The 121896-nt window shown below is 32.7% G+C and overlaps 2 protein-coding genes across 3 annotated transcripts; both read right to left on the reverse strand.

Moving 5' to 3' along the window:
• Nucleotides 1-53296: 53296 nt before the first annotated feature.
• On the reverse strand, nt 53297-88229 carry LOC128559386 (tyrosine-protein kinase TXK-like). Of its 2 annotated transcripts, XM_053550750.1 has the most exons (10): nt 88084-88229; nt 83904-84096; nt 80673-80714; nt 71492-71707; nt 59965-60066; nt 58692-58873; nt 58162-58271; nt 57152-57308; nt 55942-56084; nt 53297-55683 (listed from the first exon to the last, which is right to left on the reverse strand). In XM_053550750.1, the coding sequence occupies exons 1-10, from the start codon at nt 88222-88224 to the stop codon at nt 55467-55469; spliced, it is 1503 nt and encodes a 500-aa protein (XP_053406725.1). In that variant the 5' UTR covers nt 88225-88229; the 3' UTR covers nt 53297-55466. The 2 variants fall into 2 exon arrangements, with proteins under 2 accessions (XP_053406725.1, XP_053406726.1); XM_053550751.1 differs by lacking the exon at nt 80673-80714.
• Nucleotides 88230-88606: 377 nt separating this feature from the next.
• On the reverse strand, nt 88607-114008 carry LOC123546407 (usherin-like). Its single transcript, XM_053551975.1, has 16 exons — nt 113726-114008; nt 109819-110269; nt 108203-108323; nt 101618-101717; nt 100493-100559; nt 100104-100163; nt 99578-99785; nt 98765-98916; nt 98214-98360; nt 97717-97915; nt 95252-95582; nt 93860-94038; nt 91823-91962; nt 90569-90754; nt 89677-89773; nt 88607-88882 (listed from the first exon to the last, which is right to left on the reverse strand). The coding sequence occupies exons 2-16, from the start codon at nt 110226-110228 to the stop codon at nt 88607-88609; spliced, it is 2673 nt and encodes an 890-aa protein (XP_053407950.1). The 5' UTR covers nt 110229-110269; nt 113726-114008.
• Nucleotides 114009-121896: the final 7888 nt, after the last annotated feature.

Raw genomic sequence — 121896 nt, forward strand, 5'->3', positions numbered from 1 at the left:
TGGTCAGAATGTTAGTCTTGATAATCTCTAGGTCAGTTTCGAAACTGGGTCATGTGGGGTCAAAAACTAGGTCAGTAGGTCAGATCAAAGGAAAAGCTTGTGAACACTCTTAAAGACCACATTTGTGACAATCTTTATGAAACTTGGTCAGAATGTTAGTCTTGACGATCTTTAGGTCAAGTTTGAAACTGGGTCATGTGGGGTCAAAAACTAGGTCAGTAGGTTAGAGCAAAGGAAAACCTTGTGAACACTCTAGAGATCACATTTTTGACCCAATCTTAATGAAAGTTGGTCAGAATGTAAGTCTTGATGATCTCTAGGTCATGTAGGTTCAAAAACTAGAACAGTAAATCAGATCAAAGGAATAGCTTGTGAACACTGTACAGACCACATTTGTGACCCAATCTTTATGAAACTTGGTCAGAATATTAGTCTTGATGATTTCTAGGTCAGTTTTGAAACTTGTTGATGTGGGGTCAAAAACTAGGTCACTAGGCCAGATAAAAGGAAAAGCTTGTGAACACTCTAGAGACCACATTTGTGTCAGACCCAATCTTTATGAAACTTGGACAGAATGTTAGTCTTGATGATCTCTAGGTCAAGTACGAAACTAGGTCATGTGGGGTCAAAAACTAGGTCAGTAGGCCAGATCAAAGGAAAAGCTTGTGAACTCTCTAGAGGCCACATTGGTGACCCAATCTTTATGAAACTTGGTCAGAATGTTTGTCTTGATTATTTCTAGGTCAGTTTCGAATCTGGGTCATGTGGGGTGAAAAACTATCATTCATATCGCTTGTTGTTTTTCAGATCACGTGTTGTTTTCTGTTAAAACTAATGCTGTTGTTTTATCTTGTTGTTTTTCACGTATTTTCATTAGGTAAGTATCATCTTTTTCTGTTTTCTGTTGTTTTTCAGATCGCATGTTGTTTTCTGTTGTTTTATTAGATCGCGCTTTTCAGTATTTTTCATTTGATACATCTGTATCCGTATGTTCATCATATTTATGACAAGTTTCCAAGGCTAAAGCAGTTTCTTCTATTTGGCAGTCTGACACAATGATTGTGTTGAGTTTGAATATCAAAGTACTTAATATATCAATATTATATATTGCAAGTTTTATTTCTCAAAAAAGGAGAAAAAAAATCCAGAAGAAACTGAAAGGGATTTGCGCCCCTTGCCTCTTGAGCTTTTTTATTATCGGGCAAGAAACAATTTTTTCAGCCTGTCAATTTTTAAACCCAATGCTGTTGTTTTCTGTTGTTTTTAAGATCTCGGTCCTCAATATTTTTCATTCGGTAAGTATCATCTTTAAAACTAATGAAGTTTTCTGTTGTTTTTTCAGATCGCGTGTTGTTTCTGTTGTTTTTTCGATCTCGTATTTCTGTATTTTTCATTAAGTAACTATCATCTTTAAAACTAATGCTGTTGTTTGATCTTGTTGTTTTTCCGATTTTTTCATTATGTATGTATCATCTTTAAAACTTATGCAGTTTTCTGTTGTTTTTCAGATCGCGTCTTCTTTTCTGTTGTTTTTTGCTCGCGTATTTCTGTATTTTTTCATTAAGTAACTATCATATTTAAAACTAATGCTGTTGCTTTATCTAGTTGTTTTTCCAATATTTTCATTATGTATGTTTCATCTTTAAAACTTATACAGTTTTCTGTTGTTTCAGATCGCGCTTTTCAGTATTTTTCATTTGATACATATGTATCCATATGTTCATCATACTTACGAATTGTTTCTTAGGCTAAAGCAGTTTCTTCAAATTTGGCAATTTGAAACAATGATTGTGTTGAGTTTGAATTTCAAAGTACTTAATATGTCAACATTATATATTGCAAGTTTTATTTCTCATCAAAGGAGAAAAAAATCCAGAAGAAACTGAAAGGGATTTGCGCCCCTTGCCTCTTGAGCTTTTTTATTATCGGGCAAGAAACATTTTTTTAGCTTGTTCAATTTAAAAATCAATGCTGTTGTTTTCTGTTGTTTTTTAAATCGCGGTCTTCAATATTTTTCATTTGGTAAGTATCATCTTTATAACTAATGTTTTTTTTTCTGTTGTTTTTCAGATCATGTATTTTCTGTTGTTTTTTTAGATCGCGGTTTCCTGTATTTTTCATTAGATAAGTATCGTCTTTAAAACTTATGATGTTCTTTTATCTTGTTGTTTTTCCAGTGTTTTCATTATGTATCATCTTTAAAACTAATGCAGTTTTCTGTTGTTTGTCAGATCGCATGCTGTTTTCTGTTGTTTTTTCGATCTCGTATTTCTGTATTTTACATTAAGTAACTATCATCTTTAAAACTAATGTTGTTGTTTTATCTTGTTGTTTTTCTGATATTTTCATTACGTATCTATCATCTTTAAAACTAATACAGTTTTCTGTTGTTTTTCAGATCGCGTTTTGTTTTATGTTGGTTTTTCGATAGCAGATTTTTGTATTTTTAATTAAGTTACTATCATCTTTAAAACTAATGCTTTTCTTTTATCTTGTTGTTTTTCAGATATTTTCGTTAGGTAAGTATCATCTTTAAAAAACTAAAGTTGTTATTTTATATTGTTGTTTTTCTGATATTTTCATTATGAATGTATCATCTTTTAAACTAATGCAGGTTTCTGTTGTTTTTCAGATCGTGTGTTGTTTTCTGTTGTTTTTCAGATCGCGTGTTGTTTCTGTTGTTTTTTCAATCGCATATTTCTGTATTTTTCATTTAGTAACTATCATCTTTAAAACTAATGCTGTTGTTTTATCTTGTTGTTTTGGCGATATTTTTATTATGTATGTATCATCTTTAAAACTAATGCAGTTTTCTGTTGTTCTTCAGATCGTGTGTTGTTTTCTGTTGTTTTTTGATCGCGTGTTTCTGTATTTTTCATTAAGTAACTGTCATGTTTAAAACTAATGCTGTTGTTTTATCTTGTTGTTTTGCCGATATTTTTATTATGTATGTATCATCTTTAATTTTTAACTATTGCATTTTTCTGTTGTTTTTCAGATCGCTTGTTTTCTGTTGTTTTTTGTTCGCATATTTCTGTATTTTTCATTAAGTAACTAATTAGTCATATTTAAAACTAATGCTGTTGTTTTATCCTGTTGTTTTTCCGATATTTTCATTATGTGTGCATCATCTTCAAAACTAATGCAGTTTTCTGTTGTTTTCCAAATCGCGTGTTGTTTTCTGTTGTTTTATTAGATCGCACTTTTCAGTATTTTTCATTTGATACATATGTATCCGTATGTTCATCGTATTTACGACATGTTTCCAAGGCTAAAGCAGTTTCTTCAAATTTGGCAATTTGAAACAATGATTGTGTTGAGTTTGAATTTCAAAGTAATTAATATATCAACATGTTATAGTGCAAGTTTTATTTCTCAAAAAAGGAGAAAAGAATTCAGAAGAAACTGAAAGGGATTTGCGCCCCTTGCCTCTTGAGCTTTTTTATTATCGGGTAAGAAACAATTTTTTCAGCTTGTTCATTTTTAAAATCAATGCTGTTGTTTTCTGTTGTTTTTAAGATTGCGTGTTGTTTTCTGTTGTTTATTAAGATCGCGTTTTTTTGTATTTTTCTTTAGATAAGTATCATCTTTAAAACTAATGTTGTAGTTTTATCTTGTTGTTTTTCTGATATTTTCATTATGTATGTATCATCGTTTAAATTATGCAGTTTTCTGTTGTTTTTCATATCGCGTTTTGTTTTCTGTTGTTTTTTCAATCGCATATTTCTGTATTTTTCATTAAGTATCTATCATCTTTAAAACTAATGCTGTTGTTTTATCTTGTTGTTTTGCCGATATTTTTATTATATGTATGTATCATCTTTAAAACTAATGCAGTTTTCTGTTGTTTTTCAGATCGCGTGTTGTTTTTTGATTGCATATTTCTGTATTTTTCATTTAGTAAATATAATATTTAAAACTAACGTTGTTATTTTATCTTGTTTTTTTTCAGATATTTTCATAACGTATTGATCGTCTTTAAAACTAATGCAGTTTTCTGTTGTTTTTTAGATCGCGTGTTGTTTTCTGTTGTTTTTTCGTTCGCGTATTTCTGTATTTTTCTTTAAGTAACTATCATCTTTAAAACTAATGCTGTTGCTTTATCTTGTTGTTTTTCCAATATTTTCATTATGTATGTATCACCTTTAAAACTTATACAGTTTATGTTGTTTTTCAGATCGCGTGTTGTTTTCTGTTGTTTTTTGATCGCGTATTTCTGTATTTTTTATTAAGTAACTGTGATGTTTAAAACTAATGTTGTTGTTCTATCTTGTTGTTTTGCCGATATTTTTATATTTTTATTATGTATGTATCATCTTTAATTTTTAACTAATGTAGTTTTCTGTTGTTTTTCAGATTACTTTTTGTTTTCTGTTGTTTTCTGTTCGCATATTTCTGTATTTTTCATTAAGTAACTGTCATATTTAAAACTAATGCTGTTGTTTTATCTTGTTGTTTTTCCAATATTTTCATTATGTATGCATCATGTTTAAAACTAATGCAGTTTTCTGTTGTTTTTCCAAATCGGGTGTTGTTTCCTGTTGTTTTATTAGATCGCGCTTTTCAGTATTTTTCATTTGATACATTTGTATCCATATGTTCATCGTACGTATGACTTGTTTCCAAGGCTAAAGCAGTTTCTTCTAATTTGGCAATGTGAAACAATGATTGTGTTGAGTTTGAATTTCAAAGTACTTAATATATCACTATTATATATTGCTAGTTTTATTTCAAAAAAGTTTTATTTCAAAAAAGGAGAAAAAAATTCAGAAGAAACTGAAAGGGATTAGCGCCCCTTGCCTCTTGAGCTTTTTTATTATCGGGCAAGAAACAATTTTTTCAGCTTGTTCATTTTTAAAACCAGTGCTGTTGTTTTCTGTTGTTTTTAAGATCGCGGTCTTCAATATTTTTCATTCGGTAAGTGTCATCTTTAAAACTAAAGCTGTTGTTTTCTGTTGTTTTTCAGATTGCGTGTTGTTTTCTGTTGTTTGTTTAGATCGCGGTTTTCTGTATTTTTCATTAGATAAGTATCATCTTTAGAACTAATGTTGTTGTTTTTATCTTGTTTTTTTCCCAATATTTTCATTATGTATGTATCATCTTTAAAATTAATGCAGTTTTTTGTTGTTTTTCAGATCACGTGTTTTTTTCTGTTGGTTTTTTGATCGCATATTTCTGTATTTTTAATTAAGTAACTATCATCTGTAAAACTAATGCTGTTGTTTTATCTCTTTGTTTTTAATATATTTTCATTAGGTAAGTATCATCCTTAAAAAACTAATGTTGTTGTATTATCTTGTTATTTTTCTGATATTTTCATAATGTATGTATCATCTTTTAAACTAATGCAGTTTTCTGTTGTTTTTCTAATTGAGTGTTATTTTCTGTTGTTTATTTAGATCACGGTTTTCTGTATTTTTCATTAGATAAGTATCATCTTTAAAACTAATGTTCTTGTTTTATCTTGTTGTTTTTCTTATATTATGTATGTATCGCCTTTAAAACTAATGCTGTTTTCTGTAGTTTTTTAGATCGTGGTCTTCAGTATTTTTCATTTAGTAACTATCATATTTAAAACCAATGCTGTTGTTTTATCTTGTTATTTTTCCATTATGTATGCATCATCTTTAAAACTTGTGCAGTTTTCTGTTGTTTTTCAGATCGCGTGTTGTTTTTTGTTGTTTTTTCGATCTTGTATTTCTGTATTTTTCATTAAGTAACTATCATCTTTAAAACTAATGCTGTTGTTTTATCTAGCTGTTTTTCAAATATTTTCATTATGTATGTATCTTCTTTAAAATTTATGCAGTTTTCTGTTGTTTTTCAGATCGCATGTTCTTTTCTGTTGTTTTTTGGTCGCGTATTTTTGTGTTTTTCATTAAGTAACTATCATATTTAAAACTAATGCTGTTGCTTTATCTAGTTGTTTTTCCAATATTTTCATTATGCATGTTTCATGTTTAAAACTTATACAGTTGTCTGTTGTTTTTCAGATCGCGTGTTATTTTCTGTTGTTTTATTAGATTGCGCTTTTCAGTATTTTTCATTTGATATATATGTATCCATATGTTCATCATACTTACGACTTGTTTCCAAGGCTAAAGCAGTTTCTTCGAATTTGGGAATTTGAAACAATGATTGAGTTGAGTTTTGAATTTCAAAGTACTTAATATATCAACATTATATATTGCAAGTTTTATTTCTCAAAAAAGGAGAAAAAAATTCAGAAGAAACTGAAAGGGATTTGCGCCCCTTGCCTCTTGAGATTTTTTATTATCAGGCAAGAAACAATATTTTCAGCTTGTTCATTTTTAAAATCAATGCTGTTGTTTTCTGTTGTTTTTAAGATTGCGGTCTTCAATATTTTTCATTCGGTAAGTATGATCTTTAAAACTAATGCTATTGTTTTCTGTTGTTTTTCAGATTTCATGTTGTTTTCTATTGTTTATTTAGATCGCGGTTTTCTGTATTTTTCATTAGATAAGTATCTTTAAAACTAATGTTGTTGTTTTATCTTGTTGTTTTGCTGATATTTTTATTATGTATGTATCATCTTTAATTTTTCACTAATGCAGTTTTCTGTTGTTTTTCAGATCGCTATTGTTTTCTGTTGTTTTTTGATCGCATATTTCTGTAATTGTCATTTAGTAACTATCATATTTAAAACTAATGTTGTTGATTTTCTGATATTTTCATTACGTATCTATCATCTTTAAAACTAATGCAGTTTTCTGTTGTTTTTCAGATTGCGTGTTGTTTTCTGTTGTTTTTTGTTCACGTATTTCTGTATCTTTCATTTAGTAACTATAATATTTAAAACTAATGCTGTTGCTTTATCTTGTTGTTTTTCCGATATTTTCATTATGTATGCATCATCTTTAAAACTAATACAGATTTCTGTTTTTTTCCAGATCGCGTGTTGTTTTCTGTTGTTTTATCAGATCGCGCTTTTCAGTATTTTTCATTTGATACATAATTATGTATCCATATGTTCATCGTACTTATGACTTGTTTCCAAGGCTAAAGCAGTTTCTTCAAATTTGGCAATGTGAAACAATGATTGTGTTGAGTTTGAATTTCAAAGTACTTAATATATCAATATTATATATTGCAAGTTTTATTTCTCAAAAAAGGAGAAAAAAGTCCGGAAGAAACTGAAAGGGATTTGCACCCCTTGCCTCTTGAGCTTTTTTATTATCAGGTCAGAAACAATTTTTTCAGCTTGTTCATTTTTAGCTCATCTGATTTTTTGAAAAAAAATGATGAGTTATTGTCATCACTTGAGCGGTTGTCGGCGTCGGCGTCGGCGTCGGCGTCGGCGTTGCCTGGTTAAGTTTTATGTTTAGGTCAGCTTTTCTCCTAAACTATCAAAGCTATTGCTTTGAAACTTGGAATACTTGTTCACCATCATAAGCTGACCCTGTATAGCAAGAAACATAACTCCATCTTGCTTTTTGCAAGATTTATGGCCCCTTTTGTACTTAGAAAATATCAGATTTCTTGGTTAAGTTTTATGTTTAGGTCAACTTTTCTCCTAAACTATCAAAGCTTTTGCTTTGAAACTTGGAATACTTGTTCACCATCATAAGCAGACCCTGTACATCAAGAAACATAACTCCATCTTGCTTTTTGCAAGAATTATTGCCCCTTTTGGACTTAGAAAATCAGTTTTCTTGGTTAAGTTTTATGTTTAGGTCAGCTTTTATCCTAAACTATCGAAGCTATTCCTTTAAAACTTGCAACACTTGTTCACCATCATAAGCTGACCCTGTACAGCAAGAAACATAACTCCATCCTGCTTTTTGCAAGATTTATGGCCCCTTTTGGACTTAGAAAATATCAGATTTCTTGGTTAAGTTTTATGTTTAGGTCTACTTTTTCTCTTAAACTATCAAAGCTATTGCTTTAAAACTTGCAACTCTTGTTCACCATCATAAGCTGACCCTGTACAGCAAGCAACATAACTCCATCCTGCTTTTTGCAATAATTATTGCCCCTTTTGGACTTAGAAAAATCATTTTCTTGGTTGAATATTATGTTTAAAACAACTTTTCTCATAAACTATCAAAGCTATTGCTTTAAAACTTGCAACAGTTTTTCACCATCATAAGTGGACACTGTACATCAAGAAACATAACTCTATCCTGCTTTTTGTAAGAGTGATGGCCCTTTTTAGACTTAGAAAATCATGGGTAGGACAATATTTCTATTATACAAAAAAAATCAGATGAGCGTCAGCACCCGCAAGGCGGTGCTCTTGTTAAAACTAGTGCTATTGTTTTTTGTTGTTTTTAAGATCCCGGTCTTCAATATTTTTCATTCGGTAAGTATGATCTTTAAAACTAATGCTATTGTTTTCTGTTGTTTTTCAGATCGCGTGTTGTTTTCTGTTGTTTATTTAGATCGCGGTTTTCTGTATTTTTCATTAGATAAGTATCATCTTTAAATTTTAAAAACTAATGTTGTTGTTTTATCTTGTTGTTTTTCTGATTATTTTCATTATGTATGTATCATCTTTAAAACTAATGCTGTTTTCTGTTGTTCTTTAGATCGCGGTCTTCGATATTTTTTTGTCGAGGCGCTTGCGGAAGCGAAGACATAGTTGTCTAAATGGCTGTTCGGTGTTTGTGCGTGCGTCAGTGCGTCCGTCCCGATTTGTTTGTCCAGATCATAACTTTGAATGTTAACCTCAGTGAGACGGAGGATCATGCGCAAACCCCAGGTTCCTTACTCAAAGGTCAAGGTCACACTTAGAGGTCAAAGGTCAAATTCAATAACGACTTTGTCCGGAGCATTGCTTCTTCATGCATGGAGGGATTTTAATTAACTTGGCACAATTGTTCACCATCATGAGACGGAGTGTCATGCGCAAGAATCAGGTCCCTAGGTCTAAGGTCAAGGTCACACTTAGAGGTCAAAGGATACAAGAATGACAACTTTGTCCGGAGCATTTCTTCTTCATGCATGAAGGGATTTTAATGTAACTTGGCACAAATTTTCATCACCGTAAGACGGAGTGTCATGCGCAAGAACTAGGTCCTTAGGTCTAAGGTAAAGGTCATACTTAGAGGTCAAAGATCAGATACAAGAATGACTTTGTCTGGAACATTTCTTTTTCATGCATAGAGGGATTTTGATGTAACTTGGCACAATTGTTCAGCATCATGAGATGAAGTGTCATGCGCAAGAACCTAGAATTACTTCCCTTTGTTGTTACTATAAATAGCTTATATTGTAACTTTTTTATTACTGCTTGTAGGGAAAAATCAGGACCATTTTTCTGTAGTACAACATGCATGCATTTACATCCAATTTTGAGGAGTGCTTTGACCTATCTCTACCAGTAAGGATTTTTGTGTGGACTTAGAATTTTTTTTATTTTAAGATTTACTTCCCTTTGTTGTTACTAAAAAAAAATTTATATTGAAACTTTTTTTATTTTTTTTTCATTTGGCATAAAGGGTTTGGGTTAAATTGGGACAGGTGTAGGGGGTGCAACTCCCCCTTTCCCTTTTGACAGCGGGACGGGCCGCATGTTGCCTGTGGGCATTAGTTCATTTAGTAACAATCATATTTTAAAAGTAATGTTTGTAGTTTATTTGTTGTTTTTCCGTTTTTTACATTTTGTTGTATCTTTTTAAAAAACAATGCATTTTTCTTTTTGATTTTCAGATCCCCGTGTTTTTTTCTGTTTTTTTTCAACCCGCTTTTTCTGTATTTTTTCTTTTGGGTAATATATTTTTAAAACCCAAATTGCTGTTTTTTTTAATTTGTTTTTTTTTGTTATTTTCATTATGGGGGTCTATCTTTTTTAAAAACTTATGCAGTTTTTGTTGTTTTCAGGATCGCGTTTTCTTTTCTGTTGTTTTTTGATTGCGTATTTCTGTTTTTTTCTTTAAAGTAACTATCATTTTTAAAATTTTTGTTTGTTTTATTTGTTTTTTTTCCCAAATATTTTCCCTTTTGTATTTTTTCCCCTTTAAAAACTTATACGTCTTTTTTTGTTTTTCAGATCGTGTTTTGTTTTTTCGTTGTTTAAAAATTGCGCTTTTTCAGTATTTTTCGTTTGATACAAAATTTATATCGTATGTTCATCTTTACTTATGTTTTTTTCCCAAAGGGCTTAAGCAGTTTTTTAAAATTTGGAAATTTGAATCAATGTTTTGTTTTGAGTTTGAATTTCAAAGTATTTAATTTTATCAACTTTAATATATTGAATTTTTTATTTCTCAAAAAGGGATATAAAAAATTCAGAAGAAACTGAAAAGGGTTTGGCCCCCCTTGCCTCTTGAGCTTTTTTTTTTATGGGGGCAAGAAAACTTTATTTTCGCTTGTTTTTTTTAAAATTTCAATGCTGTTGTTTTCGGGTTTTTTTTAAGTCGGGGGTTTCGTTTTCATGTTGTTTTCTTTTTTTTTATTTAGATCCCGGTTTTCTTTTATTTTCTTTTGTTTAAGTATCATTTTTAAAAAGTAATGTTGTTGTTTTATCTTGTTGTTTTTGCGAATTTTTCTTTTATGTATGTATATTTTTAAAAATAATGCCATTCTCTGTTTTTTTATTCGATCGCTTTACTTCTGAAAATTTTTCAAAATTGTAACTATCAATTTTTTAAAACTAATGCTGTTGTTTCTTTGGGTTGGGTTTTTCAAATTTATTTTCTTATTTAGTTCTTTTTAAAAAAACTAAGGGCCAGTTTTTTGTTTTTTCAGTTTGAAGGTTTTTTTTCTGTTTTTTTGGGATCGCGTATTTCTGTATTTTTCTTTTGGAAACTTCTTTTTAAAAAATTTAATTTGCTTTTGTTTCACTGTGGTTGGTTTTCCGATTTTTTAAATTATGTATGTATATTTTTAAAAACTAATGCGGTTTTCTGTTGATTTTCAGATCGCGTGTTGTTTTCGTTTTTATTTTCGTTTCGGTTTTTTTCTGTATTTTTCATTAAGTAACTATCTCTTTAAAAAAATTTGCTGTTGTTTTATCTTTTTTTTTTTTCCCGTTATTTTTTTTTAAAGTTTTGTATCATCTTTAAAACTAATGCCACCCTCTGTTTTTTTTTCAATCGCGTATTTGGGGTATTTTTCATTAAAAAATTTTCCATTTTTTAAAAAACTAATGCTGTTGTTCCATTGGTCGGTTTTGCAATTTTTCCCTTATTTTTTCGTTTGGGTTTTTTTTTAAACCAATGTTTTTTTTTCTTTTGTTTTTTTAGATTCCCTGTTGTTTTCTGTTGTTTTTTTTAGATCGGGGTTTTCAGTATTTTTTCCCTTGTTTACGAAATTATCTTTAAAACAAATGTTGTTGTGTTATCTTGTTGTTTTTCCGATTTTTCATTAGTAAGTATCATCAAAAAAAATAATGTGTTTTCTGTTTTTTTTTTTTCAAATCGCGATTTTTTTGTATTTTTCTTTGGTTTTATCTTGTTGTTTTTCTGGAAATTTTCATTATGTTGTTTCATTTTTAAAAATTTTTATGCGTTGTTTTTACCCTTTTTTGTTTTTCCGTATTTTAAATTTATGTAAATTATCTTTTTTAAAAATTAATGCTGCGTTTTATCTTGTTTTTTTTCCCCTTTTTATTTTATTATTTTTGTATCATCTTTAAAAAAAATTGCGTTTTCTTTTGGGTTTTTTCAGATCGTGGGGTTTGTTTTTTGTTGTATTTTCGATCGCGTATTTCTGTTTTTTTCTTAAGTAACTATCATTTTTAAAAACTAATGCTGTTGTTTTTTCTTGTTGTTTTTTCCGATTTTTTCCCTTATGTATGTAACATCTTTAAAACAAATTGCCATTCTTGTTTTTTTTTCGTTTCGCGAAATTTGGGGTTATTTTTCTTTATAGAAAATATCATTTTTATAAAAAATGCTGTTTTTCCCAATCTGGTTGGTTTTGAAATTTTTTTTCATTATTTTTTCAGTGGTTTATTTTTAAAACAAATGTTTTTTTGTTGTTTTTTAGTTTTGTTTGTTGTTTTCTGTTTTTTTTTTAGATCGGGTTTTCTGTATCTTTAAATTGAGAAGTTTTAAAATTTTTAAAAAACAAATGTGGGTTGTGTTATCTTGTTTTTTTTCCGATTTTTTCTTTTATGTAAGTACCCTTTTTAAAAAACTAATGTGTTTTCGTTTTTTTTTTTTCAATCACGTATTTTTTGATTTTTCATTAAGTAACTATCTTCTTTAAACAAAGCTGTTTTTTTTATTTTGGGTTGTTTTTCTGATATTTCATTTTTGTTTGATCTTTTAAAAACCCTAATGCAGTTTTTTGTTGTTTTTCGGGATTGCGTTTTTGTTTTTGTTTTTGTTGATCGCTTTTATTTCTGTATTTTCTTTTAGGAAAGATAAATTTTTAAAAACAAATTGCTGTTTTTTCCCTTGGTTGTTTTTCCGTATTTTCATTATGTTGTTTTCATTTTTAAAAACTAATGCCATTCTCTGTTTTTTTTTTCGATCGGGGTACTTGGGTATTTTTCTTATTTTTATAAACTATCATTTTTAAAACTAATGCTGTTTTTCCCTTTGGGTTTGGGTTTTTGCGATATTTTCATTATGTATGTATCATTTTTAAAATAATGCGGGTTTTTTGTTTTTTTTCAGATTGCATGTTTTTTTCTGTTTTTTGGGATCGGTATTTCTGTTTTTTTCTTATAGTAATTTTCATATTTAAAAAAAATTTGCTTTTTGTTTATCTGAGGGTTTGGGTTTTCCCCGATTTTTTTAAATTTAAATGATATGTATCATCTTTTAAAACAATGGGGTTTTTTCGGGTTTGTTTTCAGATCGCGTGTTGTTTTTTTTTGTTTTTTTCGATCGCGTTTTTTCTGTATTTTTTCTTTAAAGAAAACTATCATTTTTAAAAAAACTAATGCTGTTGTTTTATTTTGTTTTTTTTCCGATATTTTCATTAGGGTTTTTTTTGCCCATTTTTTTTTAAAACTTTTGCACCCTCTGTTGTTTTTTCAACCCGGCTTTTTGGGTATTTTTCTTTATATTTAACTATCATTTTTAAAAAAACAATTGCTGTTTTTCCCCATTTTGGTCGGTTTTGCAATATTTTCATTATTTTTTCAGCTTTTTTTTTTTTAAAAACCCCAATTTTGGGTTTCTTTTGGGTTTTTTGGGTTTCCCTTTTGGGTTTTCTGTTTTTTTTTTTTGTTTGGGGTTTTCTGTATTTTTCATTAGATACGTTTTATTTTTAAAAAATTTAATGTTGTTGTGTTATTTGTTGTTTTTCCGATATTTTCATTATGAAAGTATCATTTTAAAAAAACTAATGCGTTTTCGGGTTTTTTTTTTTCGACGCGTATTTTTATTTTTCTTTGTTTTTTTTTGTTGTTTTTCTGGTTTTTCATTATGTATGTATCTTCTTTAAATCTAAGGTTTTTGGGGTTTTATCTTGTTTTTTTTCCGATTTTTTTCATTATGTAATTTTCATTTTTAAAAAAACTAATGCTGTCTTTTTTTCCCTTGTTTTTTTTTCCGATTTTTTCATTTTTTTTGTTTATCTTTAAAAAACCTAATGCAGTTTTTCTGTTGATTTTCAGATCGTGTGTTGTTTTTGTTGAAATTTTCGATCGCGTTTTTCTGTTTTTTTCATTAAGTAACTTTAAATTTAAAAACTAATGCTTTTGTTTTATCTTGTTGTTTTTCCGTTTATTTTCTTTTATTATGAAACACCCTTTAAAAACAAATGTTCATTCTCTGTTTTTTTTTTCAAATTGGGTTTATTTTGGGTTTTTTTTCATGTAGAAAACTATAATTTTTAAAACTAATGTGTTGTTCCTTTTGGTTGGTTTTGTATATTTTCATTTTTTTTTAAAGCTTGTTTTTTTTTAAAACAAATTTTGGGTTTTCTTTTGGGTTTTCTAGTTGTTTGTTGTTTTCTGTTTTTTTTTTTAGATCGCGGTTTTCTGTTTTCTTTCTTTTTAGAGAAGTATTATTTTTAAAACTTTTTTGTTGTGTTATCTTGTTGTTTTTCCGATATTTTCTTTTTGGGTAAGTATCTTTTTTTAAAACTAATGCTTTTTTCTGTTTTTTTTTTCAAAAAGGTATTTCTGTATTTTTATTAAGAAAAATATCATTTTTTTAAAAAAAAAAGTGTTGTTTTATTTGTTGTTTTTTCTGATATTTTCTTATGTATGTATTCTTTAAAGTTTAATGCAGTTTTTTGTTTTTTTTCAGATTGAGTGTTTTTTCTGTTTTTGGGTTTGATCGCGTATTTCTGTTTTTTTTCCATTATGTATGTTCATTTTTAAAAAAACCAAAAGGGCTGTTTTTTCATTGGTTTTTTTTCCGATATTTTATTATGTATGTATCATTTTTTAAAACTAATGCCATTCTCTGTTTTTTTTTCGATCGCGTACTTGGGTTTTTTCATTTATTTTTTAATTATCTTTTTTAAAAAAAACCCCTAATGTTTGTTTTTCCCATCGGGTTTTGGTTTTGCGATATTTTCTTTTTATGTATGTATCTTTTTTTTAAAAAAAATGCAGTTTTCTGTTGTTTTTCAGTTTTGGCGTGGTTTTTCTGTTTTTTATTAGACCCGCGCTTTTCAGTTTTTTTTCATTTTTGTTTACATATGTACCCTTTTGTTCATGTATTATGATTTTTTCCCAAAGGTTTAAAGCGTTTCTTAAAAATTTGGAAATTGTGAAAAATGGTTGTGTTGAGTTTGAATTTCAAATTTCTTAATATATCAACTCATATATTGCATGTTTTTTTTTCTCGAAAAAGGAAAAAGGGAAATCGAAAAAGAAACGGGAAAGGGTTTTGCGCCCTTCCTCTTGAGTTTTTTTTTTTTTGGGGAAAGGGGAAAAAATTTTTTCGCTTGTTCTTTTTTAAAAACCAAATTGTTGTTGTTTTCGGTTTTTTTTTTTAGATTGCGTGTTGTTTTCTGTTGTTTTTTTAGATCGCTTTTTTTCGTTTCTTTAATTGTTTAAAGTATCCCCTTTAAAAAAAATTTGGGGTTTTTTGTTTTATCGGGTTTGTTTTTCCGTTTTTTTCATTATGTATGTATATTTTTTAAAAACAAATTCATTTTTTTTTGTTGTTTCTCATTTCGGTGTTTTTTTTCTGTTGTTTTTTGATCGCGTATTTCTGTTTTTTTCTTTAAAGGGAAAAGAAACTATCATATTTAAAAATAATGTATTTTTTTATCTTGTTGTTTTTGCGATATTTTCATTTTTTTGTTACTTTTAAAAAAAACTAATGCCTTTCTCTGTTGTTTTTCGATGGTATTTCTGTTTTTTTTCATATTGTAATATATATTTAAAATTAATACTTGTTTTTGGTTTGGGTTTTTCCGATATTTTTTAAGGTTTGTATTATTTTTTAAAAAATGGGGGTTTTTTTTGGTTTTTTCAGATCGCGTTTTGGGTTTTCTGTTGTTTTTCGATCTCGATTTCTGTATTTTTAATTTAAAGGAAAACTTCTTTCCTTTAAAAAACTAATGCTGTTGTTTTTCTTGTTTTTTTTCCGATTTTTTTCATTATGTTGTCTTTTTTAAAAATTTTAATGTTTTCTCTTTTGGTTTTTTCGATCGCGTAATTTGGGGGTTTTTTTTCTTTTTAGAAAAATGTATATTTAAAATTTTGTGTTTTTCCCAATCTGGGGTTTTGTTTTTTTTCCCTTATGTTGTATTTCTTTTAAAACAAATTTGCGTTTTCTGTTTTTTAGTGATTGCGTTTTTGTTTTTGTTGTTTATTAGATCACGGTTTTCTTTTATTTTTTGTGTTTACATTTTTTTCCCATATGTTTTTCGTACTTATTATGTCTCATCTTTAAAATTTAATGAGTTTTCTTTTTGTTTTTCAGTTTGGCTTGTTGTTTTCTGTTGTTTTTTTATATCGGGGTTTTCAGTATTTTTCATTTGATAATATGTATAAAATGGTTAATCGCCCTTTGCTTGTTTCCTGGCCCTTAAAGCAGTTTCTTCAAATTTTGGGGAAATTTTTAAAACCCAAAGGGTTGTTGGGGGTTTTGAATTTAAAAGTATTTTTTAAAATTCAAAAAAATTTTGGAGTTTTGGTTTCTGAAAAGGGGGAAAGAAATCGAAAGAAACTGAAAGGGGTTTCACGCCCCTTGCTCTTGAGTTTTTTTTATTTCGGGTCAAAAATTTTTTTCAGTTTGTTTTTTTTAAAAAACCAATGTTGTTTTTTTTGTTTTTTTTAGATTGCTGTTGTTTTCTGTTTTTTTTTTTTGATCGGGTTTTCTGTATTTTTCATTAGATTTTTTTCGTTTTTAAAATAATGTTTTTTTTTTTTCTTGTTGTTTTTCCGATATTTTCATTAGGTTTTTTTTTCTTTTTAAAACTAATGCTGTTTTTCCATCGGTTTGGGTTTTTTGCAAATTTTTATTTTGTATGTATCATCTTTAAAACTAATGCAGTTTTCTGTTGTTTTTCAGATTTCCTATTGTTTTCTGTTGTTTTATTAGATCAGGGTTTTCAGTATTTTTCATGTGATACATATGTATCCATATGTTCATCGTACTTATGACTTGTTTCCAATGCTAAAGCAGTTTCTTCAAATTTGGCAATGTGAAACAATGGTTGTGTTGAGTTTGAGTTTCAAAGTACTTAATATACCAACATCATATATTGAAAGTTTTGTTTCTCGAAAAAGGAGAAAGAAATCGAGAAGAAACTGAAAGGTATTTGCCCTTGCCTCTTGAGCTTTTTTATTGTCGGTCAAGAATTTTTTTTCAGCTTGTTTATTTCTAAAACCAATGTTGTTGTTTTTGTCTTTTGTAATTGCCCTTGTTTTCTGTGTTCTTTTAGATGCGTTTTTTCTGTATCTTTCATTAGATAAGTATCACTATAAACTAATGTTGTTGTGTTATCTTGTTGTTTTTTCCGATATTTTCATTATGTATTATCATCTTTAAAACTAATGCTGTTTTCTCTTGTTTATTCGATCGCGTATTTCTGTATTTTTCATTAAGTAAGTATCATCTTTAGAACAAATGCTGTTGTTTTATCTTGTTGTTTTCTGATATTTTCATTATGTTGTACATCTTAAAACTAATGCAGTTTTTTTGTGTTTTCAGAGGGTGTTTCTGTTGTTCTTTGATCGCGTATTTCTGTATTTTTCATTTAGTAACTATCATATTTAAAACTAATGCTGCTGTTTTATCTTGTTGTTTTTCTGATATTTTCATTATGTATGTATCATCTTTAAAACTAATGCAGTTTTTTTGTTGTTCTTCAGATTGCGTGTTGTTTTCTGTTGGTTTTCTGTTGTTCTTTGATCGCGTATTTCTGTATTTTTCATATAGTAACTATCATATTTAAAACTAATGCTGTTGTTTCATCTGCATGGTTGGTTTTCCGATATTTTAATTATGTATGTATCATCTTTAAAACTAATGCGGTTTTCTGTTGATTTTCAGATCGCGTGTTGTTTTCTGTTGTATTTTCGATCGCGTATTTCTGTATTTTTCATTAAGTAACTACCATCTTTAAAACTAATGCTGTATTTTTATCTTGTTGTTTTTCCGATATTTTCATTATGTATGTATCATCTTTAAAACTAATGCTATTCTCTGTTGTTTTTTCGATCGCGTACTTGGGTATTTTTCATATAGTAACTATCATATTTAAAACTAATGCTGTTGTTCCATCTGGTTGGTTTTGCAATATTTTCATTATTTTTTCAGCTTGTTTATTTTTAAAACCAATGTTGTTTTCTGTTGTTTTTTAGATTGCCTGTTGTTTTCTGTTGTTTTTTTAGATCGCGGTTTTCTGTATCTTTCATTAGATAAGTATCATCTTTCAAACTAATGTTGTTGTGTTATCTTGTTGTTTTTCCGATATTTTCGTTATGTATGTTTCATCTTTAAAACTTATGCTGTTTTCTCTTGTTTTTTAGATCGCGTATTTCTGTATTTTTCATAAGTAACTATCATCTTTAAAACTAATGCTGTTGTTTTATCTTGTTGTTTTTCCGATATTTTCATTATGTATGTATCAGCTTTAAAACCAATGCAGTTTTTTGTTGTTTTTCAGTTTGCGTGTTGTTTTCTGTTGTTCTTTGATCGCGTATTTCTGTATTTTTCATTTAGTAACTATCATATTTAAAACTAATGCTGCTGTTTTATCTTGTTTTTTTTGCGATATTTTCATTATGTATGTATCATCTTTAAAACTAATGCCATTCTCTGTTGTTTTTTCGATCGCGTACTTCTGTACTTTTCATATAGTAACTATCATATTTAAAACTAATGCTGTTGTTTTATCTTTTTGTTTTTCCGATATTTTCATTATGAATGTATCATCTTTAAAACTAATGCCATTCTCTGTTGTTTTTTCGATCGCGTTCTTCATTGTTTTTCATATAGTAACTATTATATTTAAAACTAATGCTGTTGATTATCTGGTGGTTTTCCCATTTTTTCTTTATTTTGTATCATCTTTAAAATAATGCATTTTTTTTGTTTTTCTATTGTGTGTTGTTTTCGTTTTTTTTAGATCGCGGTTTCAGTATTTTTTTTGGGGTACATATGTTCATTGTTAAAGTATTATGACTTTTTTCCAAGGCAAAAGCTTTTTTTTCAAATTTGGAATGTAAAAGAAGGTTGTTTTGGGTTTTAAATTTTCAAAGTATTTAAATATATAAAACATCATATATTGCAAGTTTTGTTTCCAAAAATGGAAAAAGACATCCAGAAAAAACTGAAGGGATTTACCCCCTTTCCCTCTGAGCTTTTTTTTTGCGGCAAAAAATTTTTTCACTTGTTCTTTTTAAAAAACCCAAATTTTGTTTTTTTTCTGTTTTTTTTTTTAGATTGCTGTTGTTTTTTTAGATCGGGTTTTCTGTATCTTTCTTAGATAAGATCTTTTTAAAAAATAATTTTGTTTTTTTATTTGTTTTTTTCCGATATTTTATTATGTATAATCGTCTTTAAAATTGCGTTTTGTTTTTTTTCGATCGCGTTTTTCTGTATTTTTTCTTTAATAACTATCATTTTTTAAAACTAATCTTTGTTTTTTTTGTTTTTTTGTGATATGTTCATTTGTATGTATTTTTTAAAAATAAGCATTTTTTTTGTTTTTTTTCAGTTTGCGGTGTGTATGTTTTTTTTTTGATGTGTTTTCTGTTTTTTTCATTTAGTAACTATCATTTTTATAACTAATGCTGCTGTTTTATCTTGTTGTTTTGCGTATTTTATTAGATTATCATTTTAAAATAAGCCTTTTCCTTTTTTTTTCTCGCTACTTCTGTATTTTCATAAAGTAAAAATCATATTTAAAAAAATGCTTTTTAAAATGTCTGGTTGGTTTTCCAATTTTTTATTAGTTGATATTTTAAAACTAAGCATTTTTTCTGTTGATTTTCACATGGTGTTGTTTTCTTTTGTATTTTGGATCGGTATTTCTGTATTTTTTTTTAAGTAATTTCTTTTTAAAAAATAATGCTGTTGTTTTATGTTTTTTTTTTTCCGATTTTTCCATTTAAATTTAAAATCATTTTAAAAACTGCTTTCCTGTTGTTTAGACGCAAACTTCTTTATTTTCATATAGTAAACTACCCTATTTAAAACTAATGGTTTTTTTTTTATTGGTTGGGTTTTTTGCGATATTTTTTTATGTATGTAATTTTTAAAACTAATGCTTTTCTGTTATTTTAGATCGCGTGTTTTTTGTTGTTTTTTCTATTGCATATTTCTGTATTTTTCTTAAGTATCTATATTTAAAAAAATAATGCTGTTGTTTTTTTTTGTTTTTTTTTCGATTTTTTCAGTAGTATCTTTTAAAAAAATGCCTTTCTCTTTTGTGGGGGCCCGTGGCCCGAGTGGTTAGAGTCGTTGATTCAAACCATTTCCCCCTCTCGGTTGGTCGAAACCTCATTTGGGGGGTAGAATTTTTACGTGAGGAACCCATCCAGCTGGTTAGGGAAGGTGTGGTTTACCCAGGTGCCCCTTGATGAAATTGTGCGGAGGGGACCTGGGGGCTTCCTCCCATTAAAACTGGAAAGTCGCCATATACCTAAAATTTTTGTCGGGGCACAAAAACCCAAAAAATAAATAAATAAATTCTCTGTTGTTTTTTTGAACGCGTATTCTGTTTTTTAATAGTAACTATCATATTTTAAAAAATAATGCTGTTGTTTCATTGGTTTTTTTTGCGATATTTTCATTATGATTATACTTTAAAAATAAGCGCTTTTTTTTTTGTTTTTCAGATTTTCGTTGTTTTGTTGTTTTTTTTTATCCGTTTTCGTATTTTTATTAGTAACACCAATTTTAAAACTAATGCTGCTGTTTTATCTTTTTGTTTTTTCAATTTTTCATTATGTGGTATCACTGAAAAAAATAATTTTCGTTTTTTGTTGTTTTCGTTTATGTTTTTTTCTGTTGTTTTTTTGGGGCGTACTTTATTTTTCATTTAGTAACTATCAAATTTTTTTAAAATGGTTGTTTTATCTGGTGGTTTGATATTTTCAAAATTTTATGTTCATTTTAAAACTATGCAGTTTTTTGTTGTTTTCAGATTGCTTTTGTTTTCTGTTTTTTTGATTGTATTCTTTTATTTTTATTTAGTAACTATCTATTTTAAACGAATGCTGTTGTTTTATTGTTTGTTTTTTCCGTATTTTCATTATGTATGTATCATTTTTAAAAAATAATGAAGTTTTCTGTTTTTCTTTAGATCGCGTGTTGTTTTTGTTTTTTTTCATTTCGTTTTCATTTTTTATTTAAATAACTATCATCTTTAAAATAATGCTGTTGGGTTTTTTTCTTTTTGTTTTTCCCAAAATTTTATTGTGTGTTTTATTTTTTAAAATTTAAACAGTTTTCTTTTGTTTTTCAGATCGCATGTTGTTTTCTCTTGTTTTTTAGATCGCGGTCTTCGATATTTTTCATTCGGTAAGTATCATCTTTAAAACTAATACTGTTGTTTTATCTTGTTGTTTTTCCAGATATTTTCTTTAGGTAAATTTCATCTTTTAAGCTAATGCTGTTGTTTTTTAGTCCCCTACTGGTTGAAAACCAGTTTCGGGGACTATAGGAATGCGCTTTTCTGTCATTCCGTCCGTCCGTCCGCAATTTCGTGTCCGGTTCATAACTCTGTCATCCATGAAGGGATTTTAATATTACTTGGCACAAATGTTCCCCATGATGAGACGACGTGTCATGCGCAAAACCCGGACCCCTTGCTCAAAGGTCAAGGTCACAATTGGAGGTCAAATGTCAACAGGGGTTTTTTCCTGTCCGGTCCATAACTCTCCCCTCCATGAAGGGATTTTAATATTACTGGCACAAATGTTTTCCCCCTGATGAGACGACGTGTCATGGCAAAAACCCGGACCCCTAGCTCAAAGGTCAAGGTCACAGTTGGAGGTCAAAGGTCAACAGGGGGTTTTTTCCTGTCCGGTCCATAAACTCTCCCATCCCTTTAAGGGATTTTAATATTACTTGGCGTAATGTTCCCCATGATGAGACGACGTGTATGCGCAAAACCCGGACCCCTAGCTCAAAGGTCAAGGTCACAATTTTAGGTCAAAGGTCAACAGGGTTTTTTCCTGTCCGGTCCATAACTCTGCCCTCCATGAAGGGATTTTAATATTACTTGGCACAAATGTACCTCATAATAAGATATGTGTCATGCACAACTTTCAGACCCTGGCTCAAAGGTCAAGGTCACACTTAGCAGTCAAAATGTTAACATAGCTGAAACAGGGTCTGTTTCGGTCCGGTCCATAAATCTGACATTCATTAGGGATTTTAATATTACTTGGCAACAAATGTTTCCCATGATGGAGACGAGTGTCGTGCGCAAACCTGACCCTTAGCTCAAAGGTCAAGGTCACAATTGGAGGTCAAAGGTCAATTTTTTTTTTTCCTGTTCCGATCCAGAACTCTGTTCATCCATCAAGGGATTACATTATCACTTGGCATAAATTGTTCCCCCATGGATGAGATGAACATTCATGCGCAACACCCAGTACCCTAGTTAAAGGTCAATGTCCACACTTTGAGATCAAAGGTCAGTAGGGATTTTTTCCCTGTCCAGTCTAAAACTTTGTCATGCAAACAGGATTTAGATATCAGTTTGCACAAATATTGCCTGGATGAGGTAACATGTTATGCGCAAAAACCCAAGCCAGGGGTCTAGTCAAGGTCACACTTAGAGAACCAAAGCTCAGACACAAGAATGGACTTTGTCTGGAGCATTTTCTTCTTCATGCATGGAGGGATTTTGATGTAACTTGGCACAAAATGTTCACCAACATCAGACGGATTGTTCACGCCCCCCCCCCCCGCCCCAAAAACCAGGTCCCTAGGTCTTAGGTTCAAGGTATTATTTAGAGGTCTAAGGTCAAACTTACAAGAATAACCTTGTCGGAGCATAACTTCTTCATGCATTGAGGGATTTTTATGTAACTTGACCAAAATATCAACACATAAGGCACCCTTGTTTTTAGAATTACGGTCCACTTTGTTTTACTATAAATAGATTTTATTGTAACTTTTTTATTATTGGCCGTAGAGAAAAATCGAGATCACTTTTCTGTGGTACAACATGCATGTTACATCCATTTTTAGCTCGACTATTCGAAGAATAGTCTAGCTATTCTACTCACCCTGGCGTCGGCGTCGGCGTCACACCTTGGTTTAGTTTTTGCATGCAAGTACATACAAGCCCATCTATTAAAGGAATATAGCTTTGAAACTTATTTTTCATTTTTCTAGGTCAATACCCACCTCTCTGGGTCAAGTCCCATACCTCTGACATGGCTTTTGAGCAAATTATGCCCCCTTTGGACTTGAGAAATTTTGGTTAAAGTTTTACATGCAAGTTTCTATCTCCAAACTAATGTCAGATAGTGATTTGAAACTTCACATGTGTCTTCGGGGTATAAAACTAGTTGATAGCAGCAAGGTCAAACTCTGACTGTCATTTTGGCCAAAATTTGGCCCCCTTTTGGACTTAGCAAAATTCTGGTTAAGGTTTTGCGTGCAAGTACATACAGTAGTACTATAAGGCATATAGGATTTGAGACTATTTTTTCTTTTTCTGGATCAATTACTAACCCCAGCACTGGGTCAAGACCATAAACTCTGACTGTATTTGAGCAAATTATGCCCCTTTTAGACTTAAGAAAATTTTGGTATAAGTTTTACAGCAAGTTACTCTCTCCAAAAACTAATGCAGATATTGATTTGAAACTAACATGTGTCTTCGGGGTTATAAATCTAGTTGATAGAGCAATGTCCCTAACTCTGACCTTCATTTGGCCAAATCATGCCCCCTTTTGGATCTTAAGAAAATTCTGGTTTAAAGTTTTGCGTGCATGTACATACAGCTATTTCGAAAAGGGCATATAGATTTGAAACTGATTTTTTCTTTTTCTAGATCCATTTCCAACTCACTGGGTCTAAATGTCCCATAACTCTGACCATGTTTTTTGAGAAATAATGCCTCCTTTTAGGACTTAGAAATTTCCTTCGGTAAAGTTATTACATGCAAGTTATTATCTCCAATAACTAACGCAGATATTGAATTGAAACTTCACGTGTCTTCGGGGTTATACAATAGAGTGATACAGCAAGTCCCATAACTCTGGACCTTCATTTTGGCCAAGTTTGTCCCCTTTTGGATTGCAAATCTGGTTAAGGTTTTGCGTGCAAGTACAGACAGCTATTACTAAAAGGCATATAAGATTTTGAAACTTATTTTTTCTTTTTCTAGCTCAATTACTCACCTCACCCCCGCCCCCCCCCCCTCCGATCCAAGTCCATAACTTGACATGTTTTTTGGGCAAATATGCCCCCTTTGGACTTCGAAAATTCGTTAAAGTTTTACATGGCAAGTTTCTATCTCCAAAACTATACAGATACTGAACTGAACTTCAATGTGCCTTCGGGTTATAAAACTAGTTGACAGCAGCCAAGTCCCAGATACTGATATGCATTTGGTCAATTATTCCATTTTGAACTTAAAACTCTTATGATATTTAACCTTTTTGGGTAATATGTTTCCTGCTTCTGGGACAATATTTGAATAGTTCGCAGCTTGGCTGGTCTTACCGGACAGCTCTTGTTTATGTGATTTTGACCTATCTCTACCTGGTAAAGAGTTTCTTGTGGACTTATTTTATATAGATTTTTTTTTTTTTTTTTTGTGTTAAATTTCCCTTTGTTGGTACTATCAATAACTTATATGATAACTTTTTTATAATCAGTTAAAACATTTCAATATGAAAATACAAAAAATAGGGTTTTTATATATGCACATTTTAATCAGGTGTGTTGTTGACAACATAAATTGATATATAATAGTCCAATTTGTTTATAATCATTGACAATATCAGGTTCATGATGTAATACTGCAGTAGAGAAAGTTAGGTGCCGTCCAGTAGGGACTTTGTATTGCATGGCAATACTTCATCACTTGTCTTGTTGTTTTTCGATATTTTCGTTTGTATTAATCATCTTTACAACTAATGTTGTTTCCTGTTGTTTTATTTGATTGCGTAATTCTGTATTTTGTCATTAAGTAATATCATCCTTAAAAACTACGGCTGTTGTTTTTATCTTGTTGTTTTTGTAATACTTTTCTGATGTATGTATCATCTTTAAAAATAATGCTGTTTTTTGTTGTTTTTCAGGATTGGCGTGTTGTTTGCTGTTGTTTTTTGATCGCATACTTCTCTCTGTATTTTTCATTTAGTAACTATCTTATTTAAAACAAAATGCTGGCTGTTTTATCTTGTTGTTTTTGCGTATTTTCATTTAGTATGTGTCATTTTTAAAAGTAATGCAGTTTTCTAATTGTATTTCTGATCGCGTGTTGTTTTCAGTTTTATTTTCGATCGCGTATTTTCTGTATTTTCTTAAGTAAATATTCATCTTTAAAACTAATGCTGCTGTTTTATCTTGTCTTTTTGCATATTGCATTGTGTATGGATCATCTTTAAAACTAATGCCATTCTCTGTTGTTTTTCGATCCACATTCTTCTGAATTTTTCATCTAGTTTAAACTATCATATTTAAAACTAATGCTTGCTGTTTTCATCTGGTTGGGTTTTGCGTATTTTCATTATGTATGTATCATCTTTAAAAAAAACTAATGAAGTTTTCTGTTGATTTTCAGATCGCGTGGTGTTTTCTGTTGTATTTTCGATCGGTATTTCTGTATTTTTCATTAAGTAACAATCATTTTAAAAACTAATGGTCGCTTGTTTTATCTGGTTGTTTTTCCGTATTTTCATTAGGGTATGTATCATCTTTAAAACTGTGGCCATTCTCTGTTGTTTTTTCGATCGCATACTTCTGTATTTTTCATATAGTAACTATCATCTTTAAAACTAATGCTGTTGTTTCATCTGGTTGGTGTTGCGATTTTTCCTTATGTATGTATCATCTTTAAAAAATAATGTATTATTCTGTTTATTTTTTCGATCGCGTACTTCTGTATTGTTCATATAGTAACTATCTTATTTCAAAAAACTAATGCGGCTGTTTTTATCTTGTTGTTTTTGCGATATTTTCTTTATGTATGTATCATCTTTAAAACTAATGCCATTCTCTGTTTTTTTTTTTCGATCGCGTACTTCTGTATTTTTCATATAGTAACTATCATATTTAAAACTATGCTTGCTGTTTTATCTTGCTGTTTTGCGATATTTTCTTTATGTATGTCTCATCGTTAAAATAATGCAGGTTTTCTGTTGTTTTTCTGTTTGTTGTGTTGTTTTCTGTTGTTGTATTAGATCGCAGTTTTCAGTATTTTTATTTGCTAATATGTATCCATATGTTCATCGTATTATGACTTGTTTCCAAGGCCTAAAGCAGTTTCTCAAATTGGCAATGTGTAACAATGGGTTGTGTGGAGTTTGAATTTCAAAGACTTAATATATCAAACATCATATTTGCAAGTTTTGTTTCTCGAACAAAAGGAGAAAGAAATCCAGAAGAAATGGAAAGGGATTGGCGCCCTTGCCTCTTGAGCTTTTCTTATTGCACGGGAAGAAATTTTTTTCAGGCTTGTTATTTTTTTAAAGCAATGTTGTTGTTTTTGTTGGTTTTTTAGATTGCGTGTTGTTTTTGTTGGTTGTTTTAAGGATCGCGGTTTTCTGTATCTTTTCATTAGATAAGGTATCATCTTTAAACTAAATGTTGTTGTTTTATCTTGTTGTTTTTCCGATAATTTTCATGATATATGTATATCTTTAAAACTAATGCTGTTTTCTGTTGTTTTTTTCGATCGGCGTATTTCTGTATTTTTCATTAAGTAAACTATTATCTTTACAAACTTATTGCTGTTGTTTTATCTTGTTGTTTTTGGTCATATTTTCATTATGTCTGTATTCATCTTTAAAACTAATGCAGTTTTTTTGTTGTTTTTTTCAGATTGCGTGTTGTTTTCTGTTGTTTTTTGATCACATATTTCTGTATTTTTCATTTAATAACTATCATATATAAAACTAATGCTGCTGGTTTTATCTTGTTGTTTTTGCGATATTTTCATTTATGTATAGATCATCTTTAAAACTAAATGCCATCTCTGTTGTTTTTACGATCGCGTACTTCTGTCTTTTTTTTCATATTAGTAACTATCATATTTAAAACTAATGCTGTTGTTTCATCTGGTTGGTTTTGCGATATTTTCATGATGTATGTATCATCTTTAAAACTAATGCAGTTTTCTGTTGGTTTTGAGATCGCGTGTTGTTTTCTGTTGTATTTTTGATAGCGTATTTCTGTAGTTTTCATTTAGTAACTACCATTTATTTAAAAATAAATGCTGCTGCTTATATCATGTTGTTTTTGCGATATTTTCATAATGTGTGCATATCTTTAAAAACTAATGCAGTTTTCTGTTGTTTTTCAGAGTCGTGTGTTGTTTTCTGTGATTTTTTAGGATTGCGTGTGCGTCTACTTTATCTTTTCATTTAGTAAAACTATCATATCCCCTAAACGAATGCTGTTGTTTTATCTGGTTGGTTTTCGTTATTTTCTTATGGATGTATATCTATAAAACTAATGAAGTTTTATGTTGTGCTTCTGATTGCGTGTTGTTTTTCTGTTATTTTTTCGATTGCGTAGTTCAGTATTTTTTATTAAGTCACTATCATCTTTAAAACTAATGCTGTTGTTTTATTTTGTTGTTTTTCCAATATTTTTCATTAGTTTGTGTATTCATTTTGAAAAATAATACAGTTTTCTGTTGTGTTTCAGATCGAACATGTTGTTTTCTCTTGTTTTTTAGATCGCGGGTCTTCTATATTTTTCATTCGGTTGTATCACTTTAAAACTAATTCTGTTGTTTTATCTAGTTGTTTTTAAGATATTTTTTTAGGTAAATATCATCTTTTTAAGTAAGGCTGTTGGTTTTCCGATATTTTCGTTATGTAGTAATCATCATCAAAACTTATGTTGTTTTTTGTTGTTTTTCAGTTGGCGTGTGGTTTTCTGTTGTTTTTTTGAATCGCCTATTTCTTTATTTTTAATTTAGTAACTATCATATTTAACACTAATGCTGCTGTTTTATCTTGTTGTTTTGTGATATTTTCATTATGTGTGTTATCATTTTTAAAACTAATGCAGTTTTCTGTTGTTTTTCAGATTGTGAGTTGTTTTCTGAGTTTTATTAGATCGCGGTTTTCAGGATTTTTCATTTGGTACATATGTATCCATATGTTCTATTCGTACTTATGACTTGTTGCATGGCTAAAGCAGTTTCTTCAAATTGTGGCAATGTGTAACAATGGTTGTGTGGAATTGATTTCAAAGTATTAATATTTCAACAATCATATATTGCATGTTTTGTTTTCGAAAAGGAGAAAGAACTAAGAAGAAACTGAAAGGGATTTGCGCCCTTGCCTCTTGAGCTGTTTATTGTCGTGCAAGAAAATTTTTTCCACATCTAGTTCTTTTTAAAACCAATGATGTTGTTTTCGGTTGTTATTTTTAGATTGCGTTGGTCGTTTCAGTGGTGTGTTATGTTGTTTTTTTTTAGGATCGCGGTTTTTCTGTATCTTTCATAACATATGTATCATCTTTAAAAACTATTGTTGTAGTTTTATCGAGTTGTTTTTCCGATATTTTCATTATGTATGTTCATTCTTTAAAACTAATGCTGTTTTCTGATGTTTTTTTCGGATCGCGTATTTATGTACTTTTTCATTAAAGTAACTATCATCTTTAAACTAATGTGTTATTTTAATCTTGTTGTTTTTGTGATATTTTCAATATGTACGTATCATCTTTTAAAACTAAATGCAGTTTTTTTGTTGTTTTTCAGATTGCGTGTTGTATATTTTGTTTTTGATCACGTATTTCAGGATTTTTCATTTTGTAACTATCATATTTATAACTAAGCTGCTGTTTGATTCTTGTTGTTTTTTGCCATATTTTAATTATGTATGTTTCATCTTAAAACTAATGCCACTCTCTGATGTTTTTTCGATCGCGTACTGCTGTATTTTTCATATAGTAACAATATATTTAAAAACTAATGCTGTTGCTATGTCTGGTTGGTTTTCCAATATTTTCATTAGGTTTGTCTCATCTTTAAAAAATAATGCAGTTTTTCTGTTGATTTCAGACGCGTTTTGTTTTCTGTTGTATTTTGATCGCGCTATTTCTGTATTTTTCATTAATTTAACTGATCATCTTTAAACCTTATGCTGTTTATTTTATAATGTTGTTTTTCCCGCTATCTTTCATTATGGATGTAGCATCTTTAAAACTAATGCTGTTTTTTGTTGTTTTTCAGATTGCGTGTTGTTTTCTGTTGTTTTTTTTATCGCGTCATTTCTGTATTTTTCATTTAGTAAACTATCCATCATTTAAAAAACTAATGCTGCTGTTTTAATCTTGTTGTTTTTGCGTATTCTCATTAATGTAGTGTCATTTGTTAAAAAGACTAATGCAGTTTTCTATTGTATTTCAGGTCGCGTTTTGTTTTCTGTTTTATTTTCGATCGCCTATTTCTGTATTTTTCATTAAGTAACTATCATCTTTAAAACTAATGCTGCTGTTTTATCTTGTTCTTTTTGCGATATTTTCATTGTGTATGTATCATGTTTAAAAGTAATGCCATTCTCTGTTGTTTTTTCGATCGCATACTTCTGTATTTTTCATATAGTAACTAACATATTTAAAACTAATGCTGCTGTTTCATCTGGTTGGTTTTGCGATATTTTCATTATATATGTATCATCTTTAAAACTTATGCATTCTCTGTTGTTTTTTCGATCGCGTTACTTTGTATTTTTCATATAGTTACTATCATTATGTAAAAACTAATGCTGGCTTGTTTTATCTTGTTGTTTTTGCGTATTTTCATTATGTATGTATCATCTTTAAAAATAATACCATTTTCTGTTGTTTTTACGACCGCGTACTTCAGTATTTTTCATATAGTAACTATCATCTTTAAAACTAATGCTGTTGTTTCATCTGGTTGGTTTTGCAATATTTTCATTATGTATGTCTCATCTTTAAAACTAATGCAGTTTTCTGTTGTTTTTCAGATTGTGTGTTGTTTTCTGTTGTTTTATTAGATCGCCGGTTTTTCATTATTTTTCATTTGATTACATATGTATCCATATGGTCATCGTACTTAGCTTGTTTCCAACGCTAAAGCAAGTTTCTTCAAAATTTGGCAATGTGTAAACAATGGTTGTGTTGAGTTTGAATTTAAAGTACTTAATATATCAACTTCATATATTGCAAGTTTTGTTTCTCGAAAAAAGAGAAAGAAATCCAGAAGAAATGGAAAGGGATTTGCGCCCATTGCCTCTTGAGCTTTCTTATTGTCGGGCAAGAAAATTTTTTCAGCTTGTTTATTTTTAAAAGCAATGTTGTTGTTTTCTGTTGTTTTTTAGATTGCGTGTTGTTTTCTGTGCTGTTTTAGGATCGCGGTTTTCTGTATCTTCATGATAAGTATCATCTTTAAAAAACTAATGTTGTTGTTTTATCTGTTGTTTTTGTGATATTTTTCCCCCCCCCCCCCCCCCCTATTTCCCCCACCTTGTTTTTTGTTATATTTTCATTATGTATGTATCATCTTTAAAACTAATGCTGTTTTCTGTTGTTTTTTTCGATCGCGTATTTCTGTATATTTCATTAGGTACTTTTATTTTAAAACTAATGCTGTTGTTTATCATGTTGTATTTAGTGCTATAGTTCATTATGTATGTATATCTTTAAAAAACTAATGCTGTTTTTTGTTGTTTTTCAGATGGGTGTTGTTTTTCTGATTTTTTTGATGGCATATTTCTGTATTTTTTCATTTTAGTAACTATCTATTTTAAAACTAATTCTGCGGTTTTATCTTGTTGTTTTTGCGATATTTTCATTATGTTTATATATTTTAAAACGAATGCCATTCTCTGTTGTTTTTTAGATCGCGTACTTCTGTATTTTTCATATAGTAACTATCATATTTAAAACTAATGCTGTTGTTTCATCTGGTTGGTTTTGCGATATTTTCATGATGTATGTATCATCTTTAAAACTAATGCAGTTTTCTGTTGGTTTTCAGATCGCGTGTTGTTTTCTTGTTGTATTTTTGATAGAGTATTTATGTAGTTTTCATTAAGTAACTACATCTTTAAAATAATGCTGTTGTTCTCTCTCTCCCCCCCCCCCCCCCCCTTTCCTTTTTCTATGATATTTTCATTATGTATGTATCATCTTTAAAACTCATGCAGGTTTTTTGTTGGTTTTCAGATTGTTGTTGTTTTTCGGTTGTTTGTTGATCACGTATTTCTGTTATCTTTTCATTTAGTTAAATACCATATTTTTTAAAACTAATGCTGCTGTTTATCTTGTTGTTTTGCGATCTTTCAATAATGTGTGTTTCATCTTTTAAAACTATGCCAGTTTTATGTAGTTTTTCAGATCGTGTGTTGTTTTCTGTTATTTTTTGATTGCGTATTCTTTTATTTTTCATTTAGTAACTGTCATATTTTAAACTAATGCTGTTGTTTTATCTGGTTCGTTTTCCGATATTTTCATTATGTATGTATCATCTTTAAAACTAATGAAGTTTTCTGTTGTTCTTCAGATTGCGTGTTGTTTTCTGTTATTTTTTCGATTGCGTATTTCAGTATTTTTTATTAAGTCACTATCATCTTTAAAACTAATGCTGTTGTTTTATCTTGTTGTTTTTCCAATATTTTCATTATGTGTGTATCATTTTGAAAATTAATACAGTTTTCTGTTGTTTTTCAGATCGCATGTTGTTTTCTCTTGTTTTTTAGATCGGGGTCTTCTATATTTTTCATTCGGTATGTATCATCTTTAAAATTAATTCTGTTGTTTTATCTTGTTGTTTTTCAAGATATTTTCTTTAGGTAAATATCATCTTTTAAGCTAATGCTGTTGTTTTTCCGATATTTTCGTTATGTATGTATCATCTTTAAAACTAATGTTGTTTTTTGTTGTTTTTCAGATTGTGTGTTGTTTTCTGTTGTTTTTTGATCGCCTATTTCTATATTTAAAACTAATGCTGCTGTTTTATCTTGTTGTTTTTGCGATATTTTCATTATGTGTGTATCATTTTTAAAACTAATGCAGTTTTCTGTTGTTTTTCAGATTGTGTGTTGTTTTCTGTTGTTTTATTAGATCGCGGTTTTCAGTATTTTTCATTTGATACATATGTATCCATATGTTCATCGTACTTATGACTTGTTTGCAAGGCTAAAGCAGTTTCTTCAAATTTGGCAATGTGTAACAATGGTTGTGTTGAGTTTGAATTTCAAAGTACTTAATATATCAACATCATATATTGCAAGTTTTGTTTCTCGAAAAAGGAGAAAGAAATCCAGAAGAAACTGAAAGGGATTTGCGCCCCTTGCCTCTTGAGCTTTTTTATTGTCGGGCAAGAAATTTTTTTCAGCTTGTTCATTTTTAAAACCAATGTTGTTGTTTTCTGTTGTTTTTTAGATTGCGTGTTGTTTTCTGTTGTTTTTTTAGATCGCGGTTTTCTGTATCATTCATTAGATAAGTATCATCTTTAAAACTAATGCTGTTGTTTTATCTTGTTGTTTTTGTGATATTTTCATTATGTATGTATCATCTTTAAAACTAATGCAGTTTTTTTGTTGTTTTTCAGATTGCGTGTTGTATATGTTGTTTTTTGATCACGTATTTCTGTATTTTTCATTTAGTAACTATCATATTTAAAACTAATGCTGCTGTTTTATCTTGTTGTTTTTGCGATATTTTCATTATGTATGTATCATCTTTAAAACTAATGCCATTCTCTGTTGTTTTTTCGATCGCGTACTTCTGTATTTTTCATATAGTAACAATCATATTTAAAACTAATGCTGTTGTAATGTCTGGTTGGTTTTCCAATATTTTCATTATGTATGTATCATCTTTAAAACTAATGCAGTTTTCTGTTGATTTTCAGATCGCGTGTTGTTTTCTGTTGTATTTTGAATCGCGTATTTCTGTATTTTTCATTAAGTAACTATCATCTTTAAAACTAATGCTGTTGTTTTATCTTGTTGTTTTTCCGATATTTTCATTATGTATGTATCATCTTTAAAACTAATGCCATTCTCTGTTGTTTTTTCGATCGCGTACTTCTGTATTTTTCATATAGTAACTATCATATTTAAAACTAATGCTGTTGTTTCATCTGGTTGGTTTTGCGATATTTTCATTATGTATGTATCATCTTTAAAACTAATGCAGTTTTCTGTTGATTTTCAAATCGCGTGTTTTTTTTTGTTGTATTTTCTATTGCGTATTTCTGTATTTTTCATTAAGTTACTATCATCTTTAAAACTAATGCTGTTGTTTTATCTTGTTGTTTTTTCGATATTTTCATTATGTATGTATCATCTTTAAAACTAATGCCATTCTCTGTTGTTTTTTCGATCGCGTACTTCTGTATTTTTCATATAGTAACTATCATATTTAAAACTAATGCTGTTGTTTCATCTGGTTGGTTTTGCGATATTTTCATTATGTATGTATCATCTTTAAAACTAATGCAGTTTTCTGTTGTTTTTCAGATTGCGTGTTGTTTTCTGTTGTTTTATTAGATCGCGGTTTTCAGTATTTTTCATTTGATACATATGTATCCATATGTTCATCGTACTTATGACTTGTTTCCAAGGCTAAAGCAGTTTCTTCGAATTTGGCAATGTGAAACAATGGTTGTGTTGAGTTTGAATTTCAAAGTACTTAATATATCAACATCATATATTGCAAGTTTTGTTTCTCGAAAAAGGAGAAAGAAATCCAGAAGAAACTGAAAGGGATTTGCGCCCCTTGCCTCTTGAGCTTTTTTATTATCGGGCAAGAAAATTTTTTCAGCTTGTTCATTTTTAAAACCAATGTTGTTGTTTTCTGTTGTTTTTTAGATTGCGTGTTGTTTTCTGTTGTTGTTTTAGATCGCGGTTTTCTGTATCTTTCATTAGATAAGTATCATCTTTAAAACTAATGTTGTTGTTTTATCTTGTTGTTTTTCCGATATTTTCATTATGTATGTATCATCTTTAAAACTAATGCTGTTTTCTGTTGTTTTTTCGATCGCGTATTTCTGTATTTTTTTTATTAAGTAACTATCATCTTTAAAACTAATGCTGTTATTTCATCTTGTTGTTTTTGTGATATTTTCATTATCTATGTATCATCTTTAAAACTAATGCAGTTTTTTGTTTTTTTCAGATTGCGTGTTGTTTTCTTTTGTTTTTTGATCGCGTATTTCTGTATTTTTCATTTAGTAACTATCATATTTAAAACTAATTCTGCTGTTTTCTCTTGTTGTTTTTGCGATATTTTCATTATGTATGTATCACCTTTAAAACTAATGGTGGACGGATTAGCTCAGTGGTTTGCACGCTGGCTTTCCAATCCAGAGGTCCTGGGTTCGATCCCCGGCAGATGCCTCAGGAATTTTCAGAAACGCTTTTCAGTGTTTCCCACCCAACTAAAGGTGTACTGGTAAGAAACCCAGGCAATCCTTGCGTGTATCGGTGCTATACACCGGGCACGTTAAAGAACCAAGGGGTCTATTCAAAAAGAGCTAGGGTCTGGTACCCGGATTCCCTTATATCTGAATATCTGTCTCTTCAACTAGTCTGCACCTGTCAGACACTTGTATATATACACGTAGTGTGCACTTGTAAATAATAGCACTTAGTGATCACAGTTCATATATAAAGGAAAAAACTACCTCTCCGGAGGGTGCGCCTATACAAGAGGCGGAAGTTACCTGAACAATACAATGGCATTCTCTGTTGTTTTTTCGATCGCGTACTTTTGTATTTTTCATATAGTAACTATCATATTTAAAACTAATGCTGTTGTTTCATCTGGTTGGTTTTGCGATATTTTCATTATGTATGTATCATCTTTAAAACTAATGCAGTTTTCTGTTGATTTTCAGATCGCGTGTTGTTTTCTGTTGTATTTTCGATCGCGTATTTCTGTATTTTTCATTAAGTAACTATCATCTTTAAAACTAATGCTGTTGTTTTATCTTGTTGTTTTTCTGATATTTTCATTATGTATGTATCATCTTTAAAACTAATGCAGTTTTTTGTTGTTTTTCAGATTGCGTGTTGTTTTCTGTTGTTTTTTGATCGCGTATTTCTGTATTTTTCATTTAGTAACTATCATATTTAAAACTAATGCTGCTGTTTTATCTTGTTGTTTTTGCGATATTTTCATTATGTATGTATCATTTTTAAAACTAATGCAGTTTTCTATTGTATTTCAGATCGCGTGTTGTTTTCTGTTTTATTTTCGATCGCGTATTTCTGTATTTTTCATTAAGTAACTATCATCTTTAAAACTAATGCTGTTGTTTTATCTTGTTGTTTTTCCGATATTTTCATTATGTATGTATCATCTTTAAAACTAATGCCATTCTCTGTTGTTTTTTAGATTGCATGTTGTTTTCTGTTGTTTTATTAGATCGCAGTTTTCAGTATTTTTCATTTGATACATATGTATCCATATGTTCATCGTACTTATGACTTGTTTCCAAGGCTAAAGCAGTTTCTTCAAATTTGGCAATGTGAAACAATGGTTGTGTTGAGTTTGAATTTCAAAGTACTTAATATATCAACATCATATATTGCAAGTTTTGTTTCTCGAAAAAGGAGAAAGAAATCCAGAAGAAACTGAAAGGGATTTGCGCCCCTTGCCTCTTGAGCTTTTTTATTATCGGGCAAGAAATTTTTTTCAGCTTGTTCATTTTTAAAACCAATGTTGTTGTTTTCTGTTGTCTTTTAGATTGCGTGTTGTTTTCTGTTGTTTTTTTTGTTCGCGGTTTTCTGTATTTTTCATTAGATAAGTATCATCTTTAAAACTAATGTTGTTGTTTTATCTTGTTGTTTTTCCAATATTTTCATTATGTATGTATCATCTTTAAAACTAATGCTGTTTTCTGTTGTTTTTTCGATCGCGTATTTCTGTATTTTTCATTAAGTAACTATCATCTTTAAAACTAATGCTGTTGTTTTATCTTGTTGTTTTTCTGATATTTTCATTATGTATGTATCATCTTTAAAACTCATGCAGCTTTTTGTTGTTTTTCAGATTGTCTGTTGTTTTCTGTTGTTTTTTGATCACGTATTTCTGTATTTTTCATTTAGTAACTACCATATTTAAAACTAATGCTGCTGTTTTATCTTGTTGTTTTTGCGATATTTTCATTATGTGTGTATCATCTTTAAAACTAATGCAGTTTTCTGTTGTTTTTTAGATCGTGTGTTGTTTTCTGTGTTTTTTTCGATCGCGTATTTCTGTATTTTTCATTAAGTAACTATCATCTTTAAAACTAATGCTGTTGTTTTATCTTGTTGTTTTTCCAATATTTTCATTATGTATGTATCATCTTTAAAACTAATGCAGTTTTCTGTTGTTTTTCAGATTGCATGTTGTTTTCTGTTGTTTTTTGATTGCGTATTCTTTTATTTTTCATTTAGTAACTATCATATTTTAAACTAATGCTGTTGTTTTATCTGGTTGGTTTTCCGATATTTTCATTATGTATGTATCATCTTTAAAACTAATGAAGTTTTCTGTTGTTCTTCAGATCGCGTGTTGTTTTCTGTTGTTTTTTCGATTGCGTATTTCAGTATTTTTTATTAAGTAACTATCATCTTTAAAACTAATGCTGTTGTTTTATCTTGTTGTTTTTTCTAATATTTTCATTATGTGTGTATCATTTTTAAAACTAATGCAGTTTTCTGTTGTTTTTTAGACCACATGTTGGTTTCTCTTGTTTTTTTAGATCGCGGTCTTCGATATTTTTCATTCGGTAAGTATCATCTTTAAAACTAATGCTGTTGTTTTATCTTGTTGTTTTCCAGATATTTTCTTTAGGTAAATATCATCTTTTAAGCTAATGCTGTTGTTTTTTCTTCTTGTTTTTTCCGATATTTTCATTATATATGTATCATCTTTAAAACTAATGCAGTTTTCTGTTGTTTTTCAGATCGCGTGTTGTTTTCTGTTGTTTTTTCAATCGCGTATTTTTGTATTTTTCATTAAGTAACTATCATCTTTAAAACTAATGCTGTTGCTTTATCTTGTTGTTTTTGCAATATTTTCATTATGTATTTATCATCTTTAAAACTTATGCAGTTTTCTGTTGTTTTTCAGATCGCATGTTGTTTTCTGTTGTTTTTAATATTGAAGATTTTTAAGATTCAGGTTTTCAGTATTTTTCATTTGATACATATGTATCCGTATGTTCATCGTACTTATGACTTGTTTCCAAGGCTGAAGCACTTTATTCAAATTTGGCAATGTGAAACAATGATTGTGTTGAGTTTGAATTTCAAAGTACTTAATATATCAACATTATATATTGGAAGTTTTATTTCTCAAAAAAGGAGAAAAAAATCGAGAAGAAACTGAAAGGGATTTGCGCCCCTTGCATCTTGAGCTTTATTATCGGGCAAGAAACAATTTTTTCAGCTTGTTCATTTTTAAAGCCAATGCTGTTGTTTTCTGTTGTTTTTTAGATCGCGGTCTTCAATATTTTTCATTCGGTAAGTATCATCTTTAAAACTTCTGCTGTTGTTTTCTGTTGTTTTCAGATCGCGTGTTGTTTTCTGTTTTTTCTTTAGATCGCAGTTTTCTGTATTTTTCATTAGATAAGAATCATCTTTAAAACTAATGTTGTTTTATGTTGTTTTTCCGATATTTTCATTATGTATGTATGATCTTTAAAGCTAACGCTGTTTTCTGTTGTTTTTATCTCGACTATTCAAAGAATAGGGGAGCTCTCCTACTCGCCCCGGCGTCGACGTTAGCATGGGCGTCACACAAATGTTAAAGTTTGCGTACCACCCCAAATATTTTCAAAGTCCATTAAGATATTGCTTTCATATTTTGCGTACTTGTTTACCATTATGACCACAGTCTGTAAAAAGGAGGAGGCAACTCTATCAAGCATTTTGACTGAATTATGGCTCCTTTTTGACTTAGAATATGCTTATTGTAATGCTAAAGTTATACTCATTGCTTATATTATACTATCAAGCACTGAGAATAGTCGAGCGCGCTGTCCACTGACAGCTCTTGTTTAGATTGCGGTCTTCGATTTTTTTCATTTGGTAAGTATCATCTTTAAAACTAATGATGTTGTTTTATCTGGGCGTTTTTCCGATACTTTCATTATGTTTGTGTCATCTTTACAACTTATGAAGTTTTCTGTTGTTTTTCAGATCGCGTGTTGTTTTCTGTTGTTTTTTGATCACGTATTTCTGTATTTTTCATTTAGTAACTATCATATTTAAAACTAATGCTGTTGTTTTATCTTGTTGTTTTTCTGATATTTTCATTATGTATGTATCATCTTTTAAACTAATCCAGTTTTTCGTTGTTTTATCTGGTTGGTTTTCCGATATTTTCATTATGTATGTATCATCTTTAAAACTAATGCAGTTTTCTGTTGTTTTTCAGATCTCGTGTTGTTTTCTGTTGTTTTTTCGATCGTGTATTTCTGTATTTTTCATTAAGTAACTATCATCTTTAAAACTAATTTTGTTATTTTATTTTGTTGTTTTTCCGATATTTTCATTATGTATGTATCATTTTTAAAAGTAATGCAGTTTTATTTTGTTGTTAAGATCGCGTGTTGTTTTCTCTTGTTTTTTAGATCGCGATCTTTGATATTTTTCATTCGGTAAGTATCATCTTTAAAACATATGCTGTTGTTTTATCTTGTTGTTTTTCAGATATTTTCGTTAGGTTAGTATCATTTTTAAAACTTATGCTGTTGTTTTATCTTGTTGTTTTTCCAATATTTTCATTATGTATGTATCATCTTTAAAACTTATGCAGTTTTCTGTTGTTTTTCAGATCGCGTGTTGTTTTCTGTTGTTTTTTGATCGCGTATTTCTGTATTTTTCATGTAGTAAGTATCGTATTTAAAAATAATGCTGTTGTTTTATCTTGTTGTTTTTCTGATATTTTCATTATGTATGTATCATCTTTTAAACTAATCCAGTTTTCTGTTGTTTTTCAGATCACGTGTTGTTTTCTGTTGTTTTTTCAATCGCGTATTTCTGTATTTTTCATTAAGTAACTGTCAGCTTTAAAACTAATGCTGTTGTTTTTTCTTGTTGTTTTTCAGATATTTTCGTTAGGTAAGTATCATCTTTAAAACTAATGTTGTTGTTTTATCTTGTTGTTTTTCCAATATTTTCATTATGTATGTATCATCTTTAAAACTAATGCAGTTTTCTGTTGTTTTTCAGATCTCGTGTTGTTTTCTGTTGTTTTATTAGATCGCGGTTTTCAGTATTTTTCATTATTATGTTATGTTTAAACAAAATACTGAACACATATGAATCCAAATCATAAGAATAACTGATAAAATAATAATTTTTAAGCACGTGCGTTCAAATATATGAATATTCAAGCCAATATTCAAAAGTTTTGCAGTTGTAAATGAAAATAGAAATGCATGACATATATTCGCATTAATTATCAGTTTGCAAAACTTCACAAAAGCTTCGATAAAGAAAGTTACTCAATACGAGTTTGAAGTTATGAAAATAACCCAATTATTTATATTGTAATTATTGGATGATCAAAGACATCAATAATGATAATACAAAAAGTTTGTTGCTTGATCTGTTAACATTCTACTATTGAATTTAATGACTTGGAAAAGAGTTGTTCCGTTCAAGTTATTCAGTTAAGGAATAAAATATGATAAACATGTTCTTCATTTGAAATGACGGTCTAATTTATCAAGGAAGTTGTAAGAATTAAAGAATTGCTGAAATCTTTTATGTTTACCTCTAACTTATTGATTTAATTTATTAATAACTCTACATAATATTGAGTATCTAATTAAAAAGCAAAAATAAGACCTATGTAAAACTGACGCTTAAGCCAAATAAGTATAGAATACATTTTATATATGTAGCTCTTTATTTTGATAAATTTCAATTCAAAAGTGCTAATTTACTTTGATAATAACCTGTTGAAATGCATTGCATCAGTTGCGTTATAGTTTCTCCTATATGTTGTATATTGTCTGCGTTTTCACACTACCCGTCTGCGTTTTCCCTCTATATCTATAGTGTCTGCGTTATTCGTCTGCGTTTTAATCCGTGCCGTTTTTTGATCACGTATTTCTGTATTTTTCATTTAGTAACTATCATATTTAGAACTAATGCTGTTGTTTTATCTTGTTGTTTTTCCGATATTTTCATTATGTATGTATCATCTTTAAAACTAATGCAGTTTTCTGTTATTTCTCAGATCGCGTGTTGTTTTCTGTTGTTTTTTAGATCGCGATCTTTGATATTTTTCATTCGGTAAGTATCATCTTTAAAACTAATGTTGTTTTCTGTTGTTTTTAAGATCGCGGTTTTCTGTATTTTTCATTAGATAAGTATCATCTTTAGAACTAATGCTGTTGTTTTATCTTGTTGTTTTTCCGATATTTTCATTTGGTAAGTATCATCTTTAAAACTAATGCTGTTGTTTTCTGTTGTTTTTCAGATTGCGTGTTGTTTTTCAGATCATGGATTTCTGTATTTTTCATGAAATAAGTATCATCTTTAAAACTAATGCTGTTGTTTTATCTTGTTGTTTTTTTAGATATTTCATTAGGTAAGTATCATCTTTAAAACTAATGCTGTTGTTTTCTGTTGTTTTTTTACATCGCGTGTTGTTTTCTGTTGTTTTTCAGATCACGGTATTCTAGATATTTTCATTAGGTAAGTATCATCTTTAAAAGTAACGCTGTTGTTTTCTGTTGTTTTTCAGGTCACATGTTGTTTTCTGTTGTTTTTCAGATCACGGTTTTCTGTATTTTTCATTAGATAAGTATCATCTTTAAAACTAATATGGTGTTGTTTTATCTTGTTTTTCAGATGTTTTCATTTGGTAAGTGTCATCTTTAAAACTAATGCTGTTGTTTTCTGTTGTTTTTCAGATCGCGTGTTGTTTTCTGTTGTTTTCCAAATCGTTAGTTGTTTTTTGCTAATGGGGAGTCAATTTTCTGCTTTTTCTAATGATTTGAAAATACCTGGGCTTGAGCATGACATGTCAGCTTTTCATCTATGAACTGATTATTTGAACTCAGAATAAACAGAAATCCGACAGGGGTCCCTAACGGAGCAAGGGTACACAGAGATTTTTTGAACTTTGTCAAATTGCTCAAAAGGTTCTTCTTGATGCTGTCTGAAATTGTCAGTATAAGGCTAGGGTGTAAGATATTTCCGTATTTGAGAGCTGCAGACATTGTACATTAGCCTTAATGGTTAAACATCTAGTCATCAGAAAGATAAACCATAGCGAATCAGAAGATTGATTACAATATTCATTCTCACATGCTCATTAAATATGATGGATTTTTTATCCGAGTTCAGGCCTCCCTGCAGGGTATGATGAAACTAAAGGTTTTTAGCTCCACTATTCGGAGAATAGGATTGCTATTCTATTCGCCACGGCGTGGTGGTGGTTGCAAATGGTGTGTCCTTTCTTGGTTGGGCCCATTATACTCAAGGTCAAGTTCGCCAAGTTGTTATACCTTGAATGTTTTTCATGTTATTTTTTTTCGAAAGCTTCGTTTATAGACATATTATTTTATTACTCAAAATAAGACCAACTATCTCGTACAGTACTCTTTTTATTAACATCAATATATACTGATACTTATAGTAAAAGCTTAACAACCATATATAATCATGTAGTCAACTTAGATTAAAGTCTGTTAACAATAATGGAAGTTGATCGGCCGCTCGTGACTCAACAAGGGTCTCAAGTGCGATAAAATTTCCATCGACCGAGAGGAAAACAGACACACCAACCCAAGGCTTGCAAACATCACTAACTGTAACCACGCAACCACACAATCCAGCCAGGGTCTCACCGGATGTGGGTCAAATGCACAACCCGAGCCAATGTAGAGCGAAGCAATGCAATACAACAGCACGCATGGCAAGACAACGCAAGACACTTTGTACACTTTGTACTTTTGCAACGGGTGTCACTCAAACGCAAATACGCAACAATGTCCATTGAACCTCGAGCCACATATTCCACTCATTTGGGGTATCACCGTATAATGAGCGAAATCGCAACACGAGTCAATGTAAGGCAAGGCAAGGCACCCCTGAAAGCCAGGCCAAACAACGCAACACACGCAATACTAGGTAGGAATTGCCAAGTACTAGGGCAAAACCTTTTACTAACCAGTTAACACAAACTGGTAAACATGTGACACCCAAGATACACAACTTGAACGCAAACACACCGCATCCGTTCACCCCACGGCCAACAGAATTTTACCGCCACAATAAATTTATAATTTATCCGCCAAAATTCTACCGATTTTCCGAGATATTCTTTAAAATTGAATCCCTAATATAATCCAAATAAAACTCTAGTCCTACATCATTCAGATGAACCCCATCTGGCCGAAAGAATGGAGTTTCGGCATCAATATCGGGCTGAATAATATCATATCTACCACTGGATCGAACCAATTTGCGGCCTGCCCTGTTTATACGAATGCGCTTTTGTTCAATTACTTCGTACCCCTTTAAGGCCCCTCTCCAGACTTGCCTCTGAAGAATGTCTATCCAGACTAGGATAGAATGGGGAAAGGCGTCACGCAAATACTCTATTTCAGTTTCCATTGTCCTTTTAATTTGAACAACTGTGGAGTCTGTTAGATCATTCCCACCTAGATGTAAAAATATAATTGATGGAGGGGAAGATAAAAGCACCTTAGCCTCAAATTGCTGTCTGAAATTCCGCCAATGCAAGCCTCGCACCCCCAGCCAGTCAATGGACAAATCCGGCAAGCGTAGATTCAGTTTGTTTGTTTCTTTCGCCCGCACTCCGGCCCAATATGGGATCGAGTCTCCAAGGACCCATATGTCTAAATAAAAATTATACGAGAATGTATAAATGATTACATCTTAATTTGTATGTTGAATACTGACATATGACTTGGGTCTCACCAAGCATATAAGCCTAAAGTCACAACACTATTAGTTACGGATATATAATTTGAAACAACCAGACGACCATCTACCCAGTTTCATTATTGCTTCCGACGATAGGCCTTGCATTGCTAAATCTGTGGCTCTCCCAATTCGAAAGCTATGGGATTTATAACTGGAGTTATTGAATATTCAAACGTTATTCAAACATTTGGCTAAAACCGCAGAAAACTGAGATCTTGTCACAGGTGTTCCATTATGATGAATAAATAAAGGACCCTGAACTTTTGGTCTTTTCGCTATATATTGAGATAATGCACGGACTGGACAAATCATATCCTCATCTCTAGGAATTTTTAATGTAACCTGATTTCCCGCCTGATTAGTTTTGAAATAATGAAGTTTGATAATTACATATTTGTTATCTATAATGGACATGTCCGAGACTTGAACAACTCTCTGAATTTGTGCAGTCGAAGGGGCTACTAATTCGCTTACCCGAAACAAACCGAAGTATGCTACAGTAAACAAACTACAAAATAGTTTTGCCACATAATCATTGTAGCATGCACGAGGTGAGCAACCGCATATCATCTTTAATAATGATTTGGTCAATGGAGCCCGATTGTCTCGTGTAACACGATTTCTTCGACAACCTTCTAACAGTTTATTTATAATAAAAACCTTGTGTAAGTCAAAAAACCCGTGCAATTTGTGAAAATAATTTAAGCCTGCAATATAAGTTGAAATCGTCTTAGGAGATTGACCTTTCTCAAAACAACATGCAATAAACAAAATGATGTGTTGGATTGGTATCGGCCATTGTAAAGGTAAACGGTAAGTGAATCGGAATTTTTCAAAAACTTTAATAGCAGTATTATACGTAGCTGACGTATTAGGTGCTATTCCGGAGTGTAACAAAGTTCGAGCTCTAGATCGAAGACGCTCCACAGAAATTCCGGGACCTGTTGAGATTGTGGACGGCATCTGGAGCTAGTTCTCTGAATCTGGCTGGCTGAAATCGAGATAATGCGTCACAAATGTCATTGTGGCGACCTGGAACATGTTCAGCCTTAATAAGGATATTCAGCTTCACACAGTGAAGAGTTAAGAGCCTAACGAGACGCATGACTGATTCAGATTTCGATGACAACTTATTCAAAATACAACTGCCATATTGTCGCAGTTGAACCTTATTTTTTTGTTAACTAACTCTGATCCACAAATGAATACTGCTACTAAAATTGGAAACAATTCCAGCAGTGTAATGTCTGCCGTAAAACCACGCTTATGCCATGAATCAGGCCATTTCGCTTGGCACCAATGACGTTGGAAATAAATACCAAAAAACCTAAATTTGTGCCCCCGGCACTATCCGAAAATAACTGTACATCTTCATTTGTAACCCAAAATCTGTCGTGAAAAACTGAAATGCCATTATGATTCTGTAAAAATAGTAACTAAATCGAGACGAATCTCTTCCTTAATTCTTACATGATGATATGGTTTCGTCAGACCACAAATTGAGTTTATCAGGCGGCGAATGAATGGTCGACCAGCTATAATGGCTCGACAGCAGAAATTCAAAGAACCAATCAAAGACTGTACTTTCTTTAAGGTTGATTTAGGCTGCGCTAAAATGTCCTTAATTTTCTGAACTACCTCCTGTATTTTCGTAATAGGAATTCTTACAACCATCTGGTTCGAATCTAACTCTAGGCCTAAAAACACCAAAACTTCAGCCGGACCTTCAGTCTTTTCATTTGCCAAGGGAACACCCAACTCAGACATGGTATCTTGAACTATCTCTAAAGCATGGGTACAAGACTCGGTCGTTTTGTCTCCTCCTAAATAATCATCAAGGTAGTGTATTAATTTAGCAGTGTTCAATTTTAATTTTATGCAAAACTCCAAGAACCTGGCAAATCTTTCAAACGTTATGCAACTGACTGAAGCACCAAATGGCAGCGCCTTGTCAAAATAAAATTTTTCCCTTAAGCAAAAACCTAGTAATTCGAAATCTGAAGGTCTGATCGGAATTAAACGATAAGCACTTTTGATATTTGTTTTAAATAACTTGCAATTGTGCCCTAATTGTTGAATCAGTTTAACTGCTTCGTCGAAACTTGTGTACTGAACCGTACAAATGGCTGGATCAATAAAATCATTCACCGAATTACCAGGGGGGTAAGATAAATGATGAATCATTCTATATTCACCTGGAGTTTTTTTGGATACTAAACCTATTGGTGAAACCATTAAATTTGGTAGTGGCCGTTCTTTGAAAGGACCGGCAACCCGGCCTGCATCAATTTCTTTTTTAATTTGTGTACTAATTAATTCTGGGTTGAACTCTGTGGAACGTAAATTTTTAGAGTCGCGCGGTTCTCGTGGTCCCGTATATTGAATGGGAAATCCATAAGTAAACCCGTCTAATAGAAAATCTGCTTCTTTTTTATCGTATAAATGTAAGTAGCGTTTCAGTGCTGAGATTTTCACAGGTGATTTTGCTAAAGTGAAAAAATTTTTATTCTGAAGCTGACATGAAGCTATCGATTTATTTCCTAAACTGGCCCTTGGCTCGACCACGTGACTTGAAGAGTGACTGTGACCCTCTACCACGAAAGGGAGCTCGAAATGAGGGTGTTTGACTACCTAAAGTCTTGACCGACGTATTGATATTGGTACAAGCAACCTCTGGATGAGGAGCATAACACCTTGCACATACGTGGGCAAATCTGCAGTTAGGCCACCTACAATTACCAGAATTGAAATCATTGCACGTGAATCTAACAGGGTTAGTTTGATTATTGGAGACTGGCTTTACCTGCATGCAACGCCACCATAGATCATTTTTTATTTTTGACCAAGGGGCTGGGGTGATAGCTTGACGTAAACGAAATTGCTCGTCATACGTTTTCCATGCCATCCCACCTTGGCGTGCTGCACAATCTCTAATGTTATACATATAATGTAACATCTCATAGATTTTGTTGGCATTGTTTGCGAGATATATTGAAGCATAAATGATAAATGCGTTAGTCCATTTCTCAATACAGTTAATCTGATCTTTACATTCTTTTTGTACTGACTCAATGTGTCCGTCGCTGTTCAACTTAAATACGGAGCCCTTACAAAATTCGGACAATTCAACTGCGCCTTTCAATAACAATGCTAAATTTACATACTCGCCCTTGCAAATCTTTTGTTTGAGAGAAGCTGGCACGTGGGCTGCCAAATCGTCATCTGCCAAGCGCAAAGCTTGTATAGAAATGTCACCTAGCGAATTTACTGAACTGTGCGCTGAAATATTATCATGGAAAGGAATGCTTGGTGGCGCGTGCGTAGCTAGTGTATTCGCGTCGCCACACCCCATTCGAAAATTGTCGGCATGCCCTAGAAAACTATTACAGTCCCCATTTTGAGGAACTATGTTTGAATCCCTAATAATCTGCTCAAAATCAATAATACTGTTATTTGACCTACCGGCAGAGGATTGTTGGACTCTGTCGTCTACAACGTTCTCCTCCAAGGCGTCTGCACCACGTTTCTGACCTCGCCCTCGGTCTGCTGCGGGGTCGCCATCATGCCGGTCGTCAACCTGCTCAACTACACCTCTCTGGGCCTGTCTCGGTCGTAAAACCCTCTCTCCTGCCTGTTCCTGCTGGTCGCCATTGTCTTGCCCTTCACTACGTTGGGCATCTCTGTTACGAAGAGCCCTCCGACGTATCGGTTCCCGCCTTCGACCACGTGGCATTGCAAGTAAATTTGCAGACGTGTAGGAATGTTTTGCCAAATAATTCTAAATAATTCTGACGTTAGTACGCTGGTGTAGCTAGTCAAATGCGAGAGAACTGCACGAGATTTTTGTTTATATAGTATATTGAGCTGGGTACCAATTTAGTATGAATAGGAACCAATCATGAGCAATCAAGTGTAACAATATCGACGGTACTTTATCTATAGATTGCAGACGATAATTTGACATGATATAATAGCAGACGACAATTTAACAAACGAGAGCTTGAGAAAAAATAAATCAAATTATTTTAATTCTAAAATAATTTCCATTATTATTATTATTATTATTACCTTTGGTACTTAAAAAGATAACGACTTGAAAATAAAAAAAATCTTTACAATTCCCATAACCCTGATAGTATTTTTATACGCCCGAAGGGACGTATTATGTTATGACGCTGGTGTCCGTCTGTCTGTGCCCGCGAAATGATGGTTAAGTGACTGCATAACGGTACTTTCTCTTTGATGTCATTCATTCCGTTCTGTTTATGTGACTATTTTTCTTTTTATGTGACTGTTAGAACAATAGAGAGAACAATGGGGGTGTCACATAAAGACCGTTTCGTTAGAACGTCCGTCCGTCTGTCCGTTAGCAATTTTGTGTCCGCTCTGTAATTCTTGAACCCCTTAAAGGATTTCAAGGAAACTTGACATAAATGTTCGCTACACCGAGACGACGTGCAGAGCGCATGTTTTGGATGTCTTGCTTCAAGGTCAAGGTCACACTTAGGAGTCAAAGGTCATATCAGTTTGTTTCGTGTCCGCTCTGTAACTCTTGAACTGCTGGAAGGATTTCAAAGAAACTTGGCAGAAATGTTCACCACACTGAGACGATGTGCAGAGCGCATGTTCCGGATGACTTGCTTCAAGGTCAAGGTCACACTTAAGGGTCAAATGTCATATATGACTTTGCTTTGTGTATATTGCTCTGCATTGCAGTGCTTTTGTTTTTATTTGGCAGATCTCTTTTTTGTTCACTTACAATAATATTTTTTTGAATTACTTCCCTTTTATGTTACTATAAATAGCTTATTTTGAAACTTTTTTATTATTGGCTGTAGGGAAAAACCGAGACCACTTTTCTGTGGTACAACATGGATGGTACCTCTTATTTTTAGGTGTATTTTTACATACCTGTACCTGATAAGGATTTTGTTTGTGGACTTTGAATATTTTTTGTGGACTTAGATTTGTTTTTTGACGTTTTCCTTTTGTTGTTCCACTCTTTTGGGATACAACAGTCAAGTTCTTTAAACTTTGCTCCCATCCTATGATGTAATCCTTCGGGCGTATACTGCCCCGCTTGGCGGAGCTCTTGTTGACAATATTATGCCCCTTTCATACTTAATGTTTTTGACAATCTTTGCTTTCTGGATATATCTTTAGTACAATATATGACAAATATATGATAATGACTTGAAACTTAAATGTATCTTAATCATCATCGAAACCAACATGTATCTGAAGAGAAACATTTCAATAAATTATAAAATATGAATAATAATTTGTTTTCTTTTTTTCTAATTAATGAGCAGAACCCCTTCATATATGTTAGAAAATGCATCAAGATAATAAATAAATAGAGAAATCATTAGCATGTAAAAATTATATTGCTTCAAATCCAGGAAGTTTTTATACAAATGATATGACAGTGAAACTGACCTGACTTACCTATGAGTTTAAGTTTATGAAATATATATTGGATATCCTCAGCATTTTTTTTTATAATTTTTCAAACACCACCAAGTCATAGGACCAAAGCAACATAAAATCTCTGAAAAGAAACAAATCACGTAACTATAAATATCATTACATGAATGATATACCCACCACTTGCAGATTAATGAAATGTGAGAAAATCATCTTAAGAAATACATCATAATTTACATACAATAAACGAAGAAATATGGAAATAATATACAACCAAAATCAATACAATAAGACAAATAAAAACCATTGGCATTAGATATTTTTGACATGAAGATGATTACCTTACTGCCTATTAAACTGTGTTATATTTAGAACAGCACCATCCCCTTGCAACCCTTTTCAAACTGCCATCAAGACCAAGGCAACCTAATGCTCTGAAAAGAAACAGTGCAGAAAACTGTATTATAAAATATCCATACAAGAATTATTTGTCTTTCAAAAATAAAAGCAGAAACTGTCACCAAATTAGAAACTTCATCTTTGACTTTAAGCAGTTAAATTTTAATTTTTAATCATGAATAATATTAAAGTACCTAATTACCTATGTTAAATTTTTTAATTATTTGAAACTCGCCATTCCTTTCTTGTTTTCTTTCTCTACAAACTGCTCTGGGGATTTATTATATCTATAAACAAATAATTAAAATTAATTATTACGTTCAATGAAAAAAGTCCTCTAACGTCAGTTATAACCGATAGTAGTAATTAATTGTTTTTAATTTGTAGTTTGACGGAAACGGCGTTCCATAGTTGAAAATATGCTGCGCATGACCTTGACCAAACATGTCTTTTAATTCGATTATATGTTAATATTATACTACATATTACTATATTATGTTATATTAGTGCATCTTTTGTGCAATTCTTTGTTTAAAATGGGATTTTTTTTATCCGAAATGAATATTCGGCCACCTTACCTGCAACACTATGTTTGTAGGCTAGTCATAGTGCTTCTAATGTCATGTCAAACTAAATTGATCAAATATATATTGAAATCGATTATTTGCCTTAGATTTAAACTCACATAGTTTTTATGAATTAAATACCGGCCAGATACACTTTCGAGAATTGTCCGCCATTAAAACTTTTCATTATGACGTCACAAATGCAGGTATGGGTCGCCGTATACCAATATATACCGGGAATGAAAAACGCATTTTTTCCCCCTCAAAACATTTTCTTATCAAACGCGAGAAAATGGCAAAGTCTATCAATTGAGATTTCCCATTAATTCCCGAATCGTCGGTCGATCTTACTTTAATGATCAGAACAACCACCTTGATCACTCACGATGATAGTCAGGTAGATCTACCAGTTGTAAATATGAAACAATGCGTTGTTAACACTATTTTTCAAGTAATAACAAGCATTCTTTGCATACCGCCCCGGCCATTGCATGCATGTATTTCCAAGATTGACACTCTATAACCTTTTCTAAAATAATTTCCATTCAACCATGCATCTGCTTTGAAAACACACTGGTCATGATTATGATTATTCTTCTATCGCAACCAATTTGAAAGTGACATCATAAATCACAGGTGCCCGTCCAGTCTTGGTGCCCATATGGGTGCCGCCCCCTCAAAAAAAAAAAAAAAAAAAAAATTAAAAACACTGTTGTAAGCCTAAAACGAAAAAAAATTTTTTTTTGATTTTTCCCCCCTATATATACTCTTATATGGAAAAGGTGCATGTGTTGCCGTAACTTACATTTAAATTCTAAGACGCAAACAACGGAAAAGGTTTTCTTCTTTCGTTTTGAAACAAAATGGCCGATCGTCACTGTTATTTTGCAAGTGTCTAGACAATTTGGCTTGTTTGAATTTAAATTAAGTTATTTAAGGCTGTTTACTAGGTAGAATAGGATTGTTTACTGTTTTATAAATGCATGATGTGTAAATTGCAGCAGGGTAGCTTGCATTGGTACTGAACTGGACATTTTGGTTGTTCCACAGCGTGTCCTAGTAAACCTCCATAGCGTTACGGCAACACATGCACCTTTTCCATATAAGAGTATATATAGGGGAAAATTTTTTTTTTTTCGTTTTGGGCTCAAAAACAGTGTTTTTTATTTTTTTTTTTGAGGGGGCGGCACCCATATAGGCACCAAGACTGGACGGGCACCAGTGTCATAAATGACATAATTTTGAATGACGTAACAGGGGGCTAGTTGACGTAACAGTACGGTAGCCCTTGTTTACTATGATAGTCCAACAAAATTTATGCGATCCTAGCATGCCTAGGAAATACTGAGATTTTTTTCAGATGGGCAATATCTCCACTCCATAAGTGCACCTTCAAACTGTTTAAAATCGCTTCTCAGTGACGCCTGTGAAGGGAGGCTATATGTGTAATATACATATCACTTCGTTTACGTTTTGACGAGAATTACTCTTTATTCTATTGATTTTGTGCTATATTTTTTTTTTAAAATAATAATAATATCAATAAGATTTGTAAGAATTTTCTTTTAATTCTGTCACTTTTTTATTTCATCTTTTATCTTAGCCATGTTGAGAGATATGCTCCCGTTGGTAAAAAGAATATTATTGTGAAATTACAAGGTATTTCAATATAATAAAAACGATATTTTGCTAAGTGTGTGCTCGGGTGAAGTACAAAATTATAAAAATAGCCTAAAACATACCAGAGGCCGACGTGTGCAAGCTGGAGGAAATCACACCTTCACGCATGTTTGAGTTTTATTGCATCTTATCAGATCGGAGGTATTGAAACCTGGTAACCAACTGCTGTGAATTCACTGATGTAGAAACAAATTTATGACACATAATTCAAGTACCAAGATATTCAGCATTTGACATTAATATTTATTAATAAATTGACCAACTGCATGATTTATCAAACATGAAATGCAAATTACTGATAAATAAAGTTACATTTGTTATTTGCGCTGCGCATTTGGTAAATCGCGCAGGTTAAATAAGAAATGTTTCTTATCAAATATCACACAATTTTCATTTCTATTTTCAAGAAAGATGTAATACCAAACATATTGCCAAGTTTCATTGTGAAATTTCGAGATTTTAGAGAAATATAGACATTTAATAGAAGCCACCCCCTACCAATTTACTGGGCTAAATTTTGGCCCTATGGTCCTTTTATTGTATATTTTGGTAAAAGTTTCACTCGTTTGCATTATTTTTCACTTGGATTCTGAAATATCATTCATTCCGTCATGAATAAGACCCAGAAGGATGCATTTTGTGCATTTTCTGACATTCTGGAGACAAAATATTGGCTTTTTAATCCCAGAAATCGCTGCTGAATAGACGCATCTACTCAAAATATGGTCAAAATTCAAAATTTTTCAAATTTCACTATTATTTTGCATTTGAAACACCCTTATATATCATATGCAACCGATCTATGACTGTTAAGACTAATTGCGATGTGTTTCGAGAAAGTCTTATTTCAGCTCTTATAGGTTAAAGGTCAGTAATTCAAATCCTTCTTTGTTTCATATAAAAAACGACAACTTCAGGTCGTCTTTACGTGTCTTTAGAGAACATCACTTTTTCCTACACCTATTTTTCGTGGAAGTTCTATCACAAATTAACGAAAAAAATGAAAAGAAAATAGAGGGTTATTTAGTTCCTAGTGAAATGCCAGTCAGTTGTGGTCTGCTACCCAAAAGGGTGCATATTTGCTCTCGTCCGCGGAATAAACACCTACTTCCGGTTTCGATCTGCAAAACTTGCCATGTGGGGTGTATGAACATGAAAACCGTCTCATTTCATGCAGAATGTATTCTAGTAGTGAAAAATGGTGATTAAAGCACTCGTTCCACACGAATTTGCGCAAAAAAAATGGGAAAATTAGGATCTATTTATTATAGACTTCTTTCGACTACACCACGGAAGCACATTTTCCACCGAATTACTGACCTTATTCCTTAAATCTATCCTGCGCAACGATTGGTAAATCGTTGCGCATATAACCAACGTACAAAAATTTGTTATATGCGCTGCGCGTTTGGTAAATAGCGCTGATTGGTTATTTGCGCTCAATATATACTAAAGAGCTGTGGTTTCTTTCTTTCTTTTTATTCGGCGGAAAAACCCGACCAGGCACGGTAATTTTAGTCTTACTCATATGTAGTTTTATAATTGAATGTACACAATCATTTTTGCAGTGAGATTACAGTCTTTTAGCCTGTGTGTACTATATAAACTTGTATAGCTGCAAAAAGATTTGTCACCAATTAACGTCGAACTTTGAAGGACATTAAGTCAAATAACAGTCGTTTCGGAATAACGTTCGACCACAATAAAAATCTCACAGTGGTATTAGTGACTTTATCTAGAGCGGAAGATGGACCATATCAGACAGAAAGTGGAACTTTTGAACTTTTTCTTTCAAGTATCTTTGCCGATGATGGTCTGGACATATATGGCCCAAAATGTGCACCGCTGCACAGTTGTGGCCATATTTAACCTACTATATACATTTGGTTACTGGGGTTACTTACTATATTGCTTTGGTTACTGTACTCTTTTTCAAAATTTTAGTGTCAGTGCACTAGTGTCCATTTACAACCCATTATATTCCTTTGGTTACCAAGGTCACTTACTCTATGACTTTGGTTACTGCAGTATTGAAGAATGATTTTTTTTTCCTTTTTTCATAGACTATTTTATGCTTAAAGTTTGTTTTCAAATGAATGCAGTGCCGAGGTCAGTGATACCGTGTCATTTGTTTTTACCTTAATGGAACTTGGTGATTCACCAGATTTGTGGAAAAAGACACAAGTAACACATATCTTTAAGAAAGGGGAAACACATTAATTATGTGCAAACTATAGACCACTTTGTAGATATTATGTAATCTGACTATCAGCATTATCAGCTTGGTCAGATAAATGGCAACTGAAATTTAACGCCGGAAAATGTAAATCTATGCATCTTGAGAAGGATAGTGTTCATATTATATATCCGAAAATTCTGGAGATACCCCTGTTGAAAATATTAATAATGAAGAATATATAGGAGTTACTTTTTTAATGAGCACAAAAAGTGAAAAACTAACCAATCACTGGAGATGATTCGTAATACATTTTCTTCCTTGGATGTTGACATTTTTCTTTTTTACGAAAGTTTAGTCAGATCGCATTTAGAATATGCTAGAGTAATATAGGCCTCAAAATTTTATGGACCTCGCTAACGGCTGGGTCGTTCTCAAGTCTATCATTTAAACACCTACGTCGAACCAACGGTGGCTATAGGCTGGGTCGTTCTCAAGTCTATCATTTAAACACCTACGTCGAACCGACGGTGGCTCATTTAACTTTGCACATATATAATTGCTGCTATCACTGTTCTTTTCTTGGGCAATATTCCATATTAATTTGAAAAAAAAAACAACAACAATGTGTTTAGATGAAGCACTTTGTTAAAAAAGTAAATAATCTGACAAGCGTTAACCCATTATACAGTGGAGAGTACTAAATATGTAAACATATGAAATGATTGATTGTCCAACGATATTCTATACATTTTTTAAGAAATTCGAGATATACTTAAACAGAAAATATAACAAATAATTTACAAAGTTAGTATTTATTTTCAGCAAAAGATATACATTTATTAACGCCTAACATGCATGTCATAAAATGTAACGTTTAAAAGCATTCGTTGGCTTTCAATTTTATTTTTAAAACCTTTGTTTAAAATTGCGTAAACATTTAGTGGAGGGGATAGTTTCCAGTTCTTTGTAGTCTTTCAGACATTATTATGCGACATAAAACAAGTTAATCCTGATGTGTGAATAAACAAGTTAGCAGATCACTTTCTGCAAATGCATAAAAGAATAGAGAGTTAGTTCTAAAAGAATGTTCCACGTCTAACAAATGGTTGTAAAATGAAACGTTTATGAAAACAACCATTCTGATTCAGTTCATCGTAGACCGTTAACTACTTGCTGCACGGGCGCCCAGATGTTTTGCGCGTCTCTGCTGCATATCCCTACTGAGCATTAGATATTCAACCAACATTTAAACAGTTGTGAGAAACCGTCACTGATTATGGTTAATATTTCTCGTTTGAAACTTGATAAGCATTTAAGATCATATTAATTTAGAATTTCCTTAATATCAATGAACTGAAATGTTTCAAACATAAAAGCTTTACTAAGTAAACACACGTAACAAGGTCTAGATGACATTGTTCGGACAATCTTTAGAAAGTTTATTCTTTATGTAGGCCTATTTGTTTAAACATACGCAATCTCTCTCATAATCGCATTTCGGTGTTAATGTGTTCTGTACTTTCTTCGACCGAAAAACGTTATTCTGCTTTATCAGTTCTACACCAACGAGTGTTAGTTAGATACTGTAACTAGTTGTATGGTGCTGGCTCTATGTGTTGGTCTTTATATGCACAATCAAGCAAACCGCATCATAAAGTAAAGACCTAGTGATCTAGTGATAATGCCAACTTGTTTGCGAATAGCCTGGTAAAGGTCGGAGAAATCAACAGTGTAAGAAATCTACGAGCAGTGTTAGATTCTAATGGATACAGAACAGCAAATATGCACAATGTCACACACTTCAAGTCAGGTTACTATAACACCTTGTTGAGTGTTATTCCAAACATCATATCGGTCAAATTGTAACATGTCCAGATCACATCACCATTAAAACGTCCCGCCACAGTCATATTACATCCATACAGAAAGAGCTCCATTGGTTAGCGGAGAAGATATGACGCACTCTTATAACTTTGAAAGAACAGTACGTGACATGCCTTTAGTTAATTTTAATCAAGTGAATGGTTTATTGCGTATACGTATAGAATGATTTCCAACCTACGATGAATTTGATATAATTCAAATTGTCAGTTATAATGAAAGCCTCTCCTATATTGCATGTATCTCCAGGATTTTTTTTAAAACTTAAATGATATTTAAAATACATGGGAAACATTTATACAATGCACCACTTGAGGAATTTTGGAAAAGAATGTTTTGAAGGGGTGAGTTGTATAGATAGTCCGAATTAAAACACAAAACAACATGTTATTCTGATACAGCATTTCAAAGTATGCATAATTTTAGACTCATTCCTAAAACTGAAAACGATACATGGCTTTTAAACATTCCTAAGGATGTTTTGCCATTATGTAACTTTCAATTTTGCAGTAAGTAAACAGTTATGCAAACAATCTTTTATTGAATATGAAGGTTTAGTCGTGTTTTTGACATTTTAAAAAACTGGACCAAAGTCTTTCCCTATATTAACTATAAGAGTTATTCCGTGTTATATAAGTGTAGCGAAATGACTGGTGTTCAATCTATATATTGTATAAGAAAGAAGTGTAAATGAAATGTGTATAAACATGACAATAATAAAAGTAAAACTACTTATGAATATTAGAATGATTTTTTTGTAATAGTCTAGGTGGTATCACAGAGATTCTTTGGTGTGCATCCCCGATGTAACACATCGTTATCATACAATGTCAGCCGTCACACACACACACACAAAAACACATTAGCAGAAGACCTTCTTAAATGCTCTGAAACTAATTTTCAGCCGAGCCTTATTTTACGGCCTTCGTCCTTTTGGTGGACGTGGTGGTGGATTTATTCTTATGTTTTCGTAGTCCTCCATGCCATCTTCTCCCGCTGCTAAATCTTGTTGATTTGCATAGGAAACAATTGGAGATGTAGGGTTTATGATATTGTCTAACATATTCTGCACAATGAAAAAGTTGGGACGATCTTCCGAACTGTTTTTATGACACTCCTCTAAAACATGAAATCTGAAAATAGTATACGTTTCATTTGTATTTAATTTTGCCCCAACTGGTCATCTTGTGTAGTATACAACATTATTCGGCTTTTTGTCACACTGAAATCTGGTACATATCTATAGCTATAACAGTTTCAAATGATATAGAACATGAAATAAGCAAGTATACTGATTTTAACTGGAAGAAAAATGGTTTGACTGATTCACAATATATGCACCATCAGATTTTTGCTTCAAATAAAATGGAAACAAATAATTTCATACGTACATGGCGTCAGAACAGTCGTTCGGCTTTCTAAGTCTGTATCCTTCATCACGGACTTTCTGCTTCACTTCATCATTACTTCTGATTTCAAAGTAAGGCATGTGACCATTGGTGAAGACTTCCCAGACAAGAACCCCATATGACCACTAGAAATATTGAATAATATGACCACTAGAAATATTGAATGACAGACCACTAGAAATATTACTGAATATGTACGAGTTCTGAAGCGGAAATAATGTAAGAAACTCCGTGGAAGAACGAGTACATATTTCTCGATGCTAATCTAATAATCTTCTTATTGCATACGCATATAAATATACGATTATTACATAATTGATATAAATTTTTCTTGAGTCGCACAAGGTGGACAACCCACGTGGCTTTTGGATACCGTACACGTGGAGAAAACATGTCGATTCATGTGATATTTTGCCAATATTTTCCGTATCACTCCACGGATTTCCATAAGATAAAGTGCGTCGAAAACAGCAAAATTAGTGCTTTCTTCCACCCAAAACATCTGCCATCAATACGCATGACTTGTCCCAAAATACGCAGTACTTGTCCCAAACACTTGATAAAAAACACTTTCCGTGGACTAACTGTGTAGATAAAACGAACACACTTTCGCAGTCGGGCAAATTGTTTAAAAAACGTATATTAACTGGTTGAAGACTTTTGGGCGGAGGTAAGGACTCATTTTTTTCTGTCTCCTATGCATTTTATCTTATGAAAATCCGTTAAGTAGTTAGGGAAATATTGGCAAAATGCTGCCTCAATCGGGCCATTTTCTCCCTATGTGCTTTATCCAAAACTCACTAGGGTTAGCCACCTTGTCGGAGTAGATCTAAATTGAAAATTTAGTCGTTTAAGAAGTTTTAAACGCGACAACACAGGTGAAATGGATGACGTCACAAATGATGCCACGCATCCGAGATGAAATTTAAACATAAGTATGAAACACAACTGATAATTCTGGTTCCATTGTAATTTAACGAGATTTACAAATGAATGATATTACTACACATATTGAATAGTATTATTGATTGGTGCACCTCTGTCCTATTCTGTAATATTCTTTATATATGTGTGAATAATAGAAACAATCAACCCAAAACACAAAATTCTTTAGTGCAATTGAACAGGACTTTCTACAGAAAGTTCATATGTACAACAGTATCAAAATTTGACAATGTGACGTCACACTCACCACGTCCGATTTCGTGTCGTAGAAACCTTGACGTAAACTTTCTGGCGCCATCCATCTAATAGGCTGATATCGACCAATGCTCTCTAGATACTCATCTGGATACAGGTCAAAACTGAACGAGGCATCGCTTATTTTCACTTCGAAATCACGGGATACCCTATTTGGAAAATGATACGGATTTTCTTAATTAATACAAGTTAGTAGTACAGCATCGAGCAAAAACACTGTTTAGCAAATAGTTATACCCGAAAAATACTATGAAATATAACAACTGATATCAAATATTCTGAGAGGACTGTCGGCATGGTGTTTGGTTATACCTAAATGTAAGAACGAAACTGAAAGCCAAACTGTTCACATACTACCAAAAAACGCTATATTGAGAAAATTAGTAATAACTTTTAAGCAAATATATGCTGAATTCTGTGCGATCTCACTTGAATCATGATTTACATAAGTTCAGATGTCTGTATTGAACGTTGCTTGGATGTAACGTTTGTATTTGCACACGCCACTCCTACCACTACCTTCATCCACACATACAAATATAAATGGCAACAAAAGTAAAGAAATAACAAGATACTGAAACTAAGCTAGCTGTAGCTAAACTATTTGTTCTTACTAAAGAAGATGGTCTTATCTCAGAAGTCGTTTAAAGGTATATTCGACAAAAGTTTCGTATCTGAAAACATGAGCAATTACTTTCTATAGATATGTTAATATAATAAGTTTATGTGTATTAACATATATTTATTAAGGTTTTTAGATACATTGAAGTATTTCACCTAGAGGTAAAATATTTTAGTGAACGATGACCATTGAGTATCTTTCATCATATTAAAAACGTTATCATATTGCTTATTAAATGATACCAGTAATTTCTGGCAGGATAATCATACATACAACTCAGTTATATACAGTCAGTTTCTCACTACAAGACCACTATGTCCAGCTCAAATGGTACTAGTTACGTTACACAGGGTAATCAAAATGTAGAAGTAAATTCCTACCAGCAATTCCTCGCCGCCAAGTCTTTATGTACAATACCCTGCGTACTCAGATAATTCATCCCTTCTGCCACCTGTGTGCAAATCTCCAGTCTCTGTTCCGTAGTCAAATGCTAAAGAAAAAGTAAGCACGACAAAGGTAAGTAGGCAATTGTTCTTCGGTTTATCTAGAACTTAAATAAAATCGTTATCTTTGTTTACGTCATAAAATACAATGCCATAGATTATTACAAATACCGTATACATCACGCAGAATGCAACAGAAATGCCAATTTATGATAAAAGTAAATAGAACCTTTATAAAATATGAAAGTGACTCCACTAAATCATAGCCTTTTTATTATACGAGCTCAGTTAATAGAGTTAACTATATCTGGCATTTTTATAATTAAAAATACCGACAAGAAGTTAAAACATGAAAATGAAAATGCAAATCGAAGTATCGTTTACTCGTGGTGTATGGCTTGTGAAAATATTACATCTGTGAAAGAAAGTTCATACTGATAAAACAACAAACATTCTCGATAAAGTACCTCTTTTTTGCTAATAAGGTAATCTTTGAGGGTTTTGTTCGACATTGCTGGGTATATAATATAGATATTTTTAGCATCGACAGCTATTCCCTTCATTCTAAGAACATTATCATTGTCGAAGTCTTGCAGCCCCGTGCATTCCAGTAAATTATTATTCAGCCAGTCAGGCAGATCGCCCTCTTCTGCAAAACAAAATCTGTTATATAATATGAGCCGTGCCATGAGAAAACCAACATAGTGGCTTTGCGACCAGCATGGATCCAGACCAGCCTGCGCATCCGCACAGTCTGGTCAGGCTCCTGCTGTTTCCTATAAAGCCCATATGGCATTAGAAACTGTTATGCGAACAGCATGGATCCTGACAGAACGCGCGGATCCAGCGGTCTGGACCATCTGGTCGCATACGCCAATTTTGTTTTCCCATGCAGTGCTCATATGGATTTAACCTGGCTTGTAGACATTTTCACCAGTGTTTTTACAATGATACCAGAAATAATTAAATGCACAAATTAAACCTAATTTGTTCACTTATATCTGAATACAACAAAAAATGATTTTTACAAATGGCTGTGTTAAGGCTCTGTACTACTAAAATCTACCGCGTATGATATACCTATTATCTTATGATTAGATAAAGCAAATTTACTGCTGAAGTTGGCCAAAAAAATCCTCATGCAAAAGTATCCAGACACCGTTAATATGATTTCACAAGCATATTCTGTTTTTACTTCTCTTGAGCACTTCAATTCGCATTTTGAAGAATTATTCCAAGTCTAACGTAAATCCTCTGGTTCGTAGGATTTTTTTTTCACCTTTTTGTTGACACCCGCCATTTATTACAACAAACAATGTTAATCTCCTTCTAGGATGGTATACGTGCGTAATTTTCTTTATTTACGGATGCAAGATTAGAACGTTGATTTTTCAATGCCGGGTAAGGACATTTACTGACATCTACCGAGGATGAATGTACCGATTTTTATAAATTGAATTAGGTTCCAATATGGCGGTCAGACTTTTACTGCATCATGTGTCATACAATTACCTGAATTCAAGTAATAACAGAAAATTGGATGTATGACACTCTTTTGCTCTATGTAATAACTTTCCTAGTGGTCAAGCTTGGATCATTTGTCACATATTTTTGCGACATCAAGTAATGTCAGAAAACGGAATGTATGCCACTAATTTGTTCCATGTAATAACTTCTTTCTAATGCCCCTAATTAACTGCATAGATGTGTGGGTAAATGATATATATTCATAGACAATACCTGGGTAAGACTCGAGTAAAGTTTTAATCGTAAGACTGGAACCAGAGTACGGGGATGACGTAGATGCATTATACTGTCCACTTATAACACGAATCTTCTTTCCTGTAGAAAAGTAAACATTTGTCTTGACTTGTGGTTTAATGAATTACAATACATTCATGCCATTTTATACATCAATTACATATTTCATTTATGAATTATTTAAAATGCCTTTTTATCAAGGTATTACATTATCAGTAAAATCTATACAAAGATCAAAAACATAAAATGCAAACCATGCAAAATAACAGCAGACTCGATTTTACTGAGTTAAGGAGAGGTAATGAATTGTGCAACACTGCTAACGCGCCTTAGCACCGGCTTAAGTGGAATTCCATAATAAACTAGAACTGTCACAGGAGTGACTTATACCCCCACCATACGGTCTTGTCACAGACGAATGGCAACCATCAACCATAAGAAATTTAAAAAATACTTAGAATAATATAAAACGACCTTGATACTTAAGGTATTGGACCCGTAATAGAGTTCCTCCTTTTTGAAGAGTATTCAATTCCTACCATAAACATACTTTAGTTTAAACATATTTTATTGCAAACGATATATGTTTATAATACAAATAAACACATGCGTTATTTTAACATTGATTAATGAGAATTAGAAAAGCATGTTAATGTATACATTGAAATCAGAAGCAAAAGGGTTGGGCCACAAGTTTTTCCAACATTAGCGACGGCCCTTCCCCAAAGAGTAGATTAAGGTACCAGACGGATCTAGAATTTAGTATAAACATATATTGTTATACAGAGAATGATGATACAACAAAAAATACAAAACAAAACAAAACAAAAAAAAAATGTCTAGTTCAGTAAAGAATGACAAAAAGCTGAAGGAAAAAAAAACTGATGAAGATTTTGAAACCTGATCAACCTCGATTCTCGTGCCTCGTGTGCCCCGGAATTTACTGTTTTGATTGAGATCAGCGACTAAGTACTTACAATCATGATAAGGTACATGAAAAAAAAATTAGTTATCGGACATTTCAAAGCGTCTAGTTAATTTAATAAATCGCTGGACTTCTTTGAAGAGAGTAGAATTTTCTTCATCGGTTAAATAATCAATACCAAAAAGCAATTTTTTTACTGTTAAGAGGATGATATTGTCTAGTACTGGTAAACAGTTTGGAGTCTTTGGTTTATGTATAACGGACAGCGAAAGAAAAAATGTTCAGCATCTTCACACAAACTACCGCACGTACAGTTTGGGTTATCGCGTAAATGATTGTTGAATAAGTCGTTATTTAAGTTACTGCATTTGTTCGTATTCGGCATGATGCACTTGCAGGAAGCGGTCACCTACAAGAAAATATGTAGGGACAACGGTGGGTTAAATAGATTTAACAGCTTTCTTTTAAATGAGGCGAGAGTTTCTGAATTTCGATTTTTCTATATCTAAATCATTCCAAAGCTTAATAGATGATGGCAGTACTGATCTGGAATAAATTTCAAGACGACGGGCAACAGTTGCGTAATCGAGATGATTTCTCAAGTTGTACGAATTCGTGTCACTAACCATATCAGGTAAAAGTTCATTTAAATAGCTCGGTAAATCGCCATTTTTGTATTTGAAAATAAGAACTAGTTTTTGTAATTTACGTCTATCGGAAAAAAGAAACCCAGCCAATTTCATTTATCAGGTTATTTATGGAAACAGATCTTGTTAAACCGGTTACTGTTCTAGCAGAATCGTATTGGATTTTCTCAAGCAATTCTTTTTCGTATGCTGTACAATTATCCCAAATAATAGAAGCATACTCTAAAATTGCCTTACGTAGGAGATGAAATATTGATTGAGAGTTGCTCTTTTAAGTTTAAATTTTAAAAATTTCATTGTCCCTAATACTTTAGAATGCTGAAGAAACTATGTTTGAAATATGTGTGTCAAGTACCATCGTCACAAAATGTAACTCCAAGATGTTTGTGTGTTTGAACATAGCTGAGCTGAACATTGTCAAAAAGTAAGGAGGTCTAGCAATATTGTTTTTGGCCAGAGTAAAAAACATTACTTCTGTTTTAGAGGGATTAAAATTTACTAGCCATTTTTTGAGCCCAATTTGATATCATATGTAAATCATGTTTAGTATTGTTTCTGTATATTCAACATTGTCAGAACTAACGGCGAGTGAACTGTCGTCAGCATACAGCCGAGATATACTTAAAAGAGACTCGGTAATGTCTTTTACGTAAATAAGAAAAAACAAAGGCCCTAAGACTGATCCTTGAGGCACTCCTGCATTTACTTGTGTTTCACAAGAATAGGAAGATCCAATAAAAACAGTTTGGGTTAGATTGTTCAGATAACTAGTGATCCAGTTTATTATGTTTCCGTTTATACCACATTGTCTAAGTTTGAAAGTGAGTCCTGAATGCCATACCCTATCAAAAGCTTTACTTATGTCGCAGAATATAATACAAGTAGACTTTCGTCCATCAAAAGCCGAACAAATTTGATTAATATAATCAATTAACTGGTAACCGTCGAATGGCCTGGAAGAAAACCTGACTGTTTATCATATATAAGATCATTTGCATGTAAGTAGTTGTATATGTATTTGAACACCACTCGTTCCATGACTTTACCCACGCAACTTATAAGAGATATAGGACGGTAGTTTTATCACCTTTTTTAAAAAGAGGCATTACATGTGCACCTTTCCACAAATCCGGATAAATGTATTCTTGAATTGACCTATTAAAAATAATAGTTAATGGTATACAAATTGTTTTACGCGTTTCCTTTAACATGCAATGACTTATTTCATCCGGCCCGTTGCTTTGTTTATGTTAAGGTTAGACAGGACATCAATAGTATTTTGTTCAGTTATTGTGATAGTTTGTAGTTGTTGTCAGTTTTTCTAGAAAAAGTTGATAAACTTGCTTGCGAGTCGTCAACATTTGAAACTGACGAAATATAATCGTTTAAAGTATTAGCTTTCTCAATATCAATAAAGGAGGGATAAAATCACATTTTGATGAATTTTCTTTGACGAGCATTTTAACGATTTTCCAATATTGGCGAGGATCATTAAATTAATATCATTTAGCGTAAATTCAATGTTATTAAAGAACATTTCTTTTGCATGTTTTTTCATATTGTTAACTTTATTACGTATTTGTTTGAAACGTATCCAATCGAATGATTTACGAGAGTTTGTCGCTATTCGTTTTAAACGGTCACGTTTTCTAGATATTTTACGTATTTCAGAGTTATACCAAGGTCGGTCTCGTGGGCGAACGGTTACATATTTATAAGGGACGTTCGATTTAACTAAGTCTAGAAACGTTTGGGTAAATTTCAAAGTAGCCGAATTTATATCTTCACTGCGTAGGAAAGACCAGTCAGTGTTACGTATGGATTCGTAATTAGCATTATTATAATTCCAGACACGTCTTTTGTATGATGTGTTGGTATCGCAAATCGCTTTAAGATATACGTAGGTGCCATAATGATCACTAATATGATTGTCGGTTTCGAAAGTACCGGAGTGAAGATATGATATGTTTCTTGTAAGTCCAATGGGGTCCAGTAACGTTCTTGAGTATGTACTAATTCTAGTAGGTTCAGTAATGATATTTTCCATATTATTTAAAGTTAAAACATCTCTATATTTGTTATTATTCATGTTTAACTGGTCTTCATTAATGTCACCTACTGTTATTATTTTATGGCATAATTCTGTCGCTAGTTCAATGCAAATGTTAAATCAATTCCAAAATTCTACAGGGGTATTAGGTAGGCGATATATATTACATAATAGATATGTTTCGTTTTTGTTTCTGAATTCAACCCACAAAGACTCTGGAAGTAAATATTCTAGTTCTTGGACACGTCTGGATATTAGATGCGGCGAGACATATGTAAGTAGACCACCTGAATGGGTAGAATTGTCCTTTCTGTGCAATTTGTCAAATCCATCAAGCATAACTGTATTATCTTGTATATCGACTGAAAGTTTGCTTTCTGTAAAACATAAGATGTCATAATCAGAAAAATGTGTTTTTATGTAATCTAGTTTATTTCGCATGCTTCTAATATTTTGATGAAAAATAGAGATTGTCGAATTTTCTTCATTGTTATTTGGCCCCGGATTTAACTCAACGTCTCCAGAAATTACAAGCAAAAACTGAAATATAAACGTGTAATAGGCAAAAACGGATATAGTTTTGCTAGGAGGATCGCTTGAATGGTATATTTTGTTTTCTGGAAAGGCTTGTGAATGGTAAAGGCAGAGTTGATGACTATGACAGGTAAGTAGTACAACTATAAACGAAAAGTAATAGTTGTATATAAAGGTATTCGATTTTGGTACAATTTTCTTTATGTACGATTGTGTACGCAATAAGAAACCTAAAACTGTGGTAATGAAAAAGTGAATTGGACGCATAATAAAGATATACGATTTTGAGAGCCGCTGTAGTCTCATATGAAATAGCCCTATAGCCGATCTGTACGAAGCTAGGTCATCACCTGTTAGGTAATAGATAATAAACCTACTTTGACTGCAATTTTCAGTGTGTGTGTATGTGTGTGTGTGTGGGTGTATAAGCAATTTCTTGCTGTTCAAAGTAAATTTACCTCTGAATCAAGGGGGTAGAGTTAGACATCTTTAAAAATACTGAGTTACATGCGGTAAAAGTTCTCTATTTTGCCTTCATTCTTTAGATTACACATTGTGGAAGAAATGCAGGTAGGTTTTACTTCTGCCCCAAGATTATTTTTGAATAAAGTGAGCAAAATTCAAAACAGACCCACAGGATTCAACCTTAATTGTTCAATGTTGGAGTTAGAATTCTGTCTCATTAAATCTGTTTACTTAAGGCACACTAGAAAAAATATATATTTGCAGTTTTATTTTGTGTTTTATAAATGTTTAACAATAGTTTGATATTTCTTTTATCAAAATTAATGTTGTAATGAATTCTCTGCAAATGTTTTAGATAGTGGTCATCACATTGAAATTTGTCTCTACTTGAGCTTGAGGAAATACCATAAATTACACAAAATTTACAAACAAGAGGGCCATGAAGGCCCTGTATCGCTCACCTGACCTATTGACCTAAAGACCATCAAGATTAACATTCTGACCAAGTTTCATTAAGATATGGTATAAATGTGGCCTCTAAAGTGTAAACTAGCTTTTCTTTTAATTTGACCTAGTGACCTATTATTTTACTCGACATGACCCAGATTCAAACTGGACCTTGAAGTCATCAAGATTACCATTCTGACCAAGTTTCATGAAGATACAGTCATAAATGTGGCCACTACAGTGTTAACAAACTTTTCCGTCAATTTGACCTAGTGACGTAGTTTTTGACCCCACCTGACCCAGATTTGAATCTGACCTATAGACCATCAAGATTAACATTCTGACCTAGTTTCATTAAGATATTTTCATAAAGGTGGCATCTACAGTGTAAACTAGCTTATTTTGATTTGATCTGGTGACCTAGTGTTTGATCCTACATAACCCAGATTCAAACTGGACCTTGAGAATATCAAGATTACCATTTTGACCAAGTTTCATAAAGATACAGTCATAAATGCGGCCTCTACAGTGTTAACAAGCTTTACCTTTACCTCGGTGACCTAGTTTTTAACCTGACATGACCCAGATTTGAACTTGACCTAAAGATTATCAAGATTAACATTCTGACTAAATTTCATGAAGATACAGTCATAAATGTGGCCTCTAGAGTGTTTACAAGCTTATCCTTTGATTTGACCTAGTGACCTAGTTTTTGACCCCACCTGACCCAGATTCAAATTTGACTTATACAGCCTCAAGACTAACATTCTGACCAAGTTTCATTAAGATATAGTCATAAATGTGGCCTCTACAATGTAAACTAGCTTTTCCTTTGATTTGACCTGGTGACCTAGTTTTTGACCCTACATAACCCAGATTCAAACTGAACCTTGAAATCATCAAGATTAACATTCTCACCAAATTTCATGAAGATATAGTCATGAATGTGGCCTCTACAGTGTTAACAAGCTTTGCATTTTATTTAACCTGGTGACCTAGTTTTTGTCCCCAGATGACCCAATATCAAACTCATCTAAGATTTTACTAAGGGCTACATTCTGACCAAGTTTCATTAAGATTGGGCTAAAAATGTATCCTCGAGAGTGTTAACAAGTTTTTTCTTTGATTTAACCTGGTGACCTATTTTTAACCCCAGATAACCCAATATCAAACTTGTCCAAGATTTTATTTAGGGTAACATTCTGATCAAGTTTCATTAAGATTAGGCCAAAATTGTGACCTCTAGAGTGTTAACAAGCTTTTCCTTTGATTTGACCTGTTGACCTAGTTTTTGACCCCAGATAACCCAATATCAAACTCATCCGTTATGGTATTGTGCCAGGTGTAGGCTGCATATTTCTGAGCTCCTAAGTTTTGACTGTTTTCAACTGTTTCTGCTTTATGTAGAATATTGAAATTTTGCAGTTGTGTGCAGAAAATAGCTAGGATTGTGTTTTTGTGTTTATTTCTTGGATTCATTTTGTGCTTTTTGAGAAATTTAGATTTTAAAAGCAAAAGTTGTATATATTGTGATATTTTATACACGTGCATTTTACCTATAGCAATGATGAGTGAACACGTATTAATGCGGATTAAATATTAAAGATCAACTTAATCAGTGACTGCCCAGGGTAGTCGACCTAATCCTATTGTCATAGAACAAACAAAGCAATTACGGATTCAGAAATACAAAAGAGGAAAGAGAGGTGGTCAAAATCGTGTGAGAAGGACATGGGATAATAATCAAGGAGTGAATGAAAATAATTTGCAAACTTTACCACAAGAAATTCCCGCTGTGATTCAAACAAGATGCTTCTCAAATAGGTATAATAATGAAATAAATATGAATAATATTACAAAGATAAAATGTGAATCTCTAAACATAACAAAAGGTCAGAAAACACTAAAAGTATGTCCTATAAACCCAAGATCTGTAAAAAACAAAACAATACCACTTTGTGATTTTATCCTTTCAAACGATTTTGACGTTGTTGCCATCACAGAGACATGGCTTGACAATACCGTGGAAAAACATGCAGTAGTGAGCTTGTCCCTGACGGGTATTGCATGAAGCAAGTCCTTCGTCTCGGGAAAATTCGAGGAGGCGGACTCGCCATTATTTATAAGTCCAATATAGAATTTAAAATGCTGACATCTTCCGGTGATGGACTTCTCAACATTTGAGCACATTGATTGTAACATTGCTACAAATAAGAACTCCTTACGACTTTCAGTCGTATACAGACCACCACCATCACAAAAAAAAACGGTTTCAGTACTAATGAATTCCTTCAGCACAAAGGGCCTCTGTTTCTTTCAAAATACGCTACAATTGACAAGCCAATAGTTATTGTTGGCGACTTAAACTTTCATCTAGACATACCTACGGGTCGTGACGTTTCCAAGTTCAACAACTGTCTAGAAACATTCGGTATGGAGCAACATGTTCAAGGACCAACACATGTTGCAGGACATACTTTGGATGTTCTTATTATAAGAGACACTGAAAATATTAGATCAAATACAGAAGTTACTGACCCAGGACTCTGATGGGAAGATATCACGTGACCATTTCGCTGTGGTATTTCATATTCAAGCAGAAAAGCCTGCTCCAATAAAGAAAACTGTGACCTTTCGAAAGTTGAGATCAATTGACATTGAATCATTTAAAAACGAAATAAAATCTTTGGAGATTCTTGACACGAACACGTTAATTTCTGATGTTGACAAGCACGTGGAGTCAGTAAACAACAGTTTGATATCACTCGTTGACAGCATACCCCTTGGCTTACTAAAACAATAGTGCTTATAGACAGACTTGTCCATGGTATAATGAAGAACTACACGAAGCCAAACATTTGAAACGAAAACTTGAACGCAAATTGAGAAAAACAAATCTGACAGTGGATCATTGGATATACAGAAATTACTGTGCTTCTGTGAATAAATTGCTGAAACAAACACGTGTAAATTTCTATTCTGAAAAGATAGAGTCCTGCGGACGAGATCAGAAAACTTTATTCAAAGTGACAAAGAATCTTCTTGGTAGAGTCGAGGAGGCCGTGCTGCCAACATCTTCCTCTTCCAAAGAACTAGCGCAAACTTTATATAAAATTGATGGAATAAGAAATAAAATTAGGTCAGAAACAGAATTACAAACCGGTGTTACCACCGAGGAAATTTCGAACACGCAAATAGATAAACTTGTTGAATCACTCCAGTCTCACAGGATGAAGTCAAAATGTTATTTCAAAATCTGCAAGTAAATCGTGTGAGCTAGATCCACTTCCAACATGGCTTTTAAAGGAATGCTTAGAAGAACTGCTACCATTTCTCACTAAAATAATCAATTATTCTTTGGAGAAAGAATATGTACCGAAATACTTCAAAAGTTCGTTGATCAGACCACTCATCAAAAAGTCAGATCTAGATGCAAATGTTCTGAAGAACTACAGACATGTATCTAATTTACCGTACGTGTCTAAAATACTTGAAAAGGTAGTCGATGCCCGTTTGGAAAGCCACTTGTCTTTGAACAGTCTCCACGAAGAACACCAGTCTGCATACAGAAAATTTCACTCCACTGAGACTGCATTACTGAAGGTTCAAAATGACATTCTCAACTCCCTTGATCAAATGATGTAACAATGTTAGTGATGCTTGACCTTCGGCTGCTTCGATACCATCGACCACAAACACTATTGCACCGATTCATGACCACATTGGTATCGCAGGGAAACCACTTGAATGGATAACTTCATATCTGAGCGAACGCTACCAAACAGTGACCATAGATAGTGAATTGTCAAAACCAGTGCAAATGACATACTGTCCCACAGGGTCGTTCTCGGACCAAATGTTTCACAATGTACACTAAACCAGTTGGTACAATATGCAAGAAAATGACTAAATCATATTTTACGCCGACGATGGGCAGCTTTATTTATCTTTCAAACCAACAAATCCGGTCTCTCAAAAGCATCTTTACGCTGTGTTGAAAACTGTCCGCAGAAATCGTATCTGGATGAACAGCAACATGTTTGAAAATCAATGCCGATAAAACTGAGACATTGTATTTACCTCTCAAAGAAACGAAAAACATATTGAATCGGTTAATGTGAAAATTGAAGAAGAGAACATTAAACCATCTAAATGTGTAAGGAATCTTGGTGCTTTTCTAGACTCCAAAATGAGCATGGAAAAACATATTAACTCAGTTTGCAGATCAGGGTACGGACAGCTACGTCAAATAGGTCACATCAGGAAATATCTAAATATAGATGCTACAAAATCTCTAGTAAATTCACTCGTCACTTCACGCCTTGATTATTGCAATGCGCTCTTATATGGTGTTCCGAAAGTCTTGCTGAATAGACTTCAAAGTCTTCAGAACACTGCAGCTCGAATTATAACGAGAATATCGCGTTATGATCACATTACGCCGGTATTAAAAGAACTGCATTGGATACCAGTTACTCATAGAGTGGACTTTAAGATTCTAGTTCACACATACAAAGCACTGCATGACCAATCACCGATCTATGTTAAAGACTTGCTTGAACTCTATCAGCTAGCAAGAAATTTGAGATCCAAGAACAACTCAAAACAACTAGTTGTTCCAAAAAGCAAAACTGTGAAGTACGGTGATCGTAGTTTTTCATCAGCTGCACCGAAGTTATGGAATGCTCTTCCGGCTACCATTAGAGACGCTAAAAGCTTGGATGCTTTCAAACGATCATTGAAAACACACTTTTTCTTCAAGGTCTATTGAAACTCACTTTGCACTGGAAAACAAGCTTTGCAATGGAAATCATTTCCTATTGTTAATTGTTCTTTAAAATATCTAGTACAATTAAAATGTAGAGTAAAACCTGATTCAGGCTAAATACCTTTTATTGCTGATATATATTTTGTGTTGTATTGTATGTCCATATCATTCTGTGATATGTAGTTTGTACAGCGCTTTTGAACGTTTATTTTATAGATAAAAAGAGCGCTATAAAAATCTGGTAAATAATAAAGATTTCATTGAGGGTAACATTCTGACCAAGTTTCATTAAGATTGGCTCAAATTTGTGACCTCTAGAGTGTTAACAGTCAAATTGTTGACGACGATGACGACAACGGACGATTGACGACGGACGACGACGAATGACGGACACAGGGCGATCACAAAAGCTCACCTTTGAGCACGAGTGCTCAGGTGAGCTGAAAACGGCACTGTAAAAGTTGTTTAAAATTTGCAACACAGTGCGAAACATGGTCAACTTTAAGAATATACCAAGCAAATGCTATTTTTTAAACATTACTATTAGGGGTCCAATACCTTAAAACAAAATTTTACTCGTCTTTGGAGTATTTCATCCTGGGCTTCCTCGACACATATAAGTAATACTAGTATATATGCCCAGTATGGGGGATGAGGTAAATATAAAAATCTCTAATATAAGAGACACACTAAAAATGAATACAAAAAAGTGTCTTACTGACACATGCTTCCACAGAAAAATGTTTTTACTTTTTACACAGGACTAATAATAGAAAAATACCTAAAATATTGAAAATCTAAAAATAGAATTTCTAAAAATAGACTAATTCTTGGAATTTCAGGGAAGTAACTCAGTATAAAAGTTAAAAAAGGTTACTTCCCTTTGGCTCTAAGCCAATCAGACTGATATATAGTGAAATGCATCAAAATTAGCCTTAAATTCAAAGTAAAAGGGGGCATAATTCATGAAGGAAATTGGTGTCAGAGTTACGTATCTTGTGTCACATGATGTGGGTGATGAGGTGGAACATCTATTTTAAGTCTGAATCAATTCCATTTAGTAATACTTGAGATATGGTGAAAATACATGAAAATTTACCTTAAATTCTAAGTAAAAGGGGGCATAATTCATGAAAAGTTGGTGTCAGAGTTATGCACCTTCTGTCACAAGATGGGGGTGATAAGCAGGAACATCTATTTTAAGTTTGACTCAATTCCATTTAGTAATAGCTGAGATATAGAGAAATGCATCAAAATTTACCTTAAATTCTAATTAAAAGGGAATATAATTCATGACAAATTGGTGTCAGAGTGATACATCTTGTGTCATATGATGTGGGTGATAAGGTAGAACATCTATTTTAAGTTTGAATCAAATCCATTTAGTAATAACTGAGATTTAGTGAAAATGCATCAAAATTAACCTTATATTCTAAATAAAAGGGGCATAATTCATGAAAAGTTGGTGTCAGAGTTATGCACCTTGTGTCACATGATGTGGGTGATAAGGTGATACATATATTTTAAGTTTGAATCAAATCCATTTAGTAGTAACTGAGATAATAGATTATTTCATGTATACAAATATGCTGTGTAATAACTGGTTATATCTTTCAAATGTAAATGTTGGCATAAAAGACTTTGAGTAAATTATACTTTCTTTTGATTACCTTTGTTTGTACAAATTTTTCCAGGTTCTATATTACACCTCTCAATAAGAGAGGTTTTCACGACTTTTCCAACGTTACTTCTCAGACGCTTACAAAACGCATCAGCAATTTCTTTTGGCGTCCTGGTTCTCACCAGAGTCTGCTGAGGTTGAATAAATGCCACAGGATTTATTCTAGTGTATTCATTTTCAACCCCTTTGGTAGTATGTGATGGAGCTAGAGAAAAATGAGATACACAAATTATAGGCATGCATATTTATAACACACACAAATTATGCATAGCATCGGCAAGACTTTTTAACGAGTGTGATTAACGAGTTATGATTAACGAGTTATTCAAAGTAAATATTTGTTTTCATCTTGTTAGAACGAATATGTTTATGAGAAAAATATCTGATGTCTATAAGATTGTGGCTGCCAATTTAATACAGACAGACTCAACTGTACTGTGAATATTTATATGGTTTAAGTCACAACGACACTAGTTTAGGTCAAATCGTTGCTTCCTCTGGAAGGTCATTCAGACATGGACAGATACCATGGACAGATACCATAGAAGACCCGTTTGTCGGTCAATAGCTATACATGGCTATTGTAGTCTATATTATGTAACTTTTTTTTTTTTGTAATTTATATTTCATTTCTAGAGACTTCATTTTATAAGTTCACATATATCATGAATAAATCAGTAAAGAGTTAACCACATGATGATGATACGTTAAATAACGAACAGCCAATTGTACATATTACATGGTGACCACAGTCAATGAATAACAATAATAATACTCATATATTCCTATTGCCAGCAAATATTTGAAGGTAGATAAAAGCTGTAGTTAATATTAACGACTTTCTAGCTTGTAAACAAGAAAAAGCAAGATAAAAGCTGTAGTTAATGATACAGACTTTCTGGCTGAGTTGTTTCCCTTTCTAAGACTGCTTTAGATCACAAGAAAAAGCAGATGATAGGTTAAAATATTTATATAAACATATTTAGTTATTACCATTCTTTTAAAATTTTAATTTCCGTTTATAATAATCTTTCTTATTATTGATACAAGTGATAACAGCTTGGCTGGGCCTTTTCAGATTAAACAAATTTCATTCTAAAACTATGTATTGAGGAATAAGTAAATGACTTTAAAGTACACTGAACATGATCAGGACTATAGAACTGTTTTCAGAGTTATAGAGAAAAACAGTACAAAGTCTGGCTTGTAAGACCAAAGTTGTCAGTTGCTACTGTAATAGTTTGAATACTATACTATAGAAGTACTCCAGGGAAAACAAAGGCAAGAGGGTTCAGTGCATGAGTTTTCAACCTGTGTGACCGGGTGTTTTTGGAGGGAGTGGGCTTCAACCTACTTTTAACTTGATAGCGCTTTGACTTTCAATATTATGATATATAAAGTATAAAAGGTAGCATAAAAAGAGAATTTCTTTAAAAAAACTTATCAAGGGAAGTGGTCTCTCCATTGACTTTCGAAATTCTGTAACTTTAAAGTTTTAACTGCATTGTACTTATTTACTTTAAATAAGTTTCAGTCCTTCTATGTTTGGCAAAGCATTTTTCATTTTACACGATAAATATATGATTTACATGAAATTAGGATAGTGTTAAGTACTGGAAATAATCAATTACCAAATAAGATGTCGGTATGTGCCCAGTTTGCACCTATTGTAATTGATGAACACTTGCTTTGAATCCAATTTATAACATTTAACCAGAACGTAGCTATAAATGGACACTCATAAAAAAGATGTAAAATAGTTTCTGTAGCTCTATGACAAAAGGAGCGTTAGTTATCATTAACAATACCCATTTTGTAAAAAAGATGATTTGTTCCTAAACTTCTGAGATTGATTCTGTACTGTAACTACAGTAGTTTTGAATCTGTTGTAACTTTAAAAGGTAAACTGTACATCTTTTGCCAATCAAAGTTAACAGGATTTATCTCATTTATCCATTTTTGCTGAGATATTGGTTTGTGTTTCGTTACAATATATATCGTACATAAACCTACATCCCTGTTTTTGTTTCAGAATAATTTTAGACAAAGGAGTTTGTAATGGGATGTCTTCCGTCTTTGCTTTACGTGAAACATGAAAAGTTTGTAAATAAGCTCGGATTGCAGTAACAATATTATTATAAAGCAAAAAGTTATTTCATAGCAGATTTCCATCTTTGCCCATAAAGTCATTTACTAAAAACACGTTTACAAATGAAATTTCTAAATAGTTTTCTGCCTGTATGAAATTTATGACTACTAAAAACGGGCTCTGAAAAAAAAAATTCAACTTGCTGGAGTATTTAGAAAAAGTAATTGGTGTATTCCTGAGAACACATCTTTCCAAAATGGGTTTTTAACTTCTGATACTTTCTTTTGTAAAAATGTATTCCATATTTTTCAATAGAGTTAATCCATGAGTATATACTACTTACTAGATCATAATAAGAGGAGTTACTTTTCAAATACCTTCTAAACCATGAACATTTCATGGCCATTATGAATTTTTCAATGTCAATTACTCTTAATCCCCCTTAAAGTCTTGCTTTACTGTATCTCGTTTTACTTCATCTGGGCTATTATTCCACAAAAACCTAAAGAACACATCCACTATTTCCTTTATTATTTCACGCGACGGGATAGGAAGACTAGCAAAAAGATGATTAATTTTTGGTAGTGCTAATGTTTTCAAAACATCATTTTTTCCAATAGGAGTTAAAATCCTTTTAGACCAAATTTTTAATTTCCTCAATTTTTGGGCCAAAATTTAGTTGTACAATATCTTCTAAGTCTGTTGTAAAATTTACTCCCAACAACTTAAAGGTACTTTCCCACTGAAGAGACAAATCTGAACAAATACAGTGATTACTGATCCTTAAAGCACCAATCCAATTTTGTTTTATCTACATTTACATGAAGGCCTGAAATTTCTGCATAGATCTTTAACATGTTTACAGTATTTCTCACTGACTTTGCTGAACCATCTAGCAAAACTGTGGTGTCGTCTGCATATTGTGACAGTAAAAAAACTGATTGAATATTTTAATACCTTTTATTTATCAAAAGAGAAAGTATTTCAGCACAGAGGATGAATAGATAAGGAGACAATGGATCGCCTTGGCGACAGCCACGATGTACATAGAACCATTCAGCTAGATGACCATTTACAGTTACACAAGACTGAATAAATTTTTGCAAAAGACTTGAATCCAATTTAGAAAACCACCACCAAAATTAAAGCATCTTAGTACATTAAACAACCTTAAGTAGCATTCCTGGGATATTTAGTTCTTGTGTGCAGCTCATTACACCATAGATTAGTCTTAATGTTATTACCAATAAATCTCCCTTTCAAAAATTACTACTTTATTTTTTAACTTATCACTATATCAAGAACTTTTTTTCATTCTATTGGCTATACTAGATGAGGCTATTTTGTATACAACATTTAACAATTAAATAGGTCTCCAGTTTTTCAGCAATAATTTATCTTTAATACCTTTTGAAATGCATGTAATTACTCCTTGCTTTTGTGTTATTGATAATTCTTCATTTTCAAAAGAGTAGTTCATTGACCTTACTAAAATATACTTATATGAATCAGGGTTGTAGTAATGCTAATGCTAATGCATTAATAATGCATTATTTTTTTCAAATAATGCCAAGTAATGATTAATGCCACAATTCTAGCATTAGAAATAATGCTAATTTAATGCCAAAGTTAGTAATGCTAATGCTTAGCATTACTTAGGCATTATTTTCTGCATCACTGGAAATCCCAGGTTCAAGTTAACTTGGTGTGAACAAGATCAGATCCAGAGATATACCATAAAAACAAAGAAAAATATCAAACAGGGAATGCCACGCACCAAAAGCGCAACCTCTTCAAAACGAACCCCCCAGCACGCAAACGCGTGCACCACACACACACACACACACACACACACACACTCAAAGCTTCAAAACGAACAACACACACACACTCAAAGCCAACACATAAGGACAAGACGAACAATAAGCATACACACACGCGCGCACACAAAGTCAACATACAAGGACAAAACGAACAAACAAAGGAACACAGTGGGGCACCGCCTTGGAACGGTCAGTGGCAAAAACTGACATAAACCTCAATCTGAAGGACATAAAACTCAATCCAAATGTTCAGGTATGCACAATATTCTGCCTAAATACTGATAAAATTTAAATCATAAATCATGGGCTATCTAGTTATGAAACATTTTTGAACATACAATTTTAATTAAAACACTAGCACTATTTGTTTGTAACCAATTAAATTTTCAATAACATTCACAGTGTATCTAACGCAAATTAATGCATTGAACTATACATTTATAATCTGGGACAGATCCAAAGCCCAAAATCATAATAACAATTAAAGTGTGACATAATTAGTTTTGTCAACCAAAATATCAAACAGAATCTACTATTATCTTTTGACACCTTTTTATCAATTAACAGTATGCCGTTATCATTCCAAACTTTATTTTCCAACTTAGGTTTACATCAAGTAAACAACATAAGCATCATTTTCATAGTTATACAGTGGATAATGGCGGCATATCATATTAACAAATTGCAGTTCAATGGAGAACGACAAACATAATATATATAGCAGTCTGATAAATGTATGCGATACTACAAAGCCTATCAATTGGTGATAATGTATGTGTTCTACCAATGTTCCAATAAATATATTAGCGTAAAAGTTCTTAATAATTACATCGACAAATATACTTAATTTGTTCAGTACAGTTATATTTGTGCTCGAAAACAATTCTTCCAATTTGAAGAAGTTCGGATTAACATAGAAATAGCGTTTCAAATACTTTTTTCTTTCATTAACAAATTTTTGGCAATAAAAAATCATCTCCTACATCATTATTACAAAAAGTACATTTTCTTTCAGAAGATGGTATTCCCTGCCATCTTCCCATTTCCACAGGTAACCTATGGTTTCTAGTAAAAAAAAACCGCATAATCGATAGACTACGTTAAGATGACAAAAGATTGATGTAAGCGCTTCTATGAAAATTAGTTTTAATAGCTTTGTAAATATTAGTGCTTGGTGTAATCTGTATATCAGAATTCCATTTCTGTATAAAATTGTCTTTAAAAAACTCTGACTATACCATACACCCGGAAATCCGGATGAACATAATAAATATTTAATATTGTCGATCCACTGGGACCTGACAGTACCTGAAATATTCATTTCATATATCATTCTGTAAACTTTACAAGATAATTTTTCAGTATTTTCATTAGAACATTTAATAAGTTTTGCTCAAAACGACATAACTCTTCTATAGATATCAATACATACTGGAAAGATACCAAGTTCACCATATATCATATATGACGGTGTTGACTTCTTAAGCTTAAAAATATATTTGTAAAATTTCAACTGAACCTTTTTCAATACAATTAACATTTCCAAAACCCCAAATTTCACAATCATACAGTAATACCGGTTTTACCATCTTATTAAAGAGATCTATTTGCAGTTCATATGACAGATTAAGGGGTTTATTTTTTTTCGAAAAAGAAAACAACGCTTTATTTCCCTGGTCTATATATTTCTTTATTGTAAGAAAAGATCCACCCTTGATAAAATAAATGCCAAGGTACTTGTAATCCTTGACGATTTCTACCTGACTGTTTCCAATATAAAAATTCAAATTTCGTCTGGTTCTACCTTTACCAAAAATAAGTATTTTTGTTTTGTCAACATTAATTTTCAATTTCCACTGGTCACAATATGATTTAAAAACATTTAAGGCATTTTGTAAATCGTTTTCAGATTCCGCAAATATCACAGTATCATCTGCATATAAAAGAATCAATAATTTCAAGTATATATGCAAAGTTTCGGCATTTAAAGTTTTGCTAAATCCCTCAACATTTCTTTCACATAGAAATTTTTCTAAGGCATTTAAGAATATACTAAATAAAAATGGTGACAAATTTTCGCCTTGTCTCACACCGACATTACAATTGAAAAAGTTTGTACAGCCTTCACTGGTTACCACCTTGGACTTAATATTACTATATAAGTTATGTATGACATTAAAACATTTTCCATTTATTTATCTTTTCCCGTTGCAGTTTATACCACAAGCCATTTCTCCAAACAGAGTCAAATGCCTGTTTGAAATCTACAAAACAACAATACAGTTTCTTTTTACTAGACTGTACAATATCTATCAAGCTCTTCAGTATAAATAAATTATCACAAGTTGAGTGAGACTTTCTAAAACCTGCCTGTGAAGATGTTATTATTCGTACACTTTCAGCATATGAATTTAATCTATTATTCAAGATACATGTGAATAGTTTTCCAAAACAACTCAAAAGTGATATAGGCCTATAATTTCCAGGTAAGCAAGGGTCACCTTTATTTTTATATATTGGTTTAACTATACCAATAGTCCAAGATTCTGGAATTACTCCAGTATCAAATACAAGATTAAACAATTTACAATATATTGGAAGCATAATATTAGAAGATGCTTTGATCTGTTCATTTACAATATTGTCAATACCTGGATCTTTGCTATTTTTAAGAGATTTAATAGCTTTTAATATTTCAGTTTCAGTAATTGCCGAATTAATCTCTTCTGTTAAAATGTCATTTTGTTCAGTAATAAACGGACCATCTGTTTCGTTGACAGAGTCCTCTGTATTCAAATTACTACAAAACTCGAAAAAGGCATTTAGACTTGCACTTGTTTTTGCTACCTGAACTTTAGGATTTATAATTTTCCAATAAAGTTTCGGATTGCCAGATTTTAATGCCTTTAGATTTTCCATTCTTTCATGGGTATAAAGATGTTTTGCGTAATGTATCGATTTTTTTAGATTTTTTACTGACTGTTTTAAGAAGCTTTCTATAATATTCCGTTTTATACATATTATACGCTTTTCTAGTTTTGTGATAAACATTTCTAGCATTTCTACATGAAGCATCAAACCAAGGATTAGTATTAATTACATTTTTAATTTTATTTGGCTTATTTTTCCTGACAGTCAATGTTCCAAATGACTGTCTAGAACTGTTATCAAAGATTTTCCTTATTTCTGTAACAATATCATTTAAGTCATCTGTAGAAATAATACTATTATATGCCAAATTTTCTATCCGAATTTCTATTTCAGCAATTTTTAAGATATCTAAATTTTCAATAAATAACTCAGATTTATCAAAGTTCCATAGTTTTGTAACAGGTTCCATACTTATATCATTAGGATTGTTATTTACATTTGTTACATGACTATCTACGTCATCTTTACATTTTAATGATACTGCTATTGTGCAATGGACATCAGAAAAATAAATCACAGAAATCAAAAACCTCCAATTCCTGAATATGCTTAAAGACATGAGAAGTTGATAAAAAATAATCAACAACACTTGCATTTTCTACATGTAGTTTTAGGATTGGGTGAGTCTGGCTCTACTCTGCCGTTTAAAATAAACAAATTATTATCTTTACAAAAAACTAACATTTGATACCCATAGCCATTTAATGAGGTATCGGCTGATTTTCTATTTAAAGGGATATGAAATAATTCAAAATTTTTAAAAATAACTGTCTCTTCAAAGTACAATTCATCAAATTCCGCAAGATTAGATAAAAAACTGTCAACTGTTACGGAATCTTGTCTATCGCTACATCTAGAGTTGTAATCTCCAAACAACAATATATTTTCAGCATTTAAACAATATCTAAACAATTCATTTTGTAACTCAGTGTATGGATCTTCATTAGCATATCTTGATCCGTATGGCGGAATATATATAACTCCGCATTTGATGTCTGATTCACCAAAACATAGATGAGAACTTTTAAAGAACAATACCAGATTGCTAGATCTTACATGATCTACAACTACAAAAGGTGCGTACTCGTTTTTCACAAATAAGACGATTCCGCCAGATTTATACCTGGACAGTTTCTTTCTATTGTGTAAAAACACAGAAAATCCGGGTACAGAAATATTGTCAGTATCGTCAATTTTTGTTTCCTGAAATCCAATAATGTCATGTACGTATTTAACTATAGATTACCTAGGTAAATACTGTAAAGCAGATTAAACCCTCAAATCTTTGAGCAGCTCTTGTTCATAAAATGCAGCAGTGATAAACTACATGTATAATACATGAACAATATCAAGCACTGGAGACATAGACAGATACAAAAATACTGAAGAATTTAAATGCTGTGTTCCTTATGGTGCTGTTGGATCATTTCAAGTATTTCATACAAATTGTATATAAGTTGGTAGATTTGATTCATTAAAAATGATTGTCATGTGTTACTGCTATGAAATAAACAACTAAAATGATTAAATGAAAAAAAAATGTAACTGTTTCAAAGAATAAGTTTATTGTGAACTGAACTGAATATCATGGTCTGGAAAATTCTCCAATGGTTCTTTATTTAATTGTGTTCACTAGCATACTGTGAGCTAACTTGTTTGATAACTTGTTTAATTTCTGTCACATATTCAAAATCTTGAGTAAAAAATTGTCAAACTTCCAGTAAGATTTACCTTTAACAAATTTGTTCAGTTCAATTGACATACTAATCAAACAGTCATCTGTCCTACAGCCTGGACTGGATAAATATTTGTATCTACTATATCAAATAAAAGGTCATTACTTTCTAGAAAGAAATCTAAGCTTGTCTTCTTTACAAGATTTATTTTTTTAAACTAAGTGAACTGCTGTAATTTTATATGTTGATCTCTCCAGCAGTCACCTAAATCACACTCAAATAACATCTCTAAAACTTTAAGTCTTGCATGTGGATCATAAATTAAAACAATCTTTTTTCCGGATTTAAAACAAGATTAAATCTCTCTCAATGATGCAACTATGTATAATTTGAAATACTCTGTTTTAGCTGAGTATAAAAGTCTGGGTCATCTCTATTAGGTTCATAAATACAGGAAATTGAAAAATCTAAATAATTTATTTTACAATGTAACGCTAAAATGTTTTCCATGTTGTTTTTTTCTAATGACACACATTTGTAATAAAAATTTGACTTTAAATAAAATTTGTATCTTGTATATTGTATCTTGTTTTTCCATATAAAGCAAGCAGCATAGTTTCAACGTTGGTATGTCTATGATACAGTACTTACTAGTGTAATTATTTGGAACCCTTTTGGTAGTATTTGATGGAGCTAGGGAAGAAATGAGATATTCATGCTATAGGCATGCATATTTATATGACACACAAATTATGCATAGCATCGGCAAGACTTTTTTAACGAGTGATTAAAGAATTATTCAACGTAAATACTTTTTTTCATCTTGTTAAAACGAGTAAGTTTAAGTGAAAAACATCTGATATCTATAAGGTTGTAGCTTCCAATATAATATAGGCGGCATCAATTGTATTGTGAATAGTTATGTGGTTTAAGTCACAACGACACCAGTTTAGGTAGAACATAATTATGCTTCCTCTGGAAGGTCATTCAGGCATGGACAGATACCAAGGAAGACCCACTTGTCGGTCAACACGCCATGTACCCGGATAATCTTAACTCTGTTCAGCGACCCTAACTCAGTGCCAACATGGCTGACAGAAAGACGATGTATGTAGTTAATTTCCTTGTCTTTTTTCATGTGTTTATGTGAGTATGCAATGTTAGCCTAAAACTTTTGATAGTCATAATATCCTATATTGATAACATGTTTGGTGTACTAAATATTTTAATCGAAATGTCACATTATGTGGCTGGAATTCATTAAAATGTACTCAAAAAAGTCTTCAAAATGAACATGTTTTATGTTTCTAACTGTTTTAAAGTACCAGAAATTGCAGTAAGACCTTACTTATTAAATGTATTAGTTCCATAAATATCTCTTTGACAATGTATAACAGTATCAAGTTTGAAATTGATTTTTATAGCTTAAAATTTGTATTGATTATGAGGTAGGTTAAATTGGGGATAATTCCTAACTGGTATAGAAAACAGCGCTGGATAAGTACAAACTTAGAATGGATAAAACACCTAACCAACGAAAACGGTTGTTCGTCTGTGCTTTTTTATGGACTATTGATGCTCGAAGTTCTTGATCTACCCACCCCTGCAGGGATGTGGGATTCATAGTCCAACTTATCCGACTCGTGATTTTTTGCCGGCGGACAAGTGCATTTTTCATTCTGTGTGTCCGCGGACAAGCATACTTTTTCAGGTATAAAATAGAGAAAACATAAAATATCATTTAGATTGTGTGTTGCTTCAAGTGTATGGAGGTGATAAAGATAATGGGTTCTTTGACTAGGTCTCGCGCACACTGTAACTCGGTGACTATGATAAAATATCAGAGAAGATTTAGATACAAGAAGATTTATTTAACGTCGGATAAGTATAAACATATAACACTAGCTTAAAGCTATTTTCCGACAAACACATGTAAATAAGCTCAACATATAAGTAAAACAGCTGTAATAAAATGCAAATATGTTAAAGCACATTAAAGCAAATAAAGCATCTGGCTCCAAGTAGATAAGAAACAAATCACAAATTATCACATACATGTTACAGCGCATTAAAACAAAATAGCACATAGGTACTTGCAAGTAAAAGGAAAAAGTAATTTACCACATACAGATTAAGCACATTTAAAGCAACATAAAAGAGATTAGCTGACACTACACACAAATAAGAAGAGTCACATTTTACAACATGCATTAAAAAAAAACAACATAAAAGAAGAAATCATATACATGCTAAAGGGAACATAAGAACTATTTAAAGTAGCTGAAGAAAAATATTTGCATCATCATCATATAGCAGTCTGTAACTAAAACTAAAAAAGGAAAACAAGGGTTACACACAGAGAACTAAAAGGACATTTCAAAACATCAGAAACGTAAACAACTTTAAAAAAGAATTATGTAAGTAGAATTCCAACTGCTGAGACAATAAGTCACTGTCAAAGGAAATATTTGAGCCAGTAGTCAGCCAAATTAAAATCAAAAGTACACAGAGATCGCAAGTATGACTAAAATAAGTCGGAAAGTTTTAAGAGTCTTTCTCTGAATTCATCTGGCTTTGCACCATTGCGTGGGCAGTGTTTCGGGCATGACCCCAAAAGATCCCGAACACTGCGTACGCGTCAGACTTTTATAAACGTTAAAAGGCAAATACTTCAACAGCTTATTTTTTACCACAGTTACTGTGATATGCTTTTCTATTTTATTGTCTCACACACACACACACGCTGTTTCAGAAGAATTGTGTTTGTTTCAAATCTTGTATATCGTATAGTGTAAGAGATTTTTGTAGAGGTGCTAATGGAATATTTTTGATATTGTTTAAACTGGATAAGATTTATGATTAATTATTAAATATGATATTTTTCAGACGGTAAATAGGGAAGAAAAGTGTGTGTGTGTGTGTGTGTGAGAGAGAGAGAGAGATGGAGGGAGAGAGGGTTTGGGACTACAGAACTTCGAACATCGGTGGTATTAAATAATTTCTTATATAAATATAATAATTTTGACTTTTATATTTGAGTTATTTTTGCTGGTTTATCCAGATTTTCCCAAACATTGCTATTTGCATAATATTAAAATTATGAAAAAATATTTGACTGTAGTGGGCATAACATCTTGTAAAATTAATGACAAAGTTTGAAGACAATACCGCTTATAAAGTAATGTTTACAATAATCAGACCATGTACATGTCAACTCATTCATATATATAGAATACTAGTCAGTTAGGTGTTTATCCGTCACGCAATTTCGTGTAAGTTAGGTTTTTATCCATTCCTCATGTAAACTGAGTTCAGTTTTTATCAAATCAAAGTTAGGTTTTTATCCCTTTTCTCGCTGTCAGTACATTTGAACATGTATTGTGTCAACATGTAGTGGGTTAACAACATAGTGTAAACGGGCCTATAAAGCAGTATATCTTTGCTTTCAAACAACAAAATAGTCGAGGCATCAAAAGCATAGAAGTATTTTTAAAGATTTTTTGTAAAAGTTTTCATTGAAAAAGTTGCCTTGTTCGTCGTTTTTCCACCTGAAAACACAAGGATTGATATATTTCACATGATACATTTTGAAATAAATATATACTTGATCAATGGAGATAGATATAACAACAGAAAATTCCTTTATACATCGTAATTACACAGAAAACAAAGTTGTATCGGCTATACATCCGCCATGTTGGCACTGAGTTAGGGTCGCTGAACAGAGTTAAGATTATCCGGGTACATGGCGTGGTCAATAGCTATACATGACTAATGTGTCTATATATGTAACACCGACTTTAAATAAAATTTGTATCTTGTATTTCCTTAAGCAAGCAGGGTAGTTTCATCGTGGACTTGTCTTTTTAATACAGTACTTACTAATTTCAAGCGGGATACCATCATCTGGATGGTCTTGTGTTCTGTTGCGGCACCTGACAATGCATATTACGATAACAATGATGGCAATCAGGAACACGCCTGCTCCGGCAGCAATGCCAATAAATTCTGTATTTGTCCAGAATGAGTTAATCTTCAGTTCACCCCAAGCAAACTCTTTGTTTCCAATCTTCACCTTTTAAAATAACTTTATATTAGTAAATAGGAAAACAAATTATCAGCGCGTTAACAGAGCTCAGTTCATTCTACATCAAAGCAGTTGAGACCCATGCAAACTGGAAAAATCATAGTTAGTATAGTAATCATTTTGAAAAGGAAACGTTTCCTCAAAGTACTTTAGGACATGCAACTTGGCAACTATGGTAAATATAAAAGAACCTTGTATTCCATTACAAATACAAAAAATGTACCTTCGGAAATAACTTTGAAAACTCTGGCGTAAAAAGTTTCAAGCAGTAAATATTCCATTTCTTCACATAATGTTTCTGATTTGAGCAAAATACCATTTTTAAGATAAGTTGTAAATGATCAGCGGATACCAGAGAGACCGAATGTATACAGCCGTCCAGGTAAGCGTCCCATTATGTTTAAGTAAGAAAACAGAAGCTATTATCATATGTTTCTTTGTTTTGGGTTTAACGACGCCATTTTTTCAACAGTATCTAACAAGTGTATTCTCCTCAAGTAACTGCAGCTTCTCCACATGATTCAGAGGTGGAGTATGAAATCACTCCTGATAGAATGTCTGTTATCAAATTGTCACTGAGGAAATACGCCTCGCCAAGAGATCGAACTCATGACATTATAGGTGGGCTGGTGGTCTAGTGGTAACACGCTTGACTGTCAATCCAGAAGTCCAGGGTTCGAATCCCGGTCCTGGCACTGGAAATTTTTGAGATTCTCTTGAATGTCTCCCACCTAACTAGAGGCCTGTACTGGTTCTTCCCAGGAAAGACAGCTTCGCGTGTATCGGTGCTATACACCGGGCACGTTAAAGAACCAGACTGTCTATTCGAAAAGAGCTAGGCTAAGTTAGCCAGACACGTCAATATCTGAAAAGTTCTCTCTGTCTGTTCTGGGGGCTTTATCTCACTCTGTCCCTCTGGTCAGATCGCTCTGTGTCTGTACTAGTAGAGGATGATTTCGCGCCCTGTGTGGCTACAGTATATGTAAAGCGCATTTGAACGTGTTTATCATGGAAAGGGCGCTATATAAATCTGGTATAATAATGTCACCGCGATCCACAGATTTGCGCTCTCCCTATCAAGCTAAGCGTGCGGGCTTTATCAGATACTGAACGTTGTAGTATAAAAGCCATTACATAGTTTTGATAACACACTACAGTAATATTTAAACATTTAAGGAGGTAGGTTACCTTTATATTTGTATGTGCGCATGTCCAACCGGAAACTAACGTGACGATTTACGACAACGTTTACGACAAACTAAATGTGTTTGTATATTCATTATTCTGAAAACAAATCATAGACCTGTATTCGATCTGACGCTTTATGGTTTTAATAATGCAGAAATAATGAATAAATTGCCGCAGAAACGCTTCAAAACAATGTTACCTTAAAATGACGTCATTGACGTCATGACGTTACGTGTCAGTTACCGCGCAAAATTAATAGCTTTTTTCTTGAAAGTACGTAATTCTGTGCATTTTCTTTATTCAAACTATTTTCAAATAACCATTATTTGTTGAAATATGTTTTACGAGTCTTTTGCTCTGAATAATAATTAATATTTTGCTTCTTTTATGTAGTTATATTGAAATGTTATGCGGAATGTAAGAAAATGGATGATGGTAACCAATGTTATTTGGAATATAGTTGGGTGAGAGGTTACTTGTTACGGCCATTTTCAAATAAAAAATCTAACAGTTTGATTTGTAATACCTATTTCTCAGGTTCCGTTGATAATTTGTTACTTATATACTAAAACTAAGATCTAAAATTGTTCAAATTTCAGTAGACAATTGTGGTTTCTTGAATTGAATTGATGTTACCATGGAAACGAAGCCCGTGACCTATGTATCTAAATGTAAAATTCAAAAGCGTTGGCACTAGTCTATTTAAGAAACACGGCTTCGGCTTTTTATTTTCATTTCAACAATATCCATGAGAATAATAGTAGCAATCTGAACGATTTTTCCATGAAAAATGCCACACGAGGGGTACTGCTGTAAGTATTCTAAGCTTAGAAATTTGTTTGAATAAATGCAGATAACACGAAAATATAACTTACGTTAGAAATAATATGTTTTAAAGCTACATCAACTAGAAAGATAATCTTATTCAATATTATTTTATAAGAAATTACGACAAAAAGCAAGATATAAGCCATTTAAACATCTCTGTTGCCATGGTTACTTTAAACTTTAAGAAAAATAGGGTACCATGTATAGTGCTTGGTATTTTGCTAATAATATTACCCAAATATTCCATGTTGGTCATTAAAAGAATGGCACTGAAGCCGTCGAAAACCCCTATTTTTATACATAGTTGTTTAAAAATGAGAGAAAATGCGTTACCATGGAAACACGAGCCCCGCGACATATACATTTTAAGCTTATATTAGACAGCTAACGTGCATACCAGTAAAATTATAGATTATGCTGACTTCTACGGATATCAATGAAACTAAAACACACTGAAAAGTGTTAAAAATCCGTATTTTCCTTCTTCTTTTAATATGAAATATCTTTGGAAGGTCATGTTCATCAAACCTGGATAAAAATTGAACTTGAAGAGACAGAGACAAACGAAACTGAGATTTTAGCAGTTAAAACTTCATATTACACGAAATACAAAAAGATGCTGCGGTTCAACTAATTTGAATTTACCCTTGAAACAAGGTAACCTACCTCCTTAAGCTGATGTCGTTTTGAGTATAAAAGAAATCAGTCGAGTTACAGGTAAAGAAAAACAAGAGGGCCATGATGACCCTGGATCGCTCACCTGAGTAATATGAGCTACATGTTTCAAATGTCAAACACATGCTAAAATATTAAGAAAGAAGGTCAGTAGGTCACATTCACGGTCACTGAAAGTCAGTTTTAAGATTGGGGTGCAAACTGTACATGTCATCCAAATTTCAAGGCTGTATCTTAAAAAACAAGAAAGTATGTCAGTAGGTGAAGGTTACAGTCAAATGACCCCTACTTTGGGTCATCAGGTAATTATAATTAAACAGTCTAGGAAATATGATTAGATAATTTTTTAAGTATCTTTTCCTATATAACTCATATAACAAGTGACCCCGGGCGGGGCCTCTTTTCAGCCCAGGGGCATAATTTGAACAATCTTGATAGAGGACCACTAGGCAATATCAAAGGCCTAGGCCTTGTGGGTTCAGACAAGAAGATTTTTTTTCCTATATAAGTCTATGTAAAACTTGGGACCCCCGGGACGGGGCCTCTTTTCACCCCAGTGGCATAATTTGAATAATCTATATAGAGGACCATTAGATAATGTCACATGCCAAATATCTACGCATTGTGGTTTTGGACAAGAAGATTTTCAAAATTTTCCCGATATAAGTCTATGTAAACCATGTGACCCCCAGGGCGGGACCATATTTGACCCTAGGGGGATAATTTGAACAATCTTGGTAGATGATAACTAAATGATGCTACAAACCAAATATCAAAGCCCTATGACCTATGGTTTTGGATAAGAAGATTTTTTAAGTTTTTCCTTTCGGTTGCCATGGCAACCAGAGTTTTGTATGGAATTCAATTCTTTGAAAAATTTTGAAAGGAGGCCATCCAAGAATCATTCCTATGAAGTTTGGTGTAATTCTGCCCAGTGGTTTTGAAGAAGAAGATTTTTTTAGGAATTGTCGACGGACGGACGACGCACGACTGACGACGCACGACGCACACCACACGACGCATGACGGACGTCGGACATTGAGAGGTCACAAAAGCTCAACATGAGCTCAGGTGAGCTAAAAAGAGAAAACATTCAATCTTTCAGCAGAAAAAGCGATTCTTTCCACATTAAATGTATCAAATTTATAGAATATAAATGATGAAATGCTCCGCAGAAACGTGCATTTTATTATTTTCTTCAACGTGTTTAATAAATTCAGTATGAAAGGACAATCATGTTTGATCCTCTACTTATAACGTAAGTATACGGAAATCATCAATTACCTTGACTTGCACAGTTCTTGCGGTGCCGGGAAACGTCTCGCCAGGATCACATGTGATCAAGTCATTACTACGACTTAGAAGGGCACAATTCTTGTCATCAAGAGTGATTGTCACATCACTATCATTGCATGCGTCGTTCATACGTTCACCCTGTGCAAAGACATCGTACAAGTTAGCTATAATATCCATTATACCAGCAATAATGGTGTACGTCAAGTGGCACATGTTCATGTTTTTAAATACACGTTAGCTCATATCAGTCAGTAATTTTGTGACATTTAAATGTGTTACCACTTGATATTTTCCAATGTTTTATGCATATACACTTTATTTCCAGATATGTTATCTCTCAAACAGGAAATTGTTATTGTTGCAAATAGCGTAGCAATCTCTCTAAATGTATATAGTACCGGTATATTACTGCTCATGCACTCTCACAAAATGAGACATTTCAACCATTCATAAAATTGTTAAGTTTAATGTATTTTTCTTTCAAAGATATGTTAACTCTTCTCAAATATAATCAAAAAGGTACAAGAATATAAACCAGTGTAAACCATTTAAATAAAGCTACCTTTATTTTGAAGACTTTGTCAAACGTGTTCCTGAATGTTTCCGAATTACTGACGTAAACTACAGGGTCGGCAACAACCATCAACATTGTTCCATATGTTCTAGAAACATTCTCGAACGTTGTAACTCCGTCCAGTCCGAAGCCGTATGAAAGAGTCAGGTTTGTACCAACTTGATCGACCATTGGTGTTTGGCAATACAATCCAGCAGGCTCCGAGGAGCAGACCTATATGGAAGAATAAAGATTACACTGCTGAGTTTCTTAGTTAAATTCGATGTGTTCAACGACCAATGGTTTTAATTTCATACAAATGCATTTGATAGAAATTTTATATTTGTCTTAATTTCATCACACCGTAAGATGTTAATGTAGCCATTTTCTCCACTCCATAGGAAATATTTGGTAGAAATAAACTTCTTTAAAATGGATAACGGTTGTATATCATAATCAAAGAAGCTTTTCACATACCAGTTTTACCTAAAAGAATATCTTTAACATACAAAAAATGTTCCGAAGGACGCAAACTTTGTTACACCGTGAACAAGAATTTTAAAATGCGCAAGCCTGGTTTCAGATTGATTTCGCCTGTGGTGGGAACTCAGTCTGTTCAATAAAGATTTGGATAATTCGAAGTAGGCGTGAATTTTCACCAAATTAACAAAAAAATACCAAATCGTTTTAGTCGCAGTAAGTTAACTATGGGGCAACTGTTCTTGTATTCTCTGTTCATCTGTTGTATCAAACAAATCCAAGATTTTCTGAAAGGTATCACGTATTAGAATATCAGAATTAATTTGTTATGCAATAACCTTAGTACATACTGGTGATGAAGTAAGTCTTCACTTTCGTTGTCGGTGTGTATATAGATGATTAAATCTGAAACTCTGAACAGTCTGTAAGACGTTTAAAAGTAGCAACTAATCTGTCGACATACTTCATATTAAACAGCGGCATAAAACTAAATGCGGGGTAGTACAGTATGTTCTTTTTCAATTGTAAATAGACAATTATCTAATTACTGATTCTGCCTCAAGCCCTTTGTTCAGGTACACTCGCATCTTTGGATAAGCCACGCTGTCCAGGTTACTGCCTAGTAGTCGAAGTGTGCAGCCGCCGCTGGAAACAGACGTTACGTTTTAAAACACAGTAGGATTTAATAATGAGAAACATTTAAACCATACCGAACATAATATTCATGTAAAGAACAGTTTTGTGAAATATATGAATAAATCAAATCTTAAATAATATTTCAAAAGCAAAAAGACAACTTGATAGTAAAATCGGTTTGGTCAAGTGTGTTCACGAGTGGTAAAGTGAGTAAAACACCGCTCCAGCCCGATGGCATGGGACTAAGCGTATGACCTTTTGTAATTTTAAGTTTCTTTACTGGCATTTTAGCTCTTGCCAAGTCTACACGTTTTCTTTTGTGCATTTCACTACTCCATGATATAAAAAGACTAGAAACAATAACAACATTGTGGATGTAAATCCATCAATATTAAACGCAAGCGGAAGGCCGCGTTTGTGTGAGAGCTTTTTTACGAGGCAATACAGGGATAAGCTTCATCATTACAACTGGCTACTTCTAGAGGATGTCTCAAACCAATTGGTGGAATTCGATGGGAAAGTCGTTTTAAAGGCAATGACTGATAACACATTGATACCCACCCCTCCCTCACCTCCTGTCACTGTCCGCTAATCGATCACGCCTATCGTTTGTTAAATTTCATGTCAGTAATAGGCGTACGTACAGGCCTCCGTTCGACCAAACTGAGCTTAAAGATTACAGCCACAAAACATATTGTCATAATAAAACAAGACCACCACTTTTAATCACAAATCTCCATTACTGTTCTTCAGTACAACTGTTATAATACAGAGTAACAAAGATCGACAGATCGACCGGAGTACCTTGAAAAACTCCTGACTGGCGCTGTCGGTACAATGAGCTGCGGATTTTTCCTGTATGTGAAGCTTCCTGTTTCTCTTTCAAATCTCTCATCACGATACGTTTTACCTAGATTTGTCCATGTAAGAGATAATGATTTTTCACCTTCTGTAAAATTCTTTGTCTTGAAGATAATAAATGTCAGGCTTCTGCAACGAAATATTCATTATTGTAAAGAAAATGTTATACTCCATCAAGCAAGCAACTGAAAAGGTTTTTAGTAAACTTTTTACCGACAAAGACACCAGAGTATTTACTTGCTCAAAGCACACATCGCGTACATAGCTATTAGACTTTTATGATCACTTGACACTTTGTAAGCGGAAGAAACAAGTTAATCCAATCTTTTGCTCAACTATTTAGTGAAAAATATTCCAATCTTTTTTCGTATAGATACCCTATGACCTACTGTCATTTGGGATAGGAATACATCTAAACTGTAAAAACATCCGAGGATTCTCTTTTCGCACTGTCTGAAAAGTTGGTTTTCAAATTCTTACAATTGTAAGTTTGAAAAAAGTCCGTGATTTTGACTGCTGAATAAATGTAGTGAAATGACTCAATGAAACTTCAATGTGCCTTTAACTTTTCCTGATAAAATAGTGTAGATGTATGAACTCTTATTTTTGATAGGTAGTTTTTTTTACATTTTATTTTCGAGGCACCTCTGAATGATTATATGATTATAGATAGTTTTACCCAACAAGTGCCTTTAAACTGCACTCGTGAAATTTTATTATGATTGTTATTCTTTCTTAACATTTGGAAAGCTTTACCTTATTAGTTTATTATGTTGAAGTATTTCACTTTTCAGAGCAGTCTATGTTCCCGTGAAATTAAAAAAAATATTGGAAAAGGAAATAAATAATCCTGATATATAAGAATATACCGGTATACTGTTTCCAAGGGAATCAACTTAAAAAACAACCTTCTGACTGGAAAATACATCTTCCACAGTTGTTAGTTTGTATACTAAGATGTTGTTCCTGTTTTTGGGAAGAAACTAGCGACAGCAGTTATTTAATTACCCTATATATAGGGAGACCGTGAATAATCGCATGCTGCTTTCTGCATATAGACTGTGAAAGTAAAGGATCAAGAACAAATTGAGATTTTTAAAGTTAAGAAAAGTCTGACTAGAATTGTCCTGCTATATGGTTTTAGCCCTTGTGTAAGTTTACAGAATTCGATTCAGAACTGTTTTGCAATGCTTTTACCTGTTAACTTCTCTTTGTTGTTCTCCATCAAGCTTAAGAGCAACTTGTGCTTTCATACCAAGTAATGTTCCTGTCAATGTCAACAATGTGCCTCCGGCTATTGGCCCAAAACTTGGTTCTAATTTCAATTCACCAGGTATCTAAAATACAATTTTAGTTTTTACATAATCTTGAGTAATTAAATAGCTTCATATGTCAAAAACTGAAGCATTATTATGCGACTATCTAAATGCATGCTGACGTCTTCAACACGGATTAAATCTAATTTGTGTACTATTAACAATATGCCACCGCTCCAGTTTATGGAATTTCTCTACCTACATAAATGGTAAAGTGTATCAGGATTTTTAAAAGTAGATACTAAATGCCTGGTATGGAACCGACAGGAAATACCACCAGCAAGCGCTGCACATTACAAATATTTCATTGGTTGTTCAAGCATAACTATAAAAGTTGGTAAAATGCATTGAGACGTACCCATCACAACGATAACACTTTTGTCAAATGAAAATTCAATATTCTTTCACTTCGCAATGATGGCAGATTTTGAATAGAATATATATTAGAATTGCTGTTAAGTTAGTCTCTGATATGGTCCGGGGCAACCTGCTATTCGAAACGTTCTTTAGTAGATATTGTTGAGATAAATCGAACATCTAAAGATAATGTTTCGTCGCCACCTTACAGGTCAATAATTATTATAAAATCACAATTTAACTTCAGATTAGAAAAATGCAGACCAATCTTAATACAAAATACTTGACTGCTGAATTAACTATCGCTTGAAAATGTAAAAACAAAAACAAAATTTTTATCTGACAATTTAGGAAACTAGAGTTGTCACAGGAGTGACGAATTATACCCCCACAATGTGGCCTTGTCACAGAGCTAAGCAAATGTCAAAGCTGAACATGCTTGACCTTTGACCTACTGAACTCAATATCAATAGAAGTCATCTGCTGGTCATGATCAACCTCCCTATGAAGTTTCATGATCCTCGGCCCGAGCATTCTCAAGTTATTGTCCGAAAAAGGTTTAAATGTTCCGGGTCATTCTGATCTTTGACCTTTGGAACTCAAAATCAATACAGGTCATAAGCTGGTCATGACCATCCTCCCTATTAAGTTTCGTGATCCTAGTCCCAAGCATTCTGAAAGTTATTGTCCGAAAACCGTTTAAATGTTCCGGGTAACTGTGACCTTGACCTGTGACCTACTGACCACATAATCATAAGGGTTCGTTTGCTGGTCATACCCAACCTCCCTATCAATTTTCATGATCCTAGGCCCAAGCGTTCTCAAGTTATCATCTGGAAACCGTTTAACTGTTTCGTGTTATTGTGATCTTGACCTTTGACCTACTAGCCTCAAAGTCAAACTTGACTTGTATTTTATCATGTTACACCTGTGTAAAAAAATTATGATCTTAGACCCAAGCGTTCTCATGTTCTCAAGTTATCATCCGGAAACCGTTTAACTGTTCCGAGTCACTGTGACCTTGACCTTTGACCTACTGACCTTAAAGTAGAACTTGACCTGTATTTCATGATGTTACACCTGTGTATCAATCATCCGGAAACCATTTAACTGTTCCGAGTCATTGTGACCTTGACCTTTGACATACAGACCTCAAAGTCAAATTTGACCTGCATTTCATGATGTTAGATCTGTGTACCATAATTTATGATCCTAGGTCTAATCGTTCTCAAGTTATCATCCGGAAACCGTTTAACTGTTCAGGGTCACTGTAACCTTGAGCTTTGACCTACTGACCCCAAATTCGAACTTGACCTGTATTTTCTGATGTTACACCTGTGTACCAAAAATTATTTAAATCGGTCAAGCCTTTCATGAGTTATCCGGAAATCATGAAAACCAACGAACCGACCGACCGACCAACCGACCGACTGACCGACCGCCAAGCACAAGCCAAGTACATATATATATAAACTAGATCTATTGATTATTATAAATGACCTAATTGAAATTCAGAATTATCAATCAATGTATCCTCCAGAACATGTATTCAAAGACTTACACACTGCCTGTTCCCATCATCGTTGTGATCCTTTCCATCAACACACGGACATTGACCAGTGACATTATTACACGTCAAGGACTCTGATCCGACAATGTTACATGAACAGTTCTCACAACCAGCTTCCTTGTCCGCGGACAAACCAAAATATGTATCTTTACAGGCGCTGCATTTCTGACCTAAGATGGAATGTGATACATATTTTTATGGTAATGGATCTACTACCAGCTTCCCGTTCTTATAAGATATAACATATATTTTTTGTTAAAGATACAGACACATGCATAAAGTGGGCATTCGTTTATCTTGACAAATATTTATAGAATCTAGATCTACCACACTCTACAAAGGAAGACAATAGATATGCATGAGTGAAAACACATGTTAGATCTAGTATGCTCCCTTCGCTGTGATGGACAAATGAATAATTTTTACGCTTATAATAATGATTACCCACTAGTCTATATTTCTATTGCTTTAATTTGAATAAGACTGGAAACGTTCGAAACTTTTTGAAGCACGGAACGCTTAGACGCCATAATTACGTCAATTCCGACGTCATATTTAACGTTACAACTGAAGTAATTACATCTCTAGTCCCACTATAAAATTATTTTTGCGTATCCAATGTGAGTTGAATACAGGGTTTTAATAAATGTAGTCAACCTGATGTTGAATATACACTAGCATTAACAATACCTGGTCAGTGAATGACATCGAAGAAAATAGGTTATGTAGATCTACAGTCAGTGAAACAGTGAACTTCTCATATAAAAGCGAACACATTGTAAAACACTTGCAAGAATTATATGTATGTTACTACTCATTCATACAGAAACATGTATTTTGATGCGTTCTGATTACTAACTGTATTCCCTGTAATTTTACGATTGTATACAGCACACGTTTTGTTTTCTACCTGCTACTGAGAGAGTGAGTTACAGTTTAATTTATTTTAAAACTTTATAAAAGCAAGATAAGAATGTTGCAAAGAAGGTGCATGTAAACAACCGTCTTGACTAATCAAGTGGAAAATACAATGTAACATCTACAGATAAATGTGGAAAGTCAGGTCAGTCATTCAAAACCACTCTATAGGAAAAAGAAGTGACTTTCATGCAGAATTAAAACTACGTGACATATATCAACTCGAAATGATTGCTAAATTAGCTATGAATGCGGTAGAATTCAAAACTTAAAAGTTGTTAAGGAGAATTTTTCATATAAAATGCTAACTGCTAAAGATGGAATAAGAAACAGATCTTGTGTTATAACATCAAAACGTTGCATTTTAAAAGACAGACAAAAGGACACCATTACAAGAAAGACCGATGCTAATATAGAGTATTAAAGATATGAAATTAGTGAAAGTAAATAAAAGTATATAATAACCTTGTACATTAACTTTACATTCACATTTCCCAGTGTTATTATTACAGTTGGGTTCCACATCCATTGTGCCTGAAGCATCGCAATCACAGAATGTGCAGCCAGAAGATTTTGTAATATCATAATAGTTTGGTAAACATGTTGCGCAATTACCAGTAGTGGTTTCTACATTTTGTTTACAGATGCAGGTAAGACTATCACTGCAACTGGTTATACCCTCAGGATTACAAGGGCATGCAGTACACCCGCTACTACTAAAGCCTCCTGTGTTATGTTTGCATTTTGTACACTGTCGATCTTCAATGTTTGCGCGACATTTGCATTGTCCACCAACCTGTTTTTCAAAACAATATAATAGCTGAACTGGACATTTTAAAGACATTTCTTATCAAATAACACTATTTTCTAAGGAATTACATTTCAAGATGGTGAGAAAAATTCTAAATCTGTAAATGAAGGTTGATGTTTGAGTTAAATTAATTTTGATTGGTTTACATAGGGGTAGTAAGTACGTTTTGAATTTTAATCTTTAGCCTGCTGGCGGCAAATGATTCTTCCTTTGCGGTCAGTACAGACCAAGATCAGCTTGCTCATCCGTGCAGACTGGTCATGGTCTGCACTGTTTGCTTTTCAGTCTGTAAATTTTCAATGAACGTCCCTTCGAATAATAAATGGTATTGCCGAAAGTGAATGATGGACCAGTCCCTTTTAGAAATTTAGCAGGCTAAAGGATAAAAATATTTTAATCACTGATTGTACTGGCAAAATTTTAACTTTTATCGGAAATTCATGTGCAAAAGTTTCGACGTTCACATTTCAAATTCTCTTCATACAATGTTACAATGTAGAATATCGTTCAAATTTGATTGTAATGATAAATTCAGAATCAGATATTATAAAATTAATACCTTTGGTATTTTTATAACGTTGTATTCTATGAATGGTATTGTCTTATATTTAAAAAGAAATCGATCAAAAAGATTTAGTAATCTGTAAATAGCCAAAACATTGCACACTAGTAGATATAAAAACAAACCAAAACAAGAGCTGTCACTAATGTTGACAAATGCCCCTGCAGCACGTTGACCTTTGACCTGGTGACCTTGACCTTTGACCTGGTGACCCCAAAGTCAGTAGTGGTGGTGTACTCAATAAGTACTATCAGCATGTGAAGTTTGAAGGTCCTGGGTGAAGTGGTTCGCGAGTAAAGTGCCTTCATGCAAAAACTTAACGTTTGCCCCTGTGACCTTGACCTTTGACCTGGTGACCCCAAAGTCAGTAGGGTTGGTGTACTCATAAAGTACTATCAGCATGTAAAGTTTATAGGTCCTGTGTGAAGTAGTTCGCGAGTAAAGTGCCTTCATGCAAAAAGTTAACGTTGGCCCCTGTGACCTTGACCTTTGACCTGGTGACCTCAAAGTCAGTAGGAGTGGTGTACTCAATAAGTACTATCAGCATGTAAAGTTTGAAGGTCTTGGGTGCAGTGGTTCGCGAGTAAAGTGCCTTCATGCAAAAAGTTAACGTTGGCCCCTGTGACCTTGACCTTTGACCTGGTTACTCCAATGTCAGTAAGAGTGGTGTACTTAATAAGTACTATCAGCATGTGAAGTTTGAACGTCCCAGGTGCAGTGGTTCGCGAGTAAAGTGCCTTCATGCGAAAAGTTAACGTTGGCCCTTGTGACCTTGACCTTTGATCTGGTAACCCCAAAGTCAGTAAAGGTAGTGTACTCAATAAGTACTGTCAGCATGTGAGGTTTGAAGGTTCTGGATGCAGTGGTTCGTGAGTAAAGTGCCTTCATGCAAAAAGTTAACGTTGGCCCCTGTGACCTTGACCTTTGACCTGGTGATCCCAAAGTCAGTAGGGATGGTGTACTCAATAAGTACTATCAGCATGTGAAGTTTGAAGGTCCTGGGTGCAGTGGTTCGCGAGTAAAAGGCCTTCATGCAAAAGGTTAACGTTGGCCCCTGTGACCTTGAACTTTGACCCGGTAACCCAAAGTCAGTAAGGGTGGTATACTCAACAAGTACTATCAGCATGTGAAGTTTGAAGGTCCTGGGTGCAGTGGTTCGCGAGTAAAAGGCCTTAACGCAAAATGTTAACGATGGTCTCTGTGACCTTGACCTTTGAACTGGTAACCCCAAAGTCAGTAGGGGTGGTATACTCAATATGTACTATCAGCAGGTGAAGTTTGAAGGTCCTGGGTGCAGTGGTTCGTGAGTAAAGTGCCTTCATGCAAAAAGTTAACGTTGTGACGAACGAACGAACTAACAAACTAACGAACGAACGAGCGGACGGACAGTTGAAAACTAATATGTCTCCCTTCGGGGGCATAAAAAAAGGGGGGAAAAACAAAACAAACATGTTTTGTTCGACATTTGAGGTCGATCCGATGACAGCTTTAAGTTACAAATGTTCAGATAGGGAAATAGTGAATATTTTAAACGATATATGTTATAAACATTATTACCTGGTCGCATATGTTATCTAATCTACCAGTTGTGTTGCAGCTACAAGAGTTTCCACATTTAAAGTCATCAGTTGAACGATAGAACTCGTCCTTACATTGGTCACAATGTTTGCTGGTTGTTTCAGAAGATGAGATACAATTGCATGTGTAATTGCCTTGTGAGATGGAACAACCTTGGTCTTGTCCAAAGCAGTTGCATCTATAATATATCAATTAATTTATTTCAATATAAATAACAATGTCGTTTTGTTTTCAGAAAAAAAAAACTGTACATATGTACCTTTTTGAACTTTATTATCTTTTGTTTCGTAGATCCTTCGCGTTATAAACTGATAAAAAATGCTTGAAACTTCTGTTAAATGACATAATATTATTATATTTAGTACAGTTTTCAGATTTATTTTAATATGAATTATAAGTTACTAATATCAAACAATGAACATAATTATATCTAAACAAGATTGGTTACATGAACAAGAAACGTAATCATCGCTTACCTTGCCTCCAGTTTCAGTTCACTCACAGTGAAATAGCTCTTTGCAGAAAACATTGCCTGCACAACAATTTTATCAGCGATCAACTCTTGATATTCTGTTCGCTTTTTTACTGAACTCGGATCAAAATTATATGAAAAAGATTCACCGCTGAAAAAACAGAGAAGGTTCATATCAAGAGTACATAACAGCGCTATTGGTCGTGGCATTATTTGTTTCTGATATTGCTTAATAAAGAAATTACGTATTCCCATCCTGATGTTTTCCCAGTCTGGCAACCTGGATTAAGCACTATTGACAAGGATTACATAAATTAAATATACAAATATCCCAACACGGTTTCTAAATAAATTAGGAAAGGCACTCTGTTGACAAGTTCGTGTTATAAGATATTATTCTAAATTGCACTATTGTACGGCTAAAATGACGAGACTGGTATGTTTACGAGGAATCAATAAATATATGGCTCCCATATATATGGCAACATGATGAATCAATGTGAATGTAAATCTATGACAGTTTGTTATTCCATTGGGTCCCAAACAGATATATACCTTGAACTGGTATTGAGCGAATCGCAGTGTCCAGCATTTCCACCACAAGATGACTTGAAGTTAAGAACCCTGTTTTCTGTCGTGCCAATGAACAATATGACTTGTAGGCTAGTGGGTGCATTCTTGATACCGTTGACAGAAATACTTTTTATCTGCAAATATATGCATCATAATACTAGTACTCTCATTTCAAATTGATAATTTTAAACCCGAGGGCATTCAATACCTCACAATTCATCACATATTTATATACACATACATCTTTCGAAGAGAAGTCTAGCAGAAAAAGAACAGTTAATTGGATCGTATTGTGAAGTTACTCAATACAATACGTGAAGCATAGAACGGCAAGCACATAAGAATAGACTCGGTTTGACTGAGTCTGTTCATGAGAGATATTGGAATGTGCAACACCCATCAAGCATCCTATCAAGGCTTGAGCGGGAGTCCAATAATGTAAAAGTGAATGTACTCCATGACCCCAAAGGACCAGAAAATAGCACAATACCGGTAAGAAAACAGCATACCTCAATTCAATGAAGGCTTAGGACAGCATAAAATGTTTCCTGTCAAGAGCTCTCGACTAAAACTGGGATAAAAGTTTTCAATACTTGATAATCAGCAAATACATGAAACGGACAAAGATCAAACTTTTAGTGATATGTGATGTTAGAATGAGATTATGCCTGAAATGGTCATATATATACCGAAATAAAAGCTTATATATACCGGCACTGGATGCTTATAAAGGCCCGAACATGAAAATAACGGTTATAGTAACATATCATATATAACCCAATAAGTAAATCAGACCTGGAACTGGTTTTTCAGCGTCAGCGTTACATTGATGTTCTTTTCATTTTCAGAGATCCATGATGTTGAATTATCTTTGTCAGTCATGTATTCTGGAATGTGAACGCTTGTACCTAGTCGTAACACTTCTATGCTATCACCATTTTTACATTTCATATTCTGCACCGGTAATGTATCTTGTACCAAGGTTGGATGTGTTACTGGGCATCTGAAACAAATTAAATTAATTTGTAAGATGTAGACTATCAAATAGCACTGAAACAAGAGAAATATGATGGGCCTTTTATCGTTCACATAAGCGAAGGTTTCAGTTCTAAGATTCTTTTCAAAACCAGTCCCGTGTCCATGAATTAATGTACTTACACTTTCTTTGTGTAACCTACTTCAAAATAATTTGACGCAAAACGCTGAGAATATACGAAACAAAACTGTCCTAATTTTGTTAATGATGCAGATAATGTTCTGTACAGTACATATGACACACTGCAAAGTTGATTATAAAAACATCATGAAATAGACTGTTTACCTACAATCCGACATTAAGATGATTCTTTTAAATGTTCCGATGTACAAAGAATCGACTTCCCTGAAAAGAAATGTAACAACATTTCAGCGTGCATAAAAAAACTGTTTCCTTGTTATATTTTATAAAACTACAGATAATAATAAATAAATAATAAATATCTAGCCAAGGACTGCTTCGGCGTCATTGCTCAAATTAACTCATGAAAGAAAATAGTTCGAGTAAAAAATGTCACAAGTATGACATAAAAAAATCAACCATGTCACAAATACATAATGTGTAAGTTTTGAGTCACTTACCATTTTTCATATATTATGCACCCTAAAATAGAAATAAGTTCCGGCTCTGAAGTATCATCTCAAACGTGGTTAAGTGTTTGATAAATATAATACCTGTCTGTGAGGGAGTCGGAATACCAGCGAGCGTCTACCATGCTAATTGTATCTAGGGTAGTCAGATCTGCATCAAAACAAATAATACAGTGAAATAATCTTGTTTTTTTAAATGTACATAAAAGTACACCTTGTTTGTAACGGAAAGTTATGGAATGAGAGCAATATGAGACTCATCAAACTTAGGAAAGAACCGACCTTATTGTTTTAGCACTTAAATAAGTTCAACAGAAGAGTCAGTTTTTGTTAAAGCATGATCACTAGATTTCTAGTATACACCTTACTGATTAACTTGTACATGAGGTATTTAAAGTCGCATATAAAAATCACTAAACGACTTGCACAGGAGTTATGTATATTAACATTTCTGATTTACTCGCACACGAGTTATTTAAGGTTAATTATACGTACTGATGATTAAATCTTGTACAGGAATTATTTAAGGTTCAATATACACATTACTGATTTCATTTTACAGCAGTCATCTATTTTATTTAAGGTAACACATGCAAAATACTGACTCACTCGTGCTAGAGTTATTTATGGCAGCGTTTCAAGCTTGATGAAATTGCATTTACCTAAATATTCAAAGGTTTTCCCCTTTTTATACTAAGAAAGAAAGTAAAATGATAAAGTTATGCAGTTTTTGGACAGGTCGTTTAAATTTCTAAAATGGAACACAGCGTTACGAATATTCTCAGACAGGCTTCCCTGAAACAGGAAATGATGTATAATTTTTCTGTAAAACTTTTGAATATAGGAGGTAAGTAACTCTGAGCTGTAAGCATTGGTAAAAGTTTGATGATAGATTAAACATTTTGTTCCTTTTAGTGACTTATAACTTTTCGCTTTCTTAATATAAAAGAAAAGTTGCAAATGTTAGCAAATAAAAATAACCATTGTAAGTGTCCTTTACAGATGCCTCAGTGCAAACTGAAAAAGATTATTTTTACACATTTGTTTTGACACATTTATAATTGAATATATTATAAAACTGCAATAACAGTGTAATGGCATACAGTGCAACTACTGGCGTACATGGTTTCAAAAGGTTTACTACATATGCAATCTTGAAATAGTTCTGATATTTTTCAAGAAGATTGTGTAAGAGAAAAGCCAACTCACTAGTTTTTGGTCCAAGTTTTAAGGTGTGTGTTCCGCTTCCCGTAAACGATATATCTGTCTGTTTTGCATTGTTTACAAACCATGACAGCGTCCCGTCATACTGAAATAATGATATTATAAATGATATAGTTTTTTTAGTTTTATTTTTTCAAAGTTCCATAAGGCAAAATAGCCCATGAGGAAGAACAAAACATAATACATGGCAGGACAGTGTTTAACAAATGTATACAATGATATGGTTCATCGGAGAAGGTATACAATAAATTGCATATCAATTACAAACATATCAATCATTTAAGAACACATGATGATACAAAAATAATGATTTCATTAAAGTAATATGAATAAGTGCTTAACAGAACTTACTAGTGTCACATTTTGAATATTACACATGTTACAGAATCTCGTCATTTTACATATATATTTGTTTTGTAAATAGTGGATACATGTAATAGCTTTGACTAATACATATGTTATATCATTGTTTTATACTATGTGGGTAAATGTAGTACCGGTAGCATTCGATCAATAGATATGTTATATCCTGTATGCTTATACAAACACATATATACACATTTTCAATCATATACACATCATATGTATACTATATATACACAATATGAAAGTTGACCTTGCCGAAACGAAACACAAGCTCAACATATCAAATAAACTGTAAATTATAGTTTATCATGATACTATTACGTTAAACAAAATACACTGCAAAAATAAGAATTAAACTAGGATTCTTATGGCAGTTTGCCTTAAGAAAATACCAGTTAAAATGACTATAAATGAGAGGTTAGAATATTAGTTTAAAGCGTACAGTATACCGTGTCTAGGCGTACATATAGCACTTATGTTCATTTACTAAATTAATTAAATCATTTATTTATCTATACATACTACAGTAACGAAATACATACGTCTGTAATAAAAGGGAGTATCTAATATTAAGAAACATTAACATTATTTTCGTTGACAGCAACTGGGTATAACCTTTCTTTTCTTAAAGCAAAAGCTTTGTTCACAAAATTCCCTAACTTTCGTATTATGCAAACATTTTCAGAATTTAACAGTTCAATAAATTTTGGCATATTTGGTCTTTTCCAGTAATACATGGGAATAAAACGTTTTCTTAGATTATTATATACTTTACATTCCAATACAAAATGGTATTCATCTTCTAAAACATCACAAGAAAAACATTTCCTTTCATTAAGAGGTGTACTGTTTGGCTTAGTCCATCTGCCAGTTTCAATATGCAATCTGTGAGAAGAAACTCTTAACTTAGTAAAATCTGTACAAAAACGTTTGATGTTTATACAATTGAGATATGGTTGAAACTTAAAAATAGCAATATGTCTGTAGAATATAGCCCTGCTTGAATTGTCTAACCTACTTGACCAATTTTGTACAAATTGATCTTTTAATCTTTGTTTTACGTGCCATAAGAACAGGTTAGTGTTACCAACACTTTGCATAAACCATGCATCATAAAAACCTAACGTACATAAAAGATTTTTTACTAGTGAACACCAGTTTGTTTTATTTGGGTAATTTTCACAATCATTTTTCAATAAATTATACACTTTGTTAACAAATTTGTTCTCATTTGTATGCAATATTTTTACCCAGTATTTTATGATGTTATAATAACGCACTGACTGGAAAGATAATCTACCGAGTTCACCATATATGAAATCGTTTTGAGTAGTTTTCTTAACACATAATATGCGTTTGCAAAATTGCATGTGAACTCTTTCAATTGCATTGCCATGTACAAAACCCCAAACTTCACTGCTGTAGTTAAGAATAGGACTTATTAGCTTATCAAAAAGATCCAACCTATGAGAAGTAGAAATATTTACAAATCTATAAAGATATTTGTTCATTTTGAATATGGCTTTCATTGCCTGGCCTGCAATTGTATTTTGTGCTTCTGCAAAAGATCCGCCTGTAGTAAAAACGATACCCAAATATGTAAATTTAGTAACAATATCAATAATCTGCTCTTTATAATAAAAATTCATATCTCTAGGTAATCTTCCTCCTTTTCTAAATATCATGATTTTAGTTTTAGACGTATTCACGGTAAGCTTCCATCTATCACAATAATCTGACAGAACATTTAAACCAATTTGCAATTCATCTCTGCTATTTGCAAAAATAACAATATCATCGGCATACATAATTAAAAACATTTTAAACATATTAACATCAATGCCTTCAATTTCACTTTTAATATATTGATCTTCTAAGTCATTTAGAAACAGTGAAAAGAGAAAGGGAGATAAGCATTCACCTTGTTTTACACCAAGTATACATTCATATTCATCACTTAATTTGTTACAATATTTTACTCTTGCTTTCACTGTTGAGTACATAGATCGTATTATATTCAAAATTTTGCCACGTACACCTAATTTTATCATCTTAAACCATAAATTATCACGCACAATGTAGTCAAAAGCTTTAGTAAAATCAATGAATGCACAGAAAAGTTGTCGGCCTTGGTTAAGCATGTGAGTAATAAGGCCATGCAATACAAAAATATTATCAGTAGTTCCCATATTCGGTCTAAACCCTGCTTGCGCTTCTACATATACACCATATATTTCAGCCCAATGAGACAATCTATTATTTAGAATGCGGGTGAAAAGTTTACCCAATACACTTAGTAACGTTATGCCTCTATAGTTATTTACGTCATTAATGCTGCCCTTTTTATGTAATGGAATTACAAAACCTTCAGACCAGCTTACTGGAAAATAACCTTTTTCGAAAATTTTGTTAAATAGAAATATTAATGATGACATAAATACATGTTTACCGTGAATAAAAAATTCGTTCAAAAAGGGTATCTGGGCCTCCGCTTCTACCAGGTTTAAGTTGCTTTATAGCTTTGGTAATTTCATACTCATTAATTGTGATGTTTAATTCATCAAACATAACTCCAAATTCATCATTTTCGTAACGTTCAATAAAATATGTAATATCCTCATCTGGTGAGTAAAAATGGCTCTGTGGGTTATTGACAGCTTTAAAGTATTGTTCAAAAGTTTCAATATGTACATTAGACCGTTGAATGCCAGCACTTTTCTTTAACATATTCCAATAAAGTTTTGCATTTTTATGTCTAGCTTGAACAAGTTTTTAATGATTCAGCTTTATCGTATTCAAATCTACATTTTCTAATACATGATTTATAATCAGATCTTGCACGTACCATATTAATTCTGTTTTCGTCACATTTATTTAATCTGTAAGTATTCAACATTCTATAAAAAACAGTTCTCTTTTCAAAACATTCTTCATTGAACCATGCATTATTATTATCAGAGGATATGACATTATCAGATTTGACATTTATATACTTTTTAAACAAAGGGGACGCAACTTCTTCTATCAAAATTGTAAATTCATCTATACACTCATCAATATCTTGATTGTTTTCCGCAACATTTATATGCTCATTAAAACTGTTTAATTTATCAACAATACACTGTGATGAAACACCATCAATAAAATCATTTTTCAGGTCATTGGACCATACATATTTGTATTTCACGTTTTCATACTCAGTATTTGTTTCATGAACACATGGCTTTTCAAATTCAAAAGTAAAAGAGACAACACAATGATCAGACAAAAGATTCGGGTCTGAGACATTAAAACTTTTAATAAATCTGAAAAGACTTTGTGTCCCTATTACATAGTCTACTAGACTGGAACCTCTGTTCCCAACAAACGTGTATTTGCCTATACCTTTATCACTACCGACACGGCCATTAAAAATACGTAATCCAGTATGCTTGCATAGATCAAGCAGTAAAGTACCATTATTATTCATTCGACCAGTATCTTGAGAAAAGCGTTTCATTTCAGTATCAATAACATAGTCATCAGGCAACATGTTCATATGTATAAAATTATCATCTGTTACATAGTCAGGATAATCTGAGGTACGGGCATTCATGTCCCCGCAAAGTAAAAGATTAAAATCATTTTTATATTTTGCATCTAAACTAGTTATATAATCTATTAACCTATCAAATACATTAGAATCTATCATAGATTGTCTGCTGCTGTCGTCCGGCACAACATAACATAAGCAGATAAACAGATCATTCTCTAATGACAGATTAAGACCATTAATTTTTATACATATGATATCATCACTACTTTTAAAAACAAGCGTTTCACTAGACACATATTCATTTCTTATATATACAATAATACCCCTGATACCCTTTTACTATTTTTCTTATTTTCAGTTCTGTTCAAAACAAAATACTCAAACTGATTGACAGCCAACTGTGAAAAATCATTTGTCCAACTTTCAGTCAACAGTACCACGTCGCTATCTTTAAATATTTGTTGAAATTCTGGGGATTCAAGTTTATTTGTTCTTTTTGAAGAAATACCTTGAATATTTAAAAGCGCGAACCGTAGCGACACCTTCTCCTGTCTGTACTAGTGACCTGTATTGTTGACAGAATGACCTAATCTATTAATAGATTCCTGTTCATCTTCCCGGCAAGGTAATCTATTTTTAGCCACGGGAGAAACCCTGTCATTGTTCCTTGTATTTTCGACGCTTGTTCTCCTATACGGACTAGAAGAGTGCAAGCGCCTCTCCGACCTAGATACTGCACGCATATTTCGTGATCGACCTCTGTCAGAAGAAACCGGTTTTTCCTCACTGCTATTTGACCCACTTTCTGTCGTATTATTTACCTGTTGTGTATTGGGCGGACATACAATAACAGGACCACCGTCTAATGTGACTGTATCTGAATTGGTCACTGATGATTCCGAGTCAAGATTTAAATACACGGGGTCAGTTTCAATCTGTGTGTTTTTATGGACTTGTGAGATAGGTGGTTGGCAGGTAGACGGGGATTTCACTTCCGATATATCTTTTAACTGGGACAGAAAGGACTCGCTATTTGACGGCTGCCCCGCTTCGGACTGGGCGGCAGTAGTGGTGTCACTGAAATGGACATTATCTTGGGTATTCGAGACTGGTGTAACAAAATACGGGCTCGCACCAAATAGTGTAGCACCTGTCAGGAACGGATAAGCATTATCAAGTGATTTGACATTTGACAGTTCATGGATATGATGTTCGTTTACTGCCTGAGGATATGCTTGGGACACTGAAGGGAAATTCATAAATGTATATGTGTAGTTGATGAGCCAAGTATTAAAACTTTTACAAACCAATCTGTCAATATTTATAATAAACTACTGGAGCGTCAACGTTGTTTGATTCTATTTCTACGAGGGCCGACACTTTCATTACAGATAAAAATGAAAACAAGTACTTTAATAAAATTTCGTATTTGAAGTATGCACTACTGACCGCAATCAAACTCTGTAAGCAAACTATCATGAGTGCTAATGACGTTGCAATTTCCTATCTCGAACAATGAAATATCTTATTTTAATTTTATATGACACACGCGTAGGATTTTTTGTTTCAGCGAACATGGAGACAATTTTTCCCAGAATTTGAAAAATCATTCAATCATTATTAAAAAGATCCCTCCCTCATCATTGATATATTCCAATTTAGACAATTTGTGTCCTCGGGATATTAGAATTATTCATGTCCAATTTCTTTAATTAAATTTCTGGTTTTATATGCTCCATGGATTTTTCCACAGAAATTGTTGTTGTATTTACATTCCCCGCCTCAGCGTTTACTTGTAACTGTGGCGACAGGAAAAGGCTAGTCTTTAGTCTTAATGCAGTGGACATGTTTTTTTTTTTTTTTTTTTTTTTTTTTTTTTTTTTTTAAAAAGATATTCTGTACGATTTTGAGTATGCTATATATATAGTTCTACATACAAAACATATTAATTTTATTTATTCCTTATTCGTAACTAAGAAATAATTTCACATTACTGGTGCATTTTTGAATTATATACTAAGTAAATTGATTATGTTTACAAGATATGGGCTCTATAGGCACAGTTGACAAAAAGACGTCCTAATCGATAACTTGAATGACATAAGGAATCAATTTACACAGTTTGAGAGATTTTGCTTCACAGAAGTTACAGAATCATTAGATGAATTCCAAATCTTGATAATTTTTTACTACGTTAAAAAATCCCATAATGTACAACAAACATAATCAATCTATAAATACACCGTCCTCCAAACGTATGAAACACTGAAAACTTCAGATAAAGTCATGACGATAGACGGAATGTATAATTTATTGTTCCAGCATGACAGTCGAATATACCACAGAGTATAAAGACATGTCATTTGTCATACATTTACAGGTACATGTAGTGTAATCCAAGCAAAGGTAGTTGAATACCATTTATAAGACTATCTTCAATGCCGCACCAAAATTCAGTATATTATTTAAAAAATGATGAATAAACTTTATATTATATCAGTTTTGTAGAAAATAATCCGTTTGGAACATTTCTTATTTCTCTTTGTGTAGTTAACGCTCCAAGAAAATGTCAGCGACGTGCAACTTATTTCGAAATATTACGATAGAATACTAATAAGTTAACGCAGCTGTAATATATTGACATCATCAATATAAAATAAAACTATTACCCTGATGACAACCAAATACCATTGCGATGACGAGGCAATAGCTCCTTCTGTGTTGCCCAAGTTAAATTTTGAACTCCTATATTCCAATCGCAGTCCATTTTGGTCAATACTTAATATCTCACTAGAATTAAAGAAAGCAAGTTACACTAAAATCATTCAAAATTGAATGTTCATGTACAATACAAATAAAAAACTTATAACATCAGTTCATTAAATCTCAGTATTTAATTACTTTGTCCCTCATTCGAAGAAAGCGGTGTATAATGTTTTGCTGATGTCGGTCGGTCGGTCCGTAGACCTATCGATTTCCTGATGATAACTCAAGAACGCTTGGGCCTGGGATCATGAATGTTAATAGAGAGGATATTCATAACCAGCAGATGACCCCTATTGATTTTGAGATCAGTTTGTCATAGGTTTAAACGGTTTCCGGATAATAACTTGAAAACACTTAAGCATAGGATCATGAATCTTGACAGAGATATTGGTCATGACCAGCGGATGACCACTATTGCTTTTGATATCAGTAGGTCAAAGGTCAAGGTCACAGTGACCCGGAAGAATTAAATGGTTTCTGGGCGAAAACTTCTGAACGCTTGGGCATTGGATCACGAAACTTGATAGGGAGGTTGATCATTATCAGCGGATGACCCTATTGTTTAAGAAATCAGTGGGTCAAAGGTCAAGGTCACAGTGACACGGAACAGTTAAACCGTTTCCGAACGATAACTTGAGAACGCTTGGGCGTAGGATCACGTAATGTAATAGGGAGGTTGATCATGGCCAGCAGTTGATCCCAAAAGGTTTTGATATCAGTAGGTCAAAGGTCAAGGTCACAGTGACCCGAAACAGTTAAACAGTTTCTGGACCATAACTTAAGAACGCTTGGGCCTAGTATCACGAAATTTAATAGGGCCAGCAGATGACCCCTGTTAATTTTGAGATCTGTAGGTCGAAGGTCAAGGTCACAGTGACCCGGAACAGTTTGACGGTTTCCAGACGATAACTTGAGAACGCTTAGGTCTAGGATCACAAAACCTAAAAGGGAGGTTGATCATGACCAGCAGACGACCCCTATCGATTTTGTGATCAGTAGGTCAAAGGTCAAGATCACAATGACCAAATAATTTCTGTTCCTCGTGCAGTTACTGAATGCATCAAGGGGGATATTTCGTGTTGTACAACCTCTTGTTTATCTACGCTTTTACTTGTATAATTAATTTAATGTACTTTTGTAGGGTCGTAATCTAATCACAGACAATATGTAAACGTGCAATTTTTATTTAGCGCAGGTAACTGTTCACATTAGCCAATGCAACGTTCGAATTTAAGTTTTGAATAGTGTATGTTCCTGTTAAATAATCAAGTAACTGAAATATGTTGACTTCACTGTTTCGTGTAATAACAGATGGTTGTAATAGTGAAGAACGATTTTATAATATATGAGATAGCAAGTTTTCAATTGATTAAAAGCTACCTATTTCGAAGCATTCTTGATATCTTTACAAATCTGCTGCAGTTTATTCTTAAAGCAAGATATTTAAAACTTTGACTTTTTTCTCAAAATGGATAAGGCGATATTGTGTTGTTCAGAACTTTATAAAATAATGACTTACCAAGTACTACTGCAGGAAACTTTAATCCATGCTGTAACTGCAAAGTATTTTTGACTACTAGACGTAACAGGTTCTTCGATTACACAATCGTTTGTGTTACCATTGAACTTAACAGTTCCATTTGCTGTATTAGCTGCACTGCTGCTTGGATATTCACTGGAACTCAATCCCTTGCAGTTTGCAGGTAGATTCTTTAAAGGAGCTTGAGAAGTTGGAAATGTATTTCTGTTAGGACATGCCGAATTGCAGTTATATGTTCCGCCAGTAGAGCAAGTACTTGTTGCACTAATAGTACTGTACTGTGCAACAGTGTCTGAGAAATTCGTTGGAAATATAAATGTTTCTCCATATACACTCTTTGTTTTCAAGATACATAACAAAAATAGTTTGAAGAGCCAAAGACCCTGCATTATTTACTATTCACAGCTGAGAGGTCTTTATATCCTTATATCTGAAAGTAGAATATTTGAACCATATAATTATATAAACAGAAATGTTATGTGGTTTATATTTCTATATTTAAAATTCAATGATAAATCAAAGGGTTTCAATCAATGTTCAAACCTTAAGGGAGACAAAAAAATGAGATTAGTCGTGTAACATCAAATACAATATAACTAGGAAACAGAAATATAGATAATCTTTGTATTTCGAAACAGAAACATCATTTCAATGTACATATACTTCAGAAACTTTTCTCCATACTTTCAGTATAGTTTTTAAATCCTGTGTGTATAGCATTGAAACAGAACAGAATATCATATTATCATGTATGTGTGTCTTTTAAACAGAAATATTACTATCCTTTATGTATAACTTTGAAACTGAAATACTACTATTCATTATGTATAGCATTGAAACATTACTATCAATCGTTTATCACTTTGAAACAGAAACATTACCATCATTTATGTATAACTTTGAAACATTACTATCCTTTATGTATGAACTTGAAACAGAAACATTACTATCCTTAATGTTTAACTTTGAAAATTACTATCCTTTATGTCTAGCTTTGAAACAGAAACATTAAACTCCTAATCATAGTAAATGTATAATTTTGAAACATTACTTTCATTTTAGTGTAACTTTGAAACATTACTATCCTTTATGTATAACTCTAAAAGAGAGACACTAATATCCATTATGTGTAACTTCAAAACAATACGGTCCTTTATTTATAACTTGGAACCATTACGGTGCTTTGTTTTATAACTTGGAAATATTATGATCCTTTGTTTATACTTTGAAACATTACAATCTTTTATTCATAATGTTGAAACAGGAATATTACTGTCCTTTATGCATAACTTTGAAACATAGATATTACTCTCCACTACTAACATAATACATACGTTCCCTTAAAACGACATAAAAACAGACATTCCACAATCCTGCATATGCTATTTTTATGTTTTATTCAGCCAATAAAATGCTTTTGGTGTATACTGGATACCAAAAACTATTCTTTTGCATAAATGCAGTATCAAGATTTGTTTCATTGAGAGATTTTATTTCATGATTTTTACATTTATCCGGTTATTATATATCATCATGTAATGTAATGCAAATGTCATCACATAACTGTACATATAGATACATATTTAATTAAATGCAAAACATGTTGTTTTATGAACGCAAAAGCATAGTTAATCGAAATGTGTATAAACACGTTCGTGCGCATGTAAAGTGATATAGCTCTTAATATGTCCAACTATTCGAAGTCGTTAGTCTGTATGTGAAATCAATAAGTTTTTGTTGAATGGATCAGATTAACTTCCTTGTTTCAACAGTGAGTGAAACTTCTTTATCAAACTCAAACAAGTGATTTGGTCTTTCAAGTGTTCATCTGACATACATTTAATACGAAGATATACATTTACATTCACACTAGTAATGCAAATAATCATGAGTGTCGCGCAAGAGATGATCGTCCATTTTTGTCATGGCTTAAAGCAAGACATTATCTGACAGGTCTGTAATCACCGGGACATTTTACTTTTACTTGAATTACCTCAAGCCCAAGAAAACATTTCAGTTCCCACTACGTGTAAGATAAATAGTATTAGAAAGGCAGATGAGATCATTTGATTGGTATTCATCTTATTTAAATCACTGAAAAGTGATTGTATAATTTTGTTTCACTATGACCCTATACACAATTTATCATATATAGTCCCATATACATTACTGCCTTAAGTATGTATCTAAAAACTACCTGACGCCCACACTTATAACAATTAATGACCTAATATCAAAATTCAGTACAATGTAGCATGACTGTAAAAAAAGAAATTAACGAAACAATGTAATATTCGTAGATGATTTACATTTAAAATGTTTTGGATTCAGTATAAAAGATAGAAAGATACAATTTAAACCGAAGTGTTAGTCTACTCTAAATGATCGATGTACATAAATGTATTTTTTTTTTCAAAACCATGGTCACTTTAAGGAACCACATCCTTACGTATATATCTGCATGTTATGGTTGATCTTCGGTGGAGGTTGAAAAAAGACATATATCGGTACACAATCTTGCGCTATGTCATTTAAAACCAACTACTTATATCAATATCAAATTGACACATCTCCAGCTTAAAATACCGGGTCTAAATAATGTTTTCGACGTATGACCTCGTACGTCTTCAGCTCTGAAAAAAAGTTGTGTATCAGGTGTTCTACACAAGTGAATCCATGTACTTAGCAATATTTTAAATACTGACTGAATCATCAAAGGACTGTAACTCCTGTACAACTGCAGGATTTAATTTCTGTTCCCTAACGTATAGCCTCGCATATCTCCTCAACAAGAATAAGTGGAGTTCAACAAAAACAGTTATGTAATAAGGCGTACACTTTGAACAATTTAACTATTGAAAGGTCAATGTTCGGATTTGTATAAAGTGATTTAATACCTGACAGTGCAAGTACGGAATAAATCTTAAATGCATGATAAATAAGGAGTTTGACGCAAGTGACTTTATGCTCTATATACTATTTTTAAGGAATCAAGGGCCCGTTACTCATACAGCATATCAGCGACGACGTCATCTCAGAAAGATCGAAGTTTTAGTACATAGTGTTTTGACGTACGGACAACCGGATGTACGAACAGAACGATGCCTCAGATTGAGTAAGGGTACATATGACACGGCTATTTGTTTAAGATCTGTTCGCTGATCTGTAGGCAAAGTAAATCACGAGCACTTATGTCAAGTGATGACGAGAAGTGATTTCAATGCCGGGGCTTGTGAGTAATGACAATGATTTTCGACGTTAGTTGTAAGTATTGTACTATTTAATTGACCTGTCAAAACATGTTTTCTGGGTGCATGCCCCCCTCCCCCACCCCCACTCCCCGGAAAATTTTGAAATTCAGCGCTTCATTTCCTGCATTCTTGGGCATTTTAGGAGCATTTAAGAACACCTTTTCCACAGCAATTTTATATACAATATACCGCTTATTTTCACATTTTTATGAGCTCACCTGTTAAGTCAGGGAAAAAATAAAATTAAGTTTTCTTAAGGGTAAAATTCTTTGTTTCTTTGAGATAATCCACAGAAATATGAATTACGTCGGAGTCGTATGTTACAGCAACCACATACACTTTGAATGCGGTCCTAATGTTGCATTTTCTTTCCTTCTTCTTTTCTTTCCTTTTTAAGGATTTTCCAGGGGTTGGGGTCCGAACCCCCGAATCCCCCTGGATCCGCGCATGCATAATACAGTCTTAACAGGTTTGACATTTTATTATTTGTGTTGATTCGGTGTGGTAATTAGCTACTTAACTATCTTTTCCTTAGAGATTATCCTACAGAAGTCTGTTTCTTGTATAATTTCAATTTCAAAAACGTTTACTTTCTAATTTCTGTGTTTCTGACTTTTTTCAGACCTACAACTTACCTTATATATCAGAAACTCATGTTATGATCCCATCTCAGTTATAAATCCTCGTACGTACAATAAAAAAAAAAACGTTTGTTAGAATCCTCTTTATTATCCCAAATGCTAATATCCTGTATTTGTATGTAATAAGTTCCAACAGATTGAATTTTCTTAAGGAACTTAATATAAATTAATTTAGTGTAAACCGGTTTTAAAAGTAGTCATAAATTTACTGTAAATACTCTTCCAATCTTTATACGCCTTTGATTGCAGATAAGTGTTAACACTTCACAATCATGCAGTACGATTTGATTTTGTCAATTATTTTTTTTTCTTCCGGGTTTAAATGGTATAAGATTTCTTATTTAAACATATTTTTATTTCTTTTTAAAAGAATACAGATATATTCAAGCAGCATTCCATATAGACAAGATAATGCAAAAAAGTTTGATTGACAAGTTTTAACAATTTATTTATTGTAAGTAAGTACATGTAAGTATTTTATGTAGATAACATACTTCTCGGTCGGCATTTCGGTACACACAGGAAAATCGCTCAGTTCGGGTATATTTTGTTTGTTTATAATTTCATTATTACTTGAATATGGGCACGAGAACGAGTGCTTTCCTGGCCAGACGGTCTCAATTATTTTCTCAAATACTTCGCCCAATTTTTTTTCACGGACCAAATTTGTAGATAACGTGCACACTGAGATTTGGGCGAAGTATAGAAAGAAAGCATTGAGAATGTGTGGCAGAAGCTTTGAGTCCAGGAAAAGTACTCATTTTCCCGTCTTCGACGCTTTTTATCTTACTACAATCCGTCATATTATGAAACAGATTTCAGCAAAATATGTTATCCGAATCGAGTCATTTACGATACCGAAAGTTCACGTGGGTCGTTTTCGTAAACATTATGTTTGTAAACATTTAAGAGTGCGTTTTGTAACCTAAACTCAGGGTTCCATATTTTAATGTGTCTGGTGTAAGAAAAACGTGAGCTCAAGCTAAAACTAATCCAAAAGAAAGGTAATTTTGTAAGTAGAGAAATTTTGGTTTGAAAACATTTAAACACGTATGACTAAGTAATCGAACTGTACAGCAGTCCAACATAACAAAGCAAAAACATTTAGAGAACTAAAACATATGAATGCACCTGTATACAATGAAATCGATGAAATGACAAGAAGAAAAAACAAACTTCAAATTTCCAAATATTTACATACAAGGAAAGGAACTTGAAATGATTTATTTTGCACAGCTGTTTGTTAAAATGCTGTTCAAAGTGACATTCAAATAAATCCCTCTTGGTATTTTATAAATCGATATGAACTTAATGATAAAAATGATAATGAAGTAATGATAATTCGTTCGGTGCCCAACGTTTTGTATGTATTCACTTCAAGTTGTGGTGTGGAATAAATACGTTGTTGAATCATGTTTGTTGCAATATCATGTTCCATACAAATGCTAAACAGAAACAAAATTACAAAGACATGTACAGCAATTATCATCATGACCATATGCCTTAAATATGAAGTTTCCCTTGGAAGTATGAAACTCACAGTAATACAGTACTAATCTGTCCAAGTTAAACAGCAGCCGCTATAATTTTTATTATATAATGTTTTTCCTTCCGTATGCTCTTGCACAAAAGAATAACGGCACAATAATTTTCCTTTTACATGAAAGCATTTCAATTTTCTGTCAAACTTAAGGTCTTGCAGTCACACTAAATCAAATCTTTCATGTAAAGACGGAACATTAGTAGTTTTTATTGCTGTTATATATCTTCTGTGTACACATACTTGACAAAATCGAAACTTTCATTTAATTAAACTAACTTGCTTATTATATCCAAAAGTAGATAACTGGCAAAACTGTTTCACAAAGCAAAAGCACAAGATCCAAATGACAAAAACTTCAGTTATTGCCTTCTACATTACCTTTTGTTTTACAATTCGTTATACAAAAACAGACTTCAAAATGTTTGTATTGGAATTAGAAATTTGCGGCTGTAATGGAGACAATGCCAGGAAAAATAACAGGATGTATCAGAGTTGATTTTGGTCTAAAATATCAGATCGGACGCAGTGGTCCGCTAGTAACACTACAAAATAAAGAGTCTTCAGTTCGAGCCCCGGCACCTCCAGCTGAAAAAAAGGAACACTGGGATGAGTCCATTGTACGGGTGTTTTACGTCTGGCACGCGAAAGAACCAGGTAAGCGCTTCTGGATTTGCTGCGCCCACTGTATCTTGCACTATCCTATCGGTAGCGACCATACACACAAACACATACAGACGCACGCACGCACACTAAAACACCGCAGGATTAAACATATGTGATACCCTTATTTCTGGAATTTCTATACAGTAGTTAGTGCTCTATATCATGATGCTAATCAGCTATACAACAACGGTCATGTCAGCTTGGCAGAATTTGCAGCTATGTAGTTCCTGCACACTGTTACATGTTTATACACACATATGCTTACACATACCCAGTTAAAATGGTATGAGGCAGTACAATTAGTAAGTGAAATACTAGAACAGCTTCCAGAAAGTTAGAAACACATGTAATAGATGCCACATATAGTCAATTAGCATAAAATATATACCTACTTACCAAATATCTAAATTTCTAAGATGTTATGCTTATTTACCGAAGAAGAATGCGTATCCTTACACATATTAATAGGTTTAGTGCTTAGAGTATCCACCATGAAAGAAGATAATCCATTTTATATAAATATAAATTGGCACTTATTTTTGTTCAGATTTCTTACTCAATAGTTTTAAACACGACAGAAAACTGAAGTTTCTTCATTTTGAAATCAATTTTAAGTTGCGTTTTAAGGAGGAAATTCTTTGATGCATCAAAATCATCGAAGTATTAACAATTATATGGTTGTTACACAGACGTTCAACAGGCGTCGTTAGAAATAAAGTATTGTTCTCCTGATAGACTAGAATAAAAGATGACATGAAAATAATAAAAAAAGAACGAGAACCATTTGTAAAAGATGTGAAAGGGAAGTATTACCGAGTTATTTACCTGAGTAAGTCAACTTTATGAACGAAACAACCATGAAAGTCGAACTCCACGATGTGAACAAATGAAGACACAACATGCAAAACTTACTGAGCCACATGCGCTGTTGAAGAAAAAGAATATAAAATATAGTTCACATGTGAAAAGCGTTTTCTGTACTTTTTATACTGTACTGTAACATATTGGACTCAAACTAATATATCTTACGATCGTACTCGAATTAATCTTAAAGCAGGTTCAAATGGTCGTGAGACATGTTGCAATTTTCGTTTCAAGAACAGACACATTCAAACCAAGTCTGCTATTAGTTTTACGTTTTTTTTTTTATTAAATTTTTATGTTTATTTTTATTTCTACATTCAATGCTCATAGATCAAATTATTTGTAATAGTGATATATTTTTGTTGTTGACTGCAATTTACATTTATAATGATTAGCGTCATTTCACAAAATCGGTAGGTAATAATTTTCATCTTGATACGCACTGTTTGTCGTACTTGGGTGTTTCCTAATATAAGTGATTTATCGATATGATTTATTCAGTAATCGATACACTGAACACAGACATAGTTTGAAAATGCAGCTTGGGCGATGTCATTTTAAAAGAAAACGTCAAAATACACGCATTCAGTTCTATATTTATGTATTTTATATGAGATGTTAGCTTAACAATGCAACATTGTGTAGGATACACCGTCAGCTTTTGTTTGATCTTATTGTACAGACGAAATACACTATCTTGAAAATAAAACAAGTACGTTTCAATGGATTGTTGTATATGTGCAAAGACTATGAATGAAAGATGCAGACTTTATTGTTTTTGCAACTTACTAATTGTATAAACTGTATTGCAATGGGACAAGATACACAGCTTAACATTTGTATCAATAGAAAATAGATATTAAACAAAACCGGAGAATCACAGAAAAACGGGGATTTAGTGTCATGCCATTTTAAATGTAAATTTTTTAAATGAACTTGATCAAAGTCACGTAGGTCTAGACCATTCTTAACTTTTCATTTCTTACATACATGTCAGATTTCGCTAAAATATCCGTACTATTACTAGAGACACATAAACCGGTTTCAGTTGTCAGTAAAATAGACCTCGACACAAGAGAGCTACAGTAATGTTCCAAATATTCCTTTCATGAAATAGAAAAAGGTATATTCCTTAGACCTCAATGTTCAGGGATGGTCGAAAACAGTTCAAGTCTTTCTTTCATATTTCGCCTTAACCGCCGCACTGACCTATCTGCAAGGTAACCGAATTCATCAAGTGGAATCCCAACTTATGTTTTTTGTTATAGCTTTTTTTAAAACAAAACATGCGTCTTAATACGTCTTAAAAGAGAAAAATGAATAACTCTGCTCTTTTGATAGTAAATAAAATCTTAAAGAAGATCTTTTGAAAACACTTAGCAGGAACGCTAAGGAATGACATTTACAGTATTTATAATCACATTTAACTAATTTATACTTATTGTCTTCTTATTAAACGGAAATATTAAATGCATATTCCGTTTATGACATATTCCTTTATTATAGCGTGACTAATACATATTTTAAAGTTATATCAAAATGTTATACCAAGATATAGATTCACATTGACTCGTTCACGATTTTATTCATTGTGTTAATTTGTTTTTGCGACCGTATCATTTATATTTCTCTAATACGTGTAAATCGTGACCATATCTTTATTCAATCTTTATCATAAACTTGACCACAAGTTAAGTCGTTGTGAATAATCGATCGTTTCCAATTTGAATATAGATTATTTTATCATGTGTTTAAATGAGATTATAATTGTATGTGAAAGCTCATATTTTTGCGTTTTATCATGCTATCCGGCACAAGAATGTTTCGGTTTAGGCTGAACACCACTGAATCCAGCTGTTCTTTATTTCATATAAAATCCACTTACTTCATAACGGTTTTTCGACATTTTCTAGCATATCAGATTTTCAGAGACTTATATTCTCATAAAGAACTAGATCGCTACTTTACAAAAATAAAAACAAAAGAGGGTGTTAACTTTTATATAAGAAAACTACGGTTCGGTAAATACAACCCGCAGAATTTACTATTTTTCGCTTCTTTCAATTTCTCTTTTTGAGACATTAAATTCTTACGCCGCCATTTTTACCCAGCATGCGATAGGAACATGCCGATTTCAATAGAATGCAAAGTGATACATACTGAAACGTGGTAGGGTAAAAGTAAACACGTTTCTGTCGAGAAAATGCACAGGGAAACGAAAAAATATTATAAAATATTTATATTTGAACTACTTGTGATTAGACCTGCGGACGCTTACATTCTATCTGGTAGTGATCAGCCTATAAGAAATTTTGTTTGTTTGATTTTTCCATGAATTTGCATTCATTCTCAAGGTACACCTATTTTACAATAATTCTGCTTAGTTTTGTTGCAAAATATTGAGAAAATATAGAGAAATGACAATTCATTGCAGGTCACCCCCATCCCCAAAAATACGCGAAATTTAGTCCTGTGCAAGCAATATCTCAATTTATTTTACGTTATTCGTCGAATTCTCATTCAAAATCCATTTAATCTTTACGATGTTTGTCCTTTTCATTCAGAAACATGCTAATTTCAATAGTATTTAGACAATTTTTTGTGCTAAAATGCGAGAAAAGACATTTACTAGGTGTTAAAACGGACCAAAATAGAGCCACCTGGTCGAAAAATCGATGTAAAATCCAAAATCACAAGAAATTTAAGAGTTTTCAGCCATTTGTCACCGTTTTACATCATAAAGAATAGATTAATGGCATTTTCATGGATTTCCAAGGAGTTTGACAAGATACCATGTATTGCCCCTTATAGGCTGAACACGTTCTTTATTTCATATAAAATCCACTAACTTAATAACGGTTTTTCGACATTTTCTAGCATATCAGATTTTCAGAGACTTATATTCCCATAAAGAACTAGATCGCTACTTTACAAAAACAAAAAGAAAAGGGGCATTAACTTTTATATAAGAAAACTACAGTTCGGCAAATACAACCCGCTGAATTTACTATTTTTCGCTTCTTTCAATTTCTCTTTTCGAGACATTAAATTCTTACGCCGCCATTTTTACCCAGCATGCGATAGGAACATGCCGATTTCAATAGAATGCAAAGTGATACATACTGAAACGTGGTAGGGTAAAAGTAAGCACTTTGCTGTCAAGAAAATGCACAGGGAAACGAAAAAATATTAGTACTATTTATATTTGGACTACTTTTTTTTTTTTGATTTAACGTCGCACCAACACATGATAGGTCATATGGCGACTTTCCAGCTTTAATGGTGGAGGAAGACCCCAGGTGCCCCTCCGTGCATTATTTCATCACGAGCGGGCACCTGGGTAGAAACACCGACCTTCCGTAAGCCAGCTGGATGGCTTCCTCACATGAAGAATTCAACACCCCGAGTGAGGCTCGAACCCACATCGATGAGGGGCAAGTGATTTGAAGTCAGCGACCTTAACCACTCGGCCACGGAGGCCCCGTGGACTACTTGTGATAGACCTGCGGAGGCTTACATTCTATTTGGTAGTGATCAGCCTTAAATTTAAATTAACACGGCACCCTCAAACAGATTTGTAGATCTACGACATACTGCAAGCCAACTGCATTTAGGTTCCCATATAACAAATCGGTGACCTCAAGTAATGCTCGCACCCACAGAGATGAAGCGCTGATGATTCGCAATCAGCATCCTTTACCAGAACCTCTTAAATATTGGAAAACGGAAGAATATGCTAGAAATTATTGAAATAGGTATTGATCAATATCCGGGAGATATATATGTTTATATATTCAAAGGTTGACCACCTATTTACATTCATATTAATTTTCGTTGTTCGTATGTCGTTTAAATAGTAAAGACACCACGGAAGAAAAAATGTTGGGCATACATACAGTTGTATGCTTCAAGGTTAATTAAATATGTTAATGTACAATCGAAGTTGAAAAGTTATTTTGGGAAGAAAACACTATTCTTATCATGCTTCAATATCACAACTCAGCCAATCAGAGCAATGGTTTGAAGATGTGTGCCAACAAGGTCCTCACCATATATTGTATGAAGTAGAAAACAATCTATACTGATGACAGGTAAGTTAAAACAAAGTACGACCAGGAATAAGGCATATCAAAGGCTAAGAGATAGACTGCATTGAAAAATATACTCAGCGTCACTGAAAAGTTACCACCCTAATGGCCCTTATACTTTAAAAATCGCATTGGACTGTGTTAAAAGCATAACACGACTACATTTTTGACGCAAATGAGACGTCACTGGTGTAAAGATTTGTCAAATTCGATTAACTTCATTTGAGGCACGGACTGCACGTGCAAAATGACTTTATCCAGCAATGTCGACATGTACAAAATTTCTATCGCAAATCATTCATCGCACTTGAAAATTAGTCGACAGACTAAAAGGAATACGTTAAAAACCCAGAATATCCTTGCTAAGAACGTTTGAGGCACGATCAACGCGATCAGGCCATTGGCGTGGTTGACGCCGAACTTTCATGTCATGAAATTGCACGTCGTATGTGCTGTTCTCACCTGACAGTCATGAAATGGGTTAAGAGACATGATTAGACAGGGTCTATGAGTAACAGACCGCGCACAGGCCATGAAAAAGTGACGTCGATATTGTATAAAAAAGTAAAGAGGTATATATTAAGTGGTAACTTTTCTATGACGCCCAGTATAATAATAACATTCTGAATTGTAGGTACAAAACAAAATAGGTGAACTTTGTGCGTTGCAGTTATCTGAAATAAGACAGTAATGATATTTGTTTTCCTTATATTGAAAGATATATGTGTATTTTTGCATGAAAAGTAATAGTTCAACATTAACATACCGTTCCGGCTTGATAAACAATATCATGTTACCGCTAATACAAGAAAAATTCTATCATAGTTCTATATACATGTAATTATATATGTGAAATTACCTTACCATAAATAAGGTAACTAAATCAAAACCGATAAAAATGTATTTTAATAAATACTATACCTTAAGCCTGCTGGCGGCAATTGATGATTTTGCCTTTGTGAACAGTGCAGATCAAGATCGGCCTGCTAGGATATCATGGTCTGTAC

This window comes from Mercenaria mercenaria, chromosome 9, assembly GCF_021730395.1.
Source record: "Mercenaria mercenaria strain notata chromosome 9, MADL_Memer_1, whole genome shotgun sequence".
Taxonomy (NCBI): Eukaryota; Metazoa; Mollusca; class Bivalvia; order Venerida; family Veneridae; genus Mercenaria; species Mercenaria mercenaria.

What these genes read in the sequence shown, in the direction of transcription:
- LOC128559386 (XM_053550750.1), bottom strand. Translation starts at nt 88,224, where the DNA reads ATGAACGACGCATGCAATGATAGTGATGTGACAATCACTCTTGATGAC. An exon ending in CAAGAACTGTGCAAGTCAAG is followed by an intron (nt 84,097 to 88,083) that starts GTAATTGATGAT and finishes TTATTTTAAAAG; the next exon opens with GTGAAGATTGGAAACAAAGA. An exon ending in GGTTCCAAATAATTACACTA is followed by an intron (nt 71,708 to 80,672) that starts GTAAGTACTGTA and finishes ATTTTTCTCTAG; the next exon opens with CTCCATCACATACTACCAAA.
- LOC123546407 (XM_053551975.1), bottom strand. Translation starts at nt 110,228, where the DNA reads ATGCAGGGTCTTTGGCTCTTCAAACTATTTTTGTTATGTATCTTGAAA. An exon ending in GGTATTTGGTTGTCATCAGG is followed by an intron (nt 101,718 to 108,202) that starts GTAATAGTTTTA and finishes TCATTATTTCAG; the next exon opens with TATGACGGGACGCTGTCATG. An exon ending in ATCTTAATGTCGGATTGTAG is followed by an intron (nt 99,786 to 100,103) that starts GTAAACAGTCTA and finishes AATTTGTTTCAG; the next exon opens with ATGCCCAGTAACACATCCAA.